Here is a 128,377-nt window from a genome sequence, read left to right as displayed (position 1 = left end):
CGTGACCTTATAAGATTCATGTTTATCCTAAGGTCATGCCCCTCATCCAAGATGTGAACTTCTTCTTACAGGACAAGCCTGACCCCTGAAACTCACCAGACAGTAGGGTCCCTTTCATTCCTTGCCTCCCAGCCTTTGGGGCCCTACTGGCACCTCTCTATCCTGAGGGTTCCAGCCTATGTCACAGCGGCAGGTCGGGAGCTGGGGCCTCGGTTTCCCCGTCTGTATGTCAAAGGGGCACCAGTCTGGCTGGGGCTGGGGAAGTGCCCACAGGCCAGATGCGGGAGGGTGGGATTAATGTCCCCAAATCTCTCTCCCCACCCCCTGTCCTTCCTACTGTTTCTCTGTCTCTCTTCTTCTCTGTTTTTTCCCCTCTGTCTCTCCACCATCTGTCTCTCACTGTCTGTTTCTCTATTTCCATTTCTCTGTCTCTCCTCATTTCTCTCTTTCCCTGCCTCTCATCCATATCTCTCTTCCTGTCTCTCTCACCTTCTCACTCCTTATCTATGTGTGTGTGTGTCTGTCTCTCACGATCTTTGTCTCACTCTTTGTGTGTGTCTCTCTCCCTATCTTTCTTTCTTTTAAAAAAATTTTTTTACTGGCGTATAGTTGATTTAAAATGTTAGTTTCTTGCTGTCCAGCAGAGTGAAGCAGCGACTGTTGTCGTTGTTCAGTCACCAGGTGTGTCTGACTTTGCGACCCCATGGACTGCAACACACTGGGCCTCCCTGTCCCTCGCCGTCTCCTGGAGTTTGTCCAAATTCATGTCCATTGAATCAGTGAGGCCATCCAACTATCTCATCCTCTGTCGCCCTCTTTTCCTTCTGCCTCCAATCTTTCCCAGCATCAAGGTCTTTTTCAATGAATTGGCTGTTTGCATCAGGTGGCCAAAGTATTGGAGCTTCAGCTTCAGCATCAGTCCTTCCAATGAGTATCAGCTATATGTATACATATATCCACTCTTTTCCCACATAGGTCATTGCAGAGTTCTTTTGCTTAATATTAATTTATTTGACTGCATTGGGCCCTAGTTGAGGCAGGCAGGCTCTTCACTGTGGTGCGAGGGTTTCTCTCTAGTTGTGGGGTGCACCATGGCATTTGGGAATCTTGATTCCCCCACCAGGGATCGAACCTGTGACCCCTGTGTGGATTGGAAGGCGCTCCCTCTTTTTCTGTATCCCTGTCTCTCTCTTGTCTCTATGTCTCCCTCTGTCTTGCAGGTTTATTGAGTCCGCTGTCTGATCTCCCTGCAACCCTTACCTCTCCCCTGGCACCTCCAGTCTGAGCTGGAGAGAGACCGACAAGCTCTTGTTGAACCTCCAGAGAATGGTTGACAGGCTGGACTTTCTGATGAGGTCAGAATTACACACACTGGGTCCAACCTGGGCCTGGCCACCTTGCCCTGACCCTGTGAAACCCCTCCCCCATCCTGCTGGTCACACTGCTGAGTCCCCAAAGCAGCCTCCCCAGATCCCCTTGCCAGGTCAGGAGCTCCCCCACTGGTCGCCCTGAGTCCAACTCCTGGTGATCCAAAGACTCCAGGATCCCAGGGCACCAGCCTGGGGCTCCTCACCACCCCCAAGATTGTTCTAGAATAGAAGCAGCCCCAGGACTAGACCGTGGTCAGGGGCAGCTGTGCACTGGGGTGAGGCTGGGACAGTGCTGCTGCCTCATGAGGGTGGCCCTGACCTCGCAGGGCCTGTACATTAACAGTCTGAGCATTTGGGCAATGGTGAGATATGTGAGCTAGACTTTAAACTGACTTTCATTAGTATAAAATAAATAAATGCATCAGAAAGATACTCAATCCAGCCCAGGCTTTATTTATCCTATCCTGATGGCACCTACTGCATCACTCCCAACCCACCTGATCCCCACAAGAGCCCCACGCAGCAGATGGGGGTCATTACCCCCATGGTACAGATGAGCTGCCTCATCAGGGCAGCGTCTCAGGGCAGCTGTGACAGCTATAATGTCTCTATTTCCAAATGGATTGCTTTTTAACCTTTTTTCTGTTTTTATATTATGGTGTGCTCACATATCCTTCACAAATGCTTCATATATAGCATGTTTTTATTGACACAACTTAAAATACAGATTTTTAAAAAATTGTTTATTTATTTGGCTACACTAGATCTTAGCTGTGGCATGTGGGATCTTTAGCTGTGGCATATGGGATCTAGTTCCCTGACCAGGAATCGAACCCAGACCCCTCGCGTTGGGAACGTGTAGCCACTGGACCACCAGGGAAGTCCCAGATGTCTTCTATTTTGAAGGGAGGAAAAGAATATTTGCTGGCCCGTCTGGACTGCTAGAGTATATAGTAAGAAATGGAGTACAAATGCAGGATACTGGAAATGCATTTGAAATAAAGAGACCAGAAATTTAAAACAGCCATGGAAACATAGAGACTGCTGTATCAAAACCTCATGGTAACCACAAATGAAAAAATCTAGAATAGATAAACGCACAGAAAAGAAAAAGGAATCCAAGCACAACATGAAAGATAGTCATCAAATCGCAAGAGAAAAGAACAAAAGAGGAAAGGAAGAAGAAAGACCTACGAAAACAAATCCAAAATGATTAACAAAATGACAATAAGAACATACGTATTGACAATTACCTTAAATGTACAGATTAAATGTGCCAATCAAAAGACACAGACTGTCAGAATAGGTACAAGAACGAGACCCGTATGTATGTTGTCTGCAAGAGCCTCTTCAGAGCTAGAGACACACACAGACTGAAAGCGAGAGGATGGAAAAGGTATTCCATGCAAATGGAAATCAAAAGAAAGTTGAAGTAGCAATACTCGTATCAGACAAAAGAGACTTCAAAATAAAGATTGTTAAGAAATTCCCTGGTAGTCTGGCACTTGGGACTCCGGTCTTTCACTGCTGAGGGTGCAGGTAACTAGGTAACTAGTGCAAGCCACTCAGTGTGGCCCATAAATAAAATAAAATAAAATAAAATAAAATAAAATAAAAATACTGTTACAAGAGATATAGTAAGATATCACTTTTCTTCCTTACACAGACTTCCAATAATAATCCATTTAGGTTTTTGTTCTTATGTTGCCTCACCACCCCCCCGACCCTGTCCCCCATCCCCAAAGTCTCAAAATAAAATACGTACCTATTTTGAAATTTTCTATTTATTTTTGGCCGTGTTGGGTCTTCGTTGCCACATCGGGTTGTTTTCTAGTTGGGGCAAGCAGGGGCTATTCTTTGTTGCAATGCACGGGCTTCTCACTGCCGTGGCCTCTCTTGTGGCTCCCAGGCTCCAGAGCGCAGGCTCAGTAGTGGTGGTGCATGGGCTTAGTTGCTCTGCGGCATATGGGATCTTCTCAGATCAGGAATCAACCCTGTGTCTCCTGCCTTGGCAGGCAGATTCTTTACCACTGAGCTACCAGGGAAGCCCAGCATATACCTATTTTTTAAGGTCTGCTTGGTTAGATTATAATTCACATACCATAGAGTACAGTTAGATGAGTTTTGACAAATGCATAGTCTTGGAACTGTCAATCTGGATATATTCCCACAACCCCCAAAATTCCACTGGGCCCCTTTTACAACCAATTCCTCCCCGACTGCAGGTATACAATAAGTGATGAGTCCTGAGTGAGCTCATTCATCTTTTCCCACTGGATACAGAGAGTCAGAGTTAAAGATTGAACTGGAGGGAGATGGGGACTTGTCATGCCACAATCCCCCTTGGCTGAGCCCAGAGTGAGCCCAGGGCCTGGTGTGAGGGGTCTGCCTGCACATAGCCACAGTTGGCCAAAGTCCCATTTTACAGCCAGTACTACTGAGGCTAGAGACAAATGCCTCAGTGGGTCCTGTGGCCTTAATTCTGGCCCTAGATGTTGGGTTTTCATCTCCTCATCTCAAAAGTGAAAAAGAGACTTCCTTGGTGGTCCAGTGGTCAAGACGCCTTGCTTCCATTGAAGGAGTCACAGGCTTGATCCCTGGGCAGGGAACTAAGATATTGCATGCTGTGTGATGTGACCAAAAGGAAAGAAAGATTATTAAAGGGAAAGGAAGAGGGACTTCCCTGGTGGTCCAGTGGCTAAGACTCCAGGCTCCCAATGCAGGGGGCCCGGGTTCCCTCCCTGGTCAGGGGACCAAGACCCCAGTGCTGCAATTAAGACCTGGTGCAGCCAAATAAATTCATTAAAATTAATTTTAAAAGAATTTTTTAAAAAGGAAAAGTGGGTGCTGCTATACACTGAATGCTTATATCCCACATACATGTGTGTTAGTCGCTCAGTCGTGTCCGACTCTTTGTGACCCCGTGAACTGTAGCCCACCAGGTTCCTCTGTCCATGGAATTCTCCAGGCAAGAATATTGGAGTGGGTTGCCATTCCCTTTCCCAGGGGATCTTTCCAACCCAGAGATCGAATGCAGGTCTCCCACATTGCAGACAGATTCTTGACTGTCTGAGCCACCAGGGATATATGCCCCCCAAATTCATAAACTGAAATCCCGATCACCAGAGTGTTGCTATAAGGAGATGAACCTTTGAGAGGTAATCAGGCCATCAGGGTGCAACTCCCATTGATGGGATTTGTGCCCTTCTAAGACTTGAGAGAGCCTGTTTTGGGCTTTCTGCCATGTGAGGATGCAATAAGGAGGCAGCTGTCTGCAAACCAGGCAGTGGGCTTTCACCAGACTCCAGATCTGCTGGTACCTCGATCGTGGACTCTCCAGCCTCTCAGACTGAGAAATGAATGTCTATTGTTTAAGCTCCCCAATCTTTGGTATTTTTGTCATAGCAACCCAAAGTAAAATCTGCTGCATCCTGGGGTCAACTACAAGTCCTCAGCCAGCTGTTTCTTCCTCTGGATCCTGTTTCCAGCTGATGGGGCTTTTTATTTTTTTGTTTGTTTGTTTTTTGTTTTTGATGGGGCTTTTGAAAAAAGTATAGTTGATTTACAATATTGTGTCCGTTTCAGGTGTACCCCAAACTGATGCAGTTATATATGTGTATTTCAGACCATTTTCCATTATCTGTTATTAGAAGACATTGAATATACTTCCTTGCGCGTGCATTCTCAAGTCATTTTCAGACTCTCTGTGGCCCCATGGACTGTAGCCCGCAAGGCTCCTCTGTCCATGGAATTTTCCTGGCAAGAATACTGGATCAGGTTGCCATTTCCTCCTTCAGGGGATCTTCCCAACCCAGGGATAGAACCCACATCTCCTGCATTGGCAGGTGGATTTTTTTCCACTAGCCCCACCTGAGAAGCCCTATAGTTTCTTATGCTATACAGTAAATCCTTATTGCTTACCTATTATAGCTTATCTATTTATACCACAAAGTCCTATACTTCTCATATATCACCCCCACCCTCCCTTTCCCCTTTGGTAACCATAAATTTGCTTTCTGTATCTGGGAGTCTGTTTCTGATTTGTATATAGATTCATTTGTATTATTTTTTAGATTCTGCATATAAGTGATATCATATAATATTTGCCTTTCTTTGTCTGACTTACTTCACTGAGCATAATATTGTCCAGGACCATCCTTGTTGCTGCAAATGGGAATATTTCATTCTTTTTTATGGTTGAGTAATAGTCTACTGTGTATATATCTTCTTAAACCAGTCATCTGTGGACAATCACTTGGGGTGTTTCCGTGTCTTGGCTGTTGTAAACAATGCTGCTGTGAACATTAGAGAGCACGTGTCTTTTCAAGTTCGCTTTCATCTTTTCCAGATATATACTCTGGAGTGGGATTACTGGGTCATATGGTGCGTGAGCGCACTTGCTAAGTCGCTTCAGTCATGTCTGACTCAGACTCTACGGACTGTACCCCGCCAGGCAAGAACACTGGAGTGGGTTGCCATGCCCTCCTCCAGGAGATCTTCTCAACCCAGGGGTCAAACCCTCATCGCTTATATCTCCTGCACTGGCAGGCGGGTTTTTACCACTAGCGCCACCTGGGAAGCCCGGGTCATATGGGAGCTCTGTGGTTTTTTGTTTGTTTGTTTGTAAGGAAGCTTCATACTGCTTTCTATAGTGGCTACACCAATTTATATTCCTATTCCTGATGGTTTGGCGGGGGTGGGGTAGGGGGGTGGCTATTGGCACTCACAGGTGTCAACAGCTACTATTATAGGGGTTGCTATCGTTGCCCTTCAGCCCTGGTTCTTGCCTCTGAGACCTCCCAGCTGGGCACCCTGAAGCTCTTCTCTCTCCCTCCTGACCCCACCTAGCAGCCTGTGTCCCCATCCCATTCCTCTTGCGTCTTCTGAGGTGGCCAGGACATCATGGGAGAGCAGGGGATGCCCGGGAGGCAGACGACTCTGGAAATTCCAGGGCAGAGGCAGGACTGGGTGCTGTTTGTCTTGCCCTCGCCAGGGCTGAGTTTGTTCTGGGGCTTTCATCCTTTTCCATGTGGGCGATTCAGGACACAATGTCCTGCCCAACTTGCCACTCAACCTTGGTGACCCTAAACCTAGCCTTACTGACTATCTGTGGGAGTCTGCAAATTGTCAAAGCAACTGAGGATGGTATGAAAAGAGCCCTTGAAATCATGTTCCCTCCCACTCTGGGACCTTTGCACATGCTGTGCACTCTGCCTTCAACTCTTTTCCCTCTGATAATATCTATATATCTCCCTTTCCAGGTCTCTGTCAGGTCCCTTTAGGAAGCCCTTCTGGAGTCCATGCTGGTGGTTCTAGCACTTGGCGGGGGGTGTCTTCCTTTGACAGGTCCTGTCCAGGTTATAATTTTGCACTTATCCATCTCCTTTGTTTATGAAGAGTCCTGGGCAGGCAAGTCCTGGGCAGGCAATACTTACTTGGCAAAGAGTAAGTATTCAATAAAGAGTGATGGGATCAATCACTGAATTTGATAACTACTTATTGAATCCCATCTTCCATTCATTCAGTAACTCTTTCCTGAGCCCTGCAGGGCACCAGGCCAGACTCTGACTTCTGGGGGATACGGGGAATGAAGAAATTTGGACTCTGGGAGATGGTGAGGGACAGGGAGGTTTGACACGCTGCAGTTCATGCAGTCACAAAGATTCGGACACAACTTGGACCCCAACCCTCCTGTGGACCCCTGTGGTCCAGAGCTTCTTGCAGACAATTCTGGTGAAACTCTTGAGTAATGGAGATATTCTTGTCCCCAGGCTCTGGTTCCCAGAGACAGATGATGAATTTATGAGTCAATCATCAAAACAGATCCATTCCCCTGAGCTCCTAGGGGAGACAAGGATGATGAACCATTGGCAGTACCACTTTCTCTGTTTCTGGCCTGGGATCCCCTCAGGATGTTCACAAACTCCAGTGGTTGAGGTTTCATCAAAGGGAGGTCAGGGAGTTCCCTGATGGTCCAGTGGTTAGGACTTAGCACTTTCACAGCTGGGTCCCTGGTTTAATCCCTGGATGGGGAGCTAAGATCCCGCAAGTCACATGGCACGGCTCAAAAAGGGGACTGAGGGGTCAGGTTTAGCAAATAAACATCTAGGCACTCAGTTAACTTCAAATTTCAGATAAACAACTGACACTTTTTTTTTTTGGTATAACCCCAAATATTGCATTGCCTGTATTTATATCAAAATTGATGTTTTTGAGCTCTGGTGCCAGAGAAGACTCTTGAGAGCCCCCTGGACACCAAGGATATCAAACCAGTCAATCTGAAAGGAAATCAACCCTGAATACTCATTGGAAGGACTGATGCTGAAGCTGAAGCTCCAATACTTTGGCCACCTGATGCGAACAGATGACTCATTGGAAAACACCCTGATGCTGGGAAAGATTGAAGGCAGAGGAGAAGGGGATGACAGAGGGTGAGATGGTTGGATGGTATCGCTGATTCAATGACATGAACTTGGGTAAACTCTAGGATATGGTGAGGGACTGGGAGGCCTGGCGTGCGGCAGTCCATGGGGGTCACAAAGATTCAGATACGACTTGACGACTGATCAACAATACTAAAATTAAAAAAAAATTATCTGAAATTTAAAGTTAATTGGGTATCTTGTACCTTGATGGAACCCTGATCCATCACTGTGCCCATTTCACAGATAAGGAAATGGAGGTCCAGAGAAGTTAATTCACGGCACAGCCAGGGATGGGCAGAAGAAGAATTCAAGTGGGACAATGAGGCCCAGTGCCTTAATACTCAATTACTCAATGCTCCCCCCAAAGAGCCCTGCCTGAGGACAGGGGTGGGGGTGGGGAGGAGGTGGGGAGAGGGTGTTTGAATGAGCCAAAGCCCCACCTTGCCTGGGTTGGAGGCACTTTTCTGACTCTGGCTCCTGGCACAGGAGAGGTGTCCCTAGACCAGGACTTTCTGCAAACAGGAGGAGCCTGTCCCACCATCTGGATTCCTGCATCCGGAAGCAGGGCGGCTGGTCTCCTGTAAACAGCCGGTCTCATGTCACTGTAAACAGCTGGTGTCTAGCGTTGTCACAGTGCCCGAGTCTCAGTGTGATTGCCCTGTGACTCGATACCCTGCGGCCAGCCCGTCACTGGATATGTGGTAAACAGTATTCTGAGAATGGGCAGCAGCGTGCCATCTGGCCAGCGCTCCATCAGTGCCAGGGCTCGTGGCTGGGTCCAACTTAAAGGCAGATCCTGACGCCTCATTAGCCATCCCTGCTCATTTTGTACTGGTACTTTGTAAACATCCAGTCCTGATACCTGTTACTTGTCAATGATCAGACACTGTTAGTCATCAACTTGCCCTAAATGTTTCTTAGCTGGAGCCCTGGAAGAACTTTAAACAGAGCTCTGATACTCTGTAAACAATGAATCTTGATACTTCGTTACCCATCCTGAGCCTTTGCAGGCTGGCAAACTGCAGCACTGGCCAGACCTAGAAAGGGCTTCAACACTTTTCCATGATTGAAAACAGGCCAAAAGAAGATATGTGACCCATGAAAACTACCTGAGGGGACTTTCCTGGTGGCCCAGTGGCTAAGACTCTGAGCTCCCAATGCAGGTATCCTGGGTTCTATCCCTGGTCAGGGGACTGGATCCCCTGACTAAGACCCAGTGCAGCCAAATAAATAAAAACCAACCAAACAAAAAAACTACATGGAATTCAAATTTTAATTTGCATAAATAAAGTTTTACAGTCACACTCACTCATTTGAGTGTTGTTTGTGGCTGATTTCAAGAGAGCTGAATTGACTAGTTGCAAGGGATGCTGTATGGCTGGCAGAACTGAGAAAATTTATACTGTGGCCATTAATGGAAAAAGCTTGTCAACTTTTGATCTAAGCTCCCAAGCAGTTGCTGTTCCCTATACTGTTAGTGGTCAGCAGTATATGACGTTCATATACTGGGCCAACAATGAGTTCAATAGTTTCTGATGTTCATATACTGTGCAAAATGCAAGTGCAGTGGTCCGTAATGTTCATATACCATTGCAAGTATGAGTAACATTCAGCCTGATGTGCTGACAGTGAGTATTTGGTCTCTGACATTTGGGTGCAGTGAGTATTTGGTCTCTGACATCAGTCAATGTATCCCGAGACTGTGTGAACAGTCCATATTGACACATGGAACTTCTCTGGTAGTTCAGTGGTTAAGAATCTGCCTACCAACCATCCCTGATCTGGAAAGTTTTCACATGCATCTTGGCAACTAAGCCCGTGCACCACAACTACCGAAGCCCCCGCGTTCTAGAGACTGTGCGCTCTGCAGCAAGAGAAGGCACTGCAGCGAGAAACCCACACACCGCAACTAGAGAGCAGCCTCCTCTCGCGGCAATTGGAGAAATCTTGTGCAGAGCAACGAAGACCCAGTGCAACCAAAAATAAATAAATAAAAATTAAAAAGAAAACACTGGGAAATGCAATCAAGATGAGATCTAAAGGGTGACTGAGAATTAGGCAGAGGAAAAACAAAGGATCTTGGCACACTCAGGCAGGACCTTGAACCCTGAGCTGAAGAGCTGGATTCCAGAGGGTGAGGGGGGAGCTATGGTTAGAGTGTGAGTGAGTAGAGGAGGCGCCTGCTCAGCCTGGATGCAGGGCCTCTCCCGACCTTGGACTTCCTACTCATGCGATGAGCTGAGGAGGCCAAAATAAGGACCTTTCTAGGCCTGGAGCCTGGAAGGAAAGGGGGCTCTGGATCATAATGGGGAGGGTTTATGAGAGGCCAGTGTGTGGATGACTGAGCAAGACCTTTTGTTCACCCCACCTCCCCTCCCCTCCAAACACCAAGCAAGCTCTGGGGGAGGGGGGCAACAGGGATGCGGAGGCCAGAGGGGAGGCCGGGGACTCTCCCTGAAGGAGACATCCTCTGGGTGCTTGCGTTCTCCTTTGTTACCACATGCTCACTGGACACTTGCTGCGTAAATCAGCCCTGCCCTCTCAGAGGTCCCCGCACGGAGGGGAGGTGGAGGACAACCACGAACCCTCAAACACGTTGTAACTGAATTGTCGGGAGCGCAAAAGAAGGGTTAACAGAATGAGGCAGGGCAGGTTTGATCGGGGAGGCCAGGGCTTCTGAGAAAGGGATGTTTGGACTTAGACCTCAAGGAGAAGGGGACGGTCTTGTGAGAAGTGAGGGAAGGGCTATCCAGGCAGGAGGAACAGCAAGTGCCAAGGCCCCGAGGTGGGACTAACTAAGTCTATTGTTATGGAAGCTGTGGGGGCGGGGGCCACACTGGACCTCAGGGGCTTTGGGGAAGGTGTCTAGGGGATGGTATCCGAGCCTTGTTTCTTAGCTCCCAAGGCTGCCCTGGGCACACCAGCGAGAAACCCTCACCACACTGTCTGTGTCTTGGACTGCCTCGGGTTCATTTCTCAAATGAATCAGCCTGGCATGGAGCTGATGTGAGCCAAGGCCAGAGGGGCTGGAGACCTCTTCCAGGCCTCCTCTGGAAGGGGAATTTCCAGAACACAGAAACCTCTCGGTGGAATGGAAAAGTTTTGCCTGCTCTTCTAAACTATTGAGTTTGGCAGGTCCTGAGGGTGATAAGCCAGCAGGAGGTACCTCCTGAGAATCAGGCAAGGCTGGGGGACCTGAGCCAGCTCCAGGAAGTCAGCATGTGAGAAACACGGTCCTGTGTACCTGTCTGGTTGATGCTCGGCTCCTGAGAGGCCTCAGCCCTGACCTGTCGGGGGTGGGGATAGACATGGTCAGATACAAATGCCCTCAGTCCATGAGGTCAGAACTGGGTCAGAGCAAAGGGGTATTGGAGATGGGATTTTAAAGGATGAGTAGAAGTTTGTGAGCGAGAAAAAGATATCCCAGGAACATGACCCACGGAAGCCCCAGTTTGGCCCTACTTGGCCCCTGTACGTGAGTGACCCAGACTGTCCCCAGCCCTCAAATGTTTTTCTCACTTAATATGGGCAAGGACAAAGCCTCTGGGATCTGGCCAGTCCAAATTTGAGTCCAGGCTTCTTCACTTTCTCAATGACTATGAGTGAGTGAGGCCACACCAAGACTGTCCCCAGCTTACAGGAGAATAAACTGAGGTTTACAGAGGGAGGCCACTCATCCTAGGATGCAGAGGGAAGTGGTCAAATTCAGGGCTTGGGGGAGGAGAGGGAGACAGTTGAGAATCAGGAGAGGGGGTGTCTTGCCCAAGGCCAGTGTCCTGAGACTGGAAAGAAGGGGAGGAGGGGAAGGAAGTAGCTGGCATAGTGTGTGCAAAGGCCCTGAGGCGGGAACATATTTGGTAGCCTACAGGAACAGCAAGAAGGCAGGTAGGCCAGGAGCTGATGTGTGAGTGGGAGATAGAAGGAAAGGAGAGTGGAGGCATCACATGGGCTATGCAGGGCCTTGGGTTTGGAGCAGGGAAGAGGTGGTATCCAGAGAGACCACTGACAGCTGAATCAGGACTTACCTGGGGATTCAGAGGCCTGGGAGGGAGGTCACTAAATAGGCTCCTATCTGCCTGCCCACATTGACACAAGCCTGCACCCTCCAGTACAAATGAGTGCTTGCCAGGGCACACCAGTACCCACTGCCGATAGACACCCACGCCTAACATCTGGACCCAGACTCACAAACGCACCGATCAGCCACATCTGCTTCCCATGTTGACTGAGATGCAGATCGCATTCGAGTACACACAACTTATATGCACATGCTGCTGAGTGATCCGCGGACAAGACAGACACACGAGCACACGCACATGCTGCACACACTGGCTGCACACACATGCCTCCACCTATCTCCCCACCGCCTGCAAATACACATGTACGTGTGCACACCCCCCAGCCTGTGTCACTAGGAGGCTCAGGAAACACTGCTGGGGGCTCCCTTGAGAGCTGGCTTCCTGTTTTCAAAGTGGCTGGGAACTGCTGATGGAATGTTCTGGACAGGCCCAGCCCCTCCCCCACTGCTTCAGCAACCCTCCCCCATCCAGCCCTGCAGATCCCGCACCCTCTCTGTACCCCAGTACTGACCCTGACCCTGACCTCTAGTGAGATCAGACGCCACACGATGAAACAGGTTCAGAGAGGTGCTGTCACTAGCCCAAGGACCACACAGGAAGGAAGAAATAGTGCCTGGAGCCCAGACCCTGAGCTCTAACCTGCCTCCCACCAGACCACCATCCCTGGAGGTCCAGGATTCACAGACGGGGAATTGCCCCTTCCTGCCTGGCCTGTGGCCCAGTGCCTTCTGGCTTCTAGGGCCACCCCCATGCAACCCCAAGCTCTCCTGCCCCATGAATCCAATCCTCCCATTCACCACTCACTCTCCTCATCCCATCCCTCTGTGTCCCCCAAGGAGTGCCCTCCCTGTCACAAACAGTAATGAAGCTTCAGCAGCTGATAAAGCAGACCTGGTCTCACCTTCTGGGGGTCAGTGAAAGACCAGCCCAGGCACAAATAAACAAACACAACTACAGCTGTCCCTGAGCCACCAGGATGGCTAAGGACATGCTTGGCTCTCTCTTGTCTGCTAGGGTTGCACAGGCTGTGCCCTCTGCCCGGGATGTTCTTCTCAAGCTCCCTGGAAAACTCCTCTTCATCCATCAAAGCCCCAACTCCAATGTCCTCTCCTGCTCCTAGCCCTCCTAAGACCCTCCAGCCCTCATCCTTCCCATCTGGCCCCACCCTGACTTCATAGGGTGGGGGGTGTTTGTGGTCCTCCAGACTCTGTTCTGGTGTCCTTGTCATGGTTGGTAAAGAGGGCCCCTGTCGTCACCTCCGGGGAGTCTCCAAAGTCCCACAGTGATTGGCCTAGTCAGATTCACACGCCCATCCCTGAACCAATCCCTGAGTCTGTGGTGACAAAAACCTCTAATTGGCCAGACCCAGTCACCTGTCTGCATCTGGAAGCAGGAAGTGGACCTGGCTCCCTCTGCCCACCAAAATGTGCGCAGGGAGAGTAGATGCCCTCAGGACCATTTTGCCATGGGTTCAGGGGTCCCCTGCCTGCTGCGTCCTGGCTGGGGAGCCTTGGGCCAAGCCTCCTGTTCTCTTCTGCTCAGTTTTTCTACCTGTGAATTCGACTCAGCATGGCTGAGATGTAGGAGTGCCGAGGGGCCATCCAGGCACTCCCCTCCCCACCCCACACTGTTTAGAGGCCCTGTTTGCCATGTGCCCCCTTCCCCAGCCTTTCGTGTTGCTCTCTGTGGTTCCCTTGAGATGGGGCAGCACAGCGTGGCAGGCGCTGATGGCCGCCGGCTGAGTCACCACTTCCTCCTGGGCTCCTTGCCCAGCCTGATGCTTTCTGGGGACTTTCCTGGCCTTCCCCGAACATCAAAACAAGGTTGGGGGTGGGGGTGACTCCTGGGCCAGGGAAGCAAGGGCAGAGGTGTGTGTGGACAAGACGGAGTATACCCTGGCATGGATTAAAATCCCGCATTCTGTCCCCACCTGCAAAGAAGCCATAGCCTTCTCAGATTTGAGGGACTCCACACGTGAACACCCCACACGCCCTCAACCAGGACTGTGAGCGCCCAGCGCTGGGGTGAGTGTGGTCCTTGCCGGCAGACCTGTTTGCACAGGTGCTAGCGGGCACGTGTTCGAGGGTCTGGGTTAGTGGTTTCTCAGCTGCGTGTGCTCGAGTTCGCGGGCCTGTTTGTGTGTCTCTGGTTGTGTGTGTGTGTGTGTGCGCGCCTCGTGGCTGCCCCTGTGTGTAGAGCCCAGTGGGCTTAAAGGACAGACAGACCCAACCCCTCGTTGGAAAAAGGTGTCTCTGGCAATACAGGGAATTCCCTGGGCAACAGCCAGAGAACTGGGAGATTCCTGGTGTGTGGGGGCTGGGATGGGTCAGGCAGGCTGAGGAGATGAGGAGTCATGTGTATGAGCCAGAATTCAGGCTGATGACATCAACTCTAAAATAGTCACCAAGCCCTAATGGCACCGCGGATATAGTGGGGTCCTGGGGTAATAGACATGCAAATCAACAGATACGGGCCTTCCCTTGTGGTCCAGTGGTTAAGACTCTGTGGTTTTAATGAAGAGGGTGTGGGTTTGATCCCCGATCAGGGAATTAAGATCCCACATGCCACGTGGCAAGGCCAAAAAAGAAAAAAACAAAAACCCTAAACATATAAATATATAACTCTGGGAAGGGCAAAGATCAGAAAGCAAATGCATCAGAGCGGGGGTAGGGGAACTAAGGAGGTGCTCTGGCCAAGGGACAGGAAGGTCTACAGCGGAAAAGGTCCTGGGACCATCTGGGGAGAGGGAGCTCCAGATGGAAGCCTTGGCAGGTGCTGAGTTCCTGAGGTGGGGACTAGCTGGAGGAGGGGCCCCATTCATGAAGATCTAAGCCCAGAGCAAGGAGGGGAGGCGTTAGGGGGCAGTGCTGGTGGGGAGCAGGGTCACCAGGACGGGCTGTCCTGTAACTGGAGCCGGGTAGGAACATGTCCCCCTGCCCGCCCGCCCCCAGTACTCCCTGCTCGGGACAGAATGTGCCGGGGGGAGAGGCTGGTGGTGGCTGGGCCTGGTGGCTGGAGCAGGGCGGCTGGAAGATTCCTGAACAGCAGCCCAGCTGGGCCTGCTGCCAGTGAGGGCGGAAAGCAAGCAGCAGGCGCCCTGCCTGCCTGTCACCCATGTCCCAGGCTTGGCCCGGTCAGGGCAGGAGAGAGAGATGGTAAAGGAGTCAGAGACAGAGAGAGATAGAGATGGTGACTGAGAGAGGGTGAGAGAGAGGCAGACAGGCAGAGATGGTAGGGCAGAGACGGTAAGAGCCAGCGAGACAGCGACGTGAAGAGGCGGAGGTGGGGGAGGCAAAGATGGTGACAGAGGCGGAAGCAGAGAGAGACAGCAGTGAGAGGCAGAGAGAGGCCTGGCCTTGACTCTAAACCGGTGACAGTCCTGATTCTCGGGGGTCCTGGGAATGAAAGTGAAGCAGTGACCCTCCTACCCCCATCAGTCTTTGTTCACACCAGAGTAGATGGGGACTCCCCTCCAGTCACTCATACCTGCTGTGTGCTGGGTCCCCAGATATGCCTCTGACTTAGCCCCACTCTCAGTCTCAGCCAAACAAGTGAATATCTAAATACAAATTTCAGACACTGACGAAGGCAAAGAAAACATGGGATGGGGGATAGGGGAGGGAATGATGAGGGGTGGTGACTTTAGGTTGGGCTATCCCTGAAATTTAAGGCCAGTGTGTAAAGAGGGGCCAGCTATAGGGAACAGCCTTTTAGCAGAAGGAACAGCATGTGCAAAGCCCCTGAAGTGGGAGTCAGCTTGGGGCGTTTGAGCAGCAGCCAGGGATGGAGGGGGAAACTGGAGGGAGAGGTGGGTGGTGGTCTTAGAGGAACAAGGAGGGGAGGGATTTTATTTCAAAGGAACATTTGGCCACACTCCTCTATACTTTGTGGGCCCCACACAACATCCAGGGAGTTCCCTGAATTCTGGGCTGCCTGGCCTAGCTCCATGCTGGTTGTCATTTATCCGAATGAGAAAATCCACCTCCTTTAGGGATCAGGTTCCAGAGAGTTGCAGACGCAGGAGTCCTGGGGACACGAGGTAGCTTGTCCTCCCAAGCCCCCTGGGGGAACCTTTCATAATTGTGTACCCACATCCACTGTTGCAATAAACACCTCAGACTCTTCTTAGTTTGGGAACATGAATCTGTAAACTGCCATCTTGCGTCTTCCACAATCCAGCTGATGGGGAACTCAGCCCCACCTGAGGCTGCCATTTGGGGATGTGGGTAACCACGCTGTAGGAACATCTCCGCCCTGCCACTGGGCCCCCAGGAACCCCAAGTCTGACAAGTTCCAAGCTTGATGGCCAATCAGCTACCCAGGGCAGATACTGCTGGACTGGGAGGACTAGGTGGACCCCAAGACCAGGAGATGTTGGGAATCAGGGCCTAAATTTAGACCAGGGAGGAGAGTGATTGATGTTAAGAGGAAGTGTCCTAGAGCCTCAGATGGGGAAACTGAGGTTCAGAAGCAAGTGACTTCCGAACCCATCACCACAGAGAGCAAAGCCTGAACACTGAGCTCCTAGTGTCCTGCTCCAGGGTCTCCCCAGTCCTCAATCCTGCCCCTCAGCCCCACCCACGGTCACTCTGGGCTGCTAGTTAATTTTCACTGCTTTCGGAAGACTGGTGGGCAGAAAGTCAAGGCTGTAGCGGGTGGTCTAATTGGGCCCCGCCCAAGGGGGCGGGGCCTCTGGTCTGGGGAGGAGCCTGAGTTGCACTGGATTCCAGCGTTCCGGGGCGATTTTGAGTGGCAGCTCCAACACTATGTGACCCTGGGCAAGCTACCTCATTCTGTTGGACTCACTTTCCACACCTGCAGCTCCAGAAAAGCGACAACCTCCAGGCCACTAGAGCTGCCCTAGAGCTCTGTGGGTACTCAGACGAACCCCGTCCAAGCACAACCACAGTCACTTGAGTCCCAGTTATCAGGGGGTGGAAATGACCCAAATGTCCATCAACAGAGGCTGAGTGGATAATAAAACGTGGTGCATCTACACAATGGAATATCATTTGGCCATCAAAAGGACCGAAGCATGGATTCCTGCTGCAATGAAAGTGGCTGAACTTCATGCTGAGTGAAAGAAGCCAGACACAAAAGGCCACATATTCGATGAGCTCATCTACATGAAATGTCCAGAACAGGCAAATTCGGAGACCAAAGGAAGCAGATGAGTGGTTGCCTGGGGCTAAGGGAGGAGGAATGGGGAGTGACGGCTCCTCAGGACAGGGTCTCCTCTGGGGGAATGGGGAGTGACGGCTCATGGGGACAGGGTCTCCTTTGGGGCTGATGAGCATAATTGGGAATTACAGGTGATGGTGGCACAATATTGGAAAGGTCCTAAATGCTAAGCAGACTTACAAATGGCAAATGAATTGAATCTCAGTAAAAGTGGGTTCAATCCCTGGGTCAGGAAGATCCCCTGGAGAAGGAAATGGCAACCCACTCCAGTATGCTTGCCTGGGAAATCCCATGGACAGAGAGGAGCCTGGCAGGCTACAGTCCATGGGGTTGCAAAGAGTCAGACAAGACTGAGTGACTAAACAATGACAACAAAAGCAGAAACAGCCCAGACTCCGCAGACAGGCAGGATCCTCCTGCCTCTGGCCTCCCTCCCACCTGCTCGGCTCCACTCTGAGGAGACAGATGAGGCCTCCGCCAGTTCTGCCCCCAGCCTTGCAACCACACTAAGGGAGAGATGTGGTGTCAGTCTCCCTCTGTCCTTGAATCTCAGCTTCACCTTCTGGTCAATGGGCCCCTCAACCCTCCTTAGCCTGGAATTTCATCTGATCCAGACCCAAGACGGTGGTCAAGGCCACTCAACTTTCTCAGCACCTGGGGGCGATAAACCACTAAGCCCAAGCTCTTCCTCTGTGACTTTTATTTTTTAAAAAATGTACAAAAGAGAACAATTTAAGGCTTATCCGAAATGTGGAGTCCCAGGCAGGGGCCCTGCCTCCGCCGGGTCTCTGCACTTGGAGGCTTGTCCAGCTGCCCATCATGTTGTGTCCCTCTGGGACACAGGGGGTGTTCAGAAGCATACTGTGGCCCTACTCTGTCACCCCAGGCTGACTTCTGTCCCCACAGCCTGGGTTAATGCTCTGCTGTCCCTGTCTTGAAATTCTTAATTCTTGAACAAGTGGCCCCACGGCTTCATTCTGCAAGTTATGTAGCCGGTCTTGTCTGTCTGCCTTTGAACCTGTGTTTTTCAGGCCATGCAGTACCCAGGCAGTGCTCATGTGCTGGAGTGTGTGGAGGCACCCAGGCGCTCCAGCCTGGGATAGGAGTCTCTGGTTTTCAAAGGTTTTAAGGCTGGAGTCGCTGCACCTGCCACCCTTCAGCCCCACATGGCCCTGATGACCTGCTTTCCTGAATGCCTCGTTCCTGGGCCCTCTCGCCTCCCGGACCTTGCACTATGGCCTCGACTGAGCCCATATGCCAAAGATGCTCTCTGAGCCCCACTCCAAAGATGAAGGGGACGGTCTCCAAACATCAGTCAGCTCTGACCTTCTTCGACTTTTCCTCTTGCTTGCCTGCCTACCAAGCTCTTGTTCATACACCAAAGCCTTAGCTAAAATGCCCTTTCCCCAGGAAGCCTTCTCCACTCCGTCTTTGGACTCTCCCAGCTCGGGGTCCTTTCCTCTGGTCCTGTGGGTCTGGAAGTATTTATGTCTGGTTCTGTCGCTCCCAGTCTGGAGGCTTCTGAGGGAACACAGGCCGACGCAGACAGGTTGAATGGTTTCTCAGATCCTACTGTGGGTATCTGGTACCTTATGAGGACCAGTCCAGATGTGTCAAGACTCCAGACTGGCTCTTCCTCTGTGTGATGTTGGAACGGCCCTGTTTTGTTCTGAGACTCAGTTTCCCCAACTTCAGTGTAGTCAGCCCGGAGTCTGTTCTTCATCTAGCCGCTCCTTGCTCATGTCCGTGGTGGCTGGAAGCATGTGTAAACACCGTATCCTTTGAAGTTTCCACTCGACACTCAGCAGGTCATGCAGCGTGGCCTCCGGGCCTCTGAGGGTGGGTTTGGATCCTCCTGCCAGAAATGATCCCATCAAGTCTCAGGAGGCCCTGGAGGCTCAGAAACGCCCCCACCCCATCCCCCTGGATCTCCACTCCCACCCTAGGTTAGGGAGCAACACTTAAGAACAGACTGAGATGCAAAGTGGATTCAGGCCCTGAACAGGACGTAGAAGATGCTCTTATCACTTTAAAATAGAAGAAATTTAGTTTTGACTGCATCGGGTCTTAATCGATGCACACAGGCTTCTCTCTAGTGGTGATGGTGCAGGCTTCAGAGCGTGTGGGCTCTGTAGTTTACAGCACTCGGGCTCTCAAGTTGAGGCTCGAGGACTTAGTAGTTGGGGTGCATGGGCTTGACTGCCTCACAGTATGTGGGATCCTACCGGCCCGACCAGGGATCGAACCCTGTCTTGGAAGGTGGATTCCTCCCTGGACCACCAGGGAAGCCCCGAGGAGTTCTACCATTACTGAAGATTCACCTGTGGTTCCTTCCCCTCCTCTTGGCTCCCAGGGCCTTGGAGAGGCACAGGGGCTTATTGAATCCCCAAGCTCACCTCGGAGTACAGGGGCGGTGGGCGGTAGCGGAACTCCTGGATGTAGGCAAAGAAGGGGCCTTCCATGCTCATGTCAGGGTCCTGTAGTAGTGGCAAGAGGCTCTGCTCCATGGCTGCCACCTCCTCGTCAGGCACCACCTCGGAGTACTCGGGAGGGGCTGGAATTGAGAGACAGGGTGGGTGAGGCTGGTAGAGGAGGATGGGAGCCCCAGCATCGGGGGCAATGGCCAGGTGGAGCTGGCGTGTGCCAGTTCTGGGGCTACTGGGCTGTGTGCCCCTGGATTGGGATTCCTGGGGGGGACTCAGGTTGCCAACATGATCGTTCCAGAGCACTTCTACAGATGGGGGCAGCAAGCGAAGCTGGAAGGGAAGAGAGTCAGCCAGGCCCTCGCCTCTCTCCCACCCATGCCCACCCACAGCAGGAGGGAAAGTTCACCTTCAGGCCGCTCTGGCAGGATCCCCAGCCCCCAGTCCATCAGGAAGCTGGCATGGCTGCCCACGCTGGATGAGCGGCTGCCGAAAGGGTGCAGAGGGATGGTGCCGATGACCAGTGGGAGCTCCAAGAGCAGCTTGGATGAGCCCGGGATGTCCACGCAGACCTGGAGGGAAGTACCGCAATTCAGAAGACCAGTCACGCGGGCAGCCTTGGCCACGTGCTCCTCCTTACAGGAGCAGGCCCAGAGGTCCCGGCTCTAGCCTCAAGGAGGGAAGGGGACCCCAGGCTGGTTGTTGTTGCTGTTCGGTAACTAAGTTGTGTCCAACTCCATGACCCCATGGACTGTAGCAGGCCAGGCTTCCCAGTCCTTCACCATCTCCCTGAGTTTGCTCAAGCTCATGTCCATTGAGTCAGTGACGTCATCCAACCATCTCATCCTCTGTCTCCCTCTTTTCCTCCTGCCCTCCATCTTTCGCAGCATCAGGGACACAGCAAATGCAACCACCCCGGCCTCTGAGGATACTCTACCTTGAGGGCATAGTCCACGTGCAGCACACGACAGTGCAGGATAGAAGGACCCACGGGAGGGATCCGCAGAGCCCGGCCCTGCCACAGCGCCCGCCGCCCGGGGCCCACAGGCTCCCCCGAGAGGCTAGCCACCACGGCTCGCTTCTGTTTTCGGGCACCTCGCGCCATGAAGGTCTGGGTCTGGACCACGGCTGCCCGAGGCAGCACGGGGCGCGTGGAGCCGTTGTCGATCTCAGCGAAGACAGGGATCACTTCACCTGTTAGGTGGAACCGCAGGGCCTCAGTTTCCCCACCTGCAACCCTGACACTGGCCTTCTTCCCAATCCAGGCCCTCCCACCTGTTACCTGGTGTGTAGCCCTTGCGGTCGATCTTGGCTGAGAGGGAGACAAGGCCACGGTTACTGTACCAGGATCGGGCGATCTTTTCCCGAGCTCCGGCTTGAGGGGCCTGGTCGGGGGTGGCGGGGAAGGAAAAGGATGTGAAACGGGTCCCATTGTACCAACCACAGACCCTGTGGAGCTTCTAAACCACCCTCAGCTGAAGGAAGATTTGAGGCAGGGCCAAGCATCCTGGTTTCTAACAGTCTGTTTGCAAAATGGATCCAGGAACGTGACCCATCTCATTAAGCTATAAACAAGTGAACAAGCCAGGCACTTAGTGTGTTAACGAGTGCTCAGTAAGCCATTACTATTGTAAGCCCTGACTGCGCCCCCTTTCACAGACAAGTGACGTGTGGGAGGCTCAGAGAGGGTGAGACACTCACTCGGAGCCACCAAACAAACTGGCGCAGCTGGTTCTTGCACCTAGCTCCACCGGCATTCCCATGCCTGCCTCCCTCCCTGCCAGGGCTCAGCTATGACCCCCACTTTGTGAAGGGAGGAGCGAGGAGCCAATCACCATGGAGCCAGGACCCTGCCTGCGACGCCCCCAACCCACCAAGGGCAGCCACTCACCAGCAGAGCCGGTGTGTTGATATCCACAGGCTCAATAACAGTAAACACCTTCCTTGTCCGACGGGCAGGGACCCAGGGCCGGTGGAGGGTGGCTTTGATGCAGTATCTGACACTGCCGTGTTTGCCTTCAAAGGAAGTCACTAGCGTCCTGGGGATGGACGGAAGGTAAGACCCAGAGACACCCAGGTGGGAGATCCCCAAAGGCTTTGGGGGATGAGAGACAGGAGACACTCTGGGGGGCCTCCCAGGGAGACAATCTTGGGTCTCAGTGGCCCCCATATACCGAGCAGTGGAGTCCCAAACCTGGAAGGGGCTGCAGACTTAGGGACACTTAGAGGCTCCCCCACAATCCTGCACCCCACTCGACTTACGGTGGCAGCTGGAAGCTGAATGGGAATTCATGACGCCCAGGAGGCAGCGTTGTGGTCTCTCCAGTGCCTGCAGGTAGGAGTAAGAGGGGGCGGCTCAGTGGCTGCGAAGGGGCTCCCGGAGCACACAGCAAGCGCAGTGCAAGGGTCCCCCGGCTGGTACCTGGCGCGAGTAGCGTGGCACGGTGGCTCACAACCTCCACGCGCTCGCTGTAGCTCTGCGTATACGCCGTGCTCGAGCCCGCGCTGCGAGACTCGGTCCAGTGCACATGGGCGCGACCCCGCGCGCGCAGCTTCAGGGAGCTCACTCGCGCCGGGCCCGCTAGCTCCAGAAGCACTCGGCCGGCCACCGCCTGGCCGCCGCTGAACACGGGCTCAGAGCCCGCGCTAGCACCATCCAGCAGCACTACGAATGCCTTCACCTTGTCGAACAGCATCGCCGCGGGGATACGAACTCGCGGCGAGCGGCCCCTGGCTTCGAACCCGCGGCACGGCGGCTCTAGGGCTGCAGCCTCAGGACAGGAGCCCACCAGGCGCGCGCAGGCGCACTCCAAGGTCGGACCAGAGACTCTTCACGGCCTGCGCCGGCGCCGCATTTATACGGCGGGAGGGGCGGGGCGAGACGCAGGTCCCGCCCCCGGAGGGGAATACGCCAATGGCGCGGCAAGAGGTGTGGTCTTGCCCAGGCTTGGAGCAAAATAACAAAAGCCCCGGCTTGCGGCTGGCGGCCTTCTACCCTCTTGGACCCTGGGATGAGACAAGCATCGCGGCACAGAACAAGTATCTCTCAGACTGCAGGGGTGAACAGGAAAAACCGAGGCCAGGTCACCTAGCAAGAGCGTTCTGCCGTCGGGTTAATCATCTACCGTCCGCCACTTGCAGACGTGACTCGATGCATGTCCAGCCGGGGCTGGAGGAAACGGCCAGGTCCCTGAGAGTCTAGGACTAGCTACCTCGGGCCTCAGCTCGGCCCCCCCACCCCCCACCCCGTGCAATGGGGGAGGGAGGAAGAAGTGGTCGGGGCCTCCCAACACTGGGCGCCTGCTGCCCCTACCTATGATTTGAAACCCGCTTAGCTGGGTGACCTGGTCTAATGACATCTCGGAGCCTGAGTTCCAGTTTGTAGAGCCAGAACAAAATCAGCCCCGACCTCAGAGAGTTGTGCACGAATCGCGGTGTAGCCCTACTCGACCCCTCCCAGAGCCTCTCTCCCGACTCATCCACCCGCCCCTGACACACTGCCACTCAGCGGCGCCTCAGCGCTTTTGCCCCACGTTCCTTTCCAAACTTTCAGCACCTGCCCTCTCCACCCCCATTACCCACCCTCCCCGCCTCCGCAAACTTCTGTTTGCTCTTTTGACCCAGCTCTTCCCCTCACAGACAGAGCCAAGTACCGGGGGAGCTCATGGAATCGCCGGGACGGTAACCACTCTCTGGACCTGTTTACACAGAGAGAGGAACCTTAAGTAGGGTTTCCAAGTCGGAAGCTTGGAAGTACGCGATCTGCGAAGTGCCTGCGCCCTCTGGTGGCAGCGTCATACATTGCTGCTTGAACCCACTCCCTACCTTGTTGAGTCCCTAAATCGTATCCAACTTTTTGCCACCCCATGAACTGCAGGAGAAGGCGATGGCACCCCACTCCAGTACTCTTGCCTGGAAAATCCCATGGATGGAGGAGCCTGGTAGGCTGCAGTCCATGGGGTCGCTAAGAGTCGGACACGACTGAGCGACTTCACTTTCACTTTTCACTTTCATGCACTGGAGAAGGAAATGGCAACCCACTCCAGTGTTCTTGCCTGGAGAATCCCAGGGACGGGGGAGCCTGGTGGGCTGCCGTCTCTGGGGTCGCACAGAGTCGGACACGACTGAAGCGACTTAGCAGCCGCAGCAGAACTGCAGACACCAGGCTTCCCTGTCCTTCACCATTTCCCAGAGTTTGCTCAAACTCATGTCATGAAACCATCCTCCTGCCCTCAACCTTTTCCAGCATCAGGGTCTTTTCCAATGAGTTGGCTTTTCCCATCAAGTGGCCAGAGTATCGGAGCTTCAGCTTCAGCATCAGTCCTTCCAATGAATATTCAGGGCTGATTTCCTTTAGGAAGTCCTAAAACCCTTTACCTTGGCCATCCCTTCTGAGTCTGGCTCAGCCTGGCTGGAACCCCGCTGAGGCCAGGACACCCCCAGTGGGAGGCGGCCATAACCAACACAACCAGTCAGTGCAAACCGGTAGAGAAGGGTAGAGGCTGTCTACTCAGGGATCAGCCTGGTGGAGGGCTCTGGGGCTGAAATAAGGCACTCGACCTTCTCCCAGGGCCAAGTGAAGTCTAGAAAGAAGACAGGAGGCCACAGGCCCAGGAGGAGGCAGGGAATAGAGTGACCTTGGGGGCATGGGATGGCTCATACTTTCTTTTTGGTCACACAAGACTTGTGGGATCTTAGTTTCTTGACCAGGTACCAGGTATTGAACCCACACCCCCTGCGATGGAAGCTCAAGAGTTTTAACCACTGGACTGCCAGGGTAATCCTGGGAAGGTTCATTCTGAGCCAGTGTCCTCAGTCCATTTCACAGATGGGTTCCCCCAGAGACCCAGAGAGGAGCAGGGACTCACCAGAAGTCACACAGCAACTCTGCTTCACTCCTCCAGTATCTTAAGGAAGCCACCATTGAGTGGGAGTAGGAGGGCTGGAGGGTGAGACCAGCTCCGATTTCCCTGAGTCTCAAGGAAAGGGAAGTGCTTACAGGGCCCCTTATTGCCTCATTCCATGCCAGCTATGCTTTGGTTTTCACAGCGTGAGAGCCTCCCACACCTGGCGGCAGTTTGGACAAAGTAATAAGTCTGTAGGCAAAGCATCTAGTGTGTGCAGGGCCGGAAGTAAGGGTGCTGTGGCAGGGAGCCAGATTTGAAAGCTGCATCCTGTTTCTACCTATCTTGCAGATGGGTATAGTGAGGTCTGCCTTCCCTGAAGAAGTAGCCAACAGCCCAGAGAGGCCAACATCCTCTTCAGCCACACAGCAGGTGCTAGAGCACAGACTTACTCTTTCTGTCCCTGCCCTCCCCTACTTCTGCTCTCAACTGGCTGTATGGCCTAAGGGAGGAGGACCGAGGTTCAGAGCAAGCAGGGACATGTCCAGGACTCCTAATTTGATCTGACCCTACCCCAAGTCTTCTCCCTGCCTCGGATGCATTCCCACCCCCTTACCTGCAAACACCACCAAAATCTCCAATCCAGCAAACAACCCTTCATGTAAACGTTGGTAAAGGTCACTGGCCGGGGGTGAGACACGGGCCTTCTTTGGGAATCAGAGCCCCCAGGCCTGGGGCTAATGAGACATCCTGGAGTTTAGAGAGGAGGATCTCCTAGCTCCACCAAGGGGTCCCCTGAAACCGAGGGGGTCCTGTGGGGCTCCCAGGCACAGAGGCCTTTCTGACACCATTTCTTGACTCCAGCCCCAATAACCTTTCCTGAGTTTCATAGGGTGGGTTTGAACAGTTGTTAATCAAGAGAAAAGCCAAGAAACCCCCTGAGACAAGATTACAGGGAACAGAGATGCTCACAGAGATTAGAAGACCGACCACCTGAGATGAGATTAAGGGCCTGCAAGCCCTGCTCACACCTTAATGTTATCAAAGACCCCCAGTGTTGAGCCACTATTATAAAACCCCTCATCTAGTTTTCTGGGGTGGAGACATCGTTTTTCAAGGCAGAAGCCAGGTGTGTCTCCCTTTGCCTGGCAAAGCAGTAAAACTATACTTTTCCACTTCACCCAAAACTTTGTCCTGATCCCTTTGATTCCTCACTGCTGAATCGGGAGGGCAAGCGATTGCTAACACCCTCAGACTCCATATGGGGCGGGGCGGGTGGGGTTGGGGGGGATGTCTCCACCGCATATCCTCTAGGTCAAGGGACTCCTAGTGTCCGGGTAAGACAATCCCCCTCTTGAGAAGGGTTGCCAGCCCACACGGCCTCTAAAGAGCTTGGAAAGGGGCGCCCAGACCTGAGAAGAGGGGTCGGTGGCAGGGATTCTGGCTCGGGGGTGGGGGACATGAGCGGCTCACCTCGGAGCAGCAGCTGCCGCCGTCGCAGGTACGTCTCGGCGGCCGCGTAGTCGCTGGAGACGGCGTTGACACCCACGCTTCGGCCCTCGAGCCAGTGCGTGACCGCCCCGCCGCGCGCCGCCACCTCGAGCGCTAGCACCCGCAGCGGCGCCGCCACCTCCAGCAGCACCCGGCCGCACAGGCGCTCCCCGCCGCGGTACGCGTCGCCCGGGCCCCGCGCCAGCTCCAGCGCGAAGCTGCGCACGCCCCCCGGGCGCATGGCGGTGGCCAGGGCGCACGGCGGGGATGGTGTCCCGGAGCGGCTCCGCCCGGCGCGCTGCTGGGCAGCGTCTGCCGACCTCTCTGGTCTCAGTGCTGGTCTTCGCCGCGCCGGACGCCCCTCCCGAGCTTTCTCCTGCTTCTGCGAACTTGTGTGGACGCCGCCGGCCCCGGGCCGGCGCGCGGTTGGCTGACTTCCTGGTCCTCCGTGTCCGCCCTCGTGACGCGCTCGGGCCTCCGGGGACGTGCCGCCCGCGTGTCCGCGCGTTTGACTTTGCTACCCCCCAGGGCGGGGCGGGTCCTGTTTTTGCAGGGTAGGCGCTGTTGAGTCAGAGGCGGGCGGGGGCGGATGTGGCTGGCGCGGAGCGGAGGCCACCACCCGGGATCTGTCTAATGGACTCATTCGTCCCCTGCCCGGCACCTTTGGACCCGGCGCGGCCCCAGCCTCCTCCCCGGCCTTCCTGCCATCATCTGGTTGTTCCCCAAACACACCAAGCTCGGGTCTTGCTTCTTGGCCTTTGCGCTGGCGGTTGCTGCTAGGAACGCCCTTCTCCAGGTCTCCATGTCCAAATGTCACCTCCTCGGAGACATGCTCTGGACTTAATTCTTTGTTGCTCTGGCCAATGTGTTTGTGACTGCTGTGTGTTCTCTGTTGTGCCTTCTCCATCAGACTGGGTGTCCCCAAGGGTGAGCCCTGTGCTGTTTTCAGCACCTGATCTCACAGAAGAGGAAACTGAGGCCCCTCAGAGGGGCAGTCGCTGCCCAGAGGCACCCAGCGGTGGCTGACTCGGGACTCGAACCCACATCTTACCTCAGCCCACCGACACCTCCCCGGGTCCTTCTTGTTCTTGTGTCCCACCTATCACCCCCAGGCAGGTGGCCCATGGCTTTATCAGAGGCTGCCAGAGCCTGGGCTCTCAGCTGGATCCAGAGTAGCCTCCCTCTCCACAGGGCCCAGCATCTGCCAAGAGCCTGCCTCCGCACCTGACTCCAGGACTCTGAGCCCAAGGCCTGGAAGGACCTTTCTGATTCTACTTGTCTGAGACCTTCCCCTCCATTCTGCCCCAGAGAGGCCTCTCTAAGCCCAGGATCACAGCAGTCCCCTCCCCATGGAGTGACCTCCAACGAGTCCATTCTTCCCCTTGGCCTGTGGACCCCTGAATGTAAATCCTGGCTCATCCCCCTTCACTCCGTAGCCCCAGACAGATGGTTTCACTTCTCTGTGTCTCCCCATCCTACCCTGGTCAGGTTCTGGTGAAGACTCGTCATTATACTGTCTGTATACAGCAGGTGCTCAATCCACATTCATCAAAAACAGAATGGCCCTCCTCACTCATGTCACTTCCCCCTCTGGACCGTGACTTACAGTCCCGCTGGAGCCTGGCCCCTACAAGGTGCTCTGGCAAAGCGAGCTGGAGGGACGTCCTGACTATCCACTTCCCCTGCGGGCCAGGGCTGGGCCCTGCTCTCTGCAGGGTCCCTTTCTTGGTACCAGGTGTCCTCAGGGAGGTGTGGAGTTCAGGCCTGGGAGACCACTAGGCTAGGATGGGATGGGCTCACCTTGACCCCCACATGCGGTCTGGAATCCCCAGGGCCCTGGTATCCACTTCCCATGTTATGATACGAGTGTCCACCAGCCACACACAACAGGCAGCAAGTGGGCGGGTCCTGCTTTATTTGGAACTGGCAAGGACCCCTCTCCTGGCTGCCCCACACCCACCCGGGGCCTGGAGAGAGCCGAGGGTCGGGGAGGGGCGTACCACGGGAATCAGGGGACCAGAGGAAGCTCCAAGCTCCCCCAGCTCCAATCAGGGAGGAAGCCGACCTGCCCTCCCCTGCCGTCTGGCCCTACTCTCTGCCTGAACAGTCTGGGTGGGGTGCAGTGGTTCGGGCCCCAGTCCACTCAGCCCAACTCAGCTTCGGCTCCTTGAACTCCAAGAGGCGCCACTGTACAGGGCTTCTTGGATGGCGTGGAAGTGGCGGCCACACGATGGCCAAAATTGAGGGGTCCGGTGGCAGGCAGGGCTGTCACCCACAGTCTGAAGGGGCCACGGGTGGCCACCAGTGTGGGGGACTCCGAGCCACCTGGTCTAGGGGGCCGGAGCCAGGCCAGGGAGGCAGGGCGGGTGGGGGTGGGCGTATGGCTTGGGCGATGAGGCCAGGCAGGGCCTGCAGGGAGGTGCCCAACGCATCCAGGCGGCTTTCAAGGGCAGCCAGGCGGGCCTCAAGCTCCTCGTGCTGGGCGTGCAGCTCGGACATGAGGTCGTACATGACATTCTGGGTCTGCCGAACAGAGAGGCGGGAGAGAGAGGAGAAACCAGGTGAGAGAGAGGGAGGGATGGGCACAGAGAGACGGCAGGGCAGCCCGGCTGGGTGGTGACCCACTAACTGGACCTACGTGAGGGACAACTGTAAGTGCACTACCAGCCCAGCCCAAGGTCTCTTGGGTGGACCCCAGGGAGTGGCAGGAGAGCAGGTGAGGCGAGACACAGGTCTTGAATGCCAGGCTCGGGCCCAGCAGTCCAGGGGAAGGTCAAGGGGGGTCCTGGGGCCCAGTGGGTGTGACCAGAGTTGCTCTGAGGGGATGAACTAGCCACATGGTGCATAAAATCAGAGGGTGGTCTTGGGTGATTCTGGACTGACGTTGTTCCAGGCTGGGAACATGGTCGAGGGGGAGGAGGCTAGGTTGTAAACTGTCCCCCGCTTCCCACATTAGACTGGGGAGGGGGGGATGGGGGTCTTGGGGAGAGGTGACCGCACCAAGGATCTGACTCCATCACAGACCAGGGGACACGACCGCCACAACAGCCACTGTTACAGCAAGTGGTGGGGTGTCCCTGCCACCTCGACTGCTTCTCACAACCCAGCAAGCAGGGGTGTCCAGATAGATGAGCCGGGGAGTTGTAGGGGGAGGTGGGACACACATGGACAGCCCTTGGTGCAGATGTCGCTGTAGCCACCAGGTGGCGCTAGACCGTGGTTCCATTCTCAGCCCAGCTCCCTGCAGACTAGACCCTCCTGCCCCGCTACCCACCCGCCCTCCGGGGTTGGTCCGCAGCTCACCACCCATTCTGGGCCTCAGGCTTCTGTCACCCCACCCTCCCTCTCCATGCTCTGGCTCTGTGGGAGGGAGATTGGTCATCCACACCACAGCTCCTTCTTTCCGCACCGTACCCACAGCCTCTCAGCCCTGAATCTTTACCTGGGCCATTCCTTCCACCCTTTCCTGTTACTGGTAAGCAAATCCCATCCCAGGGTGAACAAATGCCTCTGGGGCCCTCCTAGGGCCACAAAGCCTCATCCCAGCCTGCCTCAAGGGACCACACAGTTCCCAAGGCCAGGGAGTAACATCTGGAAGCATCCAGCCCTTGGATTGGAGAAGGAAATGACAACCCATTCAGGTATTCTTGCCTGGAGAATTCTGTGGGCAGAGGAGGCTGGCAGGCTGCAGTCCATGGAGTCACAAAGAGTTGGACACGACTGAGCAACTGAACAAACAGCCGCTGGATGGTTCTTTTTGGCCCTCTCTGAGGTTTAAGTTTTTATTAGAACATATATTTTGTTTTCGTTGGAGAGATACAAATTAAATCAGCAACCTTGGAAAGCATTAAAACTTAATACTGGAAAACATTTTAACCTCGTTAAATTTTTTAAAAAAATTAGAAACCATATCATCCAATCCAGTGAAAGACTTACTTCAAAGAAACCTTCCTTAAATGTATTTTGAGAGGAGCATACTGCTGTAATTACAGGTTTAAATAACTGTTAGCAATTCACATTTTAATCATCTATACTCATGAAGTAAGTGTGATAATGGATAATCCAGACTATAATATACCTGAGTTTTTCAAAGGCATTTAATATATATATTTGGAGCTGTTATCTCATTCGCATCAAATTAATTGGCCAAGGACTTCTACACGCTCTTAGGATTATGCTCTTTCTACTACCAACTGAATTATTTCTTCAGGCTTCTAGAACATTCCCTTCCAAATTAAGTTCATGTAGATTAGTATTAAATTAAATTGCATTCTTTTTTTATTTTGGCCATACTGCATGGCTTGCGTGATCTCAGTTCTCTGACCAGGGATTGAATTTGGGGCTATAGCAGTGAAAGCCTAGAATCCTAACCACTAGGCTACTAGGGAACTCCCTTAAATTGCATTCTCTTGCTAATGATGAAGAGAGTGAGTCCAAAATGTGATGAGTATGACTAGTAAAATAGAAGAGGACTTCACATTTCCTAAGGATAATATTAAATTAGGCTCAGATCTATTAATTGATTAGGAGATGGAGTCAATTAGCAAAGTTCACATGTGAACTATTTGTGAAAGGGCAGACGGGGGCTGGGAAAGTGAAAGTGAAGTCGCTCAGTCGTGTCCGACTCTTTATGACCCCATGGACTGTAGCCTACCAGGCTCCTCCCTCCATGGGATTCTCCAGGCAAGAGTACTGGAGTGGGTTGCCATTTCCTTCTCCAGGGGATCTTCCCGACCCAGGGATCAAACCCGGGTCTCCTGAATTCCAGGCAGACGCTTTAAACTCTGAGCTGCCAGGGAACCCCGGGAGTTGAGAAGACTGTGACAAATATTCTAAGAGCTTGCCCAACTGAATTCCAGGCAGACGCTTTAACCTCTGAGCTGCCAGGGAACCCCGGGAGTTGAGAAGACTGTGACAAATATTCTAAGAGCTTGCCCAACTGAAGTTGAGTCAGTTGACATATCTTTTAATGGATGAACACAAAGCAAGAAATCGGATGGGACCTGACGTTAGAACTAACAAACAGATTCATTTCTAACACAAACTGATCTTACAGAGCTCTGGCAATTAACTTTAATCTCCTCAAAGATATTAATTGCTATACAAATAAGCTTTCTCCTGAGGCTCTGCTCTCTTGCTTATTTAGTCGCCAAGTCATGTCTGACTCTTTGCGACTGCATGGCCTATAGTCCACCAGGCACCTCTGTCCATGGGATTCTCTAGGCAAGAATGCTAGAGTGGGTATCCATTTCCTTCTTTGGGGGATCTTCCCGACCCAGGGATTAAACCTGTATCTTCTACATTGGCAGGTGGATTCTTTTACCACTGAGCCGCTTGGGAAGTCTATAATTAGAATGTATATTCATAGCAAAAGAAATTTGTTTTTCTCTTAAACTTTAGAGCCTGTATGTAGCTGACGTTTCTAAATATGAAAGTACCACTTCACCAATTCAGCCCACTAGTTACATATTCTTATTAGAGTTATTAGTTAAAAGTGTAAAATAGCCGCCAACATTCCAAAGTAAAGATTTTACACACAGATGTAGATCTCTGGCATCTCTCTAACAACTGGAGCCTCTGGTCACAGTGGACCCTTGCAGGCAGGGCTCATGTTCACAGTGGCTGCTCCCTGCCCTGCACCCCTGGCCTGTACCATGAGCACCAGCACTGTTCCTACCTCCCTGGCAGGAGCTGGGCCTGGTTCTTTACTGAACACCCCGCTCCTCCTCCCTGTCCCCCTCCCCCTCCTCCTCCTTTACCAGGCTTCTCCAGTGGCTCGGACAGTAAAGAATCGTCCTGCAATGCAGGAGACCCAGGTTGGATCCCTAGGTTGGGAAGATCCCCTGGAGAAGGGCATGGCAACCCACTCCAGTATTCTTGCCTGGAGAATTCTATGGACAGAGGAGCCTGGCAGGCTACAGTCCATGGGGTCACAGAAGAGTCAGACATGACTGAGCAATTAACATTTCTCCTCCTCCCCTGAAGGCCCAACCAACCCCCTCTGGCCCCCGGAGCTGCCCCACCTTGCCCTGCCCTCCTCACCTTGGCCAGGTCTGCAAGTGTGTTGGTCTGGTCATTCAGCTTCCCTTGCTCAATCTTCACACTCCGGAGCCTGGGGGACAGGTGGGCAGGTGGGGTTGTGCAGAGGCTGCAGCGGGGTCAGGGGTCTCCCATGCAACTCACCCCACCCAGAGTCACCTTGTGGGGTATGCAGTTGGGGGATGAGGGGCAAGCGGAGGTCCCCTTGCAGCCCGTCCCCTCCTGGCATGCAGAGGGCAGCAGGGCCTGGGGGATGGTTCAGCAGACATGCACTAACCCCCAGGGAAGAGACTTACTTCTGCGCTCTGGTGGGACCCAGCGGAGCAGAGAGAAACCACAAGGCAATTTTAATCTCAGCACAGCTGGGCGGCCTGTACCCAGCCCGGCCCACTCCCATGTGCACCACCCCAGGGCCCTTGCTCTTGGAAGAGGTCCAGCCTCTGAGGGGGTGGTACCCGCCCTCAGGGATGCATCGTCTCTCTGCTTCCTCTCTCCAACAGGGCCCTCCCAGCATATGCAGCTGCCTTCAGCCCTGCAGTCACACTGTATGCCAGCCTGTACCAAGCTCCCGGCCCTGGAGATGGCATTTAGTCCAGAAAACTGTGCCCACACATTTCCTGAGGGGGAAACCGAGGCTCAGAGGGGGCAAAGCCGGTGCCTACTAGCCTCCTACCAGGACTTGAAGCTGCACTGCCACTCATCCTCTGGGACCTTGGGCCTAGGGACGGCTCCCTGTGTGGGCATGGGGTTTGTCCTCACCCCTTCTCTCTGCCCCTTCTGCAGCTAAGCCAGCCCAGGGAGACCATTTCAGGCAGGCCCCTGCACATCCAACATGTGACAGATGCTTAGAGAGGACCCCTGGGTCCCACCCATCCTGGGTGTTGTCAGCAACCCGGGGAGGACTCACTTCTCGGTCTGGAGAAGTGGAGGCAGATACAGGCCACCCCAACACTGAAGTCTGGGGGTGCCCTGGAGATGAAACAGAGGCTTGCTAAGGAGCCATGGACATGCCTGCCATGGGGAAGTCATTCTTGGCATCTCTGGAACCTTCCTGTTGCAGGTTGAATGGTGTCCCCACAAAAGACATGCTGAAGTCCTAACCTCCAGCACCTCACAATGTGACTGTTTGGAAATGGAGTCTCTACAGATTTAATCAGGTTAAGATAACTGGTACACTGGTATCCTTATAAAGGGGGGAAATTTGGACACGCACACAGGGAGGGAGAATGATGTGAAGACACAGGGAGAGCATATGAAGACAGAGGATTGGAGAAATGCTTCTACGAGCCAAGGAGCGCTGGGGCTGCCAACAGCTAGGAGAGATGCCCGCGACAGACATTCCCCTAATGTCCTCAGGGGGAGAATGGTCCTGCCAACACCTTGACTGTGGACTTCTGGCCTCCAGAGGTGCGATCACAAATTCTGTTTGAAACCACCCAGCTTGTGGTACTTTGTTAAAGGAGCCCTGGGAAACGTGTACACTATGCTGTATCCCCAGTCTGTCCCCTCTGAGACCACTTCGCTCTTTCCACCAGCTGCTCGTACCACACTCCCGCCGTGGGGGCTCTCCAGCTCAGAAGGCACCATGGCTCCCTCATGCCTGCAGGCGGCACCTCTTGTCTGCTGGGCACTGTGCTCATTCCCACTGCCCACCTTTGTCCAAACTGGGCACACTCCTTGGTGTGCATGCCCACCTCGTGGTTCCTACCCAAACCCCATCCATCTTTCAGGCCCTAGTCCAAATGTTCTTGATTTCATCAGCTGTTCTTATAAGGCCACTATTTGAGGGGGGTGCAGGGGGACCTGAAGGTGAGATAGTCCTGCCCCAGAGCAAAAGAACACAGGTAACTCACAAAGCAGGTGTCTTCTCCACTGACCTATCTGTCCTCAATTTCTACCCTCCAACTTCTCCCAGAGAACTTTCAGGGATATCCCTTAGAGCAAGGTCCAGAGCAGAGACAGGTCTGTGCCCCCCAAGCCTGGCACACCAGCTGGTGGAGGAAATTCTTGTGGGATAACCAAATGAACATATCGAGGGTGTCAACAACAACACCACTTCCCATTTTCAGAAAATACTACGTGGTAGACAGGCGCAGGCAAGTCATCTGGTCACCCCAACTGTGTTTGATCCATACTCCATTCCTGGAGAAGAGGGCTGTCACCACTGTTTCCACTTTACAGATAAGAAAAATGAAGCTTGAGGTAGTATAGTCACTTGCTCGGGCCCCACAGTGAGGTGGCAGAGACCAGACTGGGACCCTGTGGTCAGTAAACAACCTTTGAAGGGTCAGCAAGGAGGGCTGTAGGGTCTTGTGGGCAAACAGGACAAACACCTGGGCACAGTGATGCCAAGTGTGTTTGGCATCACTGAAGTCTGGGGGTGCCCTGGAGAGGAACACCCCCGATTTCTTTCCCTGCTTCGTAGGTGATACTGGAAGCAGAGGTTGGGAGTACCATATGTAACTGAATACTTGCTCTGTGCCATGAACTATGCCAGGCATTTTTGCATATCACTCCATTTAAACCTCCCCACAGTCTTGTGAAGTAGAGATTGTTATCATGAGAAATTAATTCAATTGTAACAATAAATGTAAATGGATTAAACTCCAGCTAAAAAAACAAGGATGGCGCAGTAAACACAATAAATGTTAATGGACTAAAGTCTCTAGTTAAAAGACAAGGGTGATGGGGCTCAAGAAGACTTTTAGGGCAATGACTCTGTTCATTATCTTGAGTGTGGTGATAGTTCCATGGGTGTACACATATATTAATACTGATCACACTGTGCACTCTAAATAGCTGCAGTTGACTGAATGTTGATTACACTTTAATAAAGCTATTCTTTAAAAAGAGGCAAAATGAGTAAACAGGATTTAAAAAATTAAAGTTAGCTAGCTGAGCTTCCTCGCTCACGGCCTGGTCTTCTACGGCCACACTCTGCTACCCCGCGGTGCCCCAGTAGCTGACCACACTAGCCACACCCTGGAATCTCCCCACAGCAAGCTGCCCGACTCTCCTGCTCACACAGGGGTTGGCAGTGTTGCCTCCCATCTCTGTTCCTTATGGCTGGCTTGATCGCATTCCTGCTGCACTAGTTCAGACCCTAACATTGTTTTCCTCACTCTCTGATTCATCAGCCCCTGAGTCTGGTTGAGGAGTTCTTAGGGTAAGAATCCATCTGATTGTCCTAGGGAAGCCCAATTGTGAATGAGGTTTCCCAGAATGTAAGAGCTGGGAATGCATAGGCTCATTTTGAAAAGTGCCTTAAGATGCTTGAAAATTTTAAATCAGGAACTATGTGACTCAACTCTAATTTATTGTTGAGTGCCGGATCCCATAGAATTTGGACCTGTTTAAATTCTAGACTGCACACTGTTCCATACCTCCTATGTGTAGCTAGTGAATATTGAAATGTGACTCGTCTGAATAAAAACAGGTTGTAAGTGTAAAATACCCATCAGACTGCAAAGATTTAGTATCAAAACTTTCTAAAATATTAATGATTTTTATATTAGTCACATATTAGTAAGTGATAATGATTTTTACATATTAGGTTGAATAAATATATTCAAATTAATTTCATTTATTTTTCACCTCTTAAAAATGTGGGTGCTAGACAATTTTAAACTATGAATGTTACTCACATAATATTTCTTGTGGACAGTGACTGGCATATTATGGTTTATAGGCCAAATTCTGGGCAGCTGATTGTTTTAGAAAACAAAGTTTTATCGGAGCATAGTTACACCCATTCACCTTGCTGCCTTCCTGCTACAACAGCAGAGCTGAGTAGTTTCAACAGAGACATTTTGGCTCACCAAGCCTGAAATAATTAATATCTGGTCCTTTACAGAAAAAGTCTGCCAACTCCGGCTGAACACTGGATTCACCTGAGGAACTTAAACTTGAGCTCAGGCTGTATCCCAGACTCTACTGTAACTGGCATTTGGTATGGCCCATGGGATTTTAAAAAGCACTCCCTAGGTGACTCCAATGAGCAGCCAACATGAGAACTACTTGATTAAATAATTCTCAGGAAAAAGGGACAACGGAGGAAATTTAGTAATCTCTGATTACCCCACATCATACAAATCAGGCCACAGATTTAATTCTGAGCTTCCTGGAAGCCAAAGCAAGAAGGGGAAACTGCTTTCGTGTCCAAGGGGAAACACATTTTGGCTATTCCAGAGAATAAAATATGCTTCCTGCCACTTATGTTGGGTGGTCTGCATGATTTATCAGAGGTGACTGTCCTGCAAAAGTGCTGGTCCCACTATCCCACCCAGCACAGAAGCCGTAGGCCCCAACCAACTGACCCCCCCAAACGGGAATGGTCATGATGTATGTAGCCACGACGAGCCGTCTGGCCTCGTCTGCAGCCTCCTCCCCCGAGCCAGGGCTGCCTCTGTGCCAGGTGGACACAGAAACGCGATGGGAAGGTGCTGGACTTACTGATGGATGGCTTGGAGGAACTTACGCTGGTGTTTCCGAACCCGGGCCTGGTCTGGCTTTTTCACCAGCCTGGTGTGTTTGTAGATGAGCCACGTCTCCCTGAGAACATTAGCAGCGGCGTTTTTTACCTGAGGCCAAAGAAAGAACAGATCCTTGCTGCTGCTGCTCAGTCATGTCCAACTCTTTGTGACCCCATAGAGTCTAGCCCGCCAGGCTCCTCTGCCCATGGGATTTTTCAGGCAAGAATATTGGAGTGGGTTGCCATTTCCTCCTCCAGGGGATCTTCCCAACCCAGGGATCAAACCTACATCTACTGCATTGGCAGGTGGATTCTTTACCACTGAGCCACCTGGGAAGCCCCGAGTAGGCACAAAACTATGGAAGGCTCTGGAAACTTCTGGAAACTTCCAGAAACTCCCAGAAACTGGAATGGAAGTGTCCCTCTGGGGTCCTGGGACAGTAAGGCAGGGCCATGTTTACCCAGCCACATCTGTACTCTGTGTGTGTGTGTGTGCATGCATGGGTGCCTAATATCACTCACCACAGGCCAGACCCTTTCTATACGTCTTGCTAATGTTACCTTGGTGAATCTACACATGGTGGAATCTCTCTCACTTTATATGTGAGGAAACAGGCACAGAGAGACCCACCTGCTGAGGTGGGTCTCTTATACAGCTTATAAGTTGCACCTGGCTGCCTGCCTCGCATTGAGTGGCCCATGGCTGGGCTGTGACTGAGCATGGAAGTGGACACCTGTGGCCATAGCCACGACTCTGTGCACAACTCAAAGGTGTTTACATGGCGGTGCAGCTCAGGGCACTCTGGGCATACACAGGCAGCATGGTGTGACCCATGGGCACACATGCGGAAGCAAGGCGGGGAGAGTCAGCCTTGAGGACCAGGAGGTGAAATGGCTGTGATGGGGCTGGTGTCCTTACCCGCTTGGTGAGCTGAGTGTCCATCATGAAGTTGTGCACGTGCTTCTCTGCCTTGGTGAGCTCCAGCTTCCGGGCCACCACAGCCACCACGAGTGCCGTGCAGCCAGCCCCCTGCGTGAAGAAGGTGAGGGGGTGTGTCAGAATCCACCTCATATGGGTCACAAGTAGGACACCCTCCCTCCTCCAGGAAGCCTTCCTGGTTCCCCCCTCACCTTTGCCCTCCAAACCTGCAGGGTTGGCAAATCTCATCTTCTGAGTTCACTGACTCTAAACCCCTCTTGCTTAATACCACCGAATGTCCAGGGAGTCTGTGCCATACATTAGTCCGTTTGATTCCCAACAAGCCCAGGAGGCAGGACCACTCTTAACCCTCTTGGGTAGAGGGGAAAAGTGAGGCTCAAAGATAAGGAAAAGGACAAGAAGCAGGCAGGATCTGCATGTCCATTTGGGGCTGATGCCCATGGAGGTGGGAGGATGGGAAGAGTTTCCATCCAGGCTTTGGGGTCTAATGATGGAGACAGAGACCCAGCTGACATGTTGCTGACCAGTAATGCAGCTAACTGGTAGGGTCAGAAGGGCGGTGAGAAAGAAGATCAGATCAGCTGACCATGGTGGCGCATTTTCAGGACAGCAGAGGCAAAGTTTAGGTCCCAGGATGCAGGGAAGTAAAAGGAGGGGTCGTCTCCCCTGTGATGGGGCTCCCTGCTCTTAGCAACCACACTCCCCAGTATGTCCTGAATGGCAGCCAGTCCCCCAGTGAGGGAAGGAGGCCAGAGAGGACTTGCTTGTCCACTTGGCGGCCACTTGAGAGGCAGAAGGGCAGGAGGGAGGGAGGACCCAAGGAGGAGGGCAAGGCTGCCAGGCAGGAGTAGTGGGGGACAGTGAAAAGTGATGGAGGAGGGAGAGAAAGGGGGCATTCAGCCACTGAGAATGGGGATCCTGGGAACACAGGGCACCTAGCTGTCGTCAGCCCAGGAGTGGCCAGGGAGCAGGTGGCAGGGGCCGGTGAGGGGGGCCGCTGAGGGGCCGGAAGGCGGCTCCCTGGTTGTACCAGGGCTCTCTCTGGCACCTCACGCACCCACTGCTTCCTCCTGTGGGTGCTGCATACAGGATGGAAGGAAGCCAGAGACCCAACCCAGCCCCTGGGGACCAGGGGAGTGCCTAGTTTTTCTTACAGATAGAAGCAAACATTTATGGGGAAGGGTGGGCACAAAGCCACCCCTTGAGGAGATCCCATCATGCATTTCTGGCCAGGATATGGGTCTTGGGAGGACTCAGGAGTCTGTGTTCAAGAAAAGCCCTGTCTAAAACATTCTCTGACATAAATCATACCAGTGTTTTCTTAGGTCAGTCTTCCAAAGCAATAGAAATAAAAATAAACAAATGGGAACTAGTCAAACTTACGAGCTTTTGTACAGCAAAGGAAACCACAAAAAAAAAAGAAAAAAGACAACCTACAGAATGGGAGAAAATATTTGCAAATGATGTAACAGACAAGGGTTTAATTTCCAAAATACACTGACAGCTCATACAACTCAACAACAAAAAACAAACAGCCCAGTTGAAAAATGAGCAGAACACATTAATAGATATTTCTCCAAAGAAGACGTACAGATGGCCAATAGGCATATGAAAAGATGCTCAACATCAGCAACTGTGACAGAAATGCAAATCAAAACTATAATGAGGTACCTCCTCACACCTGTCAGAATGACCACCATTAAAAAGTCCACAAACAACAAATACTGGAAAGGCTGTGGAGAAAAGGAAACCCTTCCGCACTGTTGATGGGAATGGACATTGGTTCAGTCACTGCGGTAAACAGTGTGGAGGTTCCTCAGAAAACGAAAAATGGAATTACCATACCATCCAGCAATCCCACTGCTGGGCACATACCCAGACAAAACTACAATTCACAAAGGTACATGCACCCCTATATCCAAAGCAGCACTATGCACAATAGCTAAGAAATGGAAACAGTCTAAATATCCCCTGACAGATGACTGGATAGAGACGTGGTACGTATATACCATGGACTACTACTCAGCTACAAAAAAAGAATCAAATAATGCCTCTTGCAGCAACATGGGGGAAACTAGACATTATCATACTAAGTGAAGTAACTAAAAATGAGAAAGACAAATACCGTATGGCATCATTTATACGTGGAATCTAAAACGTGGCACAAATGACCCTATCTGCAGATCAGAAACAAACTCACAGACGCAGAGAACAAACCTGTGGTTGTCAGCAGGGAGAGGGAGGTGGAAGCGAGGGGGTGGAAGTGCAGGATTAGCAGATACAAACTGTTACATACAGAATGGATAAACAAGGCCCTACTGATACAGCACAGGAGACTATACTCAGTATCCTGTGATAAACCATAATGGAAAAGAATACTCAATAAAAAGACTGTTTTCTGTGTGTAACTGGGTCATTAGCTATAAGCAGAGATTGGCAAAACATTGTAAGTAAACTATACTTCAATAAAAATTTAAAAACAGAAATTCCTGTCAACTGGGGTCAAGAACATATTGGGACCCTCCATGTGGAATACTATGCAGCCAGGAAGAAGACGGGCTGCTGGCCAGTGTGCCACACAATAACACAGACGCCACATCCAGCAAAAGGCTCTGAGTTTAGAGGAGGCCATGCTGGGATGCACTGAAGTTCAAGGATGAGCAAATGTGTGTTTTATAACATTTTGGAAGTGGGTGGGCCATGGAACAGTGACAGGGAGGGGACACACTTGGACAAGGATGGAAGAGGAGACAATAAAAGGAGAATAAGAAGCAGAAAGGCTTGAAAGACCAAGGTGTGGCTTCATGTGATACCTGGCTACGTGGTAACAGAAAAGTAAGAAGCATCCCTGGGTATAAACACTCCTGCATTTGCTGGAGGCGAGGGCCAGGAGTGAGCTGCAGGCTAAATACCAAACTAAGTTTCTGGAAGGAGGCTCATTCCAGTGCAGAGAACACGGCTTTTCTATTTCACTGCAGGGTTTCTGGGTTTAAAGTCATCTTATCTGAATACTTCGGGTTTTTTATCTGTAAAGTTCATCTGAGGACTTCCCTGGTGGCTCAGTAGTTAAGAACTCGCCTGCCAATGCAGGAGATGCGGGTTTGATCCCTGCATCAGGAAGATCCCCTGGAGAAGGGAATGGCTACCCACTCCAGTATTCTTGTCTGGAGAACTCTATGGACAGAGGAGCCTGGTGGGCTATAGTCCATGGGGTCGCAGAGTTGGACATGACTGAGAGACTGACATGCTCACAGTTCTTCATAGCAGAGGTTGGTGGGGGGGTTGCAGATAAGGCTCAAGAGTGTGTGCAGGGCCTGCATCCCTTTAACCTGGCCTCAGGTGATCTCTGGATGAGCTTCTGTGATTCCCATGGTTATCAAACTGACCTCTCTGGAATGAAGACCGCTTTACCAAGTATTTCGTCGTCTTCCATTGGCTGGAGGCTTTAGTTCCATAGCAGAGCTCAAAGATAATATTTGTGTCCCTGAGGCAGAACCGGGGCCCTGCCCCCAGGCTGCGCTGCGGGTTCCCCGGCTGCTCCTCTCCTGTCTCTGTATCCCCTCCCCTGATCAGCAATTCTCTGCAAGGTTTCTGTGCCCACAGGGTCCTGCTCAATTTCAATTTGCGAAAAAATTAACACAAACAAGCCAAAGGAAGTCAACCTAATTCCCCCCATGATCCTCCCCAGGCCACTTATTTCCCTTTGTACAGAAATGTATCTGTCCCTACGAAAGTCCCTCATCATCCCCACCATGGTTTTCTTTCCTCCCGCAGAAGGAGGGGCTGTGTTTCCATTGGGTCCACTCGGCCCCCTTCACTGAACGTTGACTGTCTCACGTTCTCACCATCTCCCCAGGCCCGTGGCTCTCTCCCCTCTTTGCCCTTTGTCTTTCTTTTTGGACACGAGCTGGGGGTACACATCCTTCTCTGGCCCCCACTGGGTCCTTGCTTCTATAGGCTAAGCTGACCCAGCCCTCTCTTAGTTAAAAGGCATTATGCATGTTTCCTTATGTTATTTTACAATCTACTCCAGCACCCCACCTCCAGCAAATTAAATTTGTTGTTGTTGTTTAGGTGCTAAGTTGTGTCCGACTCTTTGCAACCCCATGGACTGTAGCCCACCAGGCTCCTCTGTCCATAGAATTCTCCAGGCAAGAATACTGGAGTGGGCAGTCATTCCCTTCTCCAAGGGACCTTCCTGATCCAGAGATCGAACCTGGGTCTTCTGCATTGTAGGCAGATTCTTTATCGCCTGAACCACCAGGGAAAACTCCACCCTGGAGCCACTGCTATGAAACCCTTCACCAAATCCTCCCGGGCTGGGACACAGTTTTGAGGGGCACAAGCCTGCTGTGTCCCCTTCTGTCTAGCAAAGCAATAAAGCTATTCTTTTATATTTCACCCCAAACTCTATCTCCAAGATTTGACTTGAAATCAGTACACAGAGGCCAAGTTTCTGGCATCAAAATGAAGGTGTTAACTAGGGCCTAGGGATAGGCGTTCCCTGCTGCTGCTGCTTCTGCGGCTAAGTCGCTTCAGTCGTGTCCGACTCTGTGCGACCCCAGAGACGGCAGCCCACCAGGCTCCCCCATCCCTGGGATTCTCCAGGCAAGAACACTGGAGTGGGTTGCCATTTCCTCCTCCAATGCATGAAAGTGAAAAGTGAAAGTGAAGTCGCTTAGTCGTGTCCGACTCTTAGCGACCCCATGGACTCCAGCCCACCAGGCTCCTCCGTCCATGGGATTTTCCAGGCAAGAGTACTGGAGTGGGGTGCCATTGCCTTCTCCAACCTCAGGGGAATTCCCTGGTGGTCGAGTGGTCGTGAAGTGAAAACATCACACTTTCACTGCCGAAAGTGTGGGTTCCATCTTCAGTCAGGGAGCTAGGATCCCATAAGTCATGAAAGTGAAGTCGCTCAGTCGTGTCCAACTCTTGGCGACCCCATGGACTCCAGCCCACCAGGCTCCTCCGTCCATGGGATTTTCCAGGCGAGAGTATTGGAGTGGGGTGCCATTGCCTTCTCCAGGGCCTTCCCTACCATACGTCAAACAAGTAATAATTCAAAACATGGAAAAGCACTTATGGAGATCAAAGAAGCTTGGAGAGAAAGAAGGTCCCAGAAGGAAGGGATGGGCAGGGAACCTAATGATCAAATCATGGTAAAGATAAGGCTGCTGCTGCAGACTGACTTAGGAAGACTTTAGGGAAGACGGGGTGCCGCCTGGGCCCACAGAGTCACATGAGATAAACTTCACACCCAAGGAGCTCAGTGGGATGCTCAGCACACCCTGAGAGTTAGGCAAGGATGGGGAACTGGGTTGTGATGGCAGGGGTCGGGGGTATTGACTGGGTATCTGAGGCATTCATGGCTTTAGGCATCTCACAAAAATGAAGGGACTGAGTCCCTGCAAGAAGCAGGAGTGGGCACTGGTTACAGCCAGGGAAACCAAGGCACAGAAGCATCAAGCCCCTTGCCCTGGATCCAAGGGCCGTGAGTTACGTGGGCTGTGGGGCATGAAGGGGCAATGGTTACTCTTGGTTCAGAGTGGACTGCAACATCTGGCCTGGTGGGCACAGGAGAAGCTGTATGACTCAGGCTGGAAGAACCCAAGAAGAGATGTCCCCTGGAAGCCTAAAGGGGTGGGTTTCATGCCGCATCAGAGGGAAGGGGGCAATGGAGGGCTGACACAGGGAGGAACTCTGAGCAGGCCCAGCTCGAAATGGGGTGAGCTCCCATCAGTGGGGATATGCAGGGGCCCTCGACCTTACCATGATGCCGGTGAGCAGGCACACGCCCTTCCCGCAATAGGTGTGGGGCACCATGTCACCGTAGCCGATGGAGAGAAAGGTGATGGAGATGAGCCACATGGCCCCCAGGAAGTTGCTGGTCACCTCCTGCTTGTCGTGGTACCTGAAGGGGAGCCAGGGAGGGCCTAGTCAGTCCACAGTGGTCTCTCTGCCATCATCACACCCCCAGGGGCAGTGCCAGGAAGGCAGGGCCCTGGGTCCATCTGACTGCATGGGGGGGCCTTGACCTCAGGAAGCTGACCACTCTGGAGGCTCAAAGTATCCAAAGTGTTGCTGTAGGGCAGTGTGGGGCAATGGTTAGTGCCCAAGACAGCCCCCATGGTCCTCCTGAGGACACCCCAGGGCAGAGGGCACCCATACCCTCCTCCCCAGCATCCCTTACAACACCCTCCTTTCACCTGACCACCAAGCTGCTCGTTATGGGGCAGTAAGGGGTTCAGGTGAGGGAGTGTCCACATGTGTCCACGCATAAGCACACGATCCCCCTCCCAAAGACAGACACACAGACAGATGCAAACACAGGTGGCCATGGGCACCAGAAGCAGCAGGAAGTAGAGGCGAGGATTCAGGTCAGACACCAGGAAGAACTTCCCCAATCAGCAAGGCCCTGAGAGGGGAGGAGGACTCCACGGGGAGACAGAAGCCTGCAGGAGCAAGCCCTGGGGATGGGAGTCCTAGGACAGTCAACATGTGGAAGGCAACTGTTCCAGCTTCAGGCCTGAGAATCTTCCCGTGTTAGGAGGGAAAGGCAGCAGCATGTTTAGCTCTGGGCAGAGACCTGGGACTCAACTTTTGCTATTCAAGAGGACAGATTCCAAGGCCTTGCAAAGGGACATGATTTTGTCCCAGTCAAAGCCAAGCCCGAGACTCTGTCTGCACAGGCTATGAACTGATTGTATCTATGGTCAGCCCCAGGCTGACCATAGAGGCTGAGGGACTGTGCTCTGGATCTGGAGGTGGTTCAAAGCTTTGCTCCAGCCCAGTCCCCTGCTTGTAAAACCCCTCCAGCTCAGGGAGGTCATGAAGCCCTTCCCAGATGACCCCTCTCCTTTTGGGCCACAGAGGCCGGGCAGGGGGAGCTGGTGGGGAGGGCTGTTCCAGGCAGATGGGGCTGGGGTCAGGGGCTCAAGATAAGGAGGAGATGGAGACTTCCCTGGAGGTCCAGTGGTTAGGACTCTGAGCTTCCAATGCATGGCGCACAGGTTCAATCCCTGTTCAGGGAACTAAGATCCCACATGCCATGGGGCATGACCAAAAAAAAGACAAGGAGGAGATGGAAACCCAAAACGTGGGAAGGAGGGATGGAGGCCTTTCTGTTCAGCCTGGGCTTCCAGCTGCCTGCTGGGTGAGGGGCACCAGGGACCAAGCCTCGTCTTTCACTGTGGCACCAGAGCCTGAAGCTGCGCCAGCTTCCACTTCTCCAGAGACCAGCACCCCACACCCAGGAGGCAGGAGGAGCCGGGGAACTATCAGCCGTCAGCCATGGGCGCGGAGGCTCCAGGCCTGGCTGGAGCCCTGGTGGGGGCTACTGGGTCATCCTGGACCAGGGAGTGGGGGGCATGCAGGAGGTGGGGTGGGACAGAGCCACAGGGGTGGAGCAAGGCGGGTGAGGGGGCATCAAGCGGTGTTACAGGGCTCAGAATTTAGGATTGGCTGCCCCTGGCCTTGCCCCATTCCCCGCCCTCACCAGGCGCCCCTGTAGTGACCCAGCCTGGACCTCAGCGATGCCTGACACGGGGCACCCTCTCCCACTCCCCAGCCCCCAGCCCTCGGGTCTGTGGGAACTGGCACAGAGGCACGTCAGGGGAATAAGGAGCCCTCATATGATCCTCAGCCTTGGTGATGGGAAGAGCTGGGCCCTCTCTGCCAGGAGCCCCGTATCAGGTGGAGGCGGGGTAGGGAAGGGGACAACTGAAGGGGTGAGGATTGGGGTTCCGGGGACAGGTCCGGCCCAGGGACTTCCCAGGAAGCCCAGTGCCAGAACCACCCATTACAGCCCCTACCCAGCTCATCAAGAGGCAAGAGAGACCCCCTCCCAGACAAGGCATTTCCCTTCCTTGAGAGATCCAGGGGGACCCTTCCCTCACCATGAAGCCCCGGGGGGTTTCTGGAGAGAAGCAGGAGTTGGGCCCTCAGGGTGTCCCTTTAGCTCCTCAGAGCCGCAGTGTTCTCATCTGTAAGTTGGCTGGATGGCCCTGCACCTTCCAAGGCCGTTCAGAACAAACCCCTGTATGGGGGTCTTAAAAGCTGGGACTGTGCTCGTTCATCCCAGACCCACTGAAGGAGCTGTCCCTGCCCCCTGGGGCCAGCTGCCTCAACCAGGTGCCAGAGCTAAATTCTTCTTCCCTCTACTCCCTCCTGCTGCCCCCTCCTTGGTGGCAAGGACCCCAGGGGTGCCCAGGGCCCCGGGCCCGAGAGTGACCCAGACCCGCCTGGTGGCACTGAAACAAACCCTCCCCATGGCCCACGGGCTCTGGGCGGGTCCCGGACACCCGCCTCCCCTCTCCACTCCCTTCCCTGGTGGCAGCTGATCTTAAATTCCTGGCGGGCAGGGCAGCTGGCAGCTTTGCACACACAGCTCGGCTGAGGGCAGGACTCACATGTTTTCCCTACAGTCCGGCAGTGTGGGCAGAGGGGAGAAGGAGAGCAGGTTAAATTGTAGGGGATGCAAGTGGACAGAGCGGGTCCCTGTTCCTGCTGCCTCCACCACCCTGGGCCAGAGACGGGGCCAGTGGAGGGGCCCCTGGAGGGAGGGGAAGCGGGAGGAGGGATGCAGTCCCGGAGGGGTGAGGGTCAGGGTAGGAGTTGGGGGTGGCTGGGGACACAGGGCTGGAGCCCCAGGGATGAGGAAGCTGCATGTGAGAGACAGTCGCTGAGGCCAGGAACTGGGGGCAGGGGTCAGCAGGATCAGGGGTCACGGGGACGGAGCCATGGGTGGGTACGGGGTTCAGCAGGGTCAGAGTGATGGCTGGGGGAGCCCTGGGGTCACTAAAATCATGGGTGGGCCTGAGGGTCATGGGGGGTCAGGGCCCAGGGGTCAGGGGCGCACCTCTCGCAGACCCGCACGGTCCAGGCAGCGATGATCCAGGAGGAGATGCTGAAGACAAGGAGCACAGTGCCCGGGCAGATGGTCATGAGCGTCTTCATGACGAAGCGCGTGTTGAAGGTGATCTTGTTGAGGGCGCCGATGCTGCGGCTGGAGGCGTCTGTGAAGATCTTGCTGTGCAGCAGCATGACGCGGCCCAGCAGGTAGAGACGCAGGAACATGGGCACGGAGAGCAGCACATCCACGTCAGCCTCGGCCGCTGACGGCGTGTACGTGAAGGCCAGCCGCGCTGTCCACGTGAAGCGGTAGTGGCCGGGCACCGGGTGGATGGCGCATACGGCCAGCTCCAGGGAGATGAGGAACACACGCTCGCATGTCATGGCGATGCGCCAGTCGTCCGCCCCGTTGTCCACCATGAACAGCTGCAGAGATCGGGTGGGCAGGACACAGTGGGTGTTGGACACGTGCCCAGGCCACGGAGGGTGGGAGATCCCAGCCCCAAACCGCACCAACTTTTACAACAAACATGGCCTCACAGGCAAAACCCCCTAGTGCCCAGGGTCAGCCACAATTCAAGCTAAACAGGGCACAGGTGTTCCCCCCAAAGTCAAACACAGAGTTCCCAATGACCCAGCCCTCCCAGTCCTAGGTATATGGGCAAGAGAGATGAGAACCGTTGTTCAAACACATCCTTGTGTGCGTGCAATCACAGTAGCACTGCTCACGGGTGCCCAAAGTAGAAACCAGCCAACGTCCATCCAGGGATGGAGAGAAAAACAGCATGTGGTCCTTCCACGCGTGGAACGTGTCTCAGCCACAGAGAGGAGAGAAGCGTTGGCACACGCTACTCCGTGAAGACATTATGCTGAGAAAAAGACGGCAGTCACAGAAGGCCACGAGCCAGGGTCCAGGAGGCAAGGCTGTGCCTCGGTAGGCCGGAAGGTGGGGCGCTGAGCCAGTGAGGATCATTCTCCAACCTTCACACCCAGTGGAATTTGCCTGGGCAGGTCTGAGACAGGTTTAGGACCTCTCACTCCTCTCCTCTCATATCTGTCGGCTTCGGGGATGGGAATGTCTACCCTATGCTAGTCCCACCACTGTACTTTGGAAGCACACAGCTTATCTGGTTCACAGCTGGAGGAAAATTTTGTCTCCAGGGGAACTGTACCTCAAGTCTCACCCATGTCTGTTTTAGATGATACTTAGCCTGCCAATCTAGGAGATGCAAGAGATGCACATTTGATCCCTGGGTCGGGAAGATCCCCTGGAGTAGGAAACTGCAACCCACTCCAGTATTCTTGCTGGGATAATCCCATGGACAGAGGATCCTGGTGAGCTATACAGTCCATGGGGTTGCAAAGGGTCAGACACAACTGAGTAACAGAACACACACATTGAAATATAATCTTTCTTTCTTTTTTCCTTTGGCCACACTGCACAGTACATGGGATTTTACTTCCCTGACCTGGGATCGAACCTGGGCCCCTGAAGTGGAAGTGTGGATTCTTAACCACTGGACCACTGGGGAAGTCCCTAGATGATATTTAAAGGAGATTTTGGACTTTGAGTTGATGCTGGAATGGGTTAAGACTTTGGGGGCTGCTGGGATTGATGAATTTTGCATGGGAGAAGGACATGGATTTGGGAGGTGGGCCAGAGGGTGGAGAGTTATGGACTGAACTTTGTCCACTCAATATTCAACTGCTAAGGCCCTAGCCCCCAATATGACTGTATTTGGAAATAGGGCCTTTAAAGATATAATTAAGATTAAGTGAGGTCATAGGGGTGGGGCCTGTCCTACAGGACTGGTATCCTTATAAGAAGGGTATATACAGGGGTATATTGCATAGAGGGGTATATGTGCATATAGCAAAGGCTGTGTGAGGTCAACATGAGAAGGCAGCTGCCTGCATGTCAAGCAGAGAGCCTCAGGAGAAACCAACCCTGCCAGCACCTGACCTTGGCCTTCCAGCCTCCAGAGATGCTAGAGAATACATGTGTGTGTTAGTCATTCAGTCATGTCTGACTCTTTATGACCCTGTGGACTGTAGCCTGCCAGGCTCCTCTGTCCACGGGATTTCCCAGGCAAGCATACTGGAGTGGGTTGCCATTTCTTTCTCCAGGGGATCTTCCCAACCCAGGGATCGAACCCAGGTCTCCTGCATTGCAGGCGGATTCTTTACTGTCTAAGCCATCAGGGAAGCCCCATGAGAAAATATACTTCTGTTGTGTGAGACACTCAGCTGCGGTGCTGCAAACGTACAGTACTTCATCCTTTTTTGTTTTGCTGAATAATATGCCCTTGTATGGACGGACTACCATTTATTTATCCATACATCAGTCAGTGGATATTTGGGTGGTTTCCACTTTTAGGCAACTGTGAACAATGCTGCTCTGAACACATGCGTACACGTCTTTGTGTGGATGTAGTTGTTTCTCCCGGGTGTGTAACTAGGGGTGGAATTGCTGGGTCATAGGTAACTCCATGTTTAACTGTTGCTGTTCCCAGCTGTCCCTTTAGAACTGCTTCCTCTACTTCAAGGGTCACCGTCCTCCTACCCCAACTCCTAGCCAGACTGAGGACCCCTCCTGTGTACCAGACTCTGACTGTCTGCTGACAGGTCTGCATACAGTACAACCTAGGTAGGATTTTCCTACGCCCATCTCCTGCCAGGCTGTGGCTCCTTGAGGTCAGGGGTCAAAGGCCAGAGTCAGGAGCCAGATCTGACCCCCTTTGGTATACCCAGGTCCTGGTGCTGGCCTGCTGTGGTAACACCTGCCTTACAAGCCCTGAACTTGGCTCTCCAGGGACCTGACCAGGTTTTGATCAGCCCCTGAAATAGGAGAATCCTTGGCACATGAGAAATCTTTCAAACACAGGTCCAGTGGATGAGGAAAAGGAGCCTGGGGCTACAAACACCGGACTCCATGGCTGCAAAACCTCAGAAGACCCCAGGGCTGCAAAAACAATCCACGTGCACCTCAGAACCCCAGCCCACTGCCTGCTCCCTCACTGTTAGTCTTCTTTACCAAATTATCGATGAAAATTAAAATGACGATACGCATTCCAGGAAATTTAGAGTGATCTAAACAGTGTGTTTCCATGGAGATCTTTTTTTTTTCTTCTATAAAGTGGCTATTGATCCCTCTATGTTTTAGAGGGTTCCCAGGTCCTGGGGGCTTCCCAGCTGGCACTAGTGGTAAAGAACCCGCATGCCAATGCAGGAGATACAAGAGACGCAGGTTCAATCCCTGGGTTGGGAAGATCCTCTGGAGGAGGAAACGGCAACCCACTGCAGTATTGGAGAATCCCATGGATAGAGGAGACTGGCAGGCTACAGTCCAAAGGGTCACAAAGAGTTGGACACGACTGAGTGTGTACTCATGGAGGTGGCTGTTGTGGGGGGCTCTGGGGAGCCGGAAGGGGAGCTGCCTAAGCCCACTGAGCACTGACCTGGATCTCTCGGGCATGGTAGAGGATGACCAGGCCCAGCAGGATGACCGTGGAGAGGCTGATGAGGCATTTGAGTGCAAATGAGTACAGGGACTCCTGGGCAAAGAGAGAGCAGAGGGCAGGACAGACACTGGAGGCGGGCAGCACTCCTGACCCCCCACCCAGTCACTTCACTCAGGAAGTGAAGCTCCAGTCCTTACTCCTTAGGCTTGGGCTGACAGCAAGGTGGCACTTCAGTTTATAAGGCCAGGCCTCACATGGGCATAGCACTTCATAGTTTATAAAACCAGGCCTCGAGCAGATGCAGCACTTTAGAGTTTACAGGCTGACTTGGCTCTCATCTCCCTCCGTCCTGGCATCCACTTGGGGACCCACAACCCAGCTCATAACCTGGCCCAGCTCGCCCTCGAAAGGGGCAAAGTTCTTTCCCTGCTCCTCAAAGCAGCTCTTCTCTGGTGCTCCCCTGTCTCCTCCGGGCCTGACCCGGAAGCAGCCGCCTTTCTACCTTCAGCGAAAGCACAGCCCCATGGTGCCAGGCAGAAGGAAGGGGCTGGAGACTTCTGGCCCCACCTGAGGCCTTCCTGCTGCCCTCAGTGGGTGGAAACAACAGGAGGCCCTGGGTGCCCCCACCTTCCCACCTCCAGGGTCCCCTCAGCATCCCCTGCCCCCCTCTCCTAGGGCCGATGTGGTCCCAGACCCCATGCCCAAGGGGGTCTCGGGGAGCCAAGTGGGACCAGCAGGGCCTCCCCGGGGTGCCAGGGGGAAGGGCCATGCCTACCTTGGTGTAGACCCCCCAGGACAGCTCCGTCTCTGTCACCATGACAACGATGCCGAACATGCCAAAGATTAGGGCATAGTCACTGAGGCGCTTCCGCTTCTCAAAGAGCGCCCGCCGGTGGCCCAGGCGGTGGCCAACGCTGGGGGGCTTCCCTGAGCCCCTCTGTCTGACCGCCTCATCTTCTTCCTCATCTTCTTCCTCTTCCTGGTCCTGGGGCTGCCCCCGGGGGCTGCCAGGCGAGGGTTGCGCCGGCTCGCTTTTGGCCACCACCACCTGGATGCCTGGGCCATTTGGAGGCTGCGGGGGGTGGCCGGCCTCAGGGTCCAGAGGATCTCGGCCCAGGGCACCCAGCCCGCCACCTAGTGGCCGTCCCTCGCAGCCACTGTGTCTGTAGCTGTTCATGACTATGTGGGTGCTGGCGTTGGGCTTGCTGCCGGCCGCCTGGGGCCTGGCATGGCTCAGCAACCGGGCTCCCGCGCTGACCTGCAGGGCACAGGGAACATGGTCATGTCAGGGTCTGGCCAACTGACCAGATGGCTAGGGACCCCCACCCCAGAACATCCTGAGGCTGGAGAGGCCATGAACCCATTGCAGCTGACATGTGGACTGACCGACCACCCCAGAAACCAAGCCAACCTATGGCCCTCCTCGGCTCATAACCTCCACACGGACTTCCCTAGGGTCTAGTGGTTAAGAATCCACCTCCCAATGCAGGGGATGTGGGTCCGATCCCTGGTCGGGGAAACAAAGATCCCATACGCTGCAGGGCAACTAAGCCTGCTCGCTGCGACTACAGAGCCTACGCACTCTGGAGCCCACATGTCACAACTAGAAAGAAGTCTGCGGCCCACAACGAAGAGCCCACATGCCGCAACCAAGACCCAATGCAGCTAAAAGTAAGTAAACAAATATAAAACAAAAACAAACCTCCCCGTGGCTCTCCAGCGCTATTGCATAAAAACTCCTCCCTGTGGCCAGGAGGCCTCTATCCCATCTTATCCTTCTCCCTTTCCCAGAGTCACCCCCTTTCAGCCACACTGACCTCCCCATCACCAGGTTCCAACAAGCTTGGTCCTGCTTCAGGGCCCTTGCACACTCTGAGGCACCTGCTGCACCTCTGCCTGGAACACCCTCCTACCAGGCCTTTGCCCATTGACTTTTCTGTGTTTCCAAGTACCTAAAGCATGGACACTAAAAGCAATAAACACAGGCGACACTCAGGAAACACCTCTCAAAGCCTCAAGATGGCATTCTGCTGGCTGGTTCACCTGGGAGGATTAGAGGCCACCTAAATGAGCCATCTGGAACTACCTTAAGGTCATCTTACGGTAAGACCACTTTACCTTAGCTTACCTGTCTCCTGAGAAACCTGTATGCAGGTCAAGAAGCGACAGTTAGAACCGGAGGACTGGTTCAAAACTGGGAGAGAATCGTCAAGGCTGTATATTGTCACTGGGCTTATTTAACTTCTATGCAGAGTACATGAGAAATGTTGGACTGGATGACCCCTGAGCTGGAATCAAGATTGCCGGGAGAAATATTGACAACCTCAGATATGCAGATGATACCTCTCTAATGGCAGAGAGTGAAGAAGAACTAAAGAGCCTCTTGATGAAAGTGAAAGAGGAGAGTGAAAACGCTGACTTGAAACTCAACATTCAAAAAACTAAGATCATGGCATCTGGTCCCATCACTTCAAGGCAAATAGAAGGGGAAAATGTGTAAACAGTGACAGATATTATTAATACTTTCTTGGGCTCCAAAAGCACTGTGAATGGTGACTGAAGCCACAAAATTGACACTTATCCTTAGAAGGAAAGCTATGACAAACCAAGACACTGTATTAAAAAGCAGAGACATTACTTTGCTGACAAAGTTCATATAGTCAAAGCTATGGTTTTTCCAGTAGTCATGTAGGGATATGAGAGTTGGACCATAAAGAAGGCTGAGCATTGAAGAACTGATGCTTTTGAGTTGTGGGGCTGGAGAAGATTCTTGAGAGTCCCTTTGACAGCAAGGAGATCAAACCAGTCAATCGTAAAGGAAATCAGTCCCGAATATTCATTGGAAGGACTGATGCTGAAGCTGAAGGTCCAATACCTTGGCCACCTGATGAGAAGAGCCAACTCATTGGAAAAGACCCTGATGCTAGGAAAGATTGAAGGCAGGAGGAGACACAGGGGCAACAGAGGATGAAATGCTTGGATGGCATCACTGACCCAATGGACATGAGTTTAGAAAAACTCCAGGGGATAGTGGAGGACAGGGAAGCCTGGCGTGCTGCAGTCCATGCAGTTGCAGAGAGTTGGATACGACTTAGCAACTGAATAACCAGCAGTGAGCCGTCAGGAGATGGTTCCAACCCAGACTTGACTCCTGACTTCTGGAATCTTGGACAAATTAATCTCACTCTACTGAGCCTCCAATTCCCCACCACACCACGTAGAGTTGTCCAAAGGCCTGAACATACTTACACAGTCAAAGGGTATGGCCAGGGAGATATTAGGGACCATGACTATGGCTATGAGACCCTCAGCTCCCTCCTGCCTGGATTCCAGGACCAAAGGAACAATCCAGGGTTTAATTCTAAGATCCCAGAATTGAGGAATGCTCTGGCAGTCCAGTGGTTAGGACTTTCACAGCTGAGGGCCTGGGTTCAATCCCTGGTCAGGGAACTAAGACCCCACAAGCCAAGGTGTGGCTAAAAAAAAAGACATAAAATTTAAACAGAAAAAGATCCCAGGGAACCCCCTGGGGGTCCGGGAGTTAGGGCTCTGTGGTCTCACTGCTGAGGAACGGGTTCAATCCCTGGCTGGGGAACTAAAAACCCCATAAGCCATGTGATGCAGCCAAAAGACAAAAAGACCCCAGAACTGATTCTACAGCACCTTGGTCTGGTCCTGCGACCTTGGGCCAGGCTCAGTTTCCCCACAAAGGAAACTGGCTACCGAGAAGCAGACAGGCTGATATACTCTGATATCCTCAGATTCTGCGCCTGCCTGGGGCCAGGTCCCGCGTGTCACATGCGGGAGCAAGGACCTTGAAGACGGTGACATGCACAGGATGAGCCTGCCTGGAGTCCAGTCTTGCAAGACCCCGCACTGCTCCACCCACTCCAGCCCATTCTCTCACTCCTCACCCCCACAGGCACCCCCAGCTGCCACCACAGCCTGTGTTTACTGAACACCCACTACATGCCAGGCTCTGTCCTTCACGCAGAGTTTTCTCCTTAATTCTCACAACATCCCCAAAAAGGGGTCCTAGGATTTGGCCTGTTGTACAAATGGGGAAACTGAGGCACCAGTTTCCCTTCACTGTGCAGTGAAGGATCCGTCTCCTTACAAGGCACATTCTGCATCAGGCTGCCTTGTGGGATTCTCCCAAGAAGCCAGGCGGCAGTGGGCTGTGGGTCCAGCGTTGTCCTCTTGGAAAAGGCTAAGCTGGCATGTGCTGGGGCTCAGGAGAGGGGGCTGCATGCAGAGACAAGACACCTCCGTGGCCCTGAAACCACATTCCTGGGGGTGAGAGACTCAGACAATGTCACACCAAGACACACCACGATGAGCAAGGTTGCCAGGCGAGACACGGGTGACCTTGGCCAGGGCACCAAACACCGCATGCACTGCAGGATCACCTGTGTCCATGTCCACCCCGCCCCCAGACAGTGTCTGTCCCACTCACTACATGTCCCCAGACGAGGGTGTCAGCACACAGGAAGAACACAAGAAACATGAGTCTTAGGACACGTCCCACTTCCATCCATCCTACCAACCAGGCTGTGGCCACCTGTGGCCTGACGCTTCACAGTTTATAAGAGCTGGCCCCCCGTGGGCCCAGGACATTACAGTTTGTATGGGCTGATCGCCTGCAGGCCCACCACTTCACAGTTTATAAGGCTGATCTTGGCCCTGATCTCTCTCTTTGTCTTCACAAGCAGTCAGGCGCCACTTTCTTCTGGGGCTACGGTCCCTTCTGGCCACCTGAAGGGCCGTGAGCTGCTAGGTGGGACTAAGAGCCTGCCCCCGGGACACACACTGCAGCCCCAGCCCTACTCTGTCCCAAGAGACAAGGAAACCCGGTCAGTCCTCCCAGCTTCCCTCCTGAAGGTACAAAAGGGTCCCTGCCCAGGGCTTGGGGACAGCAGGCAGGAGAGGTGATGGCCTGGCAGACGGGACCGGGAGGGGGTGGGGGCGCTGCAAACGACCTTCTGAAACGCACCGATGAAGATGCAATTTGGGGATGTGACTCAGCCACCTAACACACAGGCCAAATTCAGCCACGCGGCGGCCATGCTCCTCCTTGCCTGGCAGCCGCGTCCTGACATGCCCTGGGCAGAGAGGGAGTGGGGTGGGGTATGCGGATAGGCAGCAGGTGACTTCCAGGAGGGCGGAGGCCCGGGGGGCCTTCCTAGGGCCCATCACATTAATGTGGTTATTTGTTATTTAGTTGCTCAATCGTGTCTCTTTTGCGACCCCATGGACTGTAGCCCACCAGGCTCTGTACATGGGATTTTCCAGGTGGACCAAGACCTTGGTCAGAATTACTGTATTTAATCCCTATGGCTACTCAGCGAGGCAGGTGGCATTCTTACTCACATTTTACAGATGGGACACGAGACTCAGAGAGGTTCAGCACGTTGCCTGAGGTCACACAGCCAGGAAGGGCTAAGTTATTGCAGTCTGGGGGTGGCAGGATCTGCCTGGATCCCTCTTGACCAGCGACTATTCGGAAAAGGAGTCAGTCTGGCACAACTCTTGAGGGACCACAGAACTCAGGGCACAGGAGTGGTGGCTCTCTGACACCTCCCACGACCTCATAGGAAGCGGAAGGACAGAGAGGCCTGCCTGAGATCTCACGGAAGAAGGGGCCAGCCCATAATCTAAAGACTGGGTGGTACCAGAGGGCCTTGGGTACAAGAGACCCCACTCATCCCCAGGTTCACCTTCCCCTTCCTCATTGCAACCTGGCCCTAAAGGTGGGGTCTCCGGAATCCTCAGAGTTTCCCCAAAGAACCAGAAACTCCTATAAAACCCCAGCCAAGGTTTCGATGTCCACGAAAGGGTGTGTTTTTCTGGGTGAAGTCCCCAAGTTCTTCAAGGACTTCTAAAAAGGGAGAAACACCCTGTGCTGTATTTGGTTTTGAAGGTTCTTGGAATTGCTAAAATTGTCTCATATGTCTGGGGCACAAGACCTCTGTTCCCTGGATGCTGGGGTAAGGAGATGAGCAGACCCTGCCTTCTGTACCATTTCAAGAGATAGTGTGGGAAACCTGTTGGCCAAGAGGGGCAGGGGGAGCCAGGAAGGCTCCTGAAGCAGGGAAGACAGTGTGCAGGCAGCAGGGACCAAGGAGGCCAGCTCCTCTGAACTTTCCCACCCAACAGGAAGAGAAAGAAAATGACCAGAGAGCAAAGGCCCTCAAGTGAGCTCTTTTACAAATGATGGGTTGATTACAGAGGGACCTTTGGGTGTTCAGCCAGGACGAGGTCACTGCCACTTCCTCAGCTACTTCTTTAGTAACGGGGCATCTTAGTGCCAACCCAGCAGGGTCGGTGACCAGAAAGAAATGAGATCTCACGTGGAAAATGCCTAGCACACAGTCATGGATACGCTGTGGTGCCACTGCCCAACACTGCAATCTGTCCTTCAGAGCTGGACCAGGAGAAAGTACCCCCCTGCCCATTACGCTCAAAGGTAGAGCCTCCCTGGGGCAAAATGCCCACCTCACTGCTCCCAGGAACTGTGGATAGAGTGGCACATGGCAGAATCTTGTAGGTTTTGTGGGCAAGTTGTGGGCTGTGTGTCCCTGTGGAGGGTAGGGAAGGACCCCAAGACGCTCCTCCACCATCACTCTTCAGGCCCTAGCTCTGCTGGGCGGACAGGATCCATTTGTCCTCCCACCCTCTGGGCTGTTGGAGAGTGGGTGCAGCAAGTCGTTGGCTGACTGCCCCATCCCTTAGGCATTCCGCCCTTCACCACCCATCAGGGTGCAGTTATCCTGCCCTAGCTTGCTCTCCCCAGTGCCCTCCACTCTGATGCGTCTCCATCAGCATCTCTGGCGCACCCCCAGTCTCCAGCACTCACATCTGAGGCCCCACCCTCCAGGACAGCCAGAACAGTGCACTGTGCTGGGTACCCGACCTCTGTCCTGGGAGAGCTAGGGGACCAGTTTTACGAACCCTGCTATGCTGCCCCTAACGGCTGGACACAAGGGCCAGCGGTGAGGGTCTCGTTCCTCCCATCCCCAAGTCAGTCCTGGGTCACTGCCTCCACCCCGAGAGCTCCCCCACCGTATCTATGGAGTTTGGACACTCACTGCTCTGCCCCCGCCAAAGTGAACCCAGTACCCTCCCCCTCCAGGATGGGGATCCGTGAATCGACTCACTCGGGTGGTGCACATACACACATTCCCCCACTGCGATGTCCTCTCGGTTGCGGACCCCACGGAAATCCTCCCTCCTGGCCGCTCCCCCAAACAGCATCTCACTCCGGGACATTTCTCTCTGGGTACCCCTGCCCATACCACTCAGTACCTGCGGGACGCGGCTCGGGCGGGCGGACGAGGCTGGAAGGGAGAGGGACCCACGCGGCCACGGACCACCAGGTCGGGGCCGGGGCCGGGGCCGGGGCCGGGGTTGCGGACGGGGCGGGCAGCAGCGGGCGGGCGCGAGGCCCCGGGGCGGTGGGGCCGGGGGCAGCGGCAGAGCTCGCATCCCCCGCCGCCCTGTACACGGGCCCGGCCGGGGGGGCGAGCTCCCGCCCGGGCCGGGAGAGGAGGGGGCGGTGCGACGCCAGCGGCGCGGCCTATTGGCCGAGCCCGGGTTGGCACCGCCCCCGTCGACCCCGCAAGCCCCGCCTCCATTTAAAGATCCCTCATTCCCCGGTGCCCCCTTCGCCCCCCAGCGCGCGGCTGGTCCTCAAGCTCACCCTCCTGCCCCGCGCGATGGAGAGGACCACGGCGAAGCGAAAACTCCCGTCCTCGATCGTCTTTGAGAACTCCTAACCACCCGTTTTCCAAAATCAGGTCCCCAAACCAGCCACCTCTCAACATTTGCGCACCTGGGGGGGCTGATCACAGCACGCACTTGCAGAGGTCACAACTTTGCAAAGTGACTGACCACCTCCCTCCTGAAATGACCTCGTCAAACTTCCGCTCTGTGTGTGTGAGGGGGGTGGGGGTCTTGGGGTGGGGAAAGAAGATGATGGCAAGTAGAAAGTGCCTTGGAGCTGGGTGTGGGGGCTTTCAGGGCTGGGGGTGGGGGGTGCTTGCTGGGGCAAAGGCCATCTTCTTTGAGAGGAGAATATCCACTCAGATTTAGCCTCCTCCCCCAGTCCTAAACTCCCCAAACCAATGCCAGGATGGCAGGCCAACAGGAGATTAGTTTTTGGTTCCAATGGTACTCCTTTCCCCGGGTACTGAGGATGACCTTGGGCAACACATATTCAATGTTCATGGACACTCAGAGGAGCCTTGGGGACTGGAAAGTGGGGAGCCCTTACCTCCTCCATTCTCAGGCAGCCTCACCACCTCAGCCTCACCCTACCCCACCCTGTCAGCTGGGTGACTGAACCTGGCTCTGTCCTCCCCGGCTTGAGAACTCCTGGGGGCAGCAGTTCCCCTGTCTCTCTCCCAGTCCCCCATCTATTTTCCTCCTGGCCCTGAGCTTTGGGCCAGGTCAAAAACATCTGACTGCTCATCACTGCCTTGGGGCAGCTGTCTGTTCTTTCTGCGGTGCCCAGAAAATAGCTGGGCTGAATGAATGAGCCGACAGTGGCTTGGGCAGGGGTAGTCCCATGGGTCAGTGATGGTGGTGAGACGGTGAGTGGAGCCAGGTGATGGGTGGGGGGTCAGCAGATGGGACTCCTGGTCCCTCATCTCCAGAGCCTGTCCTTTATCCTAGCCTGCTGGGAGCACCCTAAGGAAGGCCTAGCCATGATAAATGCTAGTTGGGAAGTGGAGGCCTGGGGACACCCCATGCCCTGTTGTGTCCATAGGGGCTCCAGGAGTAGGGTTTGGGAACCGTAAGGGGATGCATTCTCAAACATGCTTCATCCTGCATCCCTCCATCCACTTACCAGCCCCCCTTTCCAGGCCTCCTCAGACTCCCCTCAGCTCACTCCAGGCCTTTGCACTTGCTGTTCCCTTGCCTGAGCCACTGGGCCCTCTTTCTAAAGCACAACAGTGATGGAGCCACCCACATCTCCCTCGGGGTCTGGCACACATCCCTGTGTCGCATTCAATGCCCTGGCCCGACAGCCTGTGCCTGCCCCCGTATGGGTCCCTGCCCCACAAAAAGCATTCTCGTCGTGCCTACGGATTGACCCAGGCTTGCACAGACTGCTGTCATTCCCCTGCAGCACTGTGCGTGTGTGCTGAGTCGTGTCCGACTCTTTTGTCATCCCCCAGACTGTAGCGCACCAGGATCCTCTGTCCACGGGATTCTGCAGGCAAGAATACTGGAGTAGGTTGCCATTTCCTACTCCAGGGGATCTTCCCCACCCAGGGATCAAACCCGTGTCTCTTGCACTGGCAGATGGGTTCTTATCACTTCGCCATCTGGGAAGCCGCTGCAGTATCCAATGCTTTCTGAATTCAAGTCCACTGTGTAAACATCCAGAAATTCACAAGAGTATTGATCACAGGCCACAGAGGCCCATCCACTCCTCCCATCCTACCAGACCCTGCAGGCTCCGTATTTACCATCTCTCTCTCTCTCTAGAAAGATCCCTTTCTCTCCTTTGGGCTCACATGCCCCAAGAGATCAGGAAATTCCTTCACGGAGCTGCATTTAGGACAATCTGGTGACCCATCACCTTCTGCCCAAGTTGGCCCTGTTGTCTGCTTGAATCTCATCCCTCTGAGTCAAGGCTGGCCTTGGTGGACAGAGGTCAGAGGTGAATAAAGGTAGTGCGCTCGGCTTCCCAGGTGACACTAGTGGTAAAGAACCCGCCTGGCAATGCCAGAGATATAAGACGCACGTTCAACCCCTGGGTCAGCCCCTGGAGGAGGGCATGGCAACCCACTCCAGTATTCTTGCCTAGAGAATCCCATGGACAGAGAGCCTGGCAGGCTACAGTCCAGGGTGTGGGGGGGCAGTCACAAAGAGTCAGACACAACTGAAGCAACTTAGCACACACTGAGTGGGATATATCTGAGTTTCCATTCCAGAGCCTCTCAGCAGCCCACAGTTAGCTGGAAGGGACTCAAAGAGCATGCACATGAACTTCAGCTGGGAGACCCTCAGGACTCAGGCCCCAGGAAATGACCTACAGACTGGTGACGGGGTAGAGGCTAAACATGAAGCCCCTCCTCCAGGGCCCTGAGGGGTGGACCACAAGTTCAGGGCAGTGGCTGTGGGTCTGGGTGCAGGAGACCTGGAGAACCTCACAGGAACTGAAGCACCCAGAGAGGCAGTGGCCTGAGCTGGGGCAGACTGGCCACCTCTCCCTCCTACCCCCAAGCTGCAAATTCACAGAAGTCTCAGACCCATCCTGGGTCTAACCAAAGACTGCCTCAAAGGAGGCGGGACCCTGAATCCCCTGTGAGTGTGGGAATGGCACAGTGGGGAAGGTATTCACTCATTCTCTCATTCATTCATTTATCCACACATTCATTCATTCATTCACACACCCACCGAGTTTCTTCTCCAAGTGTGGTGCTGAAGATGCAGTCTGAGACAGGTATAAATCTTCCCCTCTTGGAGTTGATCTTCTCGAGGAAGGGAACAACTTTTACTAGTAAAGGACTAGTAAGGCTTCCACACAAAAGCATGGGAGGGACTTCCCTGGTGGTCCAGTGGTTAAGACTTCAAGCTCCCAGTGCAGGGGACCAGGGTTCGATCTCTGGTCAGGGAACTAGATTCACACGCCACAATTAAAAACCCTGCATGCCCCAATTAAACATTCTGCATGCTGCAATGAAGACTGAAGATCCCATGTGCCACACTTAAGACCCAGCACAGCCAAATAAATTAACTTAAAAAAAAGAAAAATAGCTTAAAAAAAAAAAAAAGCATTGGCAAAGAATCCAGTGAAGTTGAGAAAACGAGAACGGAGGTGGGAGCCTTTAACTAGGGTGTTCTGGGGTGGCCTCTTGGAAGAAGGAACATTTGAAGGCGGGCCAAGAAGCCAGCCCTAGAAAAGCTGGAGAAGGGTACACCCAGAGGAAGGCACTGCAAGGGCAAAGGCATTGAGGTGAGCCTACTGAGAAGGGAGACCGGTGGGGCTAGAGTGAAGGAGTAAGTGGGGTGGGGGTCACAGAGGCAAGCAGGGGTCCCACTCTCGGGGCCATGTGCAGGACTCTGAGCAGAGCAGAAGTCATGAAGCGTTTATCCCCCTAGTGTCCTGGCAACTGTGGAGGTTGGGGGAGGAAGGCATTGCAGAGGGTTTGTTCCTGGGCTTTTCAGTATTCAGGGACCCCCCACCCCAGAAGCTTCATTCATTCTGTCAGCATTTACTAAGCACCTCCTGTCTTCAGGGCTACTGTGATGATGAAGACACACAAAATCCCCCAAACGCAAGGTTTCAGGCCAGTGGGCAAGATAAGATACTGAATCAATCAATAAATATATCTGGCACTTGCAGATGGCTCACAGAGGAAACGAGGCCAGGAAGGGGTGGGAAGGGACTGTGCCTGGCCTCCTCTGTTACTTACCACGGGGCAGCCCACTGAAGAGCCCTTGGTCCCTACTCTGGAGAAGGAGATGGGAGCCTGGGGGTGGCACGCAGGCAGAGAAGCCTCTGTCATTAGCACAGAGTTCCTGTGAGCAGCAGGGAGACCCTCCATACCCACCAGGGGACCTGCCCTGGGGCTGTCTTGCTCATTCAGCTGTAGCTGCATCCTTGCTCCAGACTCTAGCCTGCCCTCCTGCCCTTGCCACTCTCGGGCTCGAAGGCTCCAGACTAACTCTTCCTCCCCAGAGTCCCCCACATCTGACAGACAAGTTCACGATCACTTCTGAATTCATTCCAGCCCACCCCTCTGTCCCCATCCCTACAGCCCCTGCCTCGGCACAAGGCTTGATTCTGAAGTATGGTGCCCCGCTGTGTGGCTCTTCTGATTTGAACAGTATCCCTCCCCCTAATTCCAGCTCATCCAGGACGTCAGAACAGGACCTTATTTGATCACATTGTTGGTCTTTGCAGATGTAGTTAAATTAAGATGACGTCTTAATTTTATTGGCTCAGACAATAAAGAATCTGCCTGCAATGGGGGAGCCCCAGGTTCAATTCCTGGGTTGGGAAGATCCTCCTGGAGAAGGGAATGGCTACCCACTCCAGTATTCTTGCCTGGAGAATTCCATGAACAGAGGAGCCTGGTGGGCTACATTAGTTCATGGGGTTGCAAAGAACTGGACATGACTGAGCGACTAACACTTTTCACTTTCACATACTGCATTAGGGTGGGCGCCAATCTGGTGGGCACTAATAAGACTGATGTTCTTATAAGACCACATGAAGATACAGACACGCACACAGGGCAGAAGGCTACATGAAGACAGAGACTGGAGTGAGACAGCCACAATCAATGGGATATCTGGAGCCACCAGAGGCTGGAAGAGACCTCTCCAGGAGCCTCCAGAGGGAATGTGGCCCTACCATGCCTGGATTTCAGACCGCTGGCCTCCAAAATGAATACATTTCTGTTGTTTTAAGCCAACCGTGGTTGTAGACATTTGTTATGGCTGCCCCAAAAAACTCTTACCATGGTCATGGACAAGGGGCCGTCCCTCTCTGAGCCTGTTTCCTGAATAGGGCAACGAGGACCCTCCAAGGGCAAGGGGAGGAGTTAGGGCGCTAATCACAATTAAATGTGCCACAAACACTGAGATGGCTGACTGGATGTTCCCCATTGCTATTGGCCTGATCATGACCTGGCCTTTTTTTTTTTTTTTTTGCGGGGGCGGGGGCGGGGGCACACCTCACAGCATGCAGGATCTTAGTTCTCAACCATGGCTCAAACCTGTGCCCCTGCAGTGGAAGCTTATAGTCTTAACCACTGGATGACCAGGGAAGTCCTGATCTGGACCATTTCAAAAGCTCCTTCCTGGCCCCTTGGGCTCTAGCCCAGTCTCTGCCAGGTCCCAGAAGTGATCTTTGCTTGCTAAAATATGATCATGCTGCTGCTAATTCTGAGTGCTCAGCGGCTCCATGTGGCCCTCACAGCATCTGTATGATTAGATCCCCAGCATGGCTCCAGCTGGCCACTGGCAAACTCCCTTCAAGACCCAACTCAGGGATTCCCCTGGTAGTCCAGTGCTGGGAAAGACTGAGGGCAGGAGGAGAAGGGGCAACAGAGGATGAGCTGGTTGGATGGCATCATGGACTCAGTGGACATGAGTTTGAGCAAACTCCAGGAGCTAGTGAAGGACAGGCAAGCCTGGCATGCTGCAGTCCACTGGGTTGCAAAGAGTCAGACCTGACTGAGCGACCGAACAACAACAGGGACTTCCCTGGTGGTCCGGGGGCTAAGACTCCTCGATCCTACTGCAAGGGGCCCGAGTTTGATCTCTGGTCAGGGAACTAGATCCCACATGCTGCAACTACGAGTTTGCATGCCACGACGAAGAACAATCCCAAGTGCCACAACTAAGACCTGGCACAGACAAATAAATTAAAAAAAAAAAAGACCAGCTCAAAGAGCAAGCACACCTCCTCCAGGATGCCTTCCTAGAGTTCCCCCAGGCACAATGAGTCCCTCCTTCCATCCCCATGGCCCTTCAGCATCAGGCAGAAAATTGGCCCCAAAGAGTTAATCCTCCATGCCCAGTTCACTCCAGAATCTGCCCACTTTTCTGCATCCTTGCAGCCCCAACCTGGTCCCAGCTGAACTGACTACTCAGATGCCCCTTTGGCCTCCCTTCTGGCCTTCTATCACTTCCACTCCTGCCCCAGGAGTCCCTGTTCTCCACGGCAGCCACAGGGGCTTTTGAAAATCATAAATCATAATATATCTCTCCCCAGCTCACACACCGTCCACAGCTCCCCACTGTTCTGCTGTCCACTCCTTCGCCACTCTTTTGTGCCTGCAGAAACCCCCACTCTCCTCCTCCTCCTCTCTCCCGCTTGCTTATTCTGTTCCAGCCACACCAGTCTCCTGACTTTCCTCAAACATGCCAAGCTCGTTTCTGCCTCAGGACCTTTGCATGTGCTGTTTCCTCTGCCTGGTATGCTGCTCTTGCCTGACTGGCTACACCTCTTCTCTTGTGTCTCAGCTCATGGTCAGCTCCCTGGAGAGGCCCAACTACGGAAGCCTCTCCTACCCCTCAGTCATTCTCTAACACATCTCTGTGTTTTATTTTTCTCACCGTGTTCCCAGTGCCCAGCCCTGGGCCTGGCATACCATAACTGCTTAGTCTTTGTCGACTGACGACCCCACACATTTGACACTGGCACCTGGTCCCCTCCATACCGGCAGCTCACTGCCAAGCCCAGAATGTCAGTCAATATTCATAGGAGAAAAACGGATCAGAGGAGCTGCTCCCTGAGGGTTGTCTCTAGGGAGTGAGCTCACAGGATCTGGGTTGTGGAAACTACGGGGGTTTTAGAGCTACTCCAACTCAGTTCAACTCCTTCCTTCTGGCTGTGTGACTCTGGGTGGATCACTCAGCCTCTCTGAGCAGGTTCCCCACCACCAGTGACCTGAGAAAGTGGACAGTGACTCTCCAGAGGGGACTCTAGAACACACGGTCATGACAGTAATTATTGTTATTATATTAGTAGTATTATTTCAAAGGTTGGCACTTTGAAGCCACCATTTTTTCTATCCAACTCCTGGCCCACCCCCCTACTCCCAAAGGTGACCTGAGTTTGCGATTCACTCACCCTGGAGTGCAGGGGTCGACACGATGAAAGGAGCTGTCTGCTTTAGTCCTACTGAGCTACCACTTGGCTGGCAGAGAGCTGTGGCCACTTTTATCCCCGCCACCTCCCCGCCCTTAAGGACCAGACATGGGTTGTGGGGTGGAGCCAGGGTCCCAGGAGGCTCCCAGATTGGGTCTTTAGAACAGATCTGTGCTCTGACAAGCTGAGTTTTACCGTGTAAGTTTCAGGGAAACCTGTGATCAGGAGTGGCACTGTCTGTCCAGGTGGGGGCCTGTTTCCTTCTGTGGACCCCTTTTTGAACCCCTGTAGATACACCCCCCACACTAGGCCCCCCTCCCTGGAGGCCCCCCTCCTTCCCCTGACACCCCTTCCTTGTGCTGGTCCCTATCTTCCTCTCCCGTGGCCCCCCCCCACACCCCCACCAATTCCTTCACCACAGGAAGAGTTGGGTGGGTGAGGCTGGCATGGGCTCGTGTGAGGATAAAGGAATCAAGGAATCCCCAGCTTGACCAGTTCTATTCTTGGCTGCCCCTTAATTCTCCCAGGTCTGCAGCTGTCCTGGGGACTGAGGCTCCCTCACGGAGTTCGCTGTCTCCAGAAGCCCCCTGTGAGCACAGTACCCTCATCCCGCCCTGGAGGAGAGGGCAGAAGGGGTCACATGATGGTCCCATGGTGCCGCAGGGTTGGGGGAGACCTCAGAACGGGACTGAAGGGAAAACTCAGCCAGCCGTGAACATCACAGCCGCCCTTTCTTTTGCCAGAGGTCTGGGGTGGGGGCTTATGGCCAGGTTCATGGCTCTGGTGCTGCCTGATCTAGCCAGGGGACCTTCTGAAGTTGACCCTGGCCCTTCGGAGGGCAGGGAATTGTAGAAAGTCAATAGCGGGTGAGTGATCAGAGTTGAAATTATTCTATAGGCTCACAATGCTTGGCTTGCCCATCTGGAATTCCCCCCACCCCAAAGGGTTTCCTTCCAGGTCTTGGGCTGGCTTGGGGAGTGGGGCTAGGAGGCATGAGAGACCTGGAAGCCAGAAGGAAGGAGCCAGGTCGGGGGTGTGGGGTGGGGAGGTGTGGGGTTCGCCATTCAGTCCCACGGGGCCTCTGGCAGGGCAGAGAGATTGGGGAGAATGACAGAAACCCTCCTCCTTTTCCGGGGCCCCCAGAGAGGGCCCTCACACCTGTGGTTAAACGCAGGGAGTGGAGGACCCTAGAGCTGACACCACCCGCTGGCTTCTAAGGTTAGTGAGCCATAAACCCCTGCTCTGCTCCTGCCCAGCTGCGTGACCTTGGCTAAGTGCTAACCCTCTCTGGGCCTCTCTCCCTGTCCGTGGGGGTGGGGGTCAGAGAAGAAGAGAGAAGAGCCGCGAGCTCCAAAGAGCAGGCGCTCAAACGCACAGTAGGCTGGCAGGTGGGGGTTTCCTTCTACTCCGCAGCAAGGCCGGCCGGGGAATCCCGGCCACAGACTGGGAGAGAAAGAGCCGGGGGGAGGGGGGAGGAAGTGGGGAGGGGGCAGTGGGACCAGTCCTCCCCCTTCCCAGCACACTGAGGGCCACGCGGGAGGGTCCGCATGTCTCCACCCTCACCTCCGTGGGAGGATGTCTCCGCATCCCAAATTCCGGGAGCGGAAGCCCCCTTCTCCAGGGTTGGGGGCCCTGGAGCTGACTCGGGGCTTGGTGTTGAGTGGGGAGAGGGATAGAAGGGGGTTTCCTTCCCTTCCGCAGCTCCCGCTTTGAATTCTCAGAGTCGGGCAAACCCTGACCGAGACTCCCACCAGGGAGACGGCGAGCGCCGCGGAGACCTCCACCCTGTAACCCACCCCTCTACTGCCTACTCACCGGCCGGAGTCGGCCGCGGCAGCTGGAGCCCCAGCGCCTGGCCCGAGCGCGAAGACAAGTGCCCGGCCGGGCAAGGGCGTGTGAGCCGGGAGGGAGTGTGCGCGCCGCCGCAGAGCTGACCCCCTCCCCGCCGTTCCGGGCCCCGCCCCGCCGCCCGGGGAGGGGGCGCCTATCGCGCCGAGGGAGAGGCAACCGGCGGCTGCCACCGCGCGCCCCCCTCCCCCGCCACGCTGCTCTAGAAGTGGGGGGCGGGAATCCCCGTCTCGCGCAAGACCCCTCCCCGCAGGGGCGTGCCAGCAAATCTCCGACCAGGTTCCAAGAGCCGAGAGGACCCTCTGCCGCCGCTGGCCCACGGCACTCATTTTTTAGGTGGGGAAACTGAGACCTGGGGCGGGGGGAGCCCCTGGCCTCGGTCCAGCGACCCAGCAGCACAGAAGACAGATGTCCCCGCCCTCCCCACCCCCGGGGACCGCTCCCGGGATCGGGGGAAGGAGCCGAGGCCAGGGCGACAGAGGAAGGCTATTAAGCGCCCCCCTCCACGAACCTTGAGTGGGACCCGGGGGCTCCAGGGGTAATCGGGGGTTTGGGGCAGCTGGTGATGCTGCCCGGGCTGGAAGGTCCCAGAGAGGGAGGGGAGACCCGGGATGTCCAGAAAACTAACCACAGTAAACTTCTCCGTATTACTGTTGCGTCGTGACACCCTGAAACCAGCCCTCCTAAATGCAGGATGCCAGGACCCCGCCGAACGTGAAAGGAAGAGGCCTGGATGGCAGGGTTTGTGAAGGTCACTGCCAAATTAGAACAATGCGGCTACCGAGGTCTGGGTCACTAGGGGATGGGGTATTGAGTCTAGGGCTCAGTCCTCCGATGACCTTGGCCCTGCGCAAGCCCCTCTCCGAGTCTGTTTCCCGGAATGTCTGGACTGGACAGTGCCCACCTCTGGGGTCCCTCCAGCTCTTGGGAATCTGTAGGGCTGCCGGCTACGTTTTGCTGGTCTCCTCCAACTTTCCCCTTACCTCCAGGAAGCGTGGCGCCCTCCCAAAGCCCACTGTCTTCGCCCGCTGCCCCCGCAGCTCCGCCCGCCCCGTCTCTGAACCCCCCACCCACCTTCCACCTGGGCCTGGGGTGTGGGGAATTTCCTCTTGGGAGCCAGAAGGTTTCTACGAACCTACATCCCTTTTTTCGTTGTCCCCCCTCCTCCTTTTCTTCCATTCATTCTAAAAATAGCCCTCTCTCTCCAACCCCCCGCCTTCCCCCTCCCCGGGCCGGGAGCGTCTCGCGAAAGGTACTGTGCTCCCGGGAGGGGTCCTGAGGCGGGGATCCCGCCGTGCGGGAGGGGCTGGGGGAGGCGGCTCGCGGAGGCGAATGGGGAGGGGAGGCGACTGGGAACGCTTTCTTTCCCCTTCCCATTATGTGTGTGTAAGCCGCGCTCAGAGGGAGCCGCCAGCGTGACCGTGCCCCTGTGTGGAGGGAAAGAGAACAAAGCGGCGGGGGGCCTCCGGGGTCTGCATTGTGTGGGCAGAGAGGGGGAGGGCTGCGGGAACCGCGGGGACTCCACAGAGGAGGGGCCTCACCCAGCACTTCTCAGGGGGTGACTTCCAGCCCGTGGGAGGATGCTAAGGCCCCTGTGAGGGACAGAGTCCAGAGCTGGTGACAGGACACGCATCGTTTGGGGGTGTCCCCCGCCCTTGAACCCCACCATTGCCCTGTAGAAGCCCGGGAACGCCCCCTCAGTCCCGCGGCTCATGTATTCCCAGTGTCACCCCACTGTCCCTTCTCTGATGCAGCCACAGAATTCCATCGTCAACCATGTGACTGGTCACGTCCTGCCCCACATTACCGGCCACCTCCTCCTTGAACCAAAAGGATGATCCTCATTCCTCCCCCCTTGCAAGGCCCACGTGGTCTGGGCTAACCCCAGCTTTTCAGCTGTCACCCTGTCCAGCCTTGGGGCCTTTGCATCTGCTGCTCCTTCTGCCAGGATCACCCTTTCCCAGCTCTCCTCACCCCCTATTGTCTTTCAGAAGCCCGGTCCAATGTCACCTCCTGCCTAGAGGCCTTCCTTATCTGGGCACATCAGCCTAGTTTGCTGTCCTCAATCCCTAGTGGAAGCGGTCGTGGGTTCACTTACTCACCTTTGGCTTCCCCAGAAATGGGGATGGGGAGAATGGGGGGTGCCCAGTGCCACCTGGGCCTGGCTGATGAGAGGAGAGGTCCAACTCTGACCTAAGACCACCCCAGAAGTTACCCAGCTCCAAATAAAGGGATGGCATCACCCTCTGCCCAGTGACCCACCCCCAGAAAGCACCCCTAGGACATGGCACAAAAGATCCAGGATCTGATTCTACAGGGGCGTTGCCTAGGACACTGAAACTATAAACACAGTCAGGGGCTCAAATGTTTCCCTTCTGAGGACCGCTGGTTTCCAGAATAACATGCCCCTGGGAAAAATGATCCACGAGGCTGAGTTTTTGGCCTGTTGGGCAGAAGCCAGGTGGGAAGTTCGACTGAGTGTTCCCACGGCAAATAAATACGAAGGGCAAAGATGAGAAGTGGGGATTGGGGGAGGCATCAAGGGGCAGCCTAGGGCCAGGGACTGACCTTTTCTGTTATTAGCTTTCCTATAATGTTTTATGATCTCACTTGTTTTCAAAACCAAGGAGGAGGATAAAAGGCAAATTACTTTGTTGGAGGGTACAAAAGCTTGGACAGGGTGTGTGTGCCTCTAAGGTACGAAAACTGCAGCTCTCTGTGTTGAAGCATCAAATACTACCCCCAGGACTTGCCTCCAAAAAATTACCCTCCAAAATTTTTCTACGTATCTACTATATACTTATATGCCCAGAAATTGAGGGGAAGCCTGGTGTACGAGGTTCCTGGGTCTCAGGCTTGAGAGTAAGGAGCCCTAGAGGTTCCAAGAGAAGGAGGTGATGGCAGCTGGGATAGGCAGAGACATTATATCATCTCATTAGGATCAGGCCCATGGCAGAGAGTTTGGAGGGGCTTGAGAGAGACAGAGACAGCCACACAGAGAGACAAAGAGAGAAGGTGGTGGAGGTGCCATGCCTTTGCGCATTGTATTGCCTGGCTAGGACTCCACCTCAGGGTGGTGTTCGAAGCCAAGATGAGAGATGGCAGGGGAGGGCACCAGTATGCAGGCGTGTGGGGCACCAGAGAGAGAAGAAACAAAGGAATCATCTGATCTGAGAGGTCCCAGTGGCTTTCAGAAAGGCTCAAGGGACAGGCAGGGGATGGGGTTGGCCGGGAGAAGGAAGTGGTCCGACCAAAATTAGAGCTGCTAGTAAAAACAGTGCACGGAATGGGCCACACTTAGAATAAAAATCATTCCACTGCTTAACTGAAAGTCAAGCTTAACTGGTGTGTCCTGTACCTTTTCTTTTTCTTCTTCTAAATCTGGAAATCTGAGACCCAGATTTCCTGGCTCAGAAAACCTGTGGTTTGCAGGTTGGGGGGTGGGGTGGTGTCCTGAAGGTGTTCGTCCCCTCCCCGTAGCCACCCCTATACCCTACCGTGTTCCCTTCATAAGCTTCTCTTTGTTCCCCTCATACTGACCATGCCCTTCAGCCGCTCCCCCTGTTCCTCCTCCCTTCTCCTGTTGTTCCCTTTCCTCTACTATCTTCTTCATTAATCCCTCCTCCGACCTCATCCAGTACCCCTCTCCCCACCACCTCCACCCTCTCCCGTGCCCCCCTACCTTCTCAGGCACCCACTCCGCCTCCTCTTTCCACCACCATTCTCCCCCGTTCCCCAGCCCCTCTCTCCGCGCTCATTCTCTTCCCTGGCACCCACCTTCTCCAATCATCCCCACACACCGGCCCCCCCCCCGCATCGATACCCCCCAGGCGCACGAAGGGGAACCCCGGCCGCAGGCGCGGAGCCCCACGCACGCGCAGAACCACCCGGTTTCCCCGAGGCTGCCGCCGCCCCCGCACTGCGGCCCGCTCGCCCGGTTGCCAAGGCGACAAAGGGAGCGGGAACCTGGGGAAGACCCCACGCTCGCTCCCTCCCCCGCCCACGCCTCAGCAAACCCCACTCCAGTTTGAGCCGGTTTCCCCGCTCCGCCCCCAGTGCGCAGTGCGGCAGGTGAGGATTCCCTGGCCCACAGGGCGGGGGTCGGGCGGGGGTCGACGCATGCGCGCCGTACAAGGCTTTTCCCTCCCCGACTCGCGCGCTACGGGAAAGCCCTGGCGCTGTGAAGACAACCCCCGCGCAGGCGCAGTCAGTGTCCGGCGTCCCCGGCCCCGCCTGGTCGTCCTGGCAACGCGCGGAGAGGGCTGGGAGCGCACGGAACTCCTGTCTCACGCCCCCTCCCGTGCACTGCAGCGAAGCCGGGGATTCCCTGTTGCCTGCGCGCATGCGCGAGCCTGGGATTCCGTGGGGGTGGGACCAGAAGTTTATTTCAAACAGTCGTTGTTACCGTCGTCTTTGTGTCTGAGGAATGAAGGCAGTCCTAGCTTCTGTCCTGAGTTTTACCTTCACTCAGGCCTACCAGCCATTCCCCTACAAGTCCCCAGCAGAGCTTGCCACGCACAGCTCTGGTACTCTTTCTACTCTGCTCACACATCCACTATGGCTCTCCTTCGCCCTGGGGTAAAGCCCCATTCATCCCACCCTTGGCATCCAAGGCCCTATAGGCTCGGCTTGCTTCTTCCCTCCGATTACTCATCACTGGTTCCCTAATTCCTGGCCACAACAAATACCCAAACCTGGCCATGCAGGAGGCTCCTTTGCCAAGACTTCTTCAGGATCTGCCCTTCCTAGGCATCATCTTGATTCTCGAGGTGGCCTAGGCTTACTGTTTTCAGTCCTAATTTATATAGGAGGAACCAGGCTCGGACCCATTAAGGCCTTGGTCTAAGGCCCCCAGAGGTAAGAGGCAGAGGCCTCCCTTTGTGGGGAGCCATCTGGGCTTCTCTGTTACTCAGCTGATACCTGGAGCCCTAATTCTGGGCCCCACCTCCACACTGCTGACTGAGTGCTTCCTGAGTATGTGACACAGGCAGGCAGGCGCCTTTCTTTTTCCATCTAGAAAGAGGATCAATGTAACAGGGGGCTGTCCCCAGGGCTCAGTGAAATGACATTTGTTGTTCAGTCGCCCAGTCATGTCTGACTCTTTGCAATCCAATGGACTGCAGCATGCCAGGCTTCCCTGTCCATCACCATCTCCCAGACCTTGCTCAAACTCGTGTCCATTGAGTTGGTGATGCCATCCAACCGTCTCATCCTCTGTTGTCCCCTTCTCCTGCCTTCAATCTTTCCCAGCATCAGAGTATTTTCCAATGAGTCAGCTCTTTGCATCATGTGGCCAAAGTATTGGAGCTTCAGCTTCAGCATCAGTCCTTCCAATGACTATTCCAGATTTATTTCCTTTAGGATGAACTGGTTTGATCTCCCTGCTGTCCAAGGGACTCTCAAGAGCCTTCTCCAACACCACAGTTCAAAACCATCAGTTTTTCGGTGCTCAGGCTTCGTTATGGTCCAAATCTCACATCCACACATTACTATTGTAAAAACCATAGCTTTGACCATACAGACCTTTGTAGGCAAAGTAATATCTCTGCTTTTCAATATGCTTGTCTAGGTTTGTCATACCTTTTCTTCCAAGGAGTAAGCGTCTTTTAATTTCATGGCTGCAGTCACCATCTGCAATGATTTTGGAGCCCAAGAAAATCAAGTCTCTCACTGTTTCCATTGTATCCCCATCTATTTGCCATTAAGTGATGGGGCTGGATGCCATGATCTTCGTTTTTTGAATGCTGAGTTTTAAGCCAGGTTTTTCACTCTTTTTCACTTTCATCAAGAGCCTCTTTAGTTCCTCTTGGCTTTCTGCCATAAGGGTGGTGTCATCTGCGTATCTGAGGTTATCGATATTTCTCCCAGCAATCTTATCATGTGCTAGGCCAGGGTCCAGCATCCAGAGGATGTTTCTCACGGCTGGTCCAGTCTCCGACACCCTCCACCCTCAATTCTCCTCTCCAGACTGTTCCCTGAAGGGCTCCTTCCCTCAAATCCCATGGGATCTTCCTGAGGTCCTTCCTGGACCCCTCACATGCCTCTAGTCCTGCCTCAGAGTTGGCTCCTGGGGAAATCCCCAAACTAAGCCAGTGCTCAAGATGTATGTTGGTTAGTTTTTATGTCAGCTGCTATTATTTTAGGCACCTGCTATACTGCACTTCAGCTGTACTCGATTATTAAAGACACCATCCCCCCTCTGGCCCCGTTGAACTAGGAAGCCTTGTGTTTCAATTTTCCCCTCTGGAAATGGGTATCACAGGGATTTCCCTTGTGGCTCAGTTGGTAAAGAACTCGCCTACCAATGCAGGCAGACCCAGGTTCGATCCTTGGGTCAGGAAGATCTCCTGGAGAAGGAAATGGCAACCCACTCCAGTATTCTTGCCTGAGAAATCCCGTGGGCAGAGGAGCCTGGTGGGTTACAGTCCAGGGGGATTACAAAAGAGTCACACATGACTGAGTGACTAACCAATAACAACTCTGTAGAATAGGAGTTGTGACCTCCAGGCCTTTGCACGTGTGGTTTCTTCAGCCTTTTCTGCCCCTTGTCAGTGTGGAGAACTCCCATACTTCAAGGCCCTCCCCCCACGAAGCCTTATTACCCCTCTACTTCTGGGCAAAGCCTGGCTCCCTTTGGCTCAGCCATGACCCCACACAGTTGGGGCCATCTATAAAGATCTGCATCTGAGACTTGATGTCTGGGAGACGAAGCATTCTTGGCAGGAAGAACTAAGCGTGTAGGCCATGAGGGGCAACAAGGCTGCTGTGCTGGAGAAGTTGAGAACAAGCAGATGATGGGGCTGGAGGGTGGCGGAGGGTGAGGGGATGGGGGCCAGAGGTGCAGAGAGAAGTCACTTGGGTGGAAGCCCATAGCAGTGACATAGTAAATGCTTGGACACCGCCCCACACACTTGGGCCCACCTCCCAGCTGCCCTTCCTCTCCACTGGCTCCCTGAGGTCAACTAAGCTTTAGGAAGCCAGAACCAAGTTGAGATCTCACCCAGCCCTTGCGCCTCTGACCGGACACTCATTCCTACCCAGATCCACCTGCCCACTCCAGCTTCCAGGGCCTTGCCTGCCCAGTGCCCTGCCTCTGCAATGGAATCTGACTCATTTCCCACAAACGTGTGCTCTAAAGAAACCCTCTACCAGAAAGCCTGCCCAGGACTCGACGCAGATGCCTCCCGTGTTGGAATAACAGAAGAGCAGCCTACATCTCCTGACCCCAACACAGTACGTGACCTGGATGCTGATTCGGGACCAGAATCTCAGGATGCCAACAACTCATCTCCAACTCTCCTCTGGTTCTATCTCTGCAGTACTGTGTGACCTGAAGCCAGTGCCTCAACCTCTCTGAGCTACCCCTTTGCAGCAACCCAGCAAATCTTCCAGAAAATAATGCTATAGGCCTCTCACTGGACCACTGGCCCAGGTAGAAGCAGAGCGCTGTCTGCTCTACACTATCTCACCTAGCCTGCTAGGACAGGAGCGCTTTGGAGGCCCCCTCGTTCCAGCTCTCCTCTCCCACCACCCACTCACACGTCGACCCATACCCACGTAGACTTCAAGTGCACACTCTGCCTCACCGGCCACCTTTATTGGGCACTCGGCCCCAGGATTCTGGCGCACGCATGAAGGGCAGGGTTGTCACTGCAGCAGGGGCCCTGTAGCGGGAGATGTGGCCAGTGATGCCACCAAGCCCCTAGGACACACGCCATGGCCCCAGATATCTGTAGCCCTTGGAGCTGACCCAGCGGGAGGGCGTGTGGGATTGCGACCCTGACCGCCTGCCCGGGCGGCTCCTCCAGTTCCAGGCTCACTTGGGGGTGTTGAAGGGCACCGCCCGCTGGTTCATGGGGTTATCCGGTGAACGCAGCCACTCCTTTTTGAGCATCTGCTTCAGCTGCGACAGCCGCATATTGGGATTTTCCTGCTTAAGCCGCGGCAGCTGCGCCTCCTCAAAGGCAGTGTAGGCCGCCCGCATGCGGCGCTCCGGGTGTCTGTCCACCGCCTCCTCCGTCACGCTGGTGAAGACGCAGACGTCAGGGGGGCTGGGGCGTGGGCCGCCCCGCCCCCGGGCCTAGCCCCACCCGAGGTTCAAGCCCCGCCCCGATCCAAGCCCCGCCCCCAAGGCCTAGGCTCTGCCGGGTACCTGAGCACAGCGATGGCGTCCTCGATGGTGCGAGCCTCCACGCTGCCCTCCTCCAGCACGCGGCGGTTCACGTTCTCCTCCAACGGCACCTCCAAGTGGCTTTTGGCTTTCTCGGCTGCGGGCGGGAGCGGCAGGGGAACAGAGATATACCAGAAACAGAGACATGAGCAGAGATGCTGAGTTCCAGGGAGATGAGACACAACGGAGGGGACGAAGTAGGGGAGAAAGGGAGGCAGGCAGAGGATTGAGGATGGAAACACGACCCCCTCCCCAAGTCCTACCTATCGGGGTGGGCCAATCCTGCCCCCAAGCCCCCTGACTGACTTCTCTGCAGCCCACCGCTCAGGAGACACCTCCTAAGCCGCTGCTGTCTCCTCGCCTCGGGGCACCACATCAGCCTTGGGGACCCGGGAGAGCACAAGCTAGGGTCGGATGCGGCGTAAGTAATTACACACGTGCGTGCCTATACCGTCTGTGCTCAGAGCGAGGCCTTACGAGACCCAGCCACCCTTGCAGAGCCCACACAACTTCTCTGGAGGTGAGGAGGAGGCCCTCTGGACTCAGTCCAGGGGGTCTGCCCACTGCCTCTCGTTTCTCAGGTAAAAGGGCAGCTCCAGCGTGGGCCCAGGCCCCACCTGGGTCAGGGCTTTCCTTGTGCTGATGGTCTCGGCGGAGAGTCTCCTCAATCTGGGCGCGGGTGACCTTGCTGGAGGCGGCCACCCGGGGGGCCTTGCCACCCTTGAGCTTTGAGTCTTCCTCCTCCAGCAGCCGCTGCGTCTCCTTCTTGCGCTCCAGCTGCTCCAGGCGCCGCTTCTCCTTCTCCTCCTGAGGGATGGAGAGTCAGGCATGGATCCTGCCCCAGTGGCATGGGGTCCAGTTCGCATCCCAACCCATGTGATGGAGACTCTGCTGTGTGTTAGACCCCATGCTGGTCTTAGGGGACACAGGAGCACCATGGGCCTACCAGGGGGCTCCCATCCTACATGTCTATGGGAACCTTAGCCAAGGAAGCGGGGTGGGTGGCTCTAGAAGAAAAAGTGATGCCTAGGCTGGGGAAGAGGAGGGTCCTTAGTGGGAGGAATGGCAGGTCCAAAGGTCCTGAGGCAGCAACCACCTAGCATGACAGGGACAGCAAGAAGTTAGAGTGAGGAGGGGAAGTGTGAAGGGAGAAGAGGTGGGGAGGGCAGAGCCGGGACCACAGGGAGCCTCATGGGCATGGGGAAGGGTTTGTACTGGATTCCAAAGGCGACAGGAGCCACTCGAGGGTCTGAACCCATCTGCCAGCTGGGGCAGTGGTTCTTTTATGGGCCAGCAGACCTTGGGGAGGCACTGCTGAAGTGTTCCCAGCTGAGTGTCACAGAGGCTGGGACTGATCCCACGCTGGCTCCCCAGGAAGGCTCTGATGCCAGCTGGTCGAGGAGATGTGTAGCCTAGAGTACTTGTCCTTGGCTGCTGGCCCTCCACTGCTCCGGGGACAGCGCGAGGTTCTGGTTCATTTGTAGTGCGATGTGGCTTCAGGCTTGAGATATTCTGCTGCCGCCCACCCCGCACCCCCACAGAGCCCTGCGCTACAGGCATCCCCGCCTGTCCACCCACTGCCTGCAACTCTGCCATCCACCCTCCGTGCCTTGGAGATGGTCTGTGTGCTGGTAGTGCCCCTGTGACAGGACTAAGGGCCCCAGAAGAGGGGTTCCTGAGGACACGTACTGGGCCTCTGACCTCCAACCTGCCTGATGGATAGGAAAGGAGGAAGGCTGTTTGGACGCAGCTGCTGGGCTCCCACATCTGTGGTCAGGTGCCTAGGGTAGGGCCGTTGTGCTCTGAGTCTTGGTTTCCCACTGGTTTCCCCACTGGTCCTCGTGAGGCTCCTTGACTGCTGTCTGGTGCACGTACAGCCCACGTTTACCCTGTCCACAACACAACCCTGCCTCAGGGCCTTTGCACTAGCTGCTGTCCCCACTTGGAATGCCACTGCCAGCCTCCTCTCCTGGTTAACTCTGGCTCACCCTGAGCTCCTGGCTCCCTATCCACCTGCTCTACCGCATGGCTCTTTCCTGTGTCCCACAAATCATCTGGCTTATCCCGGAGGCAGGCCCTGGCCCAGCACACAGTAGGTGCTTAAGTAAAAGTGTGCTGGACAAATGAATGAATGAATTCCAGAAGGCTCCAAGCACCCAGGAAGGGCATGCAGACTGTGGCCGTGAGTCTCCTGGGACATGGGACTGAGGAGGGAACGTAAGCATTTACACTCTGACATTCAGAATTTTTCTGAAAAAGTCACTCACAGTTTTTTACAAAGGGCAATTAACAATTGGCAGCATCTGGTGACGGGTGAAGGATGAGGCCACTGGTGGAATATTCCGGAGCCATCAAAAATGAGCGTCATAAATAATCGAGATGGAACCCAGAGAATCACGTGCTCATCGCCGAGTTGCTTAATATGGAACAAATGGAGACAAAATGCTACCCTCCAGGCGGGGCGATGAATTACGGCCCAGCTTGAGGCTGAATCCTGGCAGCAGGGAGAAATCTGGCTGCAAGATCCCACTTAACTGAGGACATGGCCTTTAGGGTACGGCATTGGGTGAGAAAAGCCTTTGGTGTCACATGATGGGGGGGGTGCTGCTTTTTTTAGTGCTTTAGAACAAACACGGATTTTCTTTTCATAGAAACTATCTTTTTAAAGCAACTGTCACGTAAGAAAGAGGGACCAGGTGTGCTCTGTAGACTGTGGGCCCCCTCACCCATCAGCAGGAAGAGGGATGAACAGAACCCAGAAAATCACCCAGTGGGGAAGAACCATCAGAGACTCCATGTAAAATACTCAGCAGGGAGAGTTCCCTGGTGGTCTAGTGGTTAGGATTCAGCACTTTTGCTGCTGCGGCAAAAAAAAAAACACAAACACTCAGGAGGGGGGACTGTCCGGGAGGGGCATGGAGGCTGGGAATGTTCTAGAGACCAGGGGCTGGCAAACTGTGGCCTGTTTTGGTTGTGGTCTATCTGCATTCAGTGGCCTGTGCTACAGTCAAGCGGCCTAGAGAGCGAGTCTGCGCCCTGCTGCCTGGCTGGCCTCCGCCTGTGTGCCTTGCAGGTGTGTGCGACACAGGTGATGGGATAGGCAGATGCTCCCTGGGCAACCCCTGGGGCAAGTACACTCACTGCAAACCTGGAGGCAGACCCCCAGCCCGGCTCCAGTCCCACTCACAGCCCTGTGACTGGGGCTTCCTGCCTTGTCTGTGCCTCAGTTTCCTCACCTGGAGGATGGGATACCAAAGATGCAGGCCTGGGGAGGGCTCCTGGGCTGGGCTGGGCTGCTGCCTCGGGGACTGTGGAAAGGTCTCTGGCTTTTCTGTCTAGAGAACAGATCCTTGGCAGACACTGTTTTTTCTTTTGGGTTTTAACTTTCCTGTATTGTCAAAATGTTGACAGTCAAAAGAGACAGGGGCTCCCCTGGCAGTTTAGTAGGACTCTGCATTCCCACTGCAGGAGGCACGAGTTCAATCCCTGGTCGGGCAACTAAGATCCTGCGAGCCACCCAAAAAAAAAGAAAAAACTGAAAGATGTCCATGGACCCAGAATGTAGCATGGGGGCGGGGAGATTGGGGGGAGAGGGAATCAGTGATATTCAATTCCAGCTAAAAACAAGGCAGGATCCGTCTTTCCCTACACAGAAAGACAGTGGGAAAAACTCACAAAAGCACCCAGGATCTCCCAGAACTGGGCACGCACGGATGGTGCGTCACCACTGCAATGCTAGAACCTGGGACCCACCCAGGCGAGGAGGCCAAGCGGCTTAGAATGGTTTCTGGCGCCACCTACTGGACCAAGTGGGTCAGCGTCAGCCCTGAACCTCTCATCAATGAAGCACCCACTGTGTGCCAGGCACTGGGGCCCAGCAGAAGACAGTCAACTATCCCTGCCCTCTTGTGATTTTATAAACACCTGGAAGAACCACGTCAGCAGGTCAGAAACGGGACCTATCAGTGTGTCTCAGCCTCAGCACCACTGGGTGTGGAGCACCCTCCCGTAGCTCGGCCCACCGCATGCCAGCAGCACCCTCCAGCTGTGACAACTAAACAGGCCTCCAGCTGCTGCCAGATGTCCCCTGCGTGCTCAAGGGTGAGGCACTGGCAGTCTTGTCTATTCCTGGCATCACATAAAGGAGAGAAACTAACCCATGGAGGGCTTGTGATTGCCTAAACGTGCCAAACCCCAGCCCCCTCCGGGACCCTGCACAAGCCTTTGCTACTCCTGTCTCCCCGCTGCCCGTGCTCCACCCTTCAGGCCACAGACCCGAGGCGCCCGCGCCTTCTGCCCTGTGGGCAGAGGGCCCCTCTGCTCCCGTCTCCCTCCCTGCCGTGCTCCACGTCCAGCGCCCCTCACCCTTCAGGCCACAGACCCGGGCGCCCACCGCCTCCCCCTGCCCCGCCTCGCCCGGGGCGTGAGGCCCTCACCTTGCGCTGCTCCTTCCTCATGACGTGTTTGTCCTCGTCCCTCCAGTACGCATCTTCCAGCTCCTTCTGCTTCTTGGCATCCGCCGCTGCCTTGGCCTCAGCCCTCCGCGCCCGGGCCGCTGCCGACTTGGTGTTCTCGCCCTGGAACTTCTTGGGCATCCCTCAGCAGGCTGTGAGACGGGGGCAGGGAACAGTGAGTCAAGGGCATCCACCGTCCACAGCCTCACACTCACACCTGTACAGCCGTGACCCCCTTGGGGCCCCCTTGGGGCTTCATCTATAAAACCAGGGCTTCAGACTCACTAATCTCTCTTTCAAAAAAAAATCTGAGGTGAAGTTCACATAATACACAAGGAACCATCTTAAAGTGCCCAAGTCAGTGGTATTTAGCACGTTCACAATACTGTGAAACCGGCACCTCCATCTAGTTTCAGAACATTTCCACCATCCCCAGGAGACCTGACCCCATTAGCTATCAGTCCACATCCCCCCTCCCCGCAACCACTAGTCTGCTCTCTGAGGATCTGCCTCTTCGCACGTCTTTCGCTTAGCACCGTGGTTTCAAGGCTCACCCAAGTGTAAGCATGTGGCAGTGCATCACTCCCTTCTTATGTCTGAGTAATATTCCACTATATGGACGGACCGCATTATGTTTATCCATCTGTCCACGATGGTGGACCTGTGGGTGGTTTCTACATTTCGGCTCTTACAAGTCATGTTGCTATAGATCCCCGTGGGCCAGTGCGAGAGGACCCTCCCACTCTGCCACCTCTGCAGCCGCACTCCTCTGATCCCACAGCTGAATGCCCCTCCCCCTGGGTAAGCAGTTCCCCCCTGGCTAAGCAGAGCCCAGTGACCCAGCCCAGGCTCACACAGCCATGAGAATTTTAACACCCGTAAAGCTGCTGTCCAGTGTGGGTGCCTGCTCTGTGTGAGCCCCTCGCCGGGTGCTGGGGTGATCACGATACACTCAAATGGGAGGAGCCACCCTCCCCACACCTGGCCCCCTACTAAGCATTTTATATGGCCCAACTTCATTGAATGCTCCCAAAGCCTTAAACCGGCTTCCTAGGCGGCTCAGTGAATAAAGAATCTGCCTGCAATGCAGGAGATGTGGGTTCGATCCCTGGGTCAGGAAGATTCCCTAGGGGAAGGCATGGCAACCCACTCCAGTATTCTTGCCTGGAGAATCCCATGGACAGAGGAGCCTGGCGGGCTACAGTCCATTGGGTCGCAAAGAATCAGACATGACTGAAGCAACTTAGCACACTGGCACACAGCACAAAGTCTTAAACACGGCGACTGTCCTTATTCCCTTTTGAGGATGGGGAAGTCAAGGTACCTAGCCAAGTTGCACAGGACTGAGCCTCAGGTCTCACCTCCAAAGCCTGCCTTTCAGGTGAGGAAGGGAAACCAAGAAATTAAGAGCACCCTCCCTCCAGAGTGCTGACACAAGCACTGTGAGGTCATGGCACAGGCCTTCAGCTCTCCAAGCCTCACTTTTCCTCATCTGGGAAATGGGCTGGTGTCCATTTTCTCCCCACTGAGAATCTCCAGCTCAGTCCCTTACTGAACCTTGAAGAGGTAGGCCCAGCAATCAAGAAAGAAGGGGAGAGAATTTGGGGTCCATCCTGACTCAGGACCACCAAGCAACCCACCCCCACCAACCTCCTAGCTGTGTGGCTTATGGAGGAGGGGAAATCTACCTCTGAGCCCCTCTGGAAACTCTAACATCAGCTCCCATTTGCAGCAGTTGCAATGCTTTACACACAGTGTCTTAGTGAATTCTCACAACCCTGGCAGGTGATGGCCAAGCTGAGACCTGAAAGATGGATTGGAAGCAGCCCTATGGAAATGAAGGGCTGAGAGTCCTGGACAGAGGGCCCAGGATGTGCAAAGTCCCTGTGGCAGGAAAGTCATGCACTAGAGAAAGCATGGAAGCCACTGAGGCCAGTGTGGGTGAGTGAGGAGTTAGAAGGGAAAGATGGGGAGGAGAGGTGGGGGAGGAGAGAGAAGAAGGGAAGGGGGAGAGAGAGACTGGGAGGGAGGAGGAGGCAGGGAGTGCTGGGGGGAGGGAAGGAGGGGAGGGGACGGGAAAGGTGAGAGGCTGATAGATCAGGATCTTAGGGGTAGGGAAGAACAAGGATTTTATTCTCTGGGCACCAGAGAACTTTCAGGCAGCTCTGAGCAGGTCATGAACCTGTTCTGATTTATGGTGTCATGTGGGTGGGCGAGGGGCTGAGGGTGGCAGTCAAATGCTGAGCGAATTAGGATGGTGCCGTGGGCGGAGCCAGAAGTTTGGAGTCAGATGGAGCTGGGCAATAACTGGAATGCTGACTGACCGATGTTGCAGTCTAAATTATGTCATCCCCTGACAGCAGCAAGGCCAGGTACTTTTCTTCCATTTTACAGATGAAGAACCTGAGGCTTTGAGAGGGTGACATGCTCAAGGCCACCCCGTGGCTTAGTGGAGGGGCCCAGATTCCAACCCAGGCCCAGCCCCTCAGTCCCAACTTGATTCTAACCCTTGCCTCACTCTAGGCTGCCAGCTGGCCCTTCAGGGAACATCAAGGCAGATCGGGTCTCTGAGGCCGCTTGTGCCCGACACAGGGAAGTAGTCCCGCCAGGGTGAGATGGGGGACTGAGTCCCACAGGGAAGAGCAGGGCAAAGTTGGGGAGATCAGCGGACCCAGGAGACTCAGGGTTGAGTCCTGGCTCTGCAGTTGTGGCTGACATGCTCCCCTTGAGCCTCAGCTTCCTCATCTGAGAAGTAGGGTTGATTACCGTCCCTCTATGCACAGGATGTAAGACCTGCCACAGCAGGGCTGAGCATGCCAGCCTGATCCCCATCCTGCTCCTGAGCCCCCTAACCCGTTCATTACTGAGCATCTACAATGTACCCACCAGAAAACCTCTCTGGACTCCCCAGGAGAGCTCTAAGAAGTTGGTGGGGGTCACAGTTTCAGTTGAGGAAACTTCCCCCAATTCCCCCTCTCACTCTCAGCGGCAGCCACACCAGCTGCCTTGCCTTTTTCCAAACCTACCATGCAGGTTCCTACCTCAGGGCCTTTGCACTTGCTGTGCCCTCCACATTTGTTCCTTTTTTTACCCAGTTAATTCCAACTGAAACTGCGGGGGCCCAACTCCAAAGTGTTGCTACCTTCAGGAACCCTTTCTGGAAACTCCCCTTGACTCTCAGATGATAAACTTTCTCTTGAGGTACTTCTTTGGGTTGCTATCTTATGTTCATTTACAGGATTATTGAACAAATGAAATTAAAAGATGCTTGCTCCTTGGAAGAAAAGCTAGGACAAACCTAAATAGTGTATTAAAAAGCAGAGACATCGCTTTGCCAACAAAGGTCCATATATTCAAAGCTAAGGTTCTTCCAATAGTCATGTATGGATGTGAGAGTTGGACCATAAAGAAGGCTGAGCACCAAAGAATCGATGCTTTCGAACTGTGGTGTTGGAGAAGACTCTTGAGAGTCCCTTGGACAGGAAGGAAATCAAACCGGTCGATCCTAAAGGAAATCAACCCCGAATATTCATTGGAAGGACTGATGCTGAAGCTCCAATACTTTGGCCTCCTGATGTGAAGAACTGACTCACTGTAAAAGACCCTGATGCTGGGAGACACTGAAGGCAAGGGGAAAAGAGGGTAGCAGAGGATGAGATGGTTAGATATCATCACTGACTCAATGGCCATGAATCTGAGCAAACTCCAGGGGATAGTGAATAGAGGAGCCTAGCCTGCTGCAGTCCATGGGGACTCAAAAACAGTCAGACATGACTGAGCAACTGAACAACAACCATCTTCCCCACTAGGCTGAGAGCTCTGCAAGGGCAGGGCTGGGACTGCCTTGATCAGTGTCCTGTATAATGGGAGCTCAAAAAATGTTTTGAGCAAATGAATAAACAAGCATTTATTTCCAGGGTACCCTCAGTATTTACTTCACACGCTGCGTTGTGTCCAAACTCAGCTTCTCATTTCTCTTCCCACTCACTTTCCTCCCAGCCTCTGAGCCTTTTCTCTAGCTGTGCCTTCTCCTGATACACCCGTCCCCCTCCTCCTGTGAAAACCCTGTCCACTCGAAGCAACTCAGATGGGGCATCCCCTCCCCTCCCCCTGTTGCTTAAGACTCTGATTCCATCCCAAAGCCTGAAAAGGGGCTTTTTGACCCCCTCCTTCAGGCCAAGACTGAAATAGTTATGTCCCTCCAAAATTTACATGTTGATTTTGTGACTAACACTCAGTGTGACTGTATTCAGAGACAGGACATCTGAGGAGGTGATAACGGGTAAATGAGGTCCTAAGAGTGGGGTCCTAATCTAACAGAGCTGGTGTCCCTTAAAGAAGAAAAAGACCAGAATTTGCTCTCTTCACCACGTGAGAACACAGTGAGGTGGCCATTGCAATTCAGGAAGAAGCCTGCACTAAGACCAAACTGGTTGACAACTTGATCTTAGATGTCCTAGCCTCCACATTTCTGCTGTTTAAGCCACCCAGTCAGTGGTATTTTGTTATAGTAGCCAGAGCTGATTAAAACAGACAGCTTTTCTTCTGTTTAATAAACACACACTTTGTCATTCAGTAAACATGCACTGTTGGATGGACAGGGAGGCCTGACATGCTGCGGTTCACAGGGTTGCGAAGAGTCGGACACGACTGAGCGACTGAACCGAAATGAACTGAAACAATAGCAGCACCTACTATGAGTGGGATGCTGGGGAAAGAGGCAGTGCTGATGGGCTTCCAGACTAAATGGGATTCCCAGGCTGGGTGGAATATAGACAACAGGAGTGTTAATTCCAGATCAGAGTTGTGATGGGGCCATGCAGGTGCCAGGGGAAGTCGGGAGGGAGCTTCTGACCCAGGGGGTGTCAAAGTGCTTCCTGGGGGAGACATCAAAGGAAAAACCTAAGGGTGTGGGGAGACCCAAGCCCCCAGTGGTCGGGGGGAGGCAGGCTGGGTAGAGCGGATTTCTATTTCAGGGTAATGGGAAGGTGCGGAGGACCTCAGAGCCCTCTGGGGCTGCTGAGGTGGTGAACGGAGGACTGAGACAGAAGCATGAAGCTCAACCAGGAGGGTCTAAGGAGTGGTTTTGGCTAAAGCAGGGAGTACACTTAGGAGGGAATCAATACCCACGTGGTTGATTAGATGTGAAAGTAAGACAGAATAAAACAGGAAACTCAACGCCGCCTCCTCCAAGAAATCCTCCAGCTACCCCATCTAGGCTCCTCCAACCCGTCGTCCCTCTCTCCAGCTCCGATCCTACTGCATGAGGCCAGGGACGTCCGTACCCAGCTCTGTCACCCGCAAGCCTGTAAGCTGCTCAGGAGCACGACCAGAACTAAGTAGCTTCGAACACGACGCTGTCCCGCTGGATCTCAGTCGTCCGCTCCGCGAAATGGGGATAGCCCCCACGGGAACCCGGGAGACTGGAGGTCGGAAGTGCGTTCGTCTCTGAGAACCCCCACCTCCAGCCCTCCCGGGGAGGTGGTCTCACGTCCTGCTACCCCGCGGGGCTCACCCGCACCCCGCCCCCCGGCTCCGCCCGCGCCGCTGCCATTCCTACCTCCTTCCCCCGGCGCCGGCCCGGTCGCACCTCCGTGACGTCACCGCGGGGCTGGCGCATGGACACCCCCCACCAGGCAGCGCGTGCTGATTACGTCTGGGCTTCGTCGCCATCTTGGTAGAGGAAATACTGCTTTTTATCTCCAATCCAACTCAAGGGCGTTAGCTATTTATTTTTGTGTGCAAGAAGCGAATATTTTATAAATCCTCATCTCTTCCGCTCACTTCATATACTAACTAGTCAGGAGAGGGGAGCATAAACTACAAACTGGACCACTGTCCTTACCGAGATGGCCGTTGCCCAGAAGAAAAACGGCGTCCTTGGTTTCATACGCGGGTCTGGCGGCGTCAGTCCAGAGTTGCTTGGCCGGCAGGGAGCGCCAGAATCCGTGGTCCCCGCGTGGCCGGTATAAGCGCTTCGCTTGTGGAAGCCTCCTAGGCCCTTTGCCATCGCTTTGTGCTTTGAAGCCGCTCTCCTACTCTTGTCTGCCTCCCTACTGCGAAGCTTAAGCGGTAGGGAGCAGAAGAAAGGAACAGAGAAACTAAAACACTGCGCCATCCAGGTCGAGGAAACAGGCTTACAGACCAGGAATGGAATTCGAGCAAAATGTAATCGAAGGACTCAAAATTTCTAGTGAACCTTCCTCTGGGATTGCTCTCCACCACCCCGCACAATAAAATACTCTTATTCAGCAGTTAGGTTTGGGGCGGGGCGCTGTTTGTCGTAGGCACCTATACTTAAAGATTTTCTGCAGTGTCATCTGTAAAAACGGTAGCACTAGGGGTCTGAAAATGATATACTGGGTCTAGCTATAGGGGGGAAGCAGGGCAGGGATTTAGGGATTTAGACAGGACGATTTAGGCAGGACCACAGAGTTCATTCTTCAAAAAGCAGCACCAGTGACATTGCTGGGACCTAAGTGGGATTGTATATCTCCCTTTTCTCTAGCCTTAGATGGTTCCCTACTGCGCTGCGGGACTCACCGCACCTTCCCATCTCATCTGCCGCCTCTTTATTCTCTCTCAGCTCCAGCCACACCAGGCTCCTTTCTCCGAATTGCCAGGCACAGTCCTGCCTCAGGGAATTCTCCAGTGCAGTTCCCTCTGCCTTCAGCTTTCCCCATGGATTACTCCCTCACTTCCTTCAGGCCTTGGCTCAGATATCCCTTTCTGAGAAAGACCTTGGACCTCTCCAAGTAGTTGGTGCCCCACCCCTAGCCCTCTTTTTATTTCCTGCATCGCATCAACTTGTTTTGTTGGTTTAAGTGTTTCTTTTCAGTTTCCCCTTTGGCTATGATGTCTGGAAAATGGAACCTGATATCACCTGATGTGATATTTGTCACCAACAAGAACGGGCTCAGCATAAATTTTTATCATTGTTCAGTATTGGGTGGGATGTGGCGGTGCCAAAGGCAACACCTAATTAAGCTGCTGGTAAAGAGCCAGGTTTTTAAAACATAATATATTTTTTTTAATTTCAAAAAAAGAGCCAGACTTGTCACACCTTCCTGAGGACAAGGAGCCTCTTAGGTCTATTGACATAACTAAGGGGGTGCAGGTCAAGTGAATGGTTCCAGAACAAGCTAAGTCTTCTGCAAGGTGACTTCTGCCACCTCCCAGGCTAGAGGTCATGTCTCCCAACCCTGAGGGCTCTTGACTTCTATTGTTGTGACATTCTGTAGCTCTTAGATGCTCACTGCTGCTGCTGCTAAGTCACTTCAGTCGTGTCCGACTCTGTGCGACCCCATAGACGGCAGTGCACCGGGCTCCCCCGTCCCTGGGATTTTCCAGGCAAGAACACTGGAGTGGGTTGCCATTTCCTTCTCCAATGCATGAAAGTGAAAAGTGAAAGTGAAGTCGCTCAGTCGTATCCGACTCTTAGCAACCCCATGGACTGCAGCCCACCAGGCTTCTCTGTCCATGGGATTTTCCAGGCAAGAGTACTGGAGTGGGGTGCCATTGCCTTCTCCGAGCCACTGGACCACAGGAGACAGCAGTTAGGGCTAGAGTCCCTAGTCTTTTCCTGCCTAGCCAAGAACAAATTCAATCGAGGAGGCAGAACGCAAAGAATAATGTAAAAAAGTTTATTGAAAAGAAAAGTACATGTGGAAAGGGGCATGGGCAAGCTCAGAGAGAGAGCTGTGCCTTTGGGAAGTTTAAATCCTTTATAAAGGGGCTGTTTTCTCCATCTGTGTCTTCCCTCAGGTCATCACCTTGTTTGTCCCTGCTGGTTAATTTGTCTCAGGACCCTCCCCTGGAGTGCGCATGTGCACCCTCACCAAGATGGATCTTGAAATGAAGGCTTCTGGGAGGAGCAAGACTCATTACGGCCTGGAATTACCCTCTGACTTTTGACTCCAAGGAGCCTTTCTGCACAGGTGTAGCGTCTCCCTTATCAGGCAGGGTTTTTTCCTTTGTCCATGCCATGATTATTCCCTTAAGCTAAGAGACAAAGACTGGCTATTACCCTGTTTTTGTTGGCTATAAATTCTTCAACTGGAGCCCACCCATATCTCATCTCAGGGAATGCCAAGGGGAAGATTGTAGATGGCCAACCTGGAGCCCATCTATGTCCTACCTGAACACAAGATGTCTTTTATGCCTCAAATCCCTTTGGGCATCCTGAAATCACCTTTAGGTAACACAGGTATGTGTTCCTTCACCTAAAGAAGCAAGGACAAAAGGAATATCAAACTTGTCTAGAATTCTCCAAATTTTAATTAATTTCAAACTGTTAGGAGAGCTTTTTCATTTACCAAATTTAGGATTAGTTTAAAAAGTGACAAATCAAAAAGAAAGCCATATTCCTCCATTCATTGTATTGAAGTAAAATATGCTAAGATAAAGATCTTTCGATATATGGTCATTGTATACTTCTCAGGTTAAAGGAAGCACAGCCACTTGGAAGCACAAAGATTACTTTTAAAAAAGCAGTCTCAAAAGTTTTTGTTTTGGAGCCTGGTGGGCTACAGTCGGCAAAAGAATCGACCACGACTCAGCAAGTACACAACAAACACACATTCCTGACAGAAACTCTTAAGAAACTAGAAATAGGTGAGAAAATTCTCAGCCTAAACAAAGCAAAACAAAAAGCCTAGACCCTAGAGCTGAATTATAAAAGGTTTTAGGCAATAAAATGTTCCCAACAGTAGTGTGAACAGTGAACACACAAGAGGAGTAATTTTTAATACTCACTCAATAGAACAACTTTCTGGTTACGTTCATAAATTAAAGGAAATAATAATGTCCAGAAAATAAATATAGCATAAAATCTATTGATCATTTTATATCTAATTATGATCGTAAAAGTATAAAGGAATTTTTAAGAAAAAACATCTGCAAAAGATACAGTTTAAGCAGCCCCAATTAACCTAATTTTTCTTCGTTCCATAGTCTCAAAATAACTGATGATTAATGAATTTCACTTTAAGACATACTTTTCAAATTCAGCAAGATATTTTATGTTCAAATATAAGATTTTGTACTTTTCAAGCTAAAAAAGTCTGTACCTTGCAGTGCATACTTTGTTTCACTGATTTAGACATAAATAAAAACACAGTGTGTCTTTACCTGATTTAAAAAAAAGTATTTGTTTCTTGCATTCTAGATCCACAAATTCTTTTGTTTTGTTTTTTGTTGTTGTTCAATGAAAGGGCTGGGGAGAACAGTGGGGTTCTTGACTCGGTCACATGGGAGTCGTCCCTCACCGTTGTTTATTTTCAATCGTTCATTGGGTTCTGTAACCCTGTGCAAGAGCCAGAGCAGCAACAGCAGAATTTGTGGGAGCTTCAGCGACTGGGTTCTGGGGTCTCCGCTCAACTTACTGGACCCCATACCTGCCGACTGCGCTTCACACAGAAAGCAGCATGTCTCAGCTCTTGAGACATATTGACATATTCCTGCTTTCTCCTTCACGTATGGCTCTCCATCACCATGACACTATAAACCCGGACCTCCTTCTCCCCTCCCCAGAGGAGGATTCACAATTGCCTCCCTGTATTAAAGACTTATCCCTGGGGGTCCAGTGGTTAAGAATCCACCTGCAAATGCAGGAGCCTTGGTTTCGATCTCTGGTCCAGGAAGATCCCACATGCTATGGAGCAACTAACCCCAAGTGTCACAACTACTGAGCCTTGCCCAGCTCCACAAGAGAAGCCAGCCACTGCTCTGAGAAACCTGAGCAGCCGCAATGAAGAGTGGCCCTCGCTCGCTGCAAGTAGACAAAGCCCTCACATAGCAGCGAAGACCCCGTACAGGCAAAAATAAAGAAATCTTAAAAAAAAAATTATCTCGACTGAGGGACAGTCTTATAAGGCTGTGCTGTCCATTAGAAATAAATGGACTTTGATGGTGGTTCAGTAGCGAAGATTCTGCGCTCCCAATGAAGGGGAACCAGTTCAATCCCTGGTCGGGGAACTAGGTCCCACATGCAGCAACTAAGAGGCATGCCACAAGATGCCATGTGCCACAGCTAAGACCCGGCATAGCCAACTACATTTAAAAAGAAAGAAAGAAATGTAAGGTAGGCCACTAATATGGCTTAAAACTTCCTAGGGGCTTCCCAGGTGGCTCAGTGGTAAAGAATCTGCCTGTGAAGCAGGAGATGCGGGCTCAGTCCCTGGGTTGGGAAGATCCCCTGGAGAAGGAAATGGCAACCTGCTCCAGTATTCTTGCCTGAGAAATCCCATGGACAGAGGAACCTGATGGGCTACAATCCATGGGGTCACAAAGAGTTGGACACCACTGAGTGACTAAGCAGCAGCAGCAGGCAGGCACCACAAAAAGTAAAAAGGAACAGGTGGAATTCATTTCCTGATAGATTTCACTTAGCCTAAAATAAAATAGCCAGGATATTATGACTTCAACAACTAATGGAATTCTAAAAGAAAACACAGCAAAGATCTCAGAAATCTTCCAAATTCCAAGGTTTAAACTTGCAAGTAGCCTTTGTCGGGCATGAAAAATCAAACCCCTCAAGGACCTGAAAGTTATCTCATTGTGAGTAAACAGTAGACTGCTGTGCATTTGATGGTTCCACTCCCAGGCCTGGAGTCTACCCTATCGCAGGCTAATGTGACTAAATACTGCAGGAAGCTCAGAGGACATTCACACAGTATGACTGACACACGCAAGCTGCCCTTCCATAGTGACCATGCAAGTGGTCCAAGCATCACCTGAAACCTCAAGAGATAGTGTTCTGAAAAAGTCATTAGAGGAAATCTGCCCTTGAACCTCGATGGAAATAGTTTCATCAGGCTCTGTAAATAACAAGCACAAAAGTAAGACTCTGGTGCAGACGGGAGGATCTGTGTTTTCCAGTTAAAAAGCCTATACCATCTTATCCTGACCAGTGGGTGTCCATTCCATTGGGAAACCTTAAATTGAGGAGTCTTGAAATTTTCTTGGACTCCAAAATCACTGCAGGTGGTGACTGCAGCCATGAAATTAAAAGACGCTTGCTCCTTGGAAGAAAAGCTATGACAAACTTAGACAGCATATTAAAAAGCTGAGACATCACTTTGCCTACAAAGGTCCGTTTAGTCAAAGCTATGGTTTTTCCAGTCGTCATGTATGATGTGAGAGTTGGACCATTAAGAAAGCTGAGCGCTAAAGAATTGGTGCTTTTGAACTGTGGTGTTGAAGAAAACTCTTGAGAGTCCCTTGGACTGCAAAGAGATCAAACCAGTCAATCCTAAAGGAAATGAGTCCTGAATATTTATTGGCAGGACTGATGCTGAAGCTGAAACTCCAATACTTTGGCCACCTGATGTGAAGAACTGACTCATTGGAAAAGACCCTGATGCTGGGAAAGATTGAGGACAGGAGGAGAAGGGGACAACTGAGGATGAGATGGTTGGATGGCATCACCAACCTGATGGACATGAGTCTGAGCAAGCTCCAGGAGTTGGTGATGGATAGGAAAGCCTAGCATGCTGCAGTCCATGGGGTCGCAAAGAGCTGGACACGACTGAGCAACTGAAGTGAACTGCCTTTCCTGAATAAACTCATTTCTGTAGTAAAATAACTGGCTATTTTAAATGTCGGCACCTTACCCCCAACTCTGTAACCATCGGATCAAGCTGATGACTGAGCCTTTGGACAGCTTCCACCCAAAAAGACAAGATTAATTTTCTGATTTCACAGCTTGTTTTTAGTCTTCACCCCATTCATCTTGCCTATTATCATATTTTGACACCCTATATTAAATGGCTGAAAGTTTTCTCAGTATGCTCTTCCTCACCATCCTGCACTACAGATCTCCACGGTTTTCTTCTGCCACTTAAGTAAGAAAACAACTCTCTCGTGTGTGTTTCACAGATCACAGCTACTCTTCTGGATAACAGCTGGGATCGTTGCACCTTCATTCCCCACCTGATTCTGCTGACAAAAATGTAATAACTATTCCTTTGAACAATTCAGAAGGTAGATGTTGAGGGTTGAATAGTTTCTCCCCAAAGAATCTGTTCAGATCCTAACCCCTGGCACCTGGAGATGTGACCTTATTCGGAAATAGGCTCTTTGCAGATATAATCATATTGCTTTGAGGTCATAGTTGATTTAGGATGGGCCCTAATGCAGTGAAGGGGTCCTTATGAGAAGAGGAAAGTATGGTCACAGACGCACAGAGGGAGACGGCCTTGTGAGGATGGAGGCACATTGGAGCGATGCTGTTGTAAGCCAAGGAACTCCAAGGACTGCAAGCAGCCAGCTCAAAAGCTAGGAGAGAGGCCCAGAACAGTTCTCTCTCTCAGTCCCCGGAAGGATCCAGCCTGCTGACCCTTTGATTTCAACCTGAGGAAGTCAGAATGTTGGGTTGGCCAGAAGGTTTGCTGGGGCTTTCCCATAGCATCTTAAGGAAAAAACCCACATGAACTTCTTGCCCAACCCAATAAATAGCTGTAGGTTTAAGCCACCCGACTTGTGGACCTCTGTTACAGCATTCTGAGGAAATGAATCAAGGAGATTTCTTCCTTTAGGCCCCTCCTACTAGGTACACTTTCCTCACCTACTTAATCCCAAGTGTCATTTGGTTAAAAATTAGAACTTGATCTAAGATCAACAAAAGGCTTCTGCTGAGATCAGCAAACCCAGCCTATCAAGAACGGAGCCAAATATTTGGGTTATCTTCCCTACGATAATCAGTGCGTTCCTCTTAGAGACGCCTCGGCCAGCCAGTTCAGAAAAGCTTTCTCATTAAGAGACAGGTGTGTGACATGTCTGCTGTGGGAAACAGTACTTGTGTTCCCATTCAAGCCCCTCCTTTTCTGGATTACTGTTTCTTTCTTTTAAGAAATAATTCCTTATTTGTGGCTGTGCTAGGGTCTCCGTGGCTGTGTAGGCTTTCCCTAGTTGCGGTGAGCACGGGCTGCTCTCCCGTTGGGTGCCCGGGCTTCGCATTGCAGTGGCTGCTCCTGCTGTGGAGTGCGGGCTGCAGGGCACGCGGGCTTCTGTAGTTGTGGCTCCCGGGCTCCAGAGCGCAGACTCACTAGTTGGGTAGTTGCACCGCGGCAAGCGGGATCTTCCCGGACCAGGGACCAAACCTGTGTCTCTGGTATCGGCAGGCGGATTCTTTACCACTGAGCCAGCAGAGAAACCCTCTCTGTATTACTGCTTCTTCAGAGATCCAGCTTCTGGTCTGGAGGCCCCACATACACTCGTTTCAATTTAATTAGCCTGTCTTGACTTCCTCGTTGTAGCCACCCCGGGGAGTCTATGCTTTTGGAACACACTTCCTGCTGCACAAGATAATACTGCAGGTCAAGCAGAACAGTCTGACCAGAAGAAAGAAAAAGGCGGCTTAGATCTCTAGCACAGACCCCTAGCTGAGGTGGGACATGTTTTCTTTGCCTGGATTTGGTCAGCTAGGCTCCTGGCTTTGAGGCCCATGAGGGCAAGTTCTCAAGATGGCTCCCATCGATCCCCCACCACTCAGTATTTTCTGCCATGTGCATAAATCCCTCCATTTGGAGCGGGCTGGACTTACTGCTTTTTGTTGCTGTTTGTTTAGTTTTCCCTGCTGCACCGTGCCGCTTGCAGGGTCTTAGTTCCCTGACCAAGTGTCAAACCTGAGCCGCCTGCAGTGGAAGTCCAGAGTCCTAATCACTAGACCACCAGGAATTCCCTTGACTTGCTTTTTTTTCCTTTTAATATTTTCATTCATTTATTTATTTGCTGCATCGGGTCTTAGTCGTGTCATGTGAGATCTTTTGTTGTGGCACAAGGACTCTCTAGTTACGGCACGCTGGTTCCAGAGTGCGCAGGCTCAGCAGTTGTAGCTCAAGGGCCCAACCGCTTCTCCACACTGGGATCTTAGTTCCCCAACCAGGGGCTGAACCTGTGTTCCCTGCACTGCAAGGTGGACCCTCAACCACTGGACCACCAGGGAAGTCCCTTGACTTGCTTTTAATAAATATCACACAACAAAAGTGATGAGATACCACTTCCAAGATTAAGTTTCTAAGACTATGAATACCTACACCCCAAACTCGTAGCCTCCTTTGCAGTAAAGGAGGCCATCTATGCTGTGCAGGTTTCAAGGAAAGCTTTTCTTATCCTGATACAAGGGAGATGCAGCTGGCATCTTCCCCACTCTTTTCGTCTTGAATGTAGATGTGATACCTGGACGTGCGGCAGTCATTCTGCAATCAGAAGGCAACAAGCCTGGCGATAAAGAGGACACACGAAAGATGGCAGAGCCAAAAAAGAAAGCCTGTGGTATTGTGGGGCAGGCGAAAAGACACCTGTATCTGCCTAGTTCCGGATTCTGGTGTTTTTGTTATGTAAAAAAATACATCCATGTGTTTAAGCCAAAAAAAAAAAAGGACGATGACTTCCGTCTTGGGTGTCCTCTCTTGGAACACTTACCCTGGTGGAAGCCAACTGCTGTGTCATGAGGCAGCCTTGTGGAGTGAGTGAGCATGGAAGTAGATCTCTGACCCCAGTGGAGCCTTGAGCTGACCCCAGCCCGGGTTGCAGCCTCACAAGAGATCTTAAGCCCCAAATACCCTGCGTGAAACTGAGTAAAGGAAATTTCATTTAAAATGGAGTCAGGAAGCCAGAGCAGGGGCTGTCATGCACTACTGCTTGATATCAATTACAGATGCCAACAGGAAGAGACCTACCTTGCATTCCCAGCAGGAAATTATCTCTACTTTACTACCCCAACAGGAGGAAGAAAGTTTTCTTCTTGTACAGTCACAGCCCAGACCATGAGAATGGTCACAACTCAGCCAACCAGAAAGCATCACTCCCCTGAACTCTTGCTGTCTTCCAATGGACTTTCCTTCAAACCCACCCCTCCCAAAGTCCCCCTTTTCTCTAAAAATAACATTCCTGTCCTTTGTTGGACTTGCCTTTAGTTTTTGTCCAAAATTGCAGCTCTCTGCTATTCCTGAATAAACCCATTTTGTTGGTAAAATAACTGGTTATTTTATGTTTAAGGTCAATGCCAGATAAGCCACTCCCAGATTTCTGACCCACAGAAACTGTGAAATAAGTGTTATTTTCAGCTGCTAAGTTTTGGGGTCATTTGTTACATACCAGTAGATATCTAATACAGGACTTGCATGCATGAATGCAATTGTTGCTTCAATTGTGTCCAGCTCTTTGAGACCTCATAAACTGTAACCCACCAGGCTCCTCTGTCCATAGGATTCTCCAAGCAAGAATACTGGAGTGGGTTGCCATTCACTTCTCCAGGGAATCTTCCGACCGAGGGATCTAACCCACATCTCTTATGTCTCCCGCATTGGCAGGCAAGGTTCTTTACCACTACCGCCACCTAGGAAGCCCCTTAGCTCCTTGAAGTCAAATATAAAAACAAGCCTGGTTTTGAACTCTGGTTGAGAAGCTCACAGGTCGCCATGGCGTGTGTCTTGCTGGTTATAAGGAGCCAATAACCCAACTCACACAGCATCATCCAACCAGAGCTCGTGACAGGACCACGAGAGGGTGTCACAGACTACTGGTACTGCCTGCTGTGGTTCAGAGCAAAAGGTTTTTATCCCGAAACCCCCCAAATTCTAGGAATCTGACACTTGAAAACTCTAGATTCTTTCCTCAACTTGGGGTAAAATACATATAACATGGGCTTTCCAGGTGGCGCTAGTGGTAAAGAACCCCCCTGCCAATGCAGGAGCTGCAGGAGATGTGGGTTCCATCCCTGGGTTGGGAAGATCCCCTGGAGGAGGGCATGGCAACCCACTCCAGTATTCTTACCTGGAGAATCCCATGGACAGAGGAGCCTGGCGGGCTACAGACCATAGAATCTTAAAGAGCTGGATGTGACTGAAGCAACTTAGCGCGCATGCATGCGTACATAACGTGGAATTTATCACTTTAACCATTTTTCAGTGTACAGTTCAGTGACACATTAAGTATATTCATATCGTTGTGCAAAACTATCACCACCATCCATCCATAGATATTTTTAATCATCCCAGACTAAAACTCTGTCCCCATTAAACACGGACTCCCTATTTCTTCCCTCATAGCCCCTGGCAACCCTCATTCTACTTTCTGTCTCTATCAAATTACTTTATTTTTCTTTATTGAGGTGAAATTCACACGACATCAAGTTCACCAATTACAGTGTAAAACTCAGTGGCATTTCATACATTCATGATGTTACGTGACCCCCACTCCTATCTGATTCCAGCATATTTTCATCAGCCTGAAGAGACCCAAGCTCTAACAGCAGTCTTTCCCCTCTTTTGCAGTCCCTGGCAACCCCCAACCTGCTCTCTGTCTCTATGGATTTGCCTGTTCTGGATATTTCGTATGAGTGGGAGGCGAGAATTCTACCATTGAAACCCCAATGCCTTGCAAATGGATGAGCCACACACCCTGTGACTCTCTAGTTGGCTTCTTTCACAGAGCACGATGCGTAAAGGCTCATCCACTTCTTGTGTCTCTTAGTACTTCATTCCTTTTTATGGTGCGGGCTGGAGTTGCTGAGTCCGTAGCTCCAAGCGATGCGTGTTCACTCACCGCAGGAGTCCTGGCCCCAAGTCTCAGGCCTGGAGAGAAGCCTATGGGTCCAGTCACATGCAGTCTTGGGCAGCCTTGGCCGGGTGCTTCACTCCTCCTCCAGTCCAGCTGTGGGATCCAACCCTGGCTAAAGGGCATGCGAGGCCTCTCCAGGCATCTGGTCTTGAAAACAAATGTTTGAACAAGCGCTGAGTTCAGCAAATATGCTGCACCTCCGTGTGGATGTCAGTGACCGAACGGGCCGGGGTGGGGATCAGGCGTTAACCCGTGACCAGCCCCCTCGAGGACGCAAAGCCACTGTTTGCTTTTTGGGGTTGACCCTTCTCCCCAGTAGATGCGATCTGTGGGCTCCCTGCTGTCCTCGCACACCCCGGGTGTGTTTTCACTTGGCCCCGATAGCAGTCAACTAGGTGCCTCTTTCCCTACATCAAATATGGGCGTCTACCAGCAGCCATGGGCTGGGGTCCCCTCAGACCCTGTGGTCTCCCTGGCAATGCCTCCAGTAAAGGGCAGTGCTTTCATACAATCTTTGGAACTCGCACCCACATTTGTGGACTGGAAAGCTGAAGCTTCCAGGAAATCTGAGCTGCCCGGTCACTTTAGCTGGTAAACACCAAAGTCAAGATTTGAACATAGAGTCCTCCTTGTCTCTCTAGGAGCAGAGATGAAGAGGGGAAGAAGGAGGGAGAGCAGGGGGTCAGGCGGATTTCGTCACCAGATGGATTTTGTTCTGAGGCAATAGGGAGCTATGGGGGGTGTGTAAGCTGGGGAGAGAGGTGGGTGTTAGACCCTTCTGGGGTGGGGGAGGCAGGGTAGATGACAGAGCCCTGGAAGGAGAGACAGAGGCACTGGCTGGTTCAGAGTCTGAATGACAGGAAGCAGGGTACCAGTGGGTGCTGGGAGTGGGTGAGAGAGAGGTTCGTATTTCTCACTGTGTTCTGTTTTTTGATTTCATCAAGCATGGGAACTGTGTGTGTGTGTGTGTGGGGGTGCCTCAGATTGTCATAACAAGACTTCCAGAACAACTTGGCTCTTTATCCTTAATATGATGTGATAAAAAGTAACCAAAAAATTCAAATTTTTTAAAAATCAGATGAATAAGATTTATAATTACTTCCCAGGAAATATTTCTATGCTCTACTTGTGAAGGAAAATAGTAAACTTCATGGTAGTATGAATAGCGTGGTCCGGTACTCAGGTTTATTTTAAAGGGAAAGAAAACCTTTCCCTCTTTAGATCTTTTCTCCATCATGTAGGGGTTCTGCGTGGCTGGGGCTACTGTCCGTCAGACTTGTTCTTTGAGTGATTCCGTGTCAGGTCAGGACTTGGAGAAAGTAACGTCCACGACTCAGAGTGGGGCAGCAGACTGCACAGGCAGATTTCTTCACGACTGTGCCCTGGCGGGTGGTGGGGCGTGAGGTGAGCTGTCTCCTGAGGAGCTGCTGGCTGGGGGCGGCATCCCGGGTCCCGCTCGCAGCCCGAGGGCTGGCCCAGGGGAGGACGGGTTTAAGGGTGGATCCCGTGTCCTTCCACCGTTGTGCCCCAGGTGCACTGGAACCAGCCGAGCCTGAAGGTGCAGTGGGCCCGGGGAGAGGCAGGTGGGACCATGCTGCTTCCTGTCCCACGTCCTGTCTTCTGCGAAGGCTGTCTTCTTGACCGCTCTCCCACTGCACCAAAACAAGAATCTGGGACCTCTGTCTTGGCCTCAGTGGCAGATGCCAAGATCAGCAGGAAGGACTGAGACACGCCTTCAGCCCTCTGGGGTGTGTGTGTGTGTGTGTGTGTGTGTGTGTGTGTGTGTGTGTGTAGGGGATGCAGAATGCTGTGTGACCTGCCCCTTCCCCCATTTAGGAGAACGAGTCAATAAGACTGGGGGATGGGGTATAGAGAGTGAGGAGGAGCAGAAATCTAGGATGCTTCCTAGGGTTGCAGAGTGCATCAGGATCCCTGGGAGGAGGGGTTGTTCTCCGAGGGAGGCTAGGGAGCTGCTGGCTTGAAGTCACCCCGTTGAACTCATGCAGATGTTCCTAGCATGTACCCTGTACCTCCGCCCCATACCCTGTGGGAATCAGCTCAACTGCAAGCAATGGAGATGCCAGGAAGGGGTCAGGAGCCTGGGTGCATGCAAAAATGCGAAATAAAATATTAGCAAATTGAGTTCAGCTGCTCTTTAAAGGACAACATACCAGGGGTGTGCAGGGTTTTACTCCAAGGAAGCAAGGAAAGTTCAGCCTCAGGAAGCCTCATGTGGAGAGATGAAAAGAGAAAAATACCAAACGATCATCTCACCGTGCTGGAAAAACACTGGATAACATTCAGCAACCCCTTCCAATCTTTTAAAAATTTTTTTAGTAAATGGGGAATAGGAAGAAATTAGTCTGATCCAAGGTCATTACTAGAAAGAACACATCTGCCTTGTGTTGGGTGGTGAAACAGAAGAGGTAACATATTCCCAAACGAGGCATGGCTGCAGTCATGGCTAATATTTAACACTGATGCAGAGGTGCTGGTCAATGCAATAAGATAAGAAAAGAAAGATAAGAAGAAAAACTGAAACCAGATGACACAATAGTCTATAGAAAATCAAAAAGAATAAGCAAACGAAGATGGATAGAACCTAATGAAGGTGCTGACAGCAAGTCCAGCGTATTAATGGATGGAACACAGAGGGTTTTTTAGGGAAGTAAAGCTATTCTGTGGGATACTGTGATGAGCGGGACATGATATGATGCATTTATCAAACGAATGAAATAAATGCACAGCACAGAGCGAAACTTAATGTAAACTGTGGACTTCAGAGTTAGTAATAATACATCAATATTCACTCAGCGATTGTAATGTTGGCACAGTCATTGTTTTAATGAAAGTTCAATATGAGGGAAACTGTTGGTGGGGGAAGAGGGACATATGGAAGCTCTCTGAACTTTCTGCTCAAATTTTCCCTAAACCTAAAACTTCCCTAAAATATAGTTTATTGATTTATAAAATTTATATAAAATTTATAAAATGAATCAGTAAAACAATTACAAAAAATGTGCTTACTACTGAGTCACTGTCAAATAAACATAAAAGACTTTAAAATTTTATTTATTTATTTGGCTGCATCAGGTCTCAGCTGCTTCTCTCCAGTTGTGGAGCACAGACTTAGTTCCCCTGTGGCATGTGGGAGCTTGGTTCCCCTACCAGGGATCAAACCCATGTCTCTCACATTGGGAGGTGGATTCGTAATCCCTGGACCACCAGGGAAGTCCCAAACATCAATATTTCTAACATAACTGCTTTGCCCATGGTCTATGCTCAAACATGAAGTGTTTCAAAATATTCTTCTGATTATAAAAATGAATCGCTTTTGGAACTTCTCTGGTGGTACAGTAGATAAGAATCCTCCTGTCAATGCAGGGGACTCAGGTTCGATCCCTGATCAGGAAGGTTCCACATGTCATGGGCAACTAAAGTCCAGGAGCTGCAACCACTGAAGCGTGTGTGCCTAGAGCCCGTGCTCTGCAGTAAAAGAAGCCACCAGAGTGCGAAGTCTGTGTACTACAAGGAAGAGTAGCCCCTGCTCACCGATGAGAAAAAGAAAAAGCCCTCAGGTAGCAAAGCAGAGTACATCATGAGAAATGCTGGGCTGGAAGAAGCACAAGCTGGATTCAAGATTGCTGGGAGAAATAGCAATAACCTCAGATGTGCAGATGACACCACCCTTATGGCAGAAAGTAAAGAGGAACTAAAGAGCCTCTTGATTAAAGTGAAAGAGGAGAGTGGAAAAGTTGGCTTAAAGCTCAACATTCAGAAAACTAAGATCATGGCATCTAGTCCCATCACTTCATAGCAAATAGATGGGGAAACAGAGGAAACAGTGATAGACTTTATTTTTGGGGCTCCAAAATCACCGCAGATGGTGACTGCAGCCATGAAATTAAAAGACGCTTACTCCTTGGAAGGAAAGTTATGACCAACCTAGATAGCATATTCAAAAGCAGAGATATTACTTAGGCAACAAAGGTCCGTCTAGTCAAGGCTATGGTTTTTCCAGTGGTCATGTATGTATGTGAGAGTTGGACTGTGAAGAAAGCTGAGTGCCGAAGATGCTTTTGAAGTGTGGTGTTGGAGAAGACTCTTGAGAGTCCCTTGGACAGCAAGGTGATCCAACCAGTCCATCCTAAAGGAGACCAGTCCTGGGTGTTCATTGGAAGGACTGATGTTGAAGCTGAAACTCCAGTACTTTGGCCACCTCATGCAAAGAGTTGACTCATTGGAAAAGACCCTGATGCTGGGAGGGATTGGGGGCAGGAGGAGAAGGGGATGACAGAGGATGAAATGGCTGGATGGCATCACCGACTCAATGCACATGAGTTTGAGTGAACTCCAGGAGTTGGTGATGGACAGGGAGGCCTGGCGTGCTGCGATTCATGGGGTTGCAAAGAGTCGGACACGACTGAGTAACTGAACTGAACTGAACTGAGCAAAGAAGACCAAGAACAACCAAAAAAATAATAATCGCTTTAAAAATCAAATATATGATATGGAAAAGGAAATCCTTACATTGCAGGACATAAATCAACACCCCCAAATCAGAAAAAGGAAGTTTTTTAAAAGTTGCATTACTTCCTTTTTTCTTATTGAGGTATGGTTGGTTTATAGTATTATATTGGTTTCAGCTGTACAACACGGTGATTCAAACTTTTTATAGATTATACTCCATTTAGAGTTGCTATAAAATATTGGTTATATCCCTGTGGTATATCCTTGTAGCTTATTTATTTTATACATATTAGCTTGTACTTCTTACTACTCCACTCCTATCTTATCTTTCCCGCCTTCCCTCTCCCCACTGGTAATCAGTAGTTTGTTTTCTATATACATGAGTCTCTTTCTGTTTTTTATATTCATTCACTTGCTTTATTTTTTAGATTCCACATATCTAAAGGCCAATTTTTCTTATTAATTTTCTACATGGATGACATGTCAGGTGATGTAAGTGGGGTGTTAAAATTCCTTACTATTATTGTGTTACTGGCAATTTCTCCTTTTATGTCTGTTAATATTTGACAGGAATGTAAACAGTATTTAAAATAGGAATGAAAACTGTATTTAAAAAATTAAACAGAACTACAATATGATCCAGTTTTCTGGTGGTGGTGGTGGTGGTGGTTTAGTTGCTAAGTCATGTGTGACTCTTGTGACTCCATGGACTGTAGCCCAACAGGCTCCTCTGTCCATGGGATTTCCCAGGCAAGAGTACCAGAATGGGCTGCCGTTTCCTTCTCCAGGGGATCTTTCCAACCCGAGGATTGAACTAGGATTTCCTGCATTGAAAGCAGATTCTTTACCAATGAGCCACCAGGGAAGCCCTCAGTTCTCTAATTCTGAGTAAAAAACCCAAAAGAAATGAAAGCAAATATTGACAAGGTATTTTGCTATTAACGTCACAGCAGTATTATTCACAATAGCTAAAAGATGGAAACAAGCCAGATGTCTACTGATGGATGAATGGATGAATAAAACATGGTATATCGTGTATATATATAAAGGAAATGTATATATCTATACCACTGAATATTAATCAGCCTTTAAATGGAAGGAAATTCTGATGCTTGCTACAGAATGAATGAACCTTGAAGACATTATTATAAATGAAATAAGCCAGACACGAAAGGCCAAATAACATATGATTCCACTTAAATGAACTCCTAGAATAGTCAAACTCATAGACAGAGAAAATATACTGGTGGCTACCAGGTGCTGGACAGAGAGGAGAATGGGGAATTGGTATCCATGGTCAGAGAGTTTCAGTTTCAGATCAGTAAAGAGTTCTAGAGATGGATGGTGGTGATTGTACATGATGTGAAGATACTTAATGCCACTGAACTATACCCATAAAATGGTTAAAATCATGACTTTTATGTAAAATTTGCCACAAAGAGAAAAAGGGGGAGAAAAAGATAATTTTTGGTCAAGCAAAGCTACAATTCTTATCTTTCAAAGGCAATCTTAAGCAACTGAAGAGGCAGGACACAAGTTGGAAGAAAATATAACCAGTGAAGAACTTGTATCCAGAATATAAAAATAATTTTTGCAGCAATAAGAAAATAAAAAATCTAACTGAAAGTTGGGCAAAAGAAAAAAAAATTGGGCAAAAGTTTGAACAACACTTGGCCAAAACTACATGGATGAATAACAAACATGTGAAAAGATGTTCAACATCTCCGGTTATCAGGGGAATATGAATCAACACCGCCGTGAGATACTACCTCACAGCCACTGGAAAGGGAAAAATTAAAAGATGGACCAGAGTAAGTTCTGTCAAGTATTTTGAGCAGTTGAAATTCATACATTTGTTTGTGATGTAAAATGAATCAGCAACTTTGGAAAACAGTTTGACAGTTTAAAACATGGATTAATTTGTTGGCTGTGCTGGGTCTTTGTTGCTGCGCTTGGGCTTCCTCTAGTTGTGGCGAGCAGCGGCTACTCTTTGTTGCTTCTCATTGCAGTGGCTGCTCTTGTTGCAGAGCTCCGGCTCTAGGATGGCCGGCTTCACTAGTTGTGGGGCACGGGCTTAGTCACCCCATGGCATGTGGAATCTTCCCGGGCCAGGGATCGAACTCGTGTCTCCTGCATTGGCAGCTGATTCTTTACCACTGAGCCACCAAGGAAGTCCCAACAGTTTCTTAAATAAACATATACCTACCATTGGACCCCCAGAGAAGGCAATGGCACCCCACTCCAGTACTCTTGCCTGGAAAATCCCATGGACGGAGGAGCCTGGTGGGTTGCAGTCCATGGGGTCGCTAAGAGTCGGACACGACTGAGCGACTTCACTTTCACTTTTTACTTTTATGCATTGGAGAAAGAAATGGCAACCCACTCCAGCCTGGAGAATCCCAGGGACGGGGGAGCCTGGTGGGCTGCCGTCTCTGGGGTCACACAGAGTCAGACATGACTGAAGCGACTTAGCAGCAGCAGCAGCAACCACTGGACCCAGCCATTTCATTCTTAGGAATTGACCCAAGAGAAATTCAAGTGTGTGTTAGAAAACTTGTACACTAATGTTCTTAGCAGCAACTTTATTTGCAATAGCCAAAAGCTGGAAGTAATATGAATGTGAGTGAATGAATGAACAAAATGTGGTCCATCCATATAGTGGAGTATTATTCAGCAATACTAAGGGATGAACTACCCAGGACAACATGGCTGGATGTCTAAAACAGCAGCCAGATCAGCTTGTTCTGCCTGCATTAGGCAGCCTTAGCCCCAACCACTGCCCCTCTCCAAATCTAGGCTCTGCTTTGAGGAAGGACCATCAGTGAGCCCAAAGTCTGTCCCACTTTATTCAGTCATGGATTCAAAATTTGTGATGGTCACTTTTAGTCCAAATCTAAAGGTATCCATAAAACAGCCTGCAGAGAGTTTCAGGCCGCTGAGAGATCAGGAGGGATGTATTCATTTCCTGAGGCTGCCACAACTTAAAACAATAGAAACTATTCTTTTTTTAAGCAGTACTGGAAGCCTGAAGTGTGAAATCACGATGTTGGCAGGGCCATGCTTCTTCTGAAGGCTCTAAGAGAGAATCCCTCCTGTACCCCTCTCCCAGCTTCCGGTGGCTCCAGGAATCCTTGGCATCCTTTGGCTTATAGGTGCATTAATCTCTGCCTCTGTGTCCTCATGATTTTCTCCCTGTATGTCTGTGTCTTTTCTCCTCTTCTAATAAGGACACAGGCATTGGATTCAGGGCCATCCCAATCCAGTATGACCTTATCTTAATTCGAGTAAGGATACCTGCCAAGACCCTATTTTCAATGGAGTTCACATTCTGAGTTTCCAGGTAGACATGAATTTTGAGGGTACCATATTGAACCTGGTACAGGGGCCCCAACTTCTAAGTGAGCAGAGCATAGTTCCCTGGAGGCCATGGGAACCATGTCAGATGCATGGATAGAGGTGTGTACAGACAGCTCTCAGAAACCCTAGCAGCTGATGCATGGATGGAGTGAAAAGGGCTGATGCATGGATGGGGTGAGGAGGGGAGGCTTCAGGAGTGAGTCAGGAGGGGAGAGGGAGCTATGTGTCTGGAAGGACAGTATAATGCACCCTGGTACAGGAGTGATCACCTTGCTCTGATGCTTTTAAATACTCAGGTTTATTCTTCGCAGGCTCGGGGCAAGAGATACAGAGATTTGCACTCAGATCTGACTGTGGAGATTTAAGGTAACAGCCAGAATGATTTTTCAGAGAGGACAGAACATCAAGAGTCCATTTATTTGATGTGTGTGGATGAAGACTCCAACCAAGGGCCAGACAGTCAGACGCGTCTCTGGTATGTGAGCTCACCTGGCCCATCTTACTCTGTACACCAGTGACATGTCATTGATGGAGCCTCAGTATCATGCAGCACCCAGGCCTGTCCCTTCCCTGACTGGACTTGCTGAGCCTCAGTTTCTTCCTCTGTAAAGTTGGTCCATGGTCCTTAATGGATGAGATGGGTAAAAGTGTCCAGGCACAGAAGGAAGCCTGACAACCTTATTTCTCCTTTCTCCTGTCTTTCTGCTCCCAAGATCAGAGGCCAAAGGGAGGAAAACAAGGAGGAGATGAAGGAGGGAGAGTTGACCTCCAGCTCTCAATGAGTCTGTTTTGTTCTGTGACCTTGGCCAAGTCAGTGGCCCTTTGCAGGCCTCAATTGCCCTATCTGTGAAGTGAGTTACAGGAATTTGGGCCTGAGGACCTCCAAAATCATTGTTAAGGTTCAGATATCTCCCAGGAAGATCTGGGGTCTTTCTCAGACCCCAATGTTGGGCCTGGGGGTTTCCTATGTTGTCCAGAGGGGACTCCAACCTCTTTCTCTTATAGGTAGAGAAAACTCTGGCTGTTTTGGGAGAATGGGCAGGGGTATAGCATCTAAGACTTGGGGCTGGCTGGAAGCAGGAGGCAGGATCAGATGATATTCTGGAAGTGGGGCTTCACCTCTTCCCATAGGGCGGGGTTGTGCAGCCCCAAGTTTATTTGCATATGATGTGACCTAACCAATCAGAGCCCAGGGCCATTGGCCTATGGTCTGGGATGGGCCCCCTGAGGTCCCATCCCAGGTGGTCAGTCCCCAACTGGTTCAGAGGTCTGTCTCCTTCAGGTCAAGACCTTTGTCATGTTCACTGCCTGGTGGCCTGGAACCAGCTCCATTCACCTCCTTCTGACCCAGGTAAAGCAGATGGTCCTCATCGGTGGGCAGAAAGTCAGAAGGCCTCTTGGTTCCAGCGGGCAACTCCTCAGCACCCTGGGGGAAGGAGAGAAGAAAGTCACTGTCAGAGCCCCCATTTCTGCCATGTCAGCTCAGATATTCTCCAGATGGGGACAGAAGCTCTGGGAGGACAGAGCCTGGGAAGAGTGGCACAATATCACCTTGGCAAGTCCTGTCCCTTCTGCCTCCAAAACCTCCACCCACTTCTCTCCCCCACGGCTGTGTCACCTATGGTCAAGCCTGTCCGTGCGTCCATGGATGCCTCTACCTCTCCTTTCTCTGACTCCACCTATTCTTCAAGAAAACAAATTATTTCCCCACAGCAGCTGGAGGAAGCTTTAAAACACTTCAAATCCCAAATCCCTGCCCTCACCATTGAGTCTGCTCTGACCTCAGGACCTTTGCACCTGCTGTGCCCTCCTCCTTCACTCAGATTTCCCAGTAGTTGTCTCCTTCTCATTCTGGACATTAATAACGTCACCTCATCCAAGAGGCCACCCCCATCACCATATCCTGTTTTATTTTCTTCCTAATACTCACCACCTGCTTAGACCCTATTCCTTTCTTGCTTTAGCTTCCTTCTGCTCCTGCCAGAGCATGTCTGGGTACACAGCTAGTGCTTAATGAATAAGGGAATGAAATGGGGAATCCAAAGCAGGAGCAGACCTGGGTCAGACCCCCCAGGGACAGTGTTTCCTAAACTCAGGGCATTCCCATAGCAACCACACGGCTCTGGTCAATGTTGGTCTACCCCCTATCCTGTTTCTTATGTAAGATTTTTTCTAAGTTGACTCACGTTTGAATTAAGCAATTTTATTTTCAGGACAGACTTTATGTCAATAACTGAAAGGCAAGCCAGTTTCACTTGTCATAGACCGGAGGTATTTGTAAAAACAGATACAATGAAAATAAAGAGTATGAAAGTCTGCTCAGTCCTTGTTAAAGTGAGTAATAGAAAGCGTTGAAGACGTACTAGCTCCCAGCTGCGCCTTTCCACTGGCGGTAAGAAGTTGAGAAAGAAGACGGTGACTCACCATGTCACTTCCCTGAGTTAAGGTCACAAACAGAGCACCTGAAGCCACTTCACTGCCCCTCCCCCTGCTCTGGGATCCCAGCCCTGAGACTGACCTTCATCAAACCATCATCCAGGGTGGCCACCTCTTCCTTGGGGGCCACTGATGCTGTCTGCCGCATGAGGTCCCACCAGAGTAGACCAGGACCCAGGGCACTGCGCTTGGTGGGGCCTGAGGGGGCAGAGAGAAAATGGAGTTATTTAGGGAGGGTGGCAAGAAAACTGGAGACGAAGCCCTGGGGAGGAAAAGGGGGATCTCTGATGGCTTCCAAACCCAGATCTGACAGTGACCCACTGGGGACACTGGCAAGTCTCTGCCCTTCTCTGGGCCTCACTTTCTCATCTACACAGTGAGAGGTTGTAATAGACAAGAGTGGGTGGCCAGGAGCGTCCAACACATGGCTCCATTTACTGCTGTGTCCCCAGTGTCTAGAATATTGCCGAACTTGGAGAAGGACCCAGTAGAGCCCTGGTGAATGGAAAGTCTGAGACTCAGGAAGAAAGAATAGGTATTCTTATCACTAGTGATTTCTTTTAATCTCTTTCCACTTCTTGACAGGATTCAGAGTTTCCAGAAGGGCACGGAGTTGCCAAGACTTCGGGGAAAAGATATTTCAGCACCAAGGACAGCGTCTTGTGACCCCTCCCCCACCATCCCACATCCTCCAGCAAAGACATTATCTTTGGAGCTGAAGAGAGAATAGAGAGGTGGAAAGGGGATGCCTCAGTTTCTGCCTTTGCAAAATAGGACAAATCCCACAAGGTGGAGGGTGTCATGAAGGCGATGCAGCAAAAGGGTGCAGATGCAGCCAGTATACAGTGGCCGCCTGACTGACAGAACGGTCCTCCTCCCCCTCCCTGTGGGTCCTAGAGGCAGAAGGTGGACAGGGTGACCTCTAAGGATGCCATATACCCTCCTTACCCGTCAGGCAGCTGACAAGGGCTCCACATAGCACAGTGCACACTGTGCCCAAGGCACCGTAATAGAGATAGGAAATGGCATAGAAGTTGTCAGCTAAGGTTTGCTGATCAGGGTCCATTTCCAAGCTAAGAGAGAGAGAGATGAGCATGAATCTAAAATCCATTTCATTTGCTTCCTCCTGTCTACACTCTCACAACCCAGCCCAGACCTTCATGATTGCTTGTCTGGACGTATGCCAATTCTCCTTCCTTCTTGCTATCCCACCAACACCTTCAGGCAATGTCTACACACAAGCAGAGGAACATTACTAAAACGTAACTCAGGGCTTCCTAGGTGGCTCAGTAAAGAATCTGCCTACCAGTGCAGGAGGTGCAAGAGACGTGGGTTTCATCCCTAGGTCAGGATCCCCTGGAGGAGAAAATGGCAACCCACTCCAGTATTCCTGCCTGGAGAATTCCGTGGCACACTACAGTCCACTACAGTTGCAAAGAGTTGGACATGACTGAGCACATACAAATAAAATGTACCTCAGGCTGCCTCCTGCTTCTGCTTATCACCCTCAGAATCAAACCAAATTAAGCTCTAAGAAGAAAACAGGTATGAATCTTTATGACCATGGGTTTGGCAATACTTTCTTAGATATGACACCAAAAGCTCAAGCAACCAAAGAAAACGGAGGTAATTCCCTGACCGTCTAGTGGTTAGGATTCCACACTTTAACTACTGAGGGCTTGTGTCTAACCCCTAGTCAGGGAACTAAGATCTCGCAAGCAGCACAACATGGCCAAACAGAACAATCACAGAGGGGCTTCCCAGGTGGCTCAGTGGTGAAGAACCCGCCTGCCAATGCAGGAGGCGCAGGTTTGATCCCTGGGTCAGGAAGATCCCCTGGAGCAGGAAATGGAAACCGACTCCAGTAAAAAAGAAAAAAAAAAAGGATAAATTGGACTTTATCCAAATGGAAAACTTTTGTGTATCAAAGGATACTGTCAACAGAATGAAAAGATAACACAGAGAATGGGAGAAGACATTTGCAAATCATACATCTGATAAAGATCTAATATCAAGAATAAAGATATAAAGAACATATAAATTAGAACTCAATATGTACAGACAAATGACCCAATTAAAAAATGAGCAAGGGATTTGAGAAGACATTTGTCCAAAGAAGATATAAGTATGGCCAAGAAGCACATGAAAAGACTGTCAACATCATTAGTCATTAGGGAAATGCAAATCAAAACCACAACGAGTATTATTTCATATCCAGTAGGATGGTTAGAATTCAGAAAAAGGAAGGGGATAATAATAAGTATTGGCAAGGATGTGGAGAAGTTGGAATCTTTATATATTTCTGGTAGGAATGTAAAATGATGCAGTGGCTATGCAAAATAATCTAGTGGTTTCTTAAACGCTAAATATAGAATTACCATATGACGCAGCAATTCTACTCCTAGGTATATACCAAGAAAAAAGAAAACATATGTCCACACCAGCACCTGTACACAAACGTTCATAGCAGCACCAGTCACACTCACCAAAAAGTAGAAACTACCTAAATGCCCATCGACTGATGAAGGATAAACCAAACTGGTCCATCCCTACAGTGAAATACTATGAGGTCATAAAAGGATGAAGCACTGGGACACACTCCAGTGTGGACAACCCTTAAAAACACCCTTCTGAGTGAAGGAAGCTGGGCACAACCGGCCGTATGGTGCACAATTGCATTTATACCAACGTCCTCGGCAGGCAAGGCCATAGCGACAGAAAGTAGATTAGTGGTTGCCTGGGGCTAGAAGCGAAAGTCACTCAGTCCTGTCCCACCATTTGTGACCCCATGGATTACACAGTCCATAGAATTCTCCAGGCCAGAATACTGGACTAGGTAGCCATTCGCTTCTCAAGGGGATCTTCCCGTCCCAGGGACTGAACCCATGTCTTCCGCATTGCGGGCCGATTCTTTACCGTCTGAGCCTCCAGGGAAGTCAGGGGCTAGAGGGAGGTGAAAATGGCAGTGACTGCTAAATTGTACAGGGTTTGGGGCTTTTGTCTTTTTTGTTTTTGAGGTAATGAAAATGTTCTTGAGATAGTGGTGATGGTTGGATAACCTGGTGAATATACTAGAAACCGCTGTTAAATGGCTACTTTGGTCTGTAAATGATATCACAGTTTAAAAAGAATCCAATTTCTCTGGTTGAACCTCATCTCCTATCCTTTCTTCTGCCATTAAATCCACTCTAACCTCACCATAGTTGGAAAGCATACACTGAACCCTGGCCTCAGAGACTTCACACTTTCTCTTCCTTCTGCGGGGAACGCCCTACTCCCCGATTCCCAAGCTCCGCCCCGCATCTTCTCCTTCCCAGTAGGGACTCCGCTTCAGGATCCCTCCGCAACCACACTCTCTCTGGCCTCGCTTCCCCGCTCAGAGTTTACCTGGAGACCCTGCTGGAGGCGTTGGCAGTGAGAAGAGGGTCCAGGAGACCAGAGGCGTTGGCTGAGGGCACAGCACAGCCGGATGCTGATGACGGAAGGACCCCCATGGACTGCGCGCTAGGCGGGTACAGAGTGGCGCCCACGGCCACCCACAGCGACAGCGCCAAGCCCACTGCCAGCCCGGACAGGACGCCCTGGTGAGGGACCCAGTGTCAGCGGGGGTCGACGCTGACCCCCTGGCACTCCTCGTCCCTCACCCGCCTATTAATACTCACCGGTGTGTTGCAGGTGGGGACGAACATCCCCAGGATGAAGGCTCCGAGGAGAGGGCCGCTGATGACGCCCATGACGGTGAAGGAGCCCTGGGAGAGTGGGTGCGAGGGCGACTGAAGGCAGAGTCGTCCCACCTTTCCTAGCCTCAGTTTACCCTCTGGGAAAGGAAGACCTGGGGAACTCCACTGGCGGTCTTGAGACTCCTCTATGCCTCCGTTTCTCTAAAGGGGAAGGGATCCCCTATTCTCTCTCTCCCAAAGATGCGGATTCTCTCTCCTGACAAATCTGGTTCCATGACCATGCCAGGAGGAGGCCCTTCTTGCTGCCAGGTCACTACTCCCACCTCCCAGCATCCCTGTTTCAGGCCAGGCGGTGGCTATCCTGCTGGTGGCGTGTCAGAACTCAGTTCTGCCATCGACATGTATAACCTTCTCTGAGTCTCAAAGTGATGATGTCTCACCTCTTGGGAAGATTGGAGGGGGTGGGGTACTTACCTGGAGGACACCGCCCCCCAGCAGGGATGACAGAGCCGCCACGGTGAGACAAGCTGAGCCGTAGATGAGCGCTGTAGCGGATGGGGATGGCTCTGTCAGTGGGGAGAGGCTGCCCCGGCCCCCCACCCAGGTCCCCCCAACTCACAGAGCCCCTTGGAGATGATGACCAGTCTCCGAGGGGCCAGGCTCGGCAGCCGAGGTTTGATGAGGTCCTCCACCGTGACGGCAGCCATGGCATTGATGCTGGTGGATGCAGTGCTGGAACAGGGGAGTACAAAGGAAGGGTGTCCTCAGGGACTGGCCACCTCTTGCTCCCAGGGCTTACCTGTTTGAGGAGGCCCCCAGCTACCCACACCAACTGGCCTGCCAGGACCCAGCCCAGCTCAAGGGCAGAGGCCTGGGCAACAGAATCCTTCAAGAGCAGAGGAGAGGTCCGCCTCCCCACTCTCCCCGCAGACCTGAGATACCCTCACGGGAGCAAGGACACCCATGACTGAGGACATGAATGACACGTCTCATTACAAAGCAGTGATGGGGTGCAGAGAAGAGCCACATAGACTGTGGTCACAGCAGGAGCAGCGATGCGACCAGAAGTCAGGGGAGATCTGAAACTGCCAGAGTGTGAGGCCCAAGGGCAGGAGTCAGGGACCGCTTGGTCACAGCTGTGCCCCAGTATTCAGAACAGCAGTACCTGCCCTGTAGGTGCTCGACAAACATTTGTTTGAGGGAGGGAGGACAGAAAGAAGAAAGGGAAAGGAATTGAGTGTAACCCTGCTGCGCAACAGGGGTAAAGATCCCGGATCTGGGCTCCTTGTGCCCAGGGTATGCCTTCCACTAGACCCCACTTACTGGGGACTGAGCAGTAAACGCTGGACATGCTCAGAACATTACAACAAGGCCCCAGGGGCTCAGATGTGGCCAAGTGAGAGAGCAGGGTCACTCACCTGAGGGTGCCACTGTAGGCACAGGCCAGAAAGAGCCCAGGGACTCCAGGCAGGTCCTCAAAGATGTCCAGCACCAGCAGGGGCATGTACTGAAGGGAGTCAGGGGTCAACCTCCAGGACAGCAATGCCCCAAGGGTGAGGGCATCTACCTGTCCTCACACTGCACATTCCCAACACCCAGTGCAGACCAGACTCACAGTGGGCACTCAGCGCATGTTTGTTGACTGACTCTGCGATCCTGAGTCATTCCCACTTTACTGATGAAGCCAGTCAGGCCAAAGGGGGTCACTCCTTGCTTGAGGTTACACAGGCAGTCTGGGATCCGACCCCATGGACTCTGAACCCCATGGTCAGAGCTCCCCCCAGAGTGAGCACGTCTGGGTCCTGGCCTTGGTGCTACCCCTGACTTGCCTGTGGACCTCAGGAAATTGCTTTACTTCTGATCTCCTGCCTCAGTTTCCTCATCTGTAAATCAAGGGCCATGGCAGTCTTGGCCTCATCACATGTTGAAAGATTTTGATGGGAAACTAAGTGCTCGTGAAGAGGCGTGAGGCACAGTGTAGGTACTTGGAACGTGAGAGCTGGTCGTTACTGGCAGTGTCATCATTTCATGCTGAACTGTGGTCCCATGGCCTCCTTGATATCCCTCAGGGAGTCTGAAATGCCCCTCCCCTCCCCCATAACACTGCCTCACCTCCCAGATCCTCCTCTGTGTTGAGTTCTTCCCTGCCTCTGGACATTTGCACAGACTATCTCTCCACTAGGAATACTTTTCCAGCTTCACCCCCAGAGACTCACCCAGAGGCTCACAGTGGGGGTGGGTGGATAGGAGTGGCCTAGGAGCCTGGACCAGACTCACCTGGTCTGGGGCAGAGATGCGCCCCGCCAGGAGAGGGTCACAGTCAAGGTAGAACGTGAACATGACGACACCACAGGCCGCAGCGCTGGACACGATCAGGAACAGGCCCAGCTGGTTGATGAGCACGGCCCTGGAGGGGCGAGGTGGTCTCAGGGTTGCAGGCAGGGGCCGGCACATCCCAGAGGCACCCTGCCAAATACTCACAGCTTGGCTTGCTTCTCCGTGCGACAGGCCACGTAGCGCTGCACCTGTGCTTGGTTCACCCCGTACATGGAGAGCCACACCAACGTGCCACCCACAACAAAAGTCCAGAATGTGTAGCGGCTTCTCGGGTCCAGGTCAAAGCTGGATGAGGACGGGGCAAGTCAGCCATGTGGGAATGCTACGCTGACTTCTCCCTCCCAAGTTGCCCCAGATGCCTATTCTGGACCTGATGGGTCTTAAAGGGACATTTGGGGCTAGGTTTTGAAGTGTGAACAGGAGTTTGCCAGACTAAAATTTCATGGGTTTATTGAGTCATCCGCATGTATCAAAAAAAACATTTTTTTTCTGTGCTTAACTGGGATCTCAGAGAGCCTTCAATTCCCAGAGAGGGGGAGCCAGGGTGTTGTCTAGATTTTCTGTTTGGGGAGGGGAGCAGGAAGGGCTTCCTGGGGGAGGTGCCATTGGCTGGCTTCTCCCAGGGCAGAGATGCCAGCTCCATCACTCTGCCATATCTTCCTCTACATTTTCACGTACTCCATCAGGTTGATCCGGGAGTGGTTCTTGGCAAGCTCGAGTACTTGCCCAGGTCCACCCACGAGCGCAGTTCCACGAGCCAGGACAACCCAGAAACCACTCAGCATCACTAAGACCTGAAATACGTCGGTCCAGATCACAGCCTTCATGCCGCCCTGCAAGGTGTGACAGAGCGGGAGATAGGGGGTCAGATGGGGATCTGTCTGCGGCCTGTAGGGCAGAGCAGAGGTGGGAGGGAGGAGGAGTCAGATGGGGGACCTGGCGGGGATTTGGCCTGGCCTCCAGTAGTGGCTGGGACCAATGGTCTTCTCTGCCTCAGTTTCCTCATCTGTAAAATGGGTTAATAATAGTACCTTCTTTGGGGTATCATTGCAAGGAATAAATTAATTAATACAAGAAAAATATTTGGATGAGCATCTGTCACATACAAGTGTTCAGTGAGTGATGGCTGCCACTATTATTATCATTATTACTACTGCTGTTATTATTAGCTGTTGTTTTTACCCGTCCAGCCTTCACATCTCTGCCTTCCCTTGGCAGCTCCTCGGTTTCCTTCCGCACTTCCAGGTCATTCAGGTGAGGCTAATCTTGCTCCCAACTCCAGGAATAGCCAACAGAACATCCTAGCTCCCCAAACCTCTGCGAATGGCTCATCCTTCACTGAATACCAGTGCCAGCCAGACAGAACCCTCCTGGGACTTCAGTCAGTCCATCCTGAAACAGGAACTCACTTTCTGCTAGAATAAAGCCCAAAGGGATGAAAGCCCAGAGCTAATGAGGTTCTTAACAGATGGGAGAGAACACAGAGGGCTCTGTTGTAGTCCCTGGATCCAGCCATGCCTTATCCTTGGACTTTCAGCAATAAGCCTTTCAAATCACCTTTCATAATAAAGATGAGGAAGTAGGCCCAGTTGGGACACAGTCTTCCTCTGGAGAAAGGGAAGGGAGGGAAGTGAATGGGCCTGCCCAGGGGCTCTCCCACTCAGTGGGCATGCAGCCCACGTGGGGTGGGGTAGAGGGACATTCACCACAGTAGTGTAGAAGGTGCAGATGATTCCGGTAGACAGGAGCGATGCCCAGATGTCCAGCCCTGTCACTGCAAGGAAACCCTCCTGTTAGGTCAATTTGCAGGCGGAAAGCTTGGCTTTCACTGTCCTGGGGCCTTTTGGGGAGTCAAGTAGGATTCTTCTCTCCTAGAGCTGTCCCTCACCCCGGCAAGTCTCTAAGCCTTTGTTCCTTCCCGCCACCACCCCTCCCCACCCCCGCCCATTCAAACCTTGGTTCAGGATGAGCGCGGGGGCGTAGATCACTATGCCGGTATACAGCATCTGCAGATAGAGGGCAAGGGCCGGGAGGTTGGGGGGCACCTGTGCGAAGAGGGTATTAGGAAGGAGCTAGGGGGAGGAGGCCGGTTGGGGTACTTGACTGAGGGCAGATGGGCCGGGCCACGCGGGATCGGGATGGGGTCAGGTAGGAGGTCTGTGAGAGGCCGGTGGGCCAGACTTGCAAATAGAGCCTCCTAGGGCGGGGCCAGGAGGATTGTGGGTGGGGCCTGGACAAGGCTTTGTAGAGTGGGAGTGGGGTCGTGAGGGGTGGGAGCAGGGTTGTGGGCGTAACCACCCGATATTTGACCCGAGCTGGACCCTGGGGGCGAGTGCGGGGCCGAGGCCACTCACTGTAGCCACCAGGTACTGCAGAGTCCCGCAGAGCCGCACAGCCCGGCTGAAGCGCATCTCCAGGTACTACAAGGAGAAGCCGAGGGCTCGTGGTCACCTGGAGAGTCCCCATTCAGGGACCCGAGGCTTCTGGGTCCTTCACCCGCCCTCTTGGCTTCTGCCCGCCCACAGGAGGCCAACTCCACACTCTTGCCCACGGGGGAGAGGGGGGCGGAGGGCTCCCGCCAAGCATCCTTTCCAATCTATCTGCACACACTTGTGCACACTCGCCATCCCCGCGCCTGTGCATAGGGCGTGTGCCCGTAGGACTGCACCATCAAGAGTGCACACGTTGGTCCCACACGCTCCCACGCATGTCTGATCGTTCCCCTGGGGCTGCCGCCGCTCTGAGTCAACTTTCGCAAGATACAGACAGTGCCTGTGACTGGCTGTCTACTGTACGACCGGTCAAGATTGTAATCTTCGTGCTCACTGCCCCGGAGCGAGGTCTTGGGCAACCCGAGCGGAGAGGCAACCCCTCGAGGAAGGTAGGAAGCAAGCTGCGGGGAAGCGGGATTGCGAATCCGGAGCCTGCCTCCAGGCAGTCACTCGGGTGGACGCAAGCCCAGGCTTGCGGGGCGGGGGGGTAGGGGTGTGCCTGTTCACGTGTGAGCGCGCCCCTGGCCGAGCCTGACTCCGCCCTGAGCAAGTTTCCACCAAAGAGAACCGGGACGCCGGCTCCTCTTCCTCCTTCCTGCCCCGGCCTCACTGCCTGCGGCTTCTTCCCAGAACCCTCCCCACCTGTCCATCTCGGAGGCTCCCCAGTTACAGCACCCGGGAGCCCGCCTGCGGCCCCCTGCACCACGGTTCAGAGCCTTAGGGCCTCCCCTGCCGCGTCCCCGCGTTCACAGTCAGGCAGGTCCTCAGGCCCTTCGGGTCCCTGCCCAGTACCTCGTAGGTGCTGGTGAGGCCCAGGCGGTAGAAGACCGGCAGGAAGAGCAGGGCAGTGAGCAGAGAGTTGAGCAGCTGTCCCAGGCACATCCAGAGGAACTTGAGGCCATAGCGATAGGCCTCGGCTGGCACCCCCAGCACCTGGACCGCCGACATGAAGCTGGCGGCCAGCGAGAGGCCCACCGGCAGGGCGGACAGGCGCCGACCCCCAGTGAAGAAGTCCTCGGCGCTGCGCTGCCCGCCTCGCGCTACCCCGACCCACAGCCCGATGCCGGTAGACACCAGTAGCATAAGGGCGAAGACCCCGTAGTCCCAGGCTCCGAACGTGGCCCGCTCCTTTGCCTCGACGGTGGCCATGAGGTGCGTCCTCGGCCCCTTCCAGCCACCCCGCGTGTCTCGGCTGAGGGAAGTTTGCAGCGGCCGAGGAGGCAAGACAGCGCGCAGGTAGCAGGATGCTCAGCGGCGGCAGCGACACTGCGCGCCTGTCCCCTTTGGGCCCCCGCGGCCCGGGGCTCCCTGGGTGAGAAAACTGGCTCCTCGCTGCAGCTCCTCTGCCTCCCTGTCACCCCTCTTCGTCTTCGCGTCTGTCTGTCCGTCCACCTGGTCTCTCGCTCCGTCCAGGCGCCCGGTGCAAGCGGTACGTCCCCCCGCCCGGACGTCTGTCCCCGTCCTTGGGAGCTGTGCTCAGGGCTGACAGCAGGAGGTCTTGGTGGGGCTTAAAGGGGCAGCTCCCGCCGGCGGCGGGCGGCGGATTTATTGGGCTCCGGGTCGGCGAGACTCCGCCCCCAGACCTGGGGCGGGCAGGACCCGCACCCGTTCCGCCCTGTGGACAGGACACTTAGGTGGCTGCTCGGGGCTGGGGGGAGGCTCCCAAATGCCCCCTTCCCCCCTGCTTTGTGGGGCACTTTCCGCTGACCATAAACTGTTAATGTCTCCCTAGGACAGGTGGGGAAACTGAGGCCACACAGCTGGGAGCAGGGGCCCAGCGTTCAGATCCCTGTTGTGCTTTTGTACCCTGAGCTAAGGGGAGCTCACTCGCCCACAGAACTGGGGTTACTTTCAAGGTTGCACGGTCCCATAGGGAAAATTTGCTCTGCTTGAACCCCTCCCTCAATTGGCACTTTGACCCTCTCCATTTCTCTAGAGCCTAGCAGGAGGGCATCACCAAACCTGGCCCTCAGGCTAAGTTGAGTGGAAGGCAACAGGTTCCTTCAAGTCCTGAATGCCATCCATATTTGAGAGAGACTGCGTCTCTCTGGGCCTCAGTTTCCCCATCTGTAAATGGGCATAAAATAGCCCTTGCCTCAGAGGAACAAACTGAACCTGTATAACACAAGCCTGGCACAGAACAAGTACCTCATTCATTCATTTCTTCATGTATTCATTGGTTCCTTCACCAAACATGCATTGAGAGTCTACTCTGTGCCAGACATTAAGTGTAAAATGGTGGTCATGGCAGAGGGGCTGTCTATGACCATGTTCCCAAAAAATGGAAGGACATGACTACCTGGGGAAGTAGGGTCTGGCATGTCCCACAAATGAGACCAGAGGTACAGAGGAAGAGGCAGTCCCTTGTCTTGGGTCATGCCCTCAAGAAACCCACACTTTGTCATCTGGAGGTTCTGGCCCCTGGGTTCGAGTCCTAGGTGGACCTCCAAAAGCTGGATTCCCTCCTCCATAAGCGGGAGGGATCTGAGAATCTGTCCTCCTAGGGCACTGGGACCCTCCTCGGCCTCTGCCGCCCCCTGGTGGCCTCCTCTGGCCTACACACATTACCCAAGCTGGGTCCAGTGACGGCCAGGCAGCCTCTCGTTTGACCCAGGACTGTCTTATTCTGTCGCCATGCAGGGCTGCAGAGCCGACCTACTCCTCCTTGGAGATGCGATGCCGCGGCTCCTCACGGGCATCTACTGTCTGCTGGGATGCACCTTTCACTTTATGGCAGAAAGCGAAGAAGAACTAAAGAGCCTCTTGATGAAAGTGAAAGAGAGTGAAAAAGTTGGCTTAAAGCTCAACATTCAGAAAACTAAGATCATGGTATCTGGTCCCATCACTTCATAGCAAATAGATGGGGACACAGTGGAAACAGTGATAGACTTTATTTTGGGGGGCTTCAAAATCACTGCAGATGGTGACTGCAGCCATGAAATTAAAAGACGCTTACTCCTTGGAAGGAAAGTTATGACCAACTTAGCATATTAAAAAGCAGAGACATTACTTTGCCAACAAAGGTCCGTCTAGTCAAGGCTATGGGTTTTCCTGTGGTCATGTATGGATGTGAGAGTTGGACTATAAAGAAAGCTGAGCGCCGAATTGATGCTTTTGAACTCTGGTGTTGGAGAAGACTCTTGAGAGTCCGTTGGACTGCAAGGAGATCCAACCAGTCCATCCTAAAGGAAATCAGTCCTGAATATTCATTGGAAGGACTGATGTTGAAGCTAAAACTCCAATACTTTGGCCACCTGATGCAAAGAGCTGACTCACTGGAAAAGACCCTGATGCTGGGAAAGATTGAAGGCGGGAGAAGAAGGGGACGACAGAGGGTGAGATGGTTGGATGGCATCACCAACTTAATGGACATGGGTTTGAGTAAACTCCAGCAGTTGATGATGGACAGGGAGGCCTGGCATGCTGCGGTTCATGGGGTCACAAAGAGTCGGACAGGACTAAGCAACTGAACTGAACTGAACACCCTTTGCCTTTGCCAGAAGGCTGCGGAGGATACCACGTTCCTCCTCCCTTCCCTTCTCTGCTGCATCCTCCTCAAAAACCTGTTGGGAAAGGGAAATGCTGGAAGATTCCCCACAAAGGCAAGCAATAAAATGCAAATATATGCAGATTGATGCAAGTTCGGGCAAAAGCTGTCCTGTCTCCCCAAGGGGTTTGGGGTGGGGAATTGTCCCTTGCCAGCTCCTCTCTTCTCCTACCCTGGTAGAAGGAGGGTCCAGGCTGCAGACAACACTTGGGCTGAGTCCCTTTCATTAAGCACCTACTGTGTGCAGGGTCCTGCACCAGCCACTGGGCACACAACAGGATCCAGGTGGACATGCCCTGCTCGTGGCCACAGGGCTCTGATCAAGCCAGCAGACGAATACCCATTTCAGAAGCTAACAGATGACAAGAGTGAAGCAAGGTCAGAGATGGAGACAGCCTGGGGGAGGGAGGTGGGGGACACTTAATGTGAGGCCTCAGAGAAGGACCCTGCAGGCAGAGAATGAGCCAGGTTTGGAGAGAGCTGGGGATAGGGCTCTGAGGTTGGAAAGAGCAGGACAGGGAGGATCACTGTAGACCTTGAGCCTTGGAAGGGGTCTGGATTTTATTCTGAGGGAACTGGGTGGGAGAAATTGGAGAGTCTGGAGCAAATGAGGGACCTAGTTTCCCTGATGGGTCAGTTGATGAAGAGTCCACCTGCAAAGGAGACTCAGGTTCGATCCCTGGGTCAGGAAGACCCCTGGAGAAGGAACTGGCAACCCACCCCAGCATGCTTGCTTGCTTGGGAAATCCCATGGACAGAAGAGCCTGGCAGGCCATGGGGTCATAAGATTTGGGCACGACTTAGCGACTAAATCACCACAGGTTCTGAAAAACCCACCAGGTCCACGGCAGGGGTTGAGGGTGGGGAAAAATGGGTAGATTCAGAACATGTTGTGGATTTCCTGGATGGTAGGCTCAGAATTGGAAGCCCTGCTGGGTGGTTGGTGGGGGGCGGGGGGAAGTGTGGAGGAGGGCAGGGAGAAAGGGGAAGCAGTTATGCCTTCCCTGACTGTGATTACAATTATGGGATGGGAGGAGGGCAGGCAGGACCCGAGGACTCCCCCTGGATGGGGGAGAGGAACAGGGCAGTCCCCGAGAGCCCAGCAGCAGTGGTCTAAGCAAACGGGGCAGGGATGTCGGGGTGCTGAGAGGATTTCTGTTGCCACCACTCCTGGCTGCTGACTGGGCATCCCCAGTGTTCTCATGTCTCCTTGGAGACAGGGCAGGGGTCAGAGAGGTTGTGAGCTGTTCTAGCATGACCTGCTGGGTATGTCCTTGAACATCCCATCCTGCTTTCAGTAAAAGCAAACCATTTTTACCAGTGGCTGTCATTTCCTGGAAGATTCCCTGATTCCAAGTCCTGAGGATTCTGATCCTGTGGTTCCCAGAGTCTCTCTGGGTTTCAGGATCTATCACGGGTCACCCGGGGCCCCCGGTTGCCTTGCCTGACACAGAAATGAGGTGCGGGGTGGGTCAGGGAGGTGCGGCTCTCCTCCAGGGCTCCCAGCCCTGTCCAGTATGGGACACCCAGCACCTGGAGAAGCCCGGGGGCGGGACCTGGAAGTGCCTCAGCACCTAAGGGCCTGTGAGGTGCAGATTCCTGCCCACCTTTGGGTTGGCTGCGTGAGCCTGGGAAAGTCTTGTCCCTGGGCCCGAGCTGACCGCTGAGGGGAGCCAGCAATCCAGGTGGCCCGTCTTGCTCCACAGGCCCACACAGAAGGGCCCATTTCTCCCTGGCTCCGGGCCTTTGTGCTGGTTGGTCCTGGCACAACTACCACTGGAGACTTGAGGGTTCGCCTCAGTGGTCCTCACCTCTAGCCAGCTTCTGGACGACTGCGCTATGCACGCTTTGTGGGGTAGTTGCCAGGGGTGGTCACGTGGTAGGTGGTGTCAATGGACAAGGTTATGCGACAAGTAGACTGCAGGATGGGGGTATGAGTAGGTGTGTTAGCAAGCTGAGGGCCTCCTATGAGATTGACCCCATTCCCCAGCTGGTTCCCAGGCTGTAATGTGGATGAAATTTTGGCAGAGCTTCAAGGCGGGGGTGGGTGTGCATGAGGGGCCTTTGTGGGGCCCTCCCTGGCCTTCCACTTTCCTGGTGGTATATTCTCCCACCTGACATTTCTGGCCTCTCAACCTCTAGCTCATCTGAAGCCTGAAACCTAAGAGATCACCGTTTCCAGTTTATACAGGAAAAAACTAAGGCTCAGAGTGGGCTGTGACCTGCCCCAGGAACAGAGATCAGGAGTTTCTTGGCCAAACTACTGCTGGAGAACCAGCCATGTTCCTATATCCCAGCCAGATTATTTCCTGGAAATGCATGCATCACTACTGCTAGTATCACACGCCCATCCTTTAATGGAAAGGAAGCTGCCAAACTTTTCTTGGGTGGCATCTAGATATGGAGACACCTATTAATGAGAGAGAAGAAATCTTTAGGGTAACCAGGAATTTCTGCCAGAAATCACAGGGTTAATGAAATTATCTAAGCAAATATTCCAGAAAAATTTGGCCGGACAAATATATCTTAAAAATCAGGAGGAACTGCCCTGAGGAAAAAGCATTTATAGCATATGTGGGGAAATTTCTTCAGCCTTTTGCTCCACATACCTGAGCTTTTTTTTTTTGGCCACATCACAAGGCCTGCAGGATCTTTAGTTCCCGACCGGGGATCGAACCCAGGCCCCAGCAGTTAGTCATGGAGTCCCAACCACTGCACCACTAAGGAATGCCTGTATCTTACCAACTCAGCAGCCCCTGAGAGGAACGAGTCAAGTTCCTGAGATTTTTTTCTATGAGCGATTTGTCTCAGGACAGAATGCTTTCCACATAAGGGAAAGCAAATCCTAAGGTTTCCTTTCAGCCATCAGCTAGTTCACCCGTGGTGTTGGCAAGGTTGAAGGAAAATAGTCCTCTTATTGAGAGTTAATTAGTATGTTAGTGGTAGGCATTTTGGCATTAATACACAAAATCTGGCCCAGCACTGCCAGATCTGGGCTTACCCACGTGGTGCAGATGGGGGTAGAAGAGTGTTCATTGGCCACCATGACCCTCAGATTATTTTTAACTCCTCCTGGGGTCACAGTGACACATGTGGTCTGTGCCCTCAGTCTGGTGTGGGACAGTCCTGTGACTCCATCACTGTATGGTCTACAATCTCCAGTGAGGCAGTGATCTGTGGTCTAGGCAGAGGGCTCAGCAATGTAGGGAGGTAGGGAAGAGCCGCCGGTGCTGGCCTGTGTGAGCTCAGTCACTTCAGTTCTGACTCTTAGTGACCATGGACTGTAGCCCGCCAGGCTCCTCTGTCCATGGATCCTCCAGGCAAGAATACTGGAGTGGGCTGCCACGCCCTCCTCCAGGGGATCTTCCCGACCCAGGGACTGAACACGTGTCTCTTACGTTCCCGCATGTGCAGGCAGGCTCTTCACCACTGGCAAGCCCCAGGCAGGGGCTAGAACAGGCAAAGCAGTCACCAAGGACCCAGGGCCTGTCTTTCCCGTGAGAATGGTTAGCCATGCCTGAGACCTGCCCCGGGAACCTCTCCAAGAACAGGTGGGATTTGAAGTGAGCCGATTTTCTGGAAACCACCCAAGATCATCACGCCAACTAAACCCCTCCTTGGCCAGGTTGGGGAGGGGAGGCTGTGCCCTTGTCCAGGACCATGCTCCTCCCAGCCCCCACTCCACACTACCTCTTTGTGCCGCAGCTTCTTCCCCATCCACGGTTCTCTGGAAGACAAGGCAGGCCCTGACTGACCTGTGTATCCACTGCCTGCAGAACAGTGACTCCCCAAGGCAGCTGAGCAAGTCTAGTCAGTGCCCTGATCTTCTGAGGATGACACCAAGGTACAAAGTGCCTGGATTGTCCAAGGTGACACCACCAAGAACTGAATTCTTAGCTGTGCCTCAGCCTCCTGGTTGAGGAGCTCAGGGTGGGATTAGCTTCATGCCTGGAATTCCCCAGGCCTCAAGTAGACAGATGCCCGCTGAGAGACCGTGGCCTCCTAGGTGGGATTAGGACAGCTTCATTCAAGGGGCCCCCAGCTGGCGGAGGGGAAACAAGCTAGCATAGCAGGCGCACAACGCTCTTGGGCGCCCCCTTGTGCCTGCTCTGAGGATCTACAACAGGACTGGAGGCTAGGTAGGGAAGATCACACCTAGAATAGAATCAAACCCACAGGCTTTCCCCTAGGGTGCAGCTGTCCTTTTACCACCAAGAAATGATGGGGGGGGGGGGGGTGGCACAGAGCTGAGAAATACGTATAACATGGCAGGCAAACCAGATCTGGGGCCAAAGCTGGGGCCTGCAGCACACCCCGAAGCTCACAGCAGAGCTGCCTGACGGCACTGAATGAAGAGAGCTGAGTGGGGAGGAGCTTGCCCTTCCTAGACCACCTCCCCTTAGGGAGAATCCAGTGCTGGGGCCCTACTCAAGGAGAAGAGGACCCCCCCCCAGCGCACTCACAGCTTGGCTGCACCCTTTTGAGTTCTGCAGGGTGTGTAAAGAAAACAAGAAGTGTATATGGGCACTCAGTTTTCCCACTAAGTTTTATTTGTGCAGCCCTGGGGACAGAGGGCCTGAACCTAAAAGAAGGTGTTGGGCCTCTTGGTGGTGAAGCGTGGCTTGTGCTGGCGACGGAGGACCCGGTGGGGCAGTGGGAACTTGATCTTGGAGTCCTGGGACAAGAAGAGGCAGGTAAGGGAGGGTGGCGGTGGTGGAAGGCTCTTAACCTTGTCTCCCAGGGACCACTGAGGTGTGGCCACCCCCCACTGGGCTCCTGCGTCAAACCCGCTGCCTCATTGCATCTCCGAAGGCTGGGGGAGCTGCCAGACCAGTCTGGTGTTCCAAGAGAGCCCCCTCAGCCCAGCCCGCCCAGCAGGACCCGGAGGGCACTCACGTGGAACTGCTTGACCGCGGGTCGGCGGCACTTGCTGGCTGCGATCTCCTCCACCTTCATGATCTGGATTGAGTGGGCCCGGGCTCGGTGCCGGGCGCCCATGTCTCGGTCTGCAGAGACCAGCAGGGGGCAGGGTGAATGTGTACACTTTTCCATCATGGGTGGGGAAGGAGGGCACTCGGGGACCAAATAGCCAAAGCATCTGGCCCCAGCAGGCTCCGGCTACCAAGTGTGTAGAACCTCCAAATTCACTTTGAGGGGCACGGCTGCAGCCCCACAAAGGCGACGAGGTAACATTTGCTGTTAGCACCTCTGTTTAAACCACTGCTACAAGAAACAGCAGTTCTTGGGTTTAGGTGCTTGGATTCTGGTCCCGGCAGGTGACACACGCTGGGAGCACCCAGGGTTGCTAATGCCAGGTCCCATCCCCGGACAGGGGCTGGACTAGGTTTCTGGGAGGTAGCTGCATCTATATAAGGGCTGACCTTAAACCTCAAGAGGAGGTTCAGATACAGTTGGTGCTGGTGAACCAGACCCCCTCCTCTCCACCCACCCCCGGCCCAAGTCCACTTATTGCCAGGTTCCAGAAAAAGGCACACTTGGGGCATCCTCTCCACTCCTAACCCAAAGCAAATACCTCCCCTGCCTCGATCCCTGAGGACTGCCCCCTAGCCCAAGAAGCCTCTTGCATTTCCTGTGCATCTGTCTGACAGGGAAGTGTCAGACTGAGCTGCAGGTGCCTGCCCTGTTGAGTCTAAAGTAGAGGCCCGGCGGCTTACAGCACTGGGTGACGGCGCCCGCAGTGGTCAGATCCCGGTACTCCCGGTACATGTTGTGGGTGCCGCTGCGGGAGTCATAGCGCAGCCAGATGCCGAAGTTCTTCACTCGCAAGGGGGATTTCTCGAACACCTGTCAAGGAGAGGACACGGGCTGAGGATAGAACAAGTGGGCCTCGACCAGGGCCCCCCACCATTCCTGAACCTCTGCCTCCAAAGCTACGAAGGATGGTCCAGTCCCTGGACCTCTCTTGCCCGTCTCCCAGTCCCAGCACCTTCAGGCACCTGAGGGGAAATCTCCACGCTAACCAGAGGGATGCAGGGCAGTCCAGGCTGGGATGCTCCCCCGACGGGGACCGACAAAACTTCGGAATCCCCCCAACCAACCAACAATTCTCTTGGGACCATCTGGGCCATAAAACCATCAGTTACCCAATGCAGCCTCACTGTGCAGAGTCCAGCACCGCCCCCTCCACTTTACAGATGAAGCCCAGGGTTTTCTCATTAGGTAAAGGGCACCAAGCCACCTAACCCATCCTAATGTAGGGCATGAAGACTACAAAGGAACAGGATCAGAGGCTGTAAAGTCTGCTAACTCTGAAGGGTGACAGATGCCCCATGGCAAAGTGTAAATTCACCCCAATCCCACCCAGCTTCAGACACCCCATACCTGTCCACAGTAGACAATTTCCCCCGAGGATTTCTTCATCTTCTTCAACTGAGACACAAAGTACCAGAAGCGGGACTTGGCAACAACATGATTAGGCGCAAAAATTCTCATGCGATAGAGGGGTGGCGTGTGGCATTTGGGGGTCGGCAGGCAGCGCCCCACCACCTTATACTCTCGAAGCTAAAAAAGAAACAGTGGTTGAGGTGGGGACCAGCACCCGAAGTCTAGAGGCGACTGCGGAGACTCACTCTGCTCCCTTCCCCAAGCCTGTTGACAACCGGATCAGGGGATAGAGAGGGTCAAGTCCCACCCCAGCGCCTTCCTGGGATATCTGGGTGACTGGGGGTCATTCCAGTGTCCAAGCCTTCCACATAAAAAGGAGTGAGAGTGGGGAGGATTAACCCAGGTGCCTGAATGCCCTTTGCCCTGGCTCAGGAAAGCTGGGTGAGGCTCTCAGCCCCTCTCTCCCTTCACATTAGCTAGGCATAGACCCGGGGGGAGGCGGGGGTTGCCTCCTTCCTCCAACACCTCATCTAGTACACAACAACCTGTCAAAATGAAAATTCGGGACTCCAGAGACTGACCGGCTGGGAATCTCACAGCCAACTCCAGGCAGAATCAGGACAAGAATCCAGCTCCCTGCCCAGCTATGGGTTTCCCGGACTTAGGTCATGACTTGCAGCTGTCTCAGTTTCCCAGTTGCAGTCCAAGAGGTTTGGACTCCCAAGCAGAAGCTCTCTGTTTGTACAGATGCAACAGGGATGATATCTGCTACGTTCAAATCCTGGGATACAGTAGAAAGGAGCCATCTCCACAAAATGGCTCATCACCATTTTACTAATTAATGTCAGCAGAAAATAACCCCAAACATCACAAACTCCATTCTTACTTTAACCTCTCAATCTGACTCATCGGCCTCCCAGACCACCCATTCAGGAAGGGACCGATGCGATCGGACCCCTTTCCAGTGTGCAAACTGGAGCTGGAAAGCTGAGAATGACCCACCCAAAATGCTTCTCCGCAGGGTCTACTCTTCCATCTCTGAGCCCTAACGCTGATTTTGCCCAGCACCTGCCACAGCGGTTAAGACTCCCACTCCCCATGTCAGCCCCGAGTTATAATAATTTTCTTCTACTTCTCTTACAGCCATACCAAGAAAACACAACACTATTGCCCGCCAACTCCCACCCTTGGCACCATATTCACTTCGCAAAAGGAGAAACTGAGGCTCGGAAGGTCGATGAGGTCCCGTGGCGCGTGTTTCCACGCCGCTCAATTTGTCTCTTTCTGTGGAAAGGAGACTCGGACTCCCCGGACCCCGCGGTTCCCGAGCCGGCCCGGGCCACGCTCTGGCCTCCCCACGCGGCTCCGCAGTGGCCGCCATGTTGGCCGCAACTGGGGACCTCGGCGCACTGGCCCTAACCGGAACGCGCACTCCCCGGGTGTCCCATGCCTCCTCCCGCAGCCCCCGATTCAGTCCGCGTCGCATTCTCTGACTCCTTGCCCCACCGCGCCAGCCTTACCGTCCCTGAGGCCTTCATGGCGCTCTACCCACGACCGCCGCCACCCTCGGAAAGGAAGTGGCCGCCCTCGCGCAGCCGCTCACCTTGATTTCGCGGCCGGAAGTCCCTCCCTTTAGATGCCGCAAGCCCATTGGCTCCTCAGCCCCGAGCTCAATAAGATTTGCTTGTTCGTTAACTCCAGATCCACCAACCTCTCAGAGCCCGGCCTCCCTTTGCGGCGAGACTACAATTCCCGAGACGCAGCGCAACTAGGCCTCCTGTTCTAGCGAGGCGTAAGGGAGCGTCGGTGCGCGCGGCATGCCGGGAGTTGTAGGTACACTGGGCGGTCTCGGAGGCCGGTTCCAGGTTCCTGCCTTTACATCTATCTGTGTGCATCATCGTCCCGGTGATGAGGCTCCAGGACCTGAGCGTTCTCTTCTGTAAAATGGGAATGTGTGCTTAGTCGCTCAGTCGTGTTGACTCTTTGCGACCCCATGGAAGAATACTTGCCTGGAGAATCCCATGGACGGAGGAGCCTGGTACCCATGGTAGGACCCCATGGGTAGCCTGCAGCCCATGGGGTCTCGAAGAGTCGGACACAACTGAGCGACTTCCCTTTCACTTTTCACTTTCATGCATTGGAAAAGGAAATGGCAACCCACTCCAGTGTTTTTGCCTGGAGAATCCCAGGGACGGGGGAGCCTGGTGGGCTGCCGTCTATGGGGTCACACACAGTCGGACACGACTGAAGCGACTTTGCAGCAGCAGGAAGAATACTGGAGTGGGTTTGCCATGCCCTCCTCCAGGGGGTCTTCCCAGTTCAGGGATCGAACCCAGGAGTCCCGCATTGCAGGCGGATTCTTTACCGTTTGAGCCACCAGGGAAGCCCAAAATGGAAATAGTACTGGTGTTTTTTTTTCCTAGTAATGTTACCATACTGGCTTCCCAGGTGGCGCAGTGGTCAAGTATCCACCCGCCAAGAGACACAGGTTAGATCCCTGGGTCGGAAAGATCCCATGGAGCAGGAAATGGCAACCCACTGCAGTATCCTTGCCTGGAAAATTCCTTAAGTGGAGCCTGGCTGGCTATGGTCCATGAGGTCGCAAAGAGTTGGATGGGACTGAGCACGTAACACTCATTCACACTCAACTTGTGTGAAAGGCCAGGTACAGAGCAGTTAACAAGTGCTAACATTCATTAAAGGTTTTCCTGGTGGCTCAGTGGTAAAGAATCTGCCTGCCAAGAGATGCAGATTCCATCCCTGGGCCAGGAAGATACCCTGGAAAAGGAAATGGCAACCCACTCTAGTATTCTTGCCTGGTAAATCCCATGGACAGAGGAGCCTGATGGGCTACAGTCCATGGAATCACAGAGTCAGACACACTTAGCAAACACACTAAACATTCATTAAGCAATGGAATAGTAATTATTATTATGGGAGGATCTGATCTGTGTTTCATAGTAGCAAATATTCAAACCCCATCTGCTTGTTTCCAGTACAGATCCTGAGGCGGAGTAGGGCTTGGGGCTTGGGGGGTGGGGGTTTATGGGGCTGCTAAAAATGATCAAGGGGCAGCCCCACCTTTGGAAGCTCTGCGCTTAGCAATTTGTTTAGGCAAAAAAGTGGCTCCTCTGGAGGGGAGACCCAGGATGGAAAAGGAAAGAACTCACGAAGTCAGGCTGTAAAGATATAAAGATATCCTGAAAGAGGATAAACTGGAGGGTTTATATTAGGAGAGAGAGCTCTTGGAGGAGGTGACAGTTGAGCCCAATTAGAATTTTTATTTTGCTAATTAAAATTAATAAGTTTAATTAAGATATGGTTCACAGGGACTTCCCTGGTGGTCCAGTGGTTGAGAATCTGCCTTCCAATGCAAGGGAGTGGGTTTGATCCCTGGTCAAAGAACTGAGATCCCACATGGGGTGGGACACAGAAACCCACATCCCCACTTACTCTGGAGCCCTGTGCTCTGCAACAGGAAGAAACCCTGAGGGCCACAACAAAGACCAAGCACAGCCAGTTTTTTTATAAAGGGGAATGTCAGTTAAAAAAAAACCAAAACGTTATAGCTCACATGCCATACGAGTCACACATGTAAGTTGTACAATTCAATGTTTATTTTAAACTACATTTACATACATACATATATATATACATTAGAGAAGGAAATGGCAACCCACTCCAGTATTCTTGCCTAGAGAATCCTGTGGATGGAGGAGCCTGGTGGGCTGCTGTCCATAGGGTCACACAGAGTCGGACACGACTGAAAGCGACTTAGCATGCATGCATGCATTGGAGAAGGAAATGGCAACCCACTCCCGTGTTCTTGCCTGGAGAATCCCAGGGACAGAGGAGCCTGGTGGGCTGCCGTCTATGGGGTCGCACAGAGTCAGACACGACTGAAGTGACTTAGCAGCAGGAGCAGCATATAGACACAGTTGTGCAACATCACCATAAAATTGAGAACTTTCCCTTCTTCGCCCCTGAAAGAAGCCCCTTACTCTTAGGAGTCACTTGCCATTCCCTCCCCATTCCCCAGCCCTAGGCTACAGGAATCTGCTTTATACCACTATGGATTTCCCTATTCTAGACATTTACATAATTGCATGCATGTTCACTCTCAGTCATGTCCAACTCTTTAGGGCCCCATGGACTGTAGTCCACCAGGCTCCTCTGTCCCTAAAATTTTCCAGTCCAGAATATTGTGGTGGGTTGCCATTTCCTCCTCCAGGGGATCTTCCTGACCCAGGGATTGAACCTGTGTATCTCCGACTCCAGTATGTCCTGCGTTGGCAAGCGGATTCTTTTCCACTGCACCACCTGGGGAATTGGACTCACACAAAGTGAGATCTTTTGCCTTTGCCTTTTTTCAGTTAGCATAATGTTTTCAAGGTTCATTGACATTATATCATGGGTCAATACTTTGTTTCTTTTTACAGCCAAGTAATATTCTATCGTGTAGATACATTTTGTTTATCCATTCTTCAGCT

At 52.8% G+C, this 128,377-nt stretch overlaps 5 protein-coding genes and 1 non-coding gene across 13 annotated transcripts; all 6 read right to left on the bottom strand.

Moving 5' to 3' along the window:
• Nucleotides 1-17,738: 17,738 nt before the first annotated feature.
• On the bottom strand, nucleotides 17,739-26,548 carry ARRDC2 (arrestin domain containing 2). Of its 2 annotated transcripts, none has more exons than XM_027548240.1 (8): nucleotides 21,901-22,941; nucleotides 21,741-21,807; nucleotides 21,370-21,517; nucleotides 20,761-20,863; nucleotides 20,416-20,672; nucleotides 19,888-20,050; nucleotides 19,452-19,609; nucleotides 17,739-18,910 (listed from the first exon to the last, which is right to left on the bottom strand). In XM_027548240.1, exons 1-8 carry the CDS (start codon nucleotides 22,172-22,174, stop codon nucleotides 18,857-18,859), a joined length of 1,224 nt encoding a protein of 407 aa, XP_027404041.1. In that variant the 5' UTR covers nucleotides 22,175-22,941; the 3' UTR covers nucleotides 17,739-18,856. The 2 variants fall into 2 exon arrangements, with proteins under 2 accessions (XP_027404041.1, XP_027404043.1); XM_027548242.1 differs by lacking the exon at nucleotides 21,901-22,941 and adding an exon at nucleotides 25,796-26,548 and having other exon boundaries at nucleotides 18,510-18,910.
• A 1,160-nt stretch (nucleotides 26,549-27,708) lies between these two features.
• On the bottom strand, nucleotides 27,709-69,780 carry KCNN1 (potassium calcium-activated channel subfamily N member 1). 6 transcript variants are annotated; one of them, XM_027548238.1, is made up of 10 exons: nucleotides 69,719-69,780; nucleotides 50,350-50,832; nucleotides 49,572-49,667; nucleotides 46,121-46,539; nucleotides 43,033-43,174; nucleotides 37,243-37,353; nucleotides 36,305-36,432; nucleotides 32,149-32,157; nucleotides 31,856-31,925; nucleotides 27,709-28,336 (listed from the first exon to the last, which is right to left on the bottom strand). In XM_027548238.1, exons 2-10 carry the CDS (start codon nucleotides 50,749-50,751, stop codon nucleotides 28,082-28,084), a joined length of 1,632 nt encoding a protein of 543 aa, XP_027404039.1. In that variant the 5' UTR covers nucleotides 50,752-50,832; nucleotides 69,719-69,780; the 3' UTR covers nucleotides 27,709-28,081. The 6 variants fall into 6 exon arrangements, 4 of the variants coding, with proteins under 4 accessions (XP_027404039.1, XP_027404040.1, XP_027404037.1 ...); XM_027548239.1 differs by lacking the exon at nucleotides 69,719-69,780 and adding an exon at nucleotides 66,004-66,109; XM_027548236.1 differs by lacking the exon at nucleotides 69,719-69,780 and adding an exon at nucleotides 56,880-56,979.
• Nucleotides 69,781-73,605: 3,825 nt separating this feature from the next.
• CCDC124 (coiled-coil domain containing 124) lies at nucleotides 73,606-84,289 on the bottom strand. Its single transcript, XM_027548235.1, has 5 exons — nucleotides 84,221-84,289; nucleotides 78,643-78,812; nucleotides 74,824-75,013; nucleotides 74,189-74,303; nucleotides 73,606-74,060 (listed from the first exon to the last, which is right to left on the bottom strand). The coding sequence occupies exons 2-5, from the start codon at nucleotides 78,799-78,801 to the stop codon at nucleotides 73,853-73,855; spliced, it is 672 nt and encodes a 223-aa protein (XP_027404036.1). The 5' UTR covers nucleotides 78,802-78,812; nucleotides 84,221-84,289; the 3' UTR covers nucleotides 73,606-73,852.
• Nucleotides 84,290-103,432: 19,143 nt separating this feature from the next.
• Nucleotides 103,433-115,507, bottom strand: SLC5A5 (solute carrier family 5 member 5). The gene is made up of 15 exons (XM_027548234.1): nucleotides 114,788-115,507; nucleotides 113,858-113,923; nucleotides 113,458-113,509; nucleotides 113,210-113,277; nucleotides 112,182-112,336; nucleotides 111,648-111,788; nucleotides 111,444-111,573; nucleotides 110,585-110,673; nucleotides 109,786-109,898; nucleotides 109,641-109,711; nucleotides 109,149-109,235; nucleotides 108,874-109,067; nucleotides 106,435-106,559; nucleotides 105,569-105,684; nucleotides 103,433-104,476 (listed from the first exon to the last, which is right to left on the bottom strand). Exons 1-15 carry the CDS (start codon nucleotides 115,142-115,144, stop codon nucleotides 104,312-104,314), a joined length of 1,929 nt encoding a protein of 642 aa, XP_027404035.1. The 5' UTR covers nucleotides 115,145-115,507; the 3' UTR covers nucleotides 103,433-104,311.
• Nucleotides 115,508-122,061: 6,554 nt separating this feature from the next.
• RPL18A (ribosomal protein L18a) lies at nucleotides 122,062-125,515 on the bottom strand. 2 transcript variants are annotated; one of them, XM_027548231.1, is made up of 5 exons: nucleotides 125,408-125,515; nucleotides 123,885-124,064; nucleotides 123,218-123,347; nucleotides 122,439-122,548; nucleotides 122,062-122,217 (listed from the first exon to the last, which is right to left on the bottom strand). In XM_027548231.1, exons 1-5 carry the CDS (start codon nucleotides 125,423-125,425, stop codon nucleotides 122,125-122,127), a joined length of 531 nt encoding a protein of 176 aa, XP_027404032.1. In that variant the 5' UTR covers nucleotides 125,426-125,515; the 3' UTR covers nucleotides 122,062-122,124. The 2 variants fall into 2 exon arrangements, with proteins under 2 accessions (XP_027404032.1, XP_027404033.1); XM_027548232.1 differs by lacking the exon at nucleotides 125,408-125,515 and adding an exon at nucleotides 124,469-124,663.
• LOC113896728 lies at nucleotides 122,668-122,801 on the bottom strand. The gene has a single exon (XR_003512098.1). It is a non-coding gene; the product is annotated as a small nucleolar RNA SNORA68 (small nucleolar RNA).
• Nucleotides 125,516-128,377: the final 2,862 nt, after the last annotated feature.

This window comes from Bos indicus x Bos taurus, chromosome 7 (assembly GCF_003369695.1).
Source record: "Bos indicus x Bos taurus breed Angus x Brahman F1 hybrid chromosome 7, Bos_hybrid_MaternalHap_v2.0, whole genome shotgun sequence".
Classification (NCBI taxonomy): Eukaryota; Metazoa; Chordata; class Mammalia; order Artiodactyla; family Bovidae; genus Bos; species Bos indicus x Bos taurus.
This window is presented reverse-complemented; position numbering and strand designations above follow the sequence as displayed.

Coding starts and splice junctions, on each gene's coding strand:
- ARRDC2 (XM_027548240.1), bottom strand. CDS start 22,174: ATGCTGTTCGACAAGGTGAAGGCATTCGTAGTGCTGCTGGATGGTGCT. Junction 20,673..20,760: donor CCGCAAGGGCTACACACCAG/GTAACAGGTGGG, acceptor TCCACCTAACAG/GTGAAGTGATCCCTGTCTTC. Junction 18,911..19,451: donor CACCGCCCCTGTACTCCGAG/GTGAGCTTGGGG, acceptor CATTTCTGGCAG/GAGGATCCAAACCCACCCTC.
- KCNN1 (XM_027548238.1), bottom strand. CDS start 50,751: ATGAACAGCTACAGACACAGTGGCTGCGAGGGACGGCCACTAGGTGGC. Junction 43,175..46,120: donor ACCGTGCGGGTCTGCGAGAG/GTGCGCCCCTGA, acceptor GCTCCCCTTCAG/GTACCACGACAAGCAGGAGG. Junction 37,354..43,032: donor GCCTGCTCACCGGCATCATG/GTAAGGTCGAGG, acceptor TTCTTCACGCAG/GGGGCTGGCTGCACGGCACT.
- CCDC124 (XM_027548235.1), bottom strand. CDS start 78,801: ATGCCCAAGAAGTTCCAGGGCGAGAACACCAAGTCGGCAGCGGCCCGG. Junction 75,014..78,642: donor TGAGGAAGGAGCAGCGCAAG/GTGAGGGCCTCA, acceptor TCCATCCCTCAG/GAGGAGAAGGAGAAGCGGCG. Junction 74,061..74,188: donor GACGCCATCGCTGTGCTCAG/GTACCCGGCAGA, acceptor CGTCTTCACCAG/CGTGACGGAGGAGGCGGTGG.
- SLC5A5 (XM_027548234.1), bottom strand. CDS start 115,144: ATGGCCACCGTCGAGGCAAAGGAGCGGGCCACGTTCGGAGCCTGGGAC. Junction 113,278..113,457: donor CGCGCTCATCCTGAACCAAG/GTTTGAATGGGC, acceptor GTTTCCTTGCAG/TGACAGGGCTGGACATCTGG. Junction 109,068..109,148: donor TCCCCACCTGCAACACACCG/GTGAGTATTAAT, acceptor GTCCCTCACCAG/GGCGTCCTGTCCGGGCTGGC.
- RPL18A (XM_027548231.1), bottom strand. Junction 123,348..123,884: donor AAATTGTCTACTGTGGACAG/GTATGGGGTGTC, acceptor TCTCCTTGACAG/GTGTTCGAGAAATCCCCCTT. Junction 122,218..122,438: donor CCGCGGTCAAGCAGTTCCAC/GTGAGTGCCCTC, acceptor TTCTTGTCCCAG/GACTCCAAGATCAAGTTCCC.